The sequence below is a fragment of the Cygnus olor genome, chromosome 2 (assembly GCF_009769625.2).
Source record: "Cygnus olor isolate bCygOlo1 chromosome 2, bCygOlo1.pri.v2, whole genome shotgun sequence".
Taxonomy (NCBI): Eukaryota; Metazoa; Chordata; class Aves; order Anseriformes; family Anatidae; genus Cygnus; species Cygnus olor.
In genome coordinates, this window is record NC_049170.1 from 70,565,258 (window position 1) to 70,709,436 (window position 144,179).

At 44.0% G+C, this 144,179-nt stretch overlaps 2 protein-coding genes and 1 non-coding gene across 3 annotated transcripts; all 3 read left to right on the plus strand.

Moving 5' to 3' along the window:
- The first annotated feature begins 11,254 nt into the window (after window positions 1–11,254).
- Window positions 11,255–77,897, plus strand: F13A1 (coagulation factor XIII A chain). The gene is given in 16 exon segments (XM_040547812.1): window positions 11,255–11,360; window positions 16,555–16,706; window positions 22,909–23,097; window positions 33,810–33,875; window positions 33,878–34,060; window positions 40,549–40,667; window positions 46,254–46,361; window positions 48,583–48,757; window positions 55,289–55,427; window positions 62,077–62,180; window positions 62,998–63,086; window positions 64,050–64,203; window positions 64,805–65,092; window positions 69,001–69,161; window positions 71,664–71,800; window positions 75,643–77,897. Coding segments are annotated over 16 exon segments (2,241 nt in total). The 5' UTR covers window positions 11,255–11,328; the 3' UTR covers window positions 75,788–77,897.
- A 23,690-nt stretch (window positions 77,898–101,587) lies between these two features.
- LOC121066723 lies at window positions 101,588–101,751 on the plus strand. Its single transcript, XR_005817943.1, has one exon. It is a non-coding gene; the product is annotated as a U1 spliceosomal RNA (small nuclear RNA).
- An 18,790-nt stretch (window positions 101,752–120,541) lies between these two features.
- Window positions 120,542–128,485, plus strand: NRN1 (neuritin 1). Its single transcript, XM_040549355.1, has 3 exons — window positions 120,542–120,811; window positions 124,496–124,640; window positions 127,283–128,485. The coding sequence occupies exons 1-3, from the start codon at window positions 120,757–120,759 to the stop codon at window positions 127,512–127,514; spliced, it is 432 nt and encodes a 143-aa protein (XP_040405289.1). The 5' UTR covers window positions 120,542–120,756; the 3' UTR covers window positions 127,515–128,485.
- Window positions 128,486–144,179: the final 15,694 nt, after the last annotated feature.

A 144,179-nucleotide genomic window follows, 5' to 3' on the forward strand; every position in this document is an offset into this window, starting at 1 on the left:
TGTGTTAACTGGATTGCAGCCTGTTAACTATGCTTGTGAAAGGGGAGAGCTCCAAAAATAAGCCCAAGAGAAAACAGTTACCTTGGTTGTATCCAGTGTGAAGCTAGGAAAAGGCTGCTTTGCTCACACAGATTTGGGAGTACGGACACATTTTTGCTCCAGTCTAGCAGCTGTTTTTCTGTGTTGGGTATGGTTTGGTTTGCTGAAAATCATCTCATTAGCCAGGGAGGGAAGAACAGGAATGGGAAGGTGGTGGGCAGGAGCAGTGTGGTCACTGCTAGACTTGAAGCACCTTGTGCAGAAGGCTGAACTGGAAGCTTCCTCTCACCAGGCTGCAGGTATGGTCACTGGAGGACAGGTGGCTTTTTCAGGGTCAGGCCAGAGCAAGGACGTGACTTAGAGTAATGATAGTGATGCCAAGATCTTTGGCAATCTCAGGATGCATCAAAGACTCCAAAATAATGTTAGAGAACCCGAAAGTGTGGGACTTTCAAGCACAGACAAGAAGGGTTTGGCTAGGTTTTTCAATGTCCTGTTTCTCCTGTTCTTAGGAAGAACATTTGTTTTGCTGTGCTGGTCCTGTACTAAATCCTGGATTGTCAACAGGCCAGCAGCTGCCATCATTTTCTGGCTTGGGTTCCTAGCTAAAAATGTGCCTCAGTTTTTCCAGGACCACACATTTTAAAGAAATGAGGTGTAACTAAGCATGGTCTCTGTCTTTAGCCTTTTATACTGTTCAGGCTCATAGATGTTTTGCAAAGGAGGTGTGTGCTGCTGCTGAACAAATTTAAGCCTGCTGCTAACAGACTTGATTTTCTTAATTCTGTTTTGTGCAGGCTGGTACAGACTTGAGCTTGGTTAGAGGAGCTGAGCAATGCCAGCTGTATTCTGGCACCATTTGGAGTATCTAATGAATGATGAGTCCAGTTGGTACTGTAACTGATGCTTGTTGTAAAGAGTGATTTATGACAAAGTTGGTTACTCTGTAATATTCTCTTTTTAAAATGCAAATTTAAAAATTTCCTTGCAAATTCATTTGAAGAACCCTATGGACACATCTACTGTTTGGTCTCTTCTGTGTCATTTGCTATCTGCCACCTTGCTGTTCCCACTGTGGCTCCAGCACTGGCAGCCTGCTGAATTGCGGAGCCTTGCCACATGGCACATGCTTTTGGGTAGGATTTTGTCCTGGCTCACAGCGACACTGAACTATTTGCAGTGGGAGAAAGCTAACAGTAGCAGCTGGAGTTAATGAATCCTCTATCACCCTGGAACAGGGAAGGGAATCCCTGAGCTCAGGGTGTTTTCATGGAGGCCTGCTGCAGTCTTGATGTGTGAGTGACTGGATGAGATGAAAGTACATCTGGATGGGCTGAGGAGTACATATGCACAAGGATTTTTTTTTTGTATTATATTTAATTTGCTGCTTGCACATTAGGATTTTTCCCTATCTTTTTTTCTTTTTTTTTTTTTTTAAGGTTCATTTGTTTTTCTGAGTAAGGAAAGATATGAGTGGTGCAGATGCTTAGATGAATGTCTACTAGGATTCTGTTATTGTGTGCTGGACCTTTAAAAGTAAAGTGCTCCCCAGGCTGCTGTCTAGGAGGGATTGCTATGCATCAGTGCAAGATGGCCCTTACAGTGAGTTACTTGATTGTTTCTCTCTTGTGTAGTTGTTATGTCTCCCCTTGTTTGTTTGATTTAATTTGGAACAAAAGCCATTGTGGTTGTAGGAAATTTTGATTTAGGTGTTCACAAAATGGAACCGGATTAGGTCTGTGGAAAAGATCACTGAGGAAATCTTAAAAGAATAGCACACTGCTTCAACCACCACCCCATCGAAGCAAGGTCTGGGCGGGGTGTCTTCTGTGTACCACCCTGACTTCCCGTTCACGATGTAGATTCTGCACTAAACAATAATCCATGTTGATTTTCTTTCATCTTGAAACTCCTTCCTTCTGAACTAAGGTCTGTATAGAATTATAGAATCATTTAGGTTGGAAAAGACCTTTAAGATTACCAAGTCCAACCATATTATATCCAACACCCTGGTCTAGAAAGCTGCATGGATTCCCAGTTCCAAACCTCATGTCTGGGTTCCTAATAGTGAGATGACATGTAAGAAGCCACTGGTGTCTTTCATCCAGTTTCACTAGAGATGAAAGACTCAATGTTGTGGTTTAGCCCGGCTGGCAGCCAAACACCACACAGCCGTTCGCTCACCCTCCCCCCTCCGTCTCCGGGATGGGGGAGAGAAACGGGAAAGTGAAGTCTGTGAGTTGAGATAAAGACAGTTTATTAAGACAGGGAAAAGAATAACAACAATAATAATAATAATAATAATAGTATTAATAGTAATAATGTGTACGAAATAAGTGATGCACAATGCAATTGCTCACCATCCGTTGACCGATGCCCAGCCTATGCCCGAGCAGCCGGCCCCCCCTCCACCCCGGCTAGCCACCCCTATATATTGTTCAGCATGACGTCAGATGGTATGGAATACCCCTTTGGCCAGTTTGGGTCAGCTGTCCTGGGTCTGTCCCCTCCCAGCTCCTGCTGCAGCCCTAGCCTGCTCGCTAGCAGGACAGAGCGAGAAGCTGAAAAGTCCTTGGCTTGGTGTAAGCACTGCTCTACAACAATTAAAACATCAGCGTGTTATCAGCGCTCTTCTCATTCTAATCCAAAACATAGCACCCTGCCAGCTACTAGGAGGAAAATTAACTCTGTCCTACCTGAAACCAGGACACTCAAATATTAGGGATTTATCTAGACCAGCTGTGGGTAAGGTGTTTCTACAGAGTATGTATTTTTGTCAGCTTGCTCATATTATGGATTGGGAATGAGACTCAGCAGCCACTAAGCTGAACGCAGCCTCATGGGGGCTATTTTATTCTCTCTGTTGTACCTTCCTGTAAAATATGATGAGAAATCAATAATGAATAGGAGGTCCCTAATCTCCATGGATACTTCTCTCTGCATGGTGTCAAAATCTGAGTTGGCTGTTTATTTTCTCATATTTTGTATATCATTAATTTACTTAGGAAGAGGAGGGAAAAGAAGGAGGCTATTTGGGATTGAGCGGCAATTTGACAATGGTTCACAGCTGGACTACTGGGATGCCTCCGGAAGCCTGTCCCATACCTGCATCCCTGAGCTTCTCCTCATCTCTCACACTTTGTTCTGTGCTCGCCGTAGGGACTTGGGTGAACACAGCTGCTGCAGCTGCTTATAGACCAAAAGGTGACCTTTTGAGTAGCTGTGGAATGATGCATTATTTAGTGCATTCCTGGCTAAAATGGAAATGAAATTACTCCATGTGCAGAATGATTTGTTTGTCCTTTCACTTAGACGTGCAATGCTGTGGTGTGCACAATATTCCTTGTGGTTTCTTCTGGGTAAAGCTTTGATAGGACAGCTATGGCGCTTGAAAAAACTGATTGCTACCTAAAAGGACTGTACTATCCGAATGTAACGAACTTTAGTTTACAGGCAAAAAGTTTGCAGAACCCAACTTATGTTTAAATGATGTGTAGGAGTGAAAGCTTCTTGATGAAATGCATGTCTCTAGACTGTCAGCTGACACTGGTAAGTATCATAACCAGCTGTTAATTCAACATGAAGTACTTTATTTCTTTCAGTTAATCTAGAGTCTCTTGGAAGATGTCATAATAGGGCATTCATTACAGGGATGCTTAATGAATAGAATATTTATCTTTTGTGTATATAGAGTCTTCAACAACTGCCTCTCAATGATCTGTGATAGCCAGCTACATAGGCACTCTGTATTTGAGGGATGGAAGGGAGAAAGGCAGGTGGGAACATTTTTCAGTGTCTAACTTTAAATTTCTTATATGGTCTTCCAGACAGAGAATCAAAGAAGTTGTGGCTGGAGCCTACTTCTCCTGCTGACTGTGAATGAAGACTGCAGTATTCTCTGCTGCAAGTCCATCTGCTCTTGAGCCTTTAAAAAAATCTATCTAATAGTGTGTTTCCCTTGGAGTTTCCAATGACATTTATGAAGGTTTGTAAGCAGTAGATAAGTAGCTCTTATCACATGCTGCCAATAAGAGAGCTGGATCATCAAGGTAACAACTTTTGATTTGAGAATGGCCAGTTTTCTCTGAGAGATGAGCATATGAAGGGAACTGGGGGAAGATCCAGTGTTTTCCAGTGATTTCTCTGAGCTCAACAAGCACTGAAACATGTGATGCAGGAGAAATCTGCACAAATGAAGAAGTGCCCATGAGACCATGCTATCTCTTCAGAGATCCCAGTAGTAAAAATTCTCCACACACAAAAAAAGTTCTTCTTTCTATAGGATTATTTTATTAGGACAAGATTAGGTGGTGTTAGACAAGTAAACAGGTGTTCCTTAAATGACTACAAGTATTTTAATTGCTTGTTTGGCATTGTCTTAGTAATTACAATAAACAGCACAAGATTACAAAAAATGAGCACCTGTCTGCTCAGGAGATAAACTGCCTTTAAAAAGAAAGAAAGAAAACACATCTATAATTTCTAGGATCCAAATTAATTGAAATGACCATGATGGTAGAAGCATAAACACCTGATGAGCTTTTGAGACATTTCTTTAGCATGTTCTTAGTGACTCTGTGCCCTTATTTTCAACCACAGGGTCTGCTCATCCTATTGCAGCGCCCTTCAAACCATCCTTCTCTGAAGAATCTAGTCTGGGAGGAAAGCTGAGTACAAGCTGGTAAGCATTTGCTGCAAGGAGTTCTAAGTGCTGTGGGATTTAGTCAAATAGCAAAGTACAAGCTTCTACTATGACTCATCTGGTGTAAAACTAGTGCTAAGTATTGTACATAATTAAGACAACATTATCACAGTGAGATTGCACTTCTTTTTTTGGCATGGCTAAAGTCTTGAAAAGGTGTAATGTTTTCAGCCTTCAGAGCTGTGAAGAAGATGAAGAGTTCTGATGAGTGTTCATTCTGAAAGATAGCATAGCTACAGTGAGCTTAGATCATAAATTGCGTTATTTCTGAAGGTCTCCATGTATATTTCAGTCTTCTTCATGAAAGGCGGTGCTTTTGTGAGAATAAATACAAACCTTAAAGTAGTATTCATCAGATAAGACTTGCAACAATAGTCTCTATAGACGTTCCAAGGGTTTGCTATTTTTTATGCCCACAATCACATATTTTATTTTGGGCCACATTTCTTAAAGAGGTGCTATTGGTATTTCAAGTAACAGACACTAAAAGTTATATTTGCCATCACATGCATCAGAAAATGTTGGCAGCAGTGTTGTCAGAGAGCCATAGATCCGCTGTTTGAACACCAGCTCTCATCAGGTACAGAACAGAATTATTAGTCAGCCACTGGCCCTACCAATGGGAAAGCTTAAACAAACAGCTCATAAGAATTTGCCTACTTGACCCAAATTTTTCCTTCAAAGGTCCACAAATCAACTTTTCTTTTTTTTTTCTTTTTTTTTTTTTATGAGTGCATGGTCTTGATTAAAATTTATTGTTCAATGATGCAAACAAATTCAGCTTATTGGTTGCTCAAAAGCCACTTACACAGTTTACTTGCTTCTCACTATCCCTAACTAGTAACTGGTCTTTATGATTTCATGATATTGTTTCTGTTCATTGATTAGCTGTCTGACTTGTTGTTGTGGTTTAGCCCGGCTGGCAGCCAAACACCACACAGCCGTTCGCTCACCCTCCCCCCTCCCTCTCTGGGATGGGGGAGAGAAACGGGAAAGTGAAGTCTGTGAGTTGAGATAAAGACAGTTCATTAAGACAGGAAATAATAATAATAATAATAATAATAATAATAATAATAATAATAATAGTAATAATGTGTACGAAATAAGTGATGCACGATGCAATTGCTCACCACCCGTTGACCGATGCCCAGCCTATGCCCGAGCAGCCGGCCCCCCCTCCACCCCGGCTAGCCACCCCTATATATTGTTCAGCATGACGTCAGATGGTATGGAATACCCCTTTGGCCAGTTTGGGTCAGCTGTCCTGGGTCTGTCCCCTCCCAGCTCCTGCTGCATCCCTAGCCTGCTCGCTAGCAGGACAGAGCGAGAAGCTGAAAAGTCCTTGGCTTGGTGTAAGCACTGCTCTACAACAATTAAAACATCAGCGTGTTATCAGCGCTCTTCTCATCCTAATCCAAAACATAGCACCCTGCCAGCTACTAGGAGGAAAATTAACTCTGTCCTAACTGAAACCAGGACACTTGTAAACAGGAGGTGGGAAATCAGACTACAAAATGGTGACACGGACCATTTTAAGGGGTAGAATTTTGAATAAATCCATTTCCATCTGTGTGTTCTTGTGGATTCCTTTGAAGCATGTTTGTGCTCTTGAAAATACATTGGCTCCTGCTTCATCCTAACATTGCCACCACTTTTCTCATAATTTCCCAACATCTTTTTGTGTGAGTTGAACAAAGTAAAATTTTTCATGGGTCTGTTGATTAAGAATTCTAGGGTATCTTTCTGAGAAAATAATTGTTTAATATAAAACTGATAGATCAATTTCCATTTTGTTTGCACAGCTCTTTTCCAGATGACTTTCCAATCTATTAGTAAAGCAAATGCTCCAAATGCAATCAACCATTGATGTTTTGAAAGGAAATCAAAAACAAAGTAAGGGTTGAAAAAAAAAACTAAAGTTGAAGAAAATGGCTTGAAAAGTAAAGAGTGAAAGATAATACCATTGCTATGATAGCTTCAAAAGTTTGTGAAGATTACAGCTGAGAGAGAGATGGGCCAGAGAAAGCTCTGTAGCTACAGAAGGAATGTCAAGGAGAAGATAATCTGTTTACAGAGCTTCATCCTAGCATGCATTCTTGCAGGCTTACAGCTTAAAACTTTGAGGAGGCTGATCTTGTGGGGGCACACAACCAGCAGTGGAATCATGGGAGAGGAGGGACAAACCTCAAATGAAGAGCACATTTGTTGACTGTGGTTATTATCTTGGACTTTGCACTGCTTTGACAGAATTTACAGAGCTTCTGGACAGATGAAAGAAATACTGGACAGACCTATTCCTTATACATTTGCTCCAGTGTTATAACATCAGCTGAGCTGTGAGGGACCTTGCTGTGAGTGCTGGAGCTTCCTACATGATGCAGTGTCTCTCAGCTACTCAGGCTTTTATCTTAAATTCAACCATGAGCTCACTGTGAACACAAAGTGAAAAGTTATTTGTATTCCACTGTGCATGTTGACAGTAATTTTGTGGATGCAGCACAGCACTATAGAAAGAGACAGGTATGTGGAGATATTGGAAGGTATTAATTTCTTCTTACGTTCTCCTTTTCAAACCACACTGCAAAAGGTTACAGTGGGAATAGCAAAAGAAAAAACTTGCAGACTTCACAAAAACCAAAGCCTACAGCTTGTGCTGGACGGGTATATTTGGCACACATCTGTGATTATGAAATGACTTTTAAATTGCTTTTGAAATTCATCTGGATAATGATTCATCCTTTCAATTTCCTTTCTCCCTCCAGAACATCCGCCATAAACAAACCAACCAGTTGTGATGTTTTACAATCCACATTTGAACGTACTTCCCAAAACATTACACACTTCCTTAAATAAGCAATTACTCGGCTCATTTGCACAATGATATGGTCAGTCTTGGGACTGAAAGATGAATCAACAACCCTGTTTGGCAACCATCTTTGAAACAAATCAAGAAACAGTTGCACTAGAGACTTGCTGAAGTGGGCAGAAATGCAACAACAACAGGCAGCTTAAGTGTTTCTGTACACACAGATATTGTACAGCCTTGACTGAGCTGAGCACATCACAGAATTTAGGCATATGTCTGAAGATGGAATTACTTACAAGCTTGAAGTTAAGATGTGCTTAAGTGTTTTGTTGTGTATGGGCCTACACACTACATCTGTGTTTGTATTAACATGAAAAGCTGTTCTACAAGACATTCAGGCATTTTAAAATGTATTTTTGTTCTGAACTGGAACAGGAAGTTTTACCCTGACATGAAATTTAGGAACTCTTTAATTCTAGAAATCTTGTAATTGAGCATACTTGAAACGTTGTGTTTCAGTAATATTGAAATGCTTTGTGACATTAAGATTGAAATATTACATGACCACATGTGGTACTAAATCAATGAGAACCAACTGTCAACCAAGCATGCCGGAATTGTCTGGGTTGTGTATAACCCACGCCCTGGATGCAGGAAGAGCTCTAGCTTTTTAGTTGAGGTGCAGTGCTTCATTAACACTGTTGTTCAGCCTAGTACCCAAACAAAGATATTCATCTAGGCATGATGCAGATCTGGAACTGCTAAGCCCTGCTCTGCCCCAGTGCTCCATGTAGGGACATTTCAAGTGTCTTGCACCAGGTCTTTGACATGAGTGCTCCAGGGACACAGGACACAAGATTCCCTGTGTTTGTGCTGTAGCTTCTTTGGGTCTTTATCTTTTCAGTTCTGGCCTGGCTGTATCCAAGATGACTCCACACAGTCCAGGAGCCATGGTAGTTTGGGCATAGCACAAATGGATGACCTTCATTTGCATCTGGTGCTGTATGTGACAAATTAACCCATCTGGAGTGGAGGCTGCAGCTCTGTAGGAGCCAGTATGAGTAAAGAACTGAGTTGCAGCTACTGGACTCAAGCTGTTTTTTTGCAGAGACTTCTGAGGTTCCCTTCCCTGTGCTCCCCAAGCCTGTCCTGACATCATAGCACCCAATACCTGGGGGATTGCAGCCTGGCTGCAAACTTAGAAATTAAAATAGCCAAATCAAAGTTGAGCAGGTTTTGGTAATTTCTCACAATCTGTTTTTCCATAATCAATAATCATTTTCTCGTTAAATATTTCAGTGTTGTGAAAGCAGCATTTAGTATAAGAAGACTATTGTGCTAGAAAAAAAATCAAACAGCTTTAGTAGTACACAGAAAATCATAGAATCACTGACTCACTTAGGATGGAAGGGACAATTAAAGACCATCTAGCCCACCACCCCTGCCATGGATGGAGACATCTTTCACTAGATCAGGTTGCCCAAAGCCCCATGTCCAATGTGACCTTCAACACTTTCGGGGATGGGGCATCCAAAATTTCTTTGGGCAACCTGTTCCAGTGTCTCACTACCCTCATAGTAAAGAATGTATTTCTTACGTATAATCTAAATCTACCCTCTTTCAATTTAAAAACCATTGCCCCTTGTCCTATCACTACAGGCCCTTGTAAAGAGTCTCTCTACATCTTTTGTATTAGCACCCTTCAAGTACTGAAAGGCTGCAATAATGTCTCCCTGGAGCCTTCTCTTCTCCTGCTCTCTCAGCCTTCCTTTGTAGGAGAGGTGCTCCAGCCTTCTGGTCATTTTCATGTTTCTCCTCTGGACCCACTCTAACAGGTCCATGTCTTTCTTGTTGGGGTCTCCAGACCTGAATGCAGTACTCTAGGTGGGATCTCACAATGGCAGAATGGAAGGGGAGAACTACCTTCCTCAACCTGCTGGCTATGCTTCTTTTTATGCAGTCCAGTTTACAGTTGGCTTTCAGGGCTGGAAGTGCACACTGTGAGCTCATGTCCAGTTTTTCATCCACCAGTAACCCCAAGTCCTTCTCTGCAGGGCTGCTCTGAATCCATTCATCCCCCAGTCTGTACTGATACTGGGAATTACCCCAATCCAGGACTTTGCACTTGGCCTTGTTGAACTTCATGAGATTCATGCGAGTCCATTTCTCAAGCCTGTCCAGGTCCCTCTGGATGACATCCCTTCCTTCTATTGTATCAGCTTCACCACTCAGCTTGGTGTCATCTGCAGACTTGCTCAGTGTGCACTCAATCCCAAATTGTTAAGATATTAAACAGTGCCAGTCCCAATACAGACCCTTGAGGGATGCCACTTGTCACCAGCCTCCACCTGGACATTGAGCTGTTGAATGCAACTCTCTGGATGTGGTTGTCCAGCCAGTTCCTTCTCCACCAAAGAGTCCATCCCTCAAATCCATTTCTTTCCAATTTAGAAACAAATATATTGTGTTGAACCATGTCAAAGGCCTTAGAAAAGTCCAGGTAGATGATATCGGTTGCTCTTCCCTTGTCCACTGATGTAATCATCATAGAAAGCAACTAGCATGATTTGCCCTTGGAGAAGCCAAGTTGGCCGTCTTGAATCACCTCCTTGTCCTGCATGTGCCTTGACATTGCATCCAGGAGGATCTGTTCCATGATCTGTTCCACAGATCCTCCTTTCCACCCTTTTTGAAAATGGGAGTGATGTTTCTCTTTTTCCAGTTACCGGGGACTTCACCTGGCTGCCATATGACTTTTCAAATGTGTTGGAGAGAGACTTGGCAACTCCATCAGCCAGTTTTCTCATTCCCCTAGGATGCATGGCATTAGGCCCTAGAGACTTATGCATGTTCACTTTCATCAGGTGGTCTTGAACCTGCTCTTCACTTACAGTGGGAGGGACTTTGCTCCCCAAGTCCCTGCCTTGAGGTTCAGGGACTTGAGAGAAAAAGGAGAGACAAAGTCTGGTGATTATATTGTTTGCTCTCCCTGTCTCTAGATGTGATAGCTGTTTGAAAGAGAGTAGATACCTGCCAACAGTCTGTGAAAGGGGATCACACAAATCATCAGTTTCCCCTGGTCTTCAAGTTCTTGTTCCTTTTCTTAGTCTCATTGCCTGACAGACCAAGTAGGATTGGTCCCTAGTGCAAGAGCTTTTCTTTGGGAACGTGGGATTGAAAAGACAAAGTGATACTGAGGCAGTTGTTTTACAAGAGTATCTTTGTTTGCCCCAGACATATAGTGAGTATGGTGAAATTTATTCAGAGAGATGTTTTACCTGAAATAGCTTTCCCTCCATAAGTCGATGGGTAGTCATGGCTTTGCTTTGATATCCTATCCTTTTCTTTGGAGCAGAAATATTAATCTAAGGGCTGCAGCCTTTGTGCCTCTGTTAGCTTCTGTGTCAACTGGCCACAGCAGAGAAGATGTCTGCTCCCATTTTTGAGAGATGTTCCTTCGTCCTTTAGGGCCTCAGCTTCAGCAAAATATAAAACAGTCAACTTAGTTGGAGCCCATGAAGATCATCTCTTATGAAAGACCTCTTTGCCCTAGCTTGTCTTCTGTCATGCTCTTTCTGTAAGAAATTAAGGCAAGCCCTAGTACCAAACCAACTGAATGCTTTGTATTCAGATGTTAGTAGGAATAGGAATTGGAACCTGTATTGCATGTTCCTAACAAACTATGTGATTCTTTTTCTTATTTTGTTGCACTTACTACATGGACAGTTATGTTTCTGTCTGAGGAAGACAGACGCCTTCACAGATGAGCACAAAAAGATAAATGTCTTTTCCCAACACTAAACTCATGAGCTGGTATGTACTTTAGTGTGATCTGATACTTATTGTAGGAAATATATTTTACGTAATTGGCAGTGGCAACCACATATTCTGAGAGAAAAAAAAAGTGTTTTGAACTGTATACCGTGTATCACTTTTAATGATTTTGAGCAGTATCTCAAAAGGATAATTTAGCACTTGAAAGTCATGCCTCAAAACCAAGATAAAATCCTTTTCTTTTTCCATGTCAAGGCTAGGATTCATCTCACCTCACTGTAGACACTGTCAGTATAGACACGTATGGTAGGACCCATCACCTCAGGCTCCCTTTGCAGTCAATACAAGGAACAGGCACTTTTAGGCCATGATTCATCTGACCTATTTACATGTCTGCTGTAGGAGGAGATGAATCATTGCCTAGAGTAAATCTCTGTGGAGGATAAAGGGAGCCTAAGATGGCCAGCTCAGATGTAGATGCTTGTATGGATCTACAGTTTGAATTTAGACTTGCAGTTTGGAACAATTTTTTTTTCAGAGTAGAGTTAAATTTCCTAAGCCAAATTTTCCTAACAGAATGTGTGTATGAATATATATATGTATATATATATTTTTTTCCTGCAACAGAAACATTTGCAACAATATCATTTGAAAACTGGCCCTATATCCCCTGCTCCAAATGTTTCACCATCTGAAGAGCTGCCATTTTCTCTCTCCCTGCCTCTGCCCCTCTTTCACACATACAGTCATGTATACACATGCCATGTTTCAGAGCTGGGCCTTCTGAATTTTTCAGCATTAACTCAAAATATACTTCTCTGTGAGTGGTAGCCAGAGCTGTTACACACAGATATATTAGCTGTTTTTGGTTTTTAAGAAATCGAAAGCAAAATATGCAAACAAAACCACAAAATGAACATTTCTGACATTTGCTTCTGTTTAAAAATATCATTTTTATTCATATTTTCTTCTAGTGTCTGCTCTACTCTGCCTGCAGCCTTGGTAAGGCAAAGCATCATAGGAAGAGGGACGACATCAGTTTCTGGGAGACAAGTAATGATGTGGAGGGAGGGGGAAGACAGACTTGATTTTCTAAGAAAGTGCACAACCAGAAATAAAGCTCTGAGAAGGCAGGAGAGAGGTAAGGGTATGTTACATGTAGAAGATTAAAGTAGAGAGTGTCTGGTTTATTGAAATAAGGATGATGTCTTTCCAGGGATGATTATGCACATGCTGTAGTTTAATGTCTCAATGCATCTGAATTCCCATCTAGACTACAAATGGACACAAGGGTAATATTAAAACAAAAACAAAAATGGAAAAAAGGAAGACGCTTGCAGAGCATTACAATGCTTAGCTGCTGCTGAGGAGTGCTCAGTGTAGCTAAAATAGTGGTAGGCAAAATATCCCTACTATCCAGCCATTGGCACACAGCACAGCAAACCATTTACATGAGCACCTGGCTGATCAGTTTGCTTGTGACAGTTCTTGGCACATCCTCTTCTCTGGTTTGGCTTCTCTAAAGCTTTATTGACTCTTGTGTTTTGTGGGATTTTCCCCCAAAACCTGTGTCTGGCATGGGGGTACTTGAAACAGCAATGCTGACTCTGATGATAACAGGAAACTGAATTTTGGATAACCTTCCACAGTGCAAGCTTTCCAGTCATTTAAGGGCTTTTCTGTGGTGATTACGAAGAAGGGCTCTGTCATCCATCATCCAGGGTCCATTGCAGTCAGTGAGAAGAGCATCCACAACTGCAAAGGTCTTTGGCAAAGGCCACGAGTGTTTGAAGGCTGTCTCCGAGAAATGGGCATGGACTCAGCTCTTCTGCAGTGCAGAAGTAGCTTCATAAGGAAGAAGTGCTCTTTCACCGGTCATTCCAGAGCATCATTCATTAAATATAAGGCCCTACAGGAAAAAAAGGCTTCGTGTTCTCCGTTCCCCCTCTTGCAGCAGCCCTGATGTCAGTAGTTTCGAACCATGGAAGTTAAACTAAGGCCAGTGCAGTCTAATAGGCAAGGGAGAGCAAATGCTAGGAAGTCAAGTTAATGAGAAATACCTGCCATCTGGAGCTGTCATAAGCACGAATTTACATCACTCCCCACAAAATAAATAAATTACAGCCTATAGAACATTACTCTCCCTGGACACAGAGCCCTGCTCCTGCTGCTGCCGCCAAAAATTTTGGTCTCCCTGCTTTCCCAGTGATCATCAGCTTCTTCCAAAAACTCCAGAGAGACCTGAAGGGGCTCAGGGAGACATCTGCAACTGCTGGCTGCTTAAGCACAATGGCTGGGCTGGGATTATTCGGCTGCATCCACTTGCTGCCTTTCTCGCTCTGACTGCAAGTTTTCCTCCCGGCTCTGACAGCACTGCAGCCACTTGGGGAAGTACATGACTGCCTCGGGAGATGGTGTTTCTTATTTGTGTTGCAGACCAGACCTCCAGCAGGCATGGCACCGAGGCAATATTTACATCAGTTTCTGTAATGTCATCACAGCAGCTGCAGTTTTGGGAACTGAAGCACTGGCTGGAAGTGGAAGGAGAGGCACAAGCACGCCACACAGAAATCAGACTGGAAAAAAAGAAATTCAGCAACCAGCCTTCTCCCACAGAAAGCTGATTTTGTTCCTGGGTGCTGGGGGCATTGCTTACCCACCAGATGGTTACCGCAAGGACCATCTGCGTAGAAGTGAGCCCATGGAAACTGCAGTTCAGGATGACAAGAGGACCGATCTCTCCCCATGGGGTGTCTGCACCCTTGGAGGAGCACAGCAGGAGAAGTGGAGTCTCCAGACGAGGTTGCTTTCTGTGCTGTGTGCCTAACAGCCTGCTGGAGGAAATGGGGGAAGAGATTGAGCCCTTTGGCTATGAGACAGCATAGCTCAATGCTCATGTGCAGATAGCGAAGCTGGCTCCAAAACCACTGCAGTCTGGTGCTGAGCCTTGGCAATCAGACCTAGCAGGCTCGCTAGCCTGGCTGCAACAGCGTATTTGTGCAGCAGCGTTGCTTCCAGGTCCCCTGTGGGCATCTCTGCCCTGTGCTGTGCCATGCAGCTGTGCTGGCTTTTGTGGGACTACATTGCTGTGGCTGTGGTCTCTGCTGGGAAATTCACAGGGAGCTGGGATGGGGTCTTCTTTCAGATTTTTTTATCTGTTGTTTCCCATTACAGGAATGCCATTCAATTCTCACCTCTTGTCTCCTGGCTTGATTTCAGTGGCAGTAAGTGAGCAGAGGTTTGAGGCTTCACTGATGTTAAGTGTCTAGAAGCCATAGCTGGCTGAAAAAGGATGGAGTCCTGTGCTGCGTCTCCTCACTCCTTCACCTGTAACTGAGGCAAATAAGTGCCCATGGCTACTCATGAATGTGTAAGAGGGGCCCTCCTCTGCCTCCACGTTCCTAGTAGACTTGTGCCTCTGCTACCAAGCAGCAATGGCTAACAGAGCAGTGGGCCTGAATTCTTCCTGGTGTACCTCTTTTATTCCATGCAATTCCAGTGGTTTGTGGAGCTACGTCTGACAGAGGATGTCAGACAGTCCCCCGTTATGTTAGAGTTCAGTGGAACTGAACCAAGTTGGCATAGAGCTAAAATGCTTACACCAGGTACTGCTCTAGACACAGTTTGTTAGGTGATATTATCATGTGTAAGAGCAGGAGGTCATCTGCCCCAGACAGAGCTGTTTGGTGCCAAGTGCCTTCACTCTTCTGAGCTGCACATGGATTCAAGGAAGAGGTCCCTTCTGCTGAGCCACCAATGAGCTCTACATGCCCATGTGCCCCAGAGTCCTCTGAGAGGACTACTGTGAGGCACCAGGCAGAGGAACCATCACTGTGTCTACTTCGAAATACTCTGAAAGCCAGGATCTAAAGTTGCAGTACAGGCACCCCAAGATAGAGACACCATTAAAGACTGGCAACTTGGTGAGCATGGCTTCTTGGTCTGTGTCCCTCAGAAAATCCCCTCCAGTCTCACACTTCATATGCTCTTGTGCCTTGAGAAAATCTACTCTGTCTCTCTAAGAACGGAAACTTCAGTGCCCAAGCTGTTTCCTTAGCCTGAGTGCTCTGAAATGCTCCTGATGAGTGGGGTTGGGGTAAGATAGGCAGGGAGAGGGAGGGAGGAAGCAAAGATGTGCCAGCAGTGGTGGCAGATCCTCGGAGGTGGTGTGGGGAGGGCTTGGCAACACTTTCAGCACTGTCCTATTGCAACAGGAGGGAGGAGGATATACAGAGGTTACTTAAAAGCCCTCAGCTTTTTCCAGGCTTCTATTGCACGTCAGAAAATCTGCAAGGGAGAAGACAAAAAAAAAAAAAAAAGACTATCTGAAAAGAAGGTACCCTTGCTAACTAGGAAACTTCCTTTAAGAGCTTACTGCTATTAAATAATTGCTGTATTTTGAATTGGTGTTTTCAGGAGCTTTGGGAAGAAGCTATATTCTCAACCATTAATATTTTCTTAGATGGCTGGCGTGGCTCTTTCATTGCTACATGCTTACGCTGAAATAGATGTGAAAGCAGTTTTGACTAGCTCAAAAAGAAGTCTCTGATCAACCTACATCTGAGATTTCCCTTAAGGTTGTTAGTGGGAGAGAAATAACTGGATAAGTGCTCTTTTTTTTTCTTTTTTTTTTCTCTTTCTTTCTCAAAAGTGGATTCTCTGTATGCAGAAGTTAGCCTTTAGGGTGTTTATGTGCATAGAGACAAAAATACAATATTCCAGTAATCATCCACAGACTGTTGTGGGCTGTAGTGTTTAGGATGATTGCAATATAACTTAGAATGTAATTTTTATTAGGGGGAGGTGGTGTGTGATGTATTTCCTGGGAATATAATTCGCTATTTAGGACACAATAATGTTGTTTTGGAGGGTGGGAAAACTGATGATTTTCCACATTTTTACCTGAATTTCCCAAATGTTTTTAATGCCTTGCTTCTCTTAGACAAATACTTCAGTGTTAGGCTTTCCTTTCCTCCTTCCACCCCCTTCTTCTCTTATTCATGTGTTTTCACAAACACAAAATGCTTTCCAATCCTTAGAGAGCTGTACTCCATCATTAGACTGATGTTTTTTGCCTCTCAGTCTTTACTTATGTGAATCTAAAAATGTGTAGCTCACTGGCACCCCACACTGTTTCTGGTTTCTCCCATTTTACATGTGCCATGCTGTCTCATGTTTGCTTTCTTCTTGCACTCTTTCCTTTTTACATGGTATTACAATATTTTTAATACAGGATGTCTGAACCAACGAGCACTGACAAAGAGAAGAAAAAACCTCCACTGAATGGGAGAAGAGCCCTCCCATCAAACAACTCCAATGCTGAAGAAAATGAGGTCCCTGAAATGGATGCTTTTGGATTGATACCTAGAGGATTTAATCCAAAAGGTAAGGTGTACAATTAAGACATAAATCTACTTTTACGTCTTCCATACTTACCTCTGGCTAGGTCTGTGAATCACAACCGAAACACTTCTTGCATAGTATTGTAATCTGAGTCCTACATACTTCTACAGTTCTTTACATGTTTTGATCTCAGATAGTTTTTATTGTTGCTCAGGAGAAAAACCTGGTAAAAACACCTGTCTGTGTGGAAATGTTACCTTAAGTTATGGGCAGGGAAAGTTAGGTGTGGAGAAATTGAGTGATTGGTTTTCAGCTTGAACTTTGGCAGTGATTAAAAGGCAAGAATAGGTTTTCCCAATTTGATTACAATCATTGAGTAACTTTAGGAGGAATTCCTCAAGTCTTTTAAATTTGTGGGTGACAGTTCAAGGGCTGAGCTCGGTGAAGGCTCTGCTTTGCAGAGCTGGCAGCAGGGTGTCATTGAACATCTGTAGTTGGAGAATACAAATATGAATGTAGTTTCCTAACCAAAGTCATCATTAACTCTCACTGCTGCCAGTAAACATGGTCCTGTCACTGTTGGTTTTTCCTAACTCTGGGCCAGCCCCTTTCCTCCAAGAAATTGGTGGTGAAGCAGGTCAGGACACTGGGTTAAAACCAGGCATTTTTGACAGGAGAAGATGTAGAATAGAAAGTTTAATTTAGTAGGGTTGGGTTCCAGTTCAGCCTGGCCCATCTGTTGGCTTCAGGCATGGCTGTGGCAGCACGGGGGTGAAGGGAGCAGCAGGAACTTTGCCTTTTAATGGCTCTTCTGGTTTGTGCAGTCTTAAACTGACTGTGAAGCTGCTGCACAATGTTTTTGCTAGATGTTCTAGATGTTCATCTCACTCATAAAAATGACTGAGGATCTAAAAGGAATCCACAAATTGTTAATAATACTTCTGTGAAAAGTGTCTCAGTCTTTTGGTTGGGAAGACAAAACAGTATCATTCGAGGGATGGGCAAATCAGAATGCATTATCGATGCCAAATTTTTTGAGTGAACCTGAAAAACAAATAATATTTGGTTTAGAAGAAAACACAATTGGCTTCTGAATGAGTCAGCAAGCAAATTATATTAATTTTTGGCCTGTTTGAGGTTAACAGCAGAACCTATTGAACGTGGCCACTCATAGTAGAAAGAGGTAATAAAACTTAGTACTCATATGGGACTTTTCATCCAAGGTTAAAAGAGTGCTTAATAAATGTGGACAAGCATTAAGTACTGCATTTTACACATTGGGAAACAAGCAAAGAGATTTTCAGTGACAAGGACAGAGTCTTATTAAAAATCATTATTTCTGTAATTCTAATAATATGCCTTAAACACGTCCCCCCACTTTATTACACACACATATCTTTAAAAAACATTTCTTTAGAAAAACGCCTAAGCAAACCAACTGGCATGTTAAGACTGTAGAAACTTTGCTTGAACTTCTTCAAACAACCCTGTAGCTCTGGGGAAACTACGGGTGTTTAAAGTGTCAAATGTAATGTAAGGTCTTGACTGGGTATCCTGTTAAGTCCATTATGCTCACCGTAGTTGATGTGTAAGGGTGTGGGGTACCTTGGAAGGAATGCAGCTTATAGCTAAAACCCACCAGTACCAGGGTAAAGATTCGTATTGCTTTTTGTTGTGCTTTATATGAGGCTCTGAAAAAAGTGTGGTGCTGGTACACAGGAGCCTCTTGCTTCTCAGAAATGCAATGGAAACAGGAATATGAGGTCAAGTGGGTTGAGGCAGAAGCCTGCCATGTGCTTAAGGTGATGCTTAAGGTCAGGCAGGTGAGAAAAACAGCCCTTGTCCAAAGCAAGAGTTTGTGTGGGCATAGGATCAGCTTGACTATGGGACTGGTATGGCTGAAAAAAAAAGTTTGAGCATAATGGCAAAATTCACTATATAGATGGATCAGCTCTGCTACGCAGTCCAGCTCTGCAATGCTTGTAGCAATAACATGCAAGGGGTGACCTGAATGCGGGGGAAAGGGAAGAGAATGAACCATAGCAGCATTCCTGTTTCACCACACATCAGCTGTGATCTACACCTGTGATGCCAGCTGATGTATGTGTGGTCCCTGGACACACCATTTTGGGGTAGGATGTTTAAGTTGCCTGTCAGAGCAAGTTAAAGGTTTATAGCCAAATGCTTTCTACACGCAGCTCAGACTGGGATTTGCGTTCAGGAGCTGAACCTGCCCAGAGTACTTGCAGCACTGGGGCATGAAGTGAGAGTCTGCAGGCAGAGCTGGAGCAGCAGGGCACAGCAGGGCAAGGCATGTCCTTGCAGAGGATTGCTTGTGCTACTTCCTTTCCCTTCTCCTTCTATACTTCTTACTTCTGGGTTGTCCAAGCCTTTTGTAGTGATTCTCATATCTCCTTTCCCTAACACCCTGATAAAAGCAGGCAAATGCTTTTATCTCAGCTTTTACAAGTAAGGTGTTTTATAACCTTTGGGGTAGGATGAGACATCTGCTGTAAACATTTAAATGTTGGTGTCTTCAGCTGAGTCAGATGACAGCCAACACACAGCCAGCCCAGGTGGAGGTGAGGACATAGTTTGTCTGGACATCATACCCTGGTATTGCTTCCAGGTACCTTTCTCTCAGCTCCACTGGCTGCAGCAACCAGATCTCACTGGTTTGCGTATCAGGCTCACATCATTCAGATGCCTAAATTTAAAGGACCCAGTCTTGAGCTGAATCCTGCCCTTGATCTGTGCGGTGTAGGTGTCTACATCTGAGCTAGTCACCCTTGTTTCCCTTGACAGCCAACAGAAAGAAACAGGCATTTTTAGGGTGTGATTCATTTGACCTATTTTAGCTACTACTCTAGGACGAGGTAAACGCCGAGCTCGACTGGCTCTCTGCTGACACCCACTTCTACTCCGCTGAATCACAGCCGGGGTGACTGGTGAAGGCTGCAGGGACAGCTGTCTTCCCAGCCAGGTCAGTGGGCTGCCTGCTGCAGGCTGTTTGCTGCAGGCTTCTTTAGCAAAAAGCCTGTGTCTGTGAGTACGCCTGTGCTGCTTCCTCCCCCTGGTTCTTCCTAGCCAGCTCATCTCACCACATCGTGTTATGAGTGGGCCTGACACGTTCAGCCTGCTCAGTGGGAAGACACAGCCTTGCGGCCGCACGGCCCACAAGCTCCCCATGTGCCCACCTTTGCAAAGTTTATGGACTCACCAAGGAATCGTGCTTCTCCTGTTAGCAGAGTGAGGGACACCTCCTTTGGAAACTCCTACTGCTTGGTTTGTAATCCAGAGCCCTTTCTCTCTGGTTCTCCAAGAAACCCTGATGTTTGAAGGCTATTCTTGGTATTGAAAAGCAGCTCAGGCTTGTGCTCATTTTTTTCCATGCAAATTTAACATTACAAAAGCTTTAAGAAAACATTAGTCTGCTGCATCTTTTGCAGGAAGCCTACCTGCATGAAATAGTGGATGAGGCTGTGAGCAAACCATCACATAGTCCAGACTTCAAAGGAGCCCTCAATGGCCGCCTATGCCTCACAAACAGTTGAGCAGTGAAGCAAACAGTGCCTGGACCCTTCCTTTAGATGACATCTCCACTCCTGGTGATGATGTTCGCGCATCCCATTACCCTGCTCACATTTTGTCCTCTGTAATTATCATTACTGTAATTAACACGGGCTCAGTCACAGGTCATCTTCATTTGGCGAGCTCAAAGAAGTTCATTTTAACACTGAGAGTGAGAGTGAAATGTGTTTTATGCAGATGTGCATAGCTGTGTTTTGACAGAAGCCTTGTAAAGTCCTGGGAAAAATGAAGCAAATGCTGAACTGACACCCTGGGGTGACTTAGCTTTGTAGCTCCTTGAATGGGCTAACTTGCAAAAGAAGGGCAGGGTCTTTTGTTTCAGAACACGAGATGAAAACACAACAAATGTTCAAAAGAATTTTTATGCCTCCCTGGAAACGAGCAGAAGCTGAGCCAAACTTACTGATAGTTTCACCTCTCACAGCGTTGCAATATGCAACTTTTACATAGAATGTTTTCAGCCGGGGAGGGGTTGGGAGAGAAAACAGGAGAGACTTCCCCCTGCCCTGTCTTCACAGCCCTCCAGGAAATTTGTGCCTCACATAATTTAGTTATGAGCTTTGTCAGCATTATTATGAGGGAACATGGGTAAGTTTTGCAGGGAGGGAGGTGGAGACATTCCCCATTTCATAGAGGGTCCATGAGAGTTATTTCTGAGCAAAAAGCATTTAAAGTTTCACACAAGAACCGTCTCTGTTACTTTAGCCAGCACTAAAGCCAGCGGGGATCTACAGAAGTTACTCCAGAAGCCTAGAGAATTGAGCAGAGAATAACAATAACATTGCCATGGGACTTTAAGCCTGTCTCTGCCTTTCTGCATATGAGGTTGACAGGAGGCAAATGGTTTTTGCTTCAGTTCTACAGAGCTTTTCCATGAAAGGATCTTTATCTTGGCATGTCCTCGGGCAGTTTCCTTTCCTTTTGTTTCCCACAGGGCAGGTATGAGTAGCTGGTGGTGACAACGCACCAGAGGGACCAGATCCTGCTGCCTATATTTACCTCCCTTCCATCAGATGTCGCCCAGAGCCCAGGCTGGGTGACTCGGCTGGGGCAGGAAAGAACCATGCTGCTGCCCAGGGCATTGCTGCCCACGCAACTCCACTAATGTTTTGAACACATCTCTGCAGAAGGGCAGGGCTAATGCCCACGCTACTGCAGCCTGGAGGCTACACACCAGATAGGCAGCGGCTCTGCTGCTTGCCCAGAGCCTGCCTGTCTTCTGTGTCTTCCTGCCTCCAGGGAAAAGCTGTGCACGAAGCCGTTTTCTGAGGTTCTGTGAAATGGGCCATGTTTAGCTCTCAGCAGTTTGGATATCCGACTCATTCGCTGAGTGCATCATTCCTGCTCACAGTGTACTCAGTAGCAGGCCAAATTAGCCACCATTGTGAGTACACACAGCTCTACCAGCTGCTGTAAGTGTGCACCTCTTTTTGCCAGGCATGAGTTTGGCTCTGTAGCATCAGTATAAAATGCAGAAATTAGCTAGTTTCTAACTGTCAGCACCTGGAAATGCAAGTCGAGAGCTGCAAATCAAGCTTCACTCTTCTGTCTCTCTCCTTGTGGCAATAATGGTCCTCCTGGCAGAGTTTTCCTGATTATCTGTCCAAACATGTAGGAGAAATGATGTCCAGTTCATTTTGATATGATTGCTCACTGTTTGCTGGAACTGGCTGTGAAACTAACGAATACATACAACTTAAATGTGTGTATGGAAGGAGCCGTTGTGTGAGAAAGCTCCCACTGTGAAGATTCCCAGTGTAGTAGTCATGCAGTTGGTGGTGACTGCCAGTGCCTTTGGCTATCCCAGTGCCTCTGCACACTGGTCATTAGCTGAGCAGGCTAACTTCTGGCAGCTATAACCCTTTAGATAGCCCTGATTTGAAGGGAGCAAGGCATGTACTTTGCCTGTGCATGTTATAGATACCCACTGCTGTTTGCCTATAACTTTATACTGTAATTATATACTGTAATGTCATATTGAGTTTTCATAAAAGATGCTAATAGCAGTGGAGGTGTTCTGAGAAGCTGAGTCTAGACGCATACAGTACACTAAAGCTTTATTTAATACAGACATCCAAGCCCTCAGCTGAATGCAAGATCATTAACTGCCTCTCAGGCTCTGCAGCACTTGGTAACTGCCTCTCAGGCTCTGCAGCACTTGGTAGCAGTCATGCTTTATAAACATTAATGTATTTAAGCATCAAAAAAAAACCCTGTGAATTTGTGTTTTACAAATGGAGGGCTGCAAGAAGGGAGACATGAAGCCACAGCTGTTAAAGGCCCACTGATTGTACTGGCAAACTAGTGTCAGCGAGGCGCAGACTCACAGAAAGCTGATGCCAAAGCAAAGACAGAGCACAGCTCTCCCTGGGGGCATTCAGCTTTCACCCCATAGGAACCTGCACTTTCCGCAGTTGCTTTCATCAGTCACTAGAAGCCTTACAGCCTCTGCAACAACAGCAAGTGGACAGAGAAGTTTCAGTCCCTAAAACCCAGCTCGGACAGGAAGGTGTGAGCCTCAAACAGATCCAACATGCTCCGTTGGCTGTTGTTTCTCGATGAGGCAGTGCTGGGGAAGTGAAAGACAGGGCCTTTAGTGTTGGTGATATCAAGACTGTGACTATTCTCTTTGCTCATTTGTGTGCCTCTGCAGATTACCTGCGTGTTGTGGACATTCATATGTTCAAGGAACCCTATGAGATTAACAAGCAGCAGCACCATACTGACAAGTACTACAACCCTAAGCTGATAGTGCGTCGAGGGCAGCCTTTCCAAATCCAGATTGACTTCAACCGACCCTACAAGCCAGAGACAGACCAATTCTGGCTGGAGTATTTGATAGGTAAGTGCCTGGCAAAAGCTGTTTTTTCAGCAAAGTCTGAAGAGCCTCTCATTAACAGGAACACATCAGTACTTAATGTCTAGGTCTTTTCCTGTTATGATTGATAAACCATAAAAACATGTTTAACCAAAGGCAAAGAAATGCTTTTCTAAACAGGCTGTGAACCCTTAATCAAGAAAGAATCAACTGAATTACTTCTGAGAGAAGCAGGAGCAGTATTTGAGGCTTTTTGTTTAGCAAGAAGCTGTACTTTATTGAGCTTTCAAAGGTATATGTGTAATATCATGTGGCAATGCTGAAAGGTAGATGGAACAGGAAACATTTATCATTACTGTTTAGGAGATGCAGGGAGGAGGAGTCTCTTGTTTGAGGTGGGAGAGATGCTGTGTATGAACCGAGATGACAAAATGTTGAATACACAATGGGGAAAAATTAAGCAGTGTGGAAGAACTGAAGGCCTTATGATTTCATGGCCTACATTTGGAGCCAACCTGCTAACCAGGGAAAAGATTCAGAGATTGTAGCATTGGACCAGAAACCTACTCGGGATCATATCAGATGCTTTCTCGATTTACTTCAAAAAGAGCCAAGAAAGCATTTTTTTCTTCTCACCAGGAGATCTTCCTCAGAGACTCAGATCCTAATGTACCTTTTGGCTTATTGAAGGTATAAGACTAGACTTATAGGACTAAGGGCATAACCTAGCTAGAGAAGGGGAAAAGTATATGACAGGCTGTGGCTTATTGCTGTGCTCCGAAGATGGCCCCACAAAATGCTGCTCCATACATCACAGTTCTGGGAAAGCCCTGGTTTCATCCAGAATGATCTGTGAGTTTCTGTGTCAAGACATCAATGTTCCAACTATAAACTCTTAAAAATGGGTTTGAATTGATGTTGCAATTTACTTTCCTGAGAGATACAGTTCCAAAATTTGTAACATCAATTTTTTTTTCTACCACTGAATTATGATGATGTGAACGTTTATTAGATTTGTTGCCTTTTAAAGCTAGATGGGCGTTTATCTCTTAAACATATGTGCAGAGAAAAGGTTACTGTCTGCATTTTTTTTTTTTCCATGGGTCTCTTCTTTCTAGTTTAAATTAGGGTTGGGAGGCATGTTATGACAGTCCAGTGAGTGATTGGCTGAACAGCCACAAATGCCTTTAAAAATTTAATATGCATAAATATCATTCGTTCTTTTGGGATTTAATTAAATTCAAGACTGTTCCCTTAATCTTTATATGTTTAAAACAAACAGCTGTAGCAAGAAGAAGTGGAAAATGGAACATTTGTTTTTTATTGCATTGTGTGCTGTTTGCATTTGTTTTAATCAGATATTCTATGTTGGAAGAAGAAATTTAACATTTCTTTTGATGTTGCATAGTCCACTTAAGACAAGCTATTTGTTTATTTTTGTGTTGCTCTTTCCTAACACACTTTTGTCTGTGGTTTTACCCTGAATCTCTAAACCTGAATAAAAAAACTTTCATCCTCAGCCACATTAGGAATAGCATTAAACACAGCCTTAGCCCGGACAGACTTTGCAACAAACTCAGTAATGAATGATGATTTTGGAGCCAGCGCTGGGTGTGTGGTTGAATTCTCTTTCTCTTCTCATTCTTCACCGTTACTCTCTCTTCTGTGAAATGGGAATAGCAGCACTGATGTCCCATGTGTGGTGACAGGGAATCATCTGAAAAGTACTGCATAATCAGACTAGGATACAGTACTATTGCGCTCTCCTGTTTTTTAAGTGTCTGCTTCTATGAGCACCTCTGCCCTCTTGCTAGAAGGAATTTAGCTCACAGATATTCAACTGGGAGCTGAGATGTTCAAGCTCCTCTTCTAGGAATCAGTTAATATTTAGCGTTCCACGATTGCTTCTCTTTATGCACATGTGGTCAAAATACAGTACATCTGTCCTCAGAGGCTAGTAACAGAAAGCAAAATAACATTCCTCGAATGAGAAGGAGATTTAGGATGCTGCAGTCACTTCATCCAGAGGTGATCTGTTTGACTCTCCTTCTAGTGGCAAGTCTGATGTTTAGTGCCCTAAGGGGGAGAAGGAGGAGATTTCTCATGCTTAGGAATGGGCACTGAATGCTGAAGGTTTCAGTGCTGTGCTGTCAGACCATTGCACAGAGATGTGCCTCATTTATACCCAGTATTGTTTGTTTGTCTGCCTGAAGAGTCGGCATTCACCTCCCATAATGCCAGTTGCCTGAAAACTAGCACCCAGTCCAGAAACATTGCCTAGGTTGCCTCTGTAAGCAGAGGAAGCAATCAGGCACCTCCAGGTGGCAGTTTAGCCCTACTGTCTTAAAATGGGATGAATTCTCTTCTGGATATTTTGTCTTCCTATGTTGACTCTACTCCACAGACTAGATTTTGATTTTAAGATCACTAAAGACAGGGGAGGTGAATCCTACCCTTCAGTAAAGTCAGGCAGAAGCTACACCTAGGGAATGGCTCAGACAACAGCCTTACAGCAGACACAGCTTGACCTCAGAGAATGTTTTTTCAAAGAAATCACGGTGATGCCTGCTAGGAAAGTACTGAGTTTGAGAGTTTAAAGTGATGGACATGAAGAAGTACTGGCAGGCTGTTGTAAAATAACCTTTCCAAGGAGCTCTTGGTGTGCCTGAGCAGTGGATTTCAAACAGTGTAGCAGAACCATAGAATATCTAGGTTGGAGGGACCTCTGGAGGTCTCATGTCCAAGCCTTTGCTCAAAGCAGGTCCAGCTTGCTCGGGCTGCTCAGGGCCTTGTACTGGTGGCAGTTTTTTAGAATCTCCAAGGGTGAAGAGATTACCCCTGGCAATGTGGACCAGGCTGTCCATGAGATGTAGGATCTTTGGGGTGTTTCAATGTGCTTTAAGGTACAAAGAAACTTTTGGTAGGGACAGCTAGCTTTGGCTCCCAGGGAATTTGGCTGGAGCTGAGAAAACATCTGTTTTAGCTGTGCCGTGCCTGCAGCGAGTGCTGTTATACAAAGTTATTCAGAAATTATTAGTCCCCAGCACTGGAAGTTTCCCAGCACTGACATTAATCCATCACAGAGTTTTTATCCATTGAAGACTAATTTTGCTCCTGAAAAAAATACGACAATGGTAATGGCTTGGTACTGTGTATATGCAGAGCTATTCTATTTCCTTTATTCCCTAAAATTTAGTTTTACATCTCTTTTTTTGTTCCTAATTTTGCTTCCTTTGCATCATTAAAAAGATGATTAATGAAGCAAGTAGAGACTGCTTAATCCTTCTAATTGATAATGAATCAAGGGTACCCTGGACAAATTCTTCTTGCGTTATGTGAAATTTTGTCTCAAACACTCCCAGAACAATCTTTAGTATATTTTTTTTTAATCCACAGTCCATATAAAAACCATTCACACAGAGACTAGAATCCATGGGATAAAATTTACAGACAAATATGTGTGTGTAAATATATAAATACTTCACCCAATCTCTTGAAAGGCATTTTGACTGACATCCTTCGGGGAGGATTCCTTATGACTAAAGTCCTTTTTGCCTTAACAGACTGTTTTCCATAGAGTAATCATCAGCGAAACTGGCTGAAGTGCTAACATGTGAATTACTGTAATTCAGTTTCTCATATAATGCTTCATTAAATGAGGACTGTAAATGTCTGCCAAAGTATAGAAAAAAATGAGCGTACCAAAAATCCACATGGAAAAATATCCACGTATAAAGTGCAATGGGATACTATTCCAGTTCTTGTGCTGGATTGCAGCCCTGCTTCAGTACCAGTAGTTTGGGAGCTGCTCCATCACCACATATTTCCTTTCTTGCAGCCTGCTTCCTGGCTTTAATGAGAAGAAAGGTGAACATTACCTCTCGGGAAATACTCATTTTATTGGCCTGGGGGTGAGATAAAAGAGCCATTCAATTTGAACAATTTCTGTTTGCTTGGAGACCTAGGGAATCCAGAGGGATCTTGATCCCTCCCAGCTACCACCCGCATGGTGACTGGCTACTTTGTGCGGCTCTTGGTTGTACACTGTGCAGGGTTCAGCCTGTCTGAGCATGGCACACCTGGGGCAGCCAGCTTGGCATGGGTGCTGCAGTTTCCACAATCGCTGCTGCACTGGCAGTGATTTCTCTGAAAAGCAGATGTATGATTAGATGGGCTTATACAGCCTTCAATCTTGCTTTTAATAGTAGTTTCCTGTACATGGCTGTAAATCCTAGAGAGCTTGATGAGTTTATATGGTACGTCCTTACTCTAATGATATATTTCCCCACACCCTCATAAATTGTTGTCTGTTTGCATTTTCCTTAAATGGCTTCATAAATCCATATATACTGGTCTAGTCCTAAACATTATTATGAACCTTTTATTCAGTGGCATACTCCTCAAATAACCATACATCCCAGTCCTCTAAGCTACTATCACCTTTCCACACATCTGGGCACCCACGTACCTGCCTGTATGTACTCCTCAGGCTATAAATCATCAGCTTCTGGACTGAGATGAGACCGGAGATGTACTGTTCCTTTTTTTACAATCCCAGGCAGGGTCCATAGGAATAGCTATAAACAGATGAAAGTAGCTAAGAATAAAAAGGTGTTAGAGCTGATTCCATATTTAGGTGACACCAAATTCCCACCTATAGTCAGAAGCACATTTGAGTTCAACTGAGTAACCAGGGGTACAATGCTGATCATCTCAGAATCAATGATACCCTATTTTCCCGTTTAACAGAGAACAACAACAAAAAAAGAAAGATTATAGAAAATTACATGACATGAACACAGAGACTGTGGCCTTTCTCACATTGACTCCCGTTTTCTCAAGATGGTCCCATTTTGAGGAAGAAAGTAATTTATTAGCAGTGGAGAACATTTCCTAGCAATTGATTCCAGGGAGAGAAAAGACCTGTTTGTCAGCTCTTAGCAAAGAAAAACAGAACTCCTCACTTGCTGAATGAAGGCATTAGAGTATTTCTTTTCTCCCCTCTGGAATTCCCATCCAGGTCCTGGAGGAGCAGAGAGGAGGGAGTTCTTGAGATGCTCCATGAATTCTCTATTTCAAAGGGATCTTTATTCTGCTCTTCTTTTGCACTGCTGCAGCAGTATCAAGTGGCATTTAAAATCTAGCTGTATTTTTCAATGCTTTTTAATAGCTAAGGCACATGACTCCGATGTATGTTTTACAACTGTAAAGTACTCGTAACATACACTCCTGGGACAAAGTGGTCAGATGTTAAGGATTCCTATCTGGAGCCATAAGCAAAAATTATTTGAAGATATTTAGATTTCCTACATTTCCAAGTTTGTATGCAGCACTTTTGAAGGCAATGGGATTTGATGGTGGGAGGGAACCAGGTGCAATATTAAAGCAGTGACTTAGAGACACTGCTGGTTTTTTGTTGTTGTCGTTGTTTTTGTTTGTGTTTTTTTTTTTAAGTTTATCATTCTTACTTGTTGTTTGGGATTTTTATTACAGCATCTCTTTTCTTTCTTTTTTCCTTTTTTTCTTTTTTTTTTTTCCTTTCTCCTCCCCTGTCATCCCATTGCCTTCTTTCTCCTCTTTCTCTCTCTTTTTTTTACGTCTTTCTCTCTCTCTTCTCCTCCTTCTCCTTCCTTTCCTTCTTGTTCTTCTTCACTGTGTCTTCAAGCTCCAATATATTTATCGACCTGTCACAATTATTTTATTTCCAGGGCTGGCATTGAGATAGATTTGCTGCTGTTTGTATTGAAAAATGTATCTAGATAAAACTAATGAATCTATCAGGGTAATTGTTAACCTTACTGTGTATGATGTATTTCCCAAAAGGAGACAGATTCCTCAACTCCTTTAAAATACAATCTTCTAATGAGGGTCCCTAAAAAGGCTGTTGAGAAGTAGTTTGTTCACCTCCCTTTCTTTTGAGGTAATCTACTTCCATCAAGAAGGAAAAGTCCCCTGAAGCTAACTATATCTCTCATCTCTGTGCTACCAAATTTTCTCTCCTCCCTGCCTGCAGTAAAACAGCCACGGACTTTTGTAGGGCCTATCTGAGAGCACCCATCGGTCCCTCCACAGATTGTGCTACTCTCTAGGAGCTGTTAAGTGCACACACACACATACATGGCCACTGGGAATCGAGGGAAAAAATTAACTCAGTGGAGACAGGAGCTTCCAGGTGGCTGGGCAAGGGAGGAGGAAGAGCCTCCCTTCAAGCAAGCCCTGGTCTCCTGTTAGTAACTTGGAAGGAAGAGCAACATTGGGACTTGGCAGACTTGGGGAGCTGGAGGAGGAGCGCTTGTGTTTTGCCGACTGAACTTGCTGTACCTCTCTCTCGCTCTCCCTCTGTTGCTGTAAATCCCTCTCTGGTGCAGCAGTGTTATCCAGAATTAAGCACAGCTTGTCTCCATGCCTGACAGGCCCGGGAGCTGACATGCTAAGGAGCTGAGGCATATGTTAAGGATAACTCATTTTGAGTGCATGTGTGTGTAGCCACAGTCCTATTTTAAATGCCTCATTCTTCCACTGCTGCATAAGTAGACCTTGGCAAGTTTTAACAAACACTGCACTCTTCTTTTTGCACCTGTAAAGTGTGTGTTGGGAGTGGGGAGGATAATGCCATACATGCCTACAACCACACATGCATCAGTCATAGTACATTTCACCATATAGACCTTTGCTCACATGCTTATTTACTTTTAAAGCCTTGTGATGCAGCACTGAGAGAGACCAGCACTCCTTCAGTAGTGATAGCAGCTATTTTGCTCCTCTTTTCCTGCACGCCTGGAAACCCCAGGAGGTGCAGAGCAGAGCTGAGCTGCGACTGAAGTGAGTAGGAGATTCAGGAACCAAGCTTGGATAGCTACAGGAACCAAGGTGGGATAAGAAAGGAAGAAAGAAGGACCAAAGGCCTGTGAACTGTGCAGCAAGAGAAATTGATATGTTTGTGTCATTAAAGCTTCTGTAAAAAGGAGCTTTCTGTAAAAGCAGAACAGGTTTCTGGCAGTACCATGGCTCAGTACCTACCTCTGCAATGAAATGCAGAGAGCTGGAGGCCCCTGAAAGAGGGTCACTGTGAATTCTCTGCTGCCCTGTCCTGCCTTGAAGGCAGGACAGTCAGCAGCTGTCATTCAGTACTGGATATCTTCCAAGCTGCAAAAGGAGCCTATAAAAAATGCACGCTATGCCTGATGGTAATAGTGCAGCAACCTCTGGGCTTTCTGAATTTTCAGACTGCGTTTTCCCATTTCTGTGTACTGTTAGAGAGAAGAGACAGGGACATCCCAACGGCATTGTGTCATACAACAACTTCGTCTTTCACAATTTGCTGTGAAATGTCCTCCTGTGAGGGCCAGGGCCTCCTACACCCAAAACACACGTGAGCACTGGGGAGTGAGGCAACCATGGAGTACTGGCTGCAGAGTGTGGTACAGGCTGCCAACTCCTGGAGCAAATCTGAGCATGAGGGATGCTGAGCCAGCTGATGCTGCTGGCAGAAACGCCCTCCTTGTCAGCATAAGAGTTTATCCTCACTACATGGCTCCTGGTCCTGACATGCACCCAAACACACCCTTCTGCCTCTCTGTGGGTTTGGTTAGCACGAGATCCTCCAGGGAGTACTCTGCCAGGCGTTCACAGGCTTTTGGTAATGAGTATTTGGATATCATTGAATCTCATTCCTTAGAGACTCTTAACCCGAGAGTGGAATCACCACTGCACATTATCCGTTCTGTGAAAGGGCTGACATCACAGATATCCCAGCTATGAGCCAAAGTTGGCCCTTCTTTTACACTCCAGCCAGAAATGTGTGCTCAAGATGTACATAGATTCCAATGGCCAAGTCGTCTCGAGACAACTTCCCTACAGTGTTGATAAACATAGTACTAAACCTACACAGGGATGTTTTTGCCAGCAACCTTGGCATGTAATGCCAAAGATACTCAGCTTCATAGTGCTCTAGTATCAAGACAACAGATGTGTGTATATGAGACTAGTGTGGCTGGTGCTGTCAGGTGTCTAGATGTGTGATTACAAATCAGCTCTACAAGCTCCTTTCAGAAGTAACAATTCCCTTGCTCTTCCATTTGCATTTTGGTATTCATTTCAGAAGATGAGAGAAGCTGTCTTCTCCTCAAAGAAAATGTTGGAAATTGTTTACTATGCTCTTGAGGGCTCCACCCATCTTCCCAGCCTTCCTCCTGGCTTCAGGCTTTATGCAACTGTTAGCAAGCACCCAAACCCTGCCTGCCAGCAGCAAATAATATTTGCTTGTATATACTGTTTATAACACCTGCAAATCATCCTGACTTCTAGGATATCCCTTCCCTGGCATCCCTGCTAGGGTTGCAGGCAATATCCCAGAACACCTTCTCATGCAGGACAGTGCAGTGGCCTCTCTTACTGCAGGGGTGCGGCTGTGGGGTGCATGCATGGATGCTGGGCTGAAAGGATATTGCATACTCCTCAGCAGCAGCTACAGGTGCTCCCTTGCGAAGCAGCAGATAGATAAGGGTGTCTTGTAACTTTGCATAAGAGAGGGACCATTGCTGTTTTGAAGGGTAAATGGGGTTTTTCATGTAGGGGCTTCAGAAAAGTGAGGATGCCAGAGGCCTGGTACCTTGCGAAGCCACCTATGAAGTGCAGGTGAGGAGGTTTCCAGCAAGATGCATTGCAAAGGCCTCATGGCCCCTTTGGGATCCTGTCTGGTTCCTATGGGCAAATTTACTGGGGAGAGATTCTGCAGCTTCCCCATTACCAGCACACATGGGACATGATGTGTTGGTGTGGAGCCCCTGCTACAGCACACCTCCTTCTGTCCCCAGTAGGGACAGAGGCTGACAGTGTCATTTCCTAAACATGCTAAAATACTGATCTCTCCCTCCCTCCCACCTGTCTGAAAGAGGAAAAGAAGGTGTTTTAAAAAGTACACTTGTTAATGGTTTTAGAGGGTGTCAGTTCAATTACTTGGTTTGCTCTGCAGCTTTGTTAGAGTGGACTGCTTATAAAAAAATAAATTAAAAGAAAAACAACAATTATGTCAAATCTAGAAGCAAAACATCAACTGTAGAGGCAAGCTGGGTCATACCCAGTTCCACTACAAAGAACAAGAATGTGCTCAGCTCTCAGATCACAATTGTTAGCAGACGCAAGACTCTCATCTCTGTTACCTCTGTAGGCTCTTCTCTCTAGACTGTCTTTCCTTTGATGGCTTATTTTTGAAGTGTCCTGTGCTTTATCTTCTAGTGTTTTCTATTGATTTTGCTCTCTTATTCTACTCCTTCTTTCTTCTGTAGGTCTCTTCCCTCTGTTGCATCCCTCACTGATCTGAGTGGGTTTCATGGGTTACAGCATCCCTGGCCTTCAGGGAAACTGGGCTATGTATTTGTACTGAAAATCTGCAAAATGGAAGTTTATGTGTACTGAATAATATTTTGGATGAAGTGCAGTAGGCCCAGATTTCTTAAAAACACAGAGTTCATGGCAGATCACAAGCTTCAAATTCAAAGCTGGAGTTGCCCTTTCCCAAAATGTAGCAGTGTTCAGATCTGGATTTATCTCTACATCAACTGTGTAACAGTAAGCAAACAAGAAAATCAAAGCCCCTTTGCATTTAATTTTGAAGCTCTTAAATAATAATCAGGAAAATAGAGAAGTCTGTCTCTCTGCTTTCGTGCTTTTTGTTACTTTATCTGTGAATGAGAGTATAACTTTAAGCCTAAAATCTGAAAAGAAGAATAGATTTGAGAATGATGTAAGGAATTCAGTCTTCTCACAAGTATCTTTTTTGTCTACACCACTGGTTGGATTCCAGATATAATTTGGCTCTGCCTCCAGCTCAAGGGGTGTAATCCTTCCCACCTAACTTGAATTCTGGCAGTGTACATGTTTGCACATAGTTTATCCATCTAGATGCTTTTTATACTTGGCAAGTAAAATAATCTTCTCTGGGGCATGATTTGTTTTGATACGAGGCAGAACATCATGCACAGTACTTTGGAGGTGTGTCATGCTTTGGGGTCCATTGCTTGCAGAGAAAATTTGGCTATCCAGCCTAGATGCATTCATCCATACTCTGGGTACCCAGAATCAGTTCCCACTGCATCCAAGAGGTGCTTGCAAGAACTGAGCATTGGGTACCCACTGGCAGACAGACTTGTATTTCCTCTGCCTCATCTGTGTGGGTATGTGTGAAAGAGCCTCTGCTTGTTGGTGCTGTGGTGCAGTGAGAAAAGCAAGGCTCTGCTCTGCTACAGAGCCCCAAAGCCAACATCTATGCCCCAGTAGGCACTTGCATGTTAGCAAAGAGGGTGATGGGTGCATCTGAACTTTGGAAGGAACTCTTATTCATGCTTACCAATGACATAGCTAACTCCAAGGCTGGAGTACAGCTCACTGTGCTAGGATAAACAGTTTTGAGCCAGGAAAGCCTGGGACAGCCCCTGCTCTTGCTGCTACAGGTACACTCTTGGCAGTGCCCAAGCCAGCAAAACTGAAGCTTTCTGGAGTGAGATGGGAGGGGGTGCCTGCATAGGTTGCCTGTTGGGAGGTGGTGTGTGTGCTCGGGTGGCAGCAACACAAGTGACCAGGCACTGTGTGAAGCTCTAAGGGAGATAGGTGGTCTCTGCGCACTAACATTTGCCATCTCTGCTGAAAATAGACAAAGGGGCAGGGGACTGATGTTTTGAGAGTGTCTCTGTTTCCCAAGGTGACCACTTCATGGAGTTAACCCCCTGTCTCTCCAGGTCGCTACCCACAGCCAAACAAGGGCACCTACATCCCGATCCTTGTAGGTGACGTGCTGAAGCCTGGGAGTGGGGAGCCAAGATTATCCACAAGGAGAACAATTCCATTCGCCTGTCCATCATGTCCTCTGCCACCTGCATTGTTGGGAAATTTCGCCTGTATGTTGCTATCTGGACTCCCTTTGGCATCATCCGGACGCACAGAAACTCGGCGACTGACACTTACATACTATTCAACCCGTGGTGCCAACGTAAGTAGCTTGTCAGTGTCAAAGATTCACACTTTCTGCCACCAGGCTCATTGGTTTGTGGGAGGGGGTGGTCCAGGAAGGGGAACTTGCAGCCAAGGTTGTTGGAGACCAGGCAGTTTGGATCCGGAAAGGGTACAGTTAAGTTTATGTAACTCTGCCAAGAGGCAAGTTGTGCAGGGGTGGGGGTAGCTCTATAGTTTTATGAGGCTAAGTCTGTTTTTACCCATGTAAGTAGCATTTCTCATAGTAAACACACCCCAAGGCATTGCTCTGACTTCAATAAGCATCAGTGTGAGCTTTCTGCCTGCCTTTGTGTGCCTTAAAATGACAAGTCAATACAGACGTTTTTTTCCAGAATTTGGCATGGGGCAGGATGTGGCAGTGTCCCATACTCAACTGTTGAGTTACATTGCCGGTTGCCTAAAAGCCCACAGAAACTCAGTGGGAGCTGCTGCTCCTGCACAGGTTGGATGCACTCAGTCTGCTGCAGCATGACTGGTGGCACTTTGCTGTTACACAAAATTTGACCTTATAACTTCCCCTTAGTGGTGACTATTTACCAGCAACCCTGTTCTCTGAAAGGAACAGAATATTTTGCGAATGAGCCTTTTTTTTTTCTTTTTATAATCCAATGAGTTAAAGAACTTTTTTTCCTCTAATCTCCCCAGATCGCAGGTAAAATCAGCCCTTCTGCTGACAGAATTGCACTTTACCCAATGAACTCAGCACATCTTTTTAAAGAGAAAGCAAAGAGGACTGGTGAAGTTTGGCTCACCAGCCTTCTGACAGGCTGTAGCACTGTGCCTCAGCTTCTGATGCTTGTAAGGCGCCAAGTCTGCCACATATATTGCTATATATTTAGGTCACCAGCTAACTTTAATATCCTTCTGCCATCCTTCCTTCATCCTTCAATGTTTTTACCGGAGTATTTTTATCAAATAATCCCATGCCAAACAAGGGCCGTCTTACTGTGTGACGAGTAAGTTTAGCATTATTAATGGAGCCCATTATTCAGCCGCACTACTGTCAGTATCTAGAATGATTTGTGCTGAGTTCATTACTTGCCCCTGGTCCAAGGGAATATAAGCAATGATTAGCTTATGCATTATTTAGGAAGATATATGTTAATGCTGAGTAAAGCAGAGTTAGTTAAGCGGAAAGAGGAGGGAAGGGCAGGGCCTAAGGCCCCACAACACCATGAGGGACTTTTGAATGCAGCATAGAGGTAGGTGCCTTAGAGAAGCATGGTCAGAATTTATTCTGGGAGGAGAGAGAGTGGGTTACAGAAGCAGTCAAAGGTGAGTGAGCAAATGTGACCCACTGGTGAGCCACTGGTGACCCACTGGTGACAAAGCTGCTCAAGGTTTGTAAAGGCATCATCAGCCTGTCACAGCTCCAGCTAGGGAGGTGTGATTCTCCACACTAAAGTAAAGCATCCCTTGGTTTTAGTCCTGTTGTCCCAACAACCACTGTGTTAGCCAGCATGGTGACTATGCAGTGTCTCAGCACCTCTTTAGAAAGGGATAAGCCCCAGAGAAAAAGCTTCTTATGTTTCCTCAAGTTGCCTCATGACTCGCATACAGCCAGCTAGGGTTGCATGCAGCCATAAAGTGGAGAGAGAATGTGATAAGGGGGGCTTGGCTGCCCCACCGTGGTGTGATGGGGACCACACAGGCTGGTTCGAGGTGCCAGGCAAGGAGTAAGAAGGGGAAAATCAATCCCCCCTTCACACCTTCTTCCCCCATCTCTGTGTACCCACAGCACATGAGGGCTTTGCTCTCTGTGCACTCCTTTCCTCATACCTAAGCTGAATGGGGCCAAAAGCCAGCAAGATGAAAACCAAAGCATGTGAGCAAACCTGTTGAGCTTGGGACATGCAGCAGCAGCTGTTGGCAAGGCTGACAGAGAAGCTCTGGTCCAAGAAAGCAAAGGAGAGTCTCTGGGCAGCAAGAGCCTGCTGTGAGGGTCACCCCCAGAGGATCATGCCTTCGTCCCAGCTTACATGTCCAAGTGTGCCTTCAAGTCCTGGCCCTTGCTGGATATTGTAGGATTTATTTTCTGCATATTTCATTTGGATGAAGATTTACTTTCATTTCTTGCCCCTGCTTTCACTCCTAGGTAGTTTGGACTAATTGGCTCCTGTACCTGCCTTTTCCCTTTGCGTTAGAAAAGCAGGGACAGTGTTTCTCCATGCCTCGTCCCCTGGCTGGGAAAGATTGTGCAGTGGAACGACAAAAGGGTATAAAAACTCAGGCAGTTAAAGTGCACAGAAAACAATAGTTTGAAAATCTCCTAGACTTGTTTGCTGGGTTAATAGCTAAGCAGAAGAGTCTGAGTGAAAAGCCTCATTAAAAAGAGAGAAGGCTGATACCAGGAACGAATGGGGATTGTTATCGCAGGGAGCAGAGTACAGGCTCCATCAGTGTCTAGCACAGCTCTCCGACTCATCATTTTAGAGAAACATCAATGTGTCTGTATGAGCTTTTCTTTAAGTCATAGGCATTTGTGCCCTTTCTTATTACTTCTTTTTTCACTGTAGTTCAGTTTTGACATATTTTCCCAGACAGGGATGCATTTTTTTTCTGCTGTTTCAGAACAAGTCAGCATACTTTACCAGTCAAGCTACAGAGTAGCTTCTGTATTTTGCTTCCAAAATCATCAGACGCTTTCATATGGTTTAATCCCCTTAGCTACATTTAAGGCTCATCACTAAGAATACAGATGCAGATGTGGGGCCCGATCCTGGAAAATGATATACCCCAAACATTTGGGAATTCAGCAAGCAGGTGGACTGAGATTTCAGATGCTCAGGTGAAAATTACGCTAGTTAATAAGCAAGGTAAAGCCTGTGAAGAGAGGCAGCATTCTCTCTTCAGCCAGCTGATGTAGCTGGGAAAAAAAGATATGCTTTTGGGCATGCAGAGCCCTCTTCAGTTCTGAAATAGGAGATACAAACGGTAAGTCATTAAGGATAACTTCTTGGAGTTTAACTTCACTCTTAGCAATATCAGACTACATGAAAGCAGAGAATGGCTCCTTTGATCTGTGAGCTCTTTCCAAGGAGGTGCTGAGCCCAGTGACTTTCTGCTTTGGGAACACTCAGTGCCTATCAAGAAAAGACCTTGCATGGCCTCTTGTGGCTCTCACAGGTGGAGATGCCTAGGGTATCTGAAACTTGCAGACTCCATGGGCCGAGGGTATGCATTTCATTCACCCAAGTTTTCTGCAAAGTGTTTTAGATATGATCAATTAAATATATTGCAACTTTAGTGACTCAGTTGCACATTTCTTCTGGTCATGTCCTTCAAGTGTTCTAATACAGTTTGAGGATTAGTAACATGTGGTTGACTTTGGTCTCCTCTCCTGTGTTATAAGGCATCCAAATTTGGCCAAGTTAACATTTTCTGGTGTTTGTAGCCATATCTTAAGTTTTACGTCTTGTATCATAGATTCCATATGACTAAAATTCACAAAGAGCTTCATATTTTTGCTACATCCATGTAGGCAAGCACTGGCAGTTGCAGGGCAGCACACTGAACTTGGTTCTGAGTGAAGTGGATTTTGTAGATATCTGTTTTTAGCTCTTGAATCTCTGTGTTTGCCACAGCACTGTACTCCTCCCAGCAAGAGTCTTTCCAAGTTCCCACGATGAAGGGAGGCTGGGCGCTGAGGGCAAGCCTCCACCTCCACCCATCTGCTGTGCTGCTGCGCTCAGTGGTCACTGTGTATGGGAAGAAATGTAATTTCCAACTCCAGCTGGTTGCTGTGCTGGGGCAGGGGTTCCCCAGGTCCCCTGGTACTGGGCAGGAGCCTCCCAAGCCCATTCACTTTCCCAAAGGGACAGGGCTTCTCTGCACTTCTTACACTTTTCACAGGGAGCCCGTGTTCTGTGGAATACCTCACCTGCAGACTTCATGTGAAGTGTATTTTCACCTTATCCATCTTCAAACAGAGAAGCATACAAGCTAATTTGCTTCTTTGTAGCACTGCTGGTGTCTTAGTAATTTCCCAGGATAAAAAGTGAGTAGAAAAGCCTTAAACTGCTAGAGAAAAAGAACAAACAAACCCAGCACATTTCCCTGGAATTCTTCTGTTTGTCAGATGTGAGCCTCCACTTGCACCAAATTATTAGAAGTTGTACTATGTAGAGCACGCTTAGCATCAAAGTAGTCACAAATGCCTCGTATTTTCTTCTAAACAGTCTCAAGGGTAGTGAAAGCTGTCAAAAATCAAAGCAGCTGGCTTCTCTGTGAAACAGAGGCCCTTTTTACTTTATCAAAAAATACAAATATTTTAAAATAATTGACAGAGAACTTAATCAATTTTCATCTGATTTAGCAAAGATCATGTGGTCTTGAAATAACATAAGCGTCTCAATTGATATCAACCAGATCAATATTGATATTTATAATCCCTGAAAGAAAACAACAGCTGTCAAGAAAGCATGTGCACACACTCCACTGAATACATAACTGTACAGAAGGTGTGGGTTCGCCTCCTTGAAATGCATCCTTTGTACTGTTTGTACACATGTGCTTCAATAAAACCCAAAGCTCAGGGAGTCAATACATATAATCGCTCAATCAGCAAATCAGGCAGATCCATCCTAATGAAACAGAGCCTGCGTGATCTGTAACATCTAAAACATTTTTGGTACGATGTTGTGCAAAATTTATTTAGAGCTGGGAGCTGGATCTCAATAAAATCATGTGATATGTGGTTTCTGAAGTATGCAAGCCCCTGCTGGCATTAGTGACTGCAGCTTTTTTGATTCACTGTCAGGTTTTTTAACACTCTCTGTCACCTGGTAGGCTCTCAATGTAAAGCTCTGATCTGCTTTGTGCCTGGGTGCAGGCTGACTTGGTCGTAGGCAGTACCAGGCTTATAGACAACCCTTGTTATGACCCAGCCCTTAGAAGCCACATGGGTAGCACCATGCTGCTGCATGAAGTGTCTCAGACCTGCCTGCCTTAGGGAAAAGCAGATAAAACCTGCTGCTTTTCCATCTGCTCTGATTTTGATGTAGCCTGCAGAGCTTGTACAGCAGCCCTGTCGAAAGCATAATGGTAAGCACTGATCTCCTCGAATACATAAAAACTTTCCTACATTTAACACCTGCTTCCATATCATTCCTTGCACACCAATGTAAAGGTCACAATGTTATGTATCTACATGTAATCCCTTCTGTATGTATAGAAACATGGATATAAATATATCTTCAGATAAAATAAAAATTCCAACAGCATCAGGTGTACAGACTGACAAAACCCTTCACTTAGCTGAAGTCAGTGTGAGTTTTGTCATTGATTTTTCAGAAGGCTCAGATTTTAGTGATTTTCAGCTGAATTGCAGTTTTATGGCAAGTGGAGAAGCTTTAGATGAGGTTTTGAAGGAATTACAAATCTAATTTGCATTTCAGCAAAATATAACAAATCAGTAGGCTTTTAAAAGTGAAATGATCATATAGTAATTTGTAGCGAGATCCTGAAGAAATCTACTATGGCAGTGGTCAGTGCATTTGCATGTATCATGCTATTGCAGGTTATTGCTTCCCTTTAACTTGCTATCTGGTGCAACATTACTGAATTCCTCTAATTAATTAATTCCCAGACCATTAAATGTTAAGTGGTATCTCTTAGTCACAAAATACTAGCACTGGCACAGGAAAGAAATCCTCAGCTGTTCCAGCACCACAGAATCCCTGTAACTCACCTACCTGTGAGTTTCATGTAATTCGCGTAAATTCAATAATTTACGTATGTTAATAATGGGTTATCTAAGGATGTGAATACTCTTTGCAGGATGAGGTTCCACACATACACTTTGGAATGATGTAAGACCAGTCTAGGATGTACACTTTGTTTATGTTTTAATGAAGACCTCTTCCAATTGCTTCCAGTTTTCACTTGCACATTCAGATTTCTCCTCATATTGGCTGGTTAGTCAAGTTACATGGGGGAGGCACACCGCAGTCAATATCTTATGTAAGGAAAAAGTAATCACACCCATCTGTTAATACGCTATAAAAACTATACTCCAATTTTTGTAATACACTACAGATTTTTCTTTAGATCTCTTGACTTGAACTGTCTTCCATTAACATTAATAGGTTTGAAATTGTTCTTTGATCTGTTTGTACAGATGCAGAAATGCATCACGGTGCTCAAACTTTTAAATTAGTGGTACACAGTAATCTTAGAATTCTTGATAAGATGTGACATTTTAATCATACTTTGCAGATCTCGAGAAAACAGGCAAGAGTTGTCAGCATTTTTGCATCTCGCATGCTTTTAAGTTGTATTGTCCTATTTATAACTGGGGTCACTATCTCCTTATATTTGTACTCTGCTGAAGCAAGTGATGCTTTGTTTGATGGACGATGGGCACTTTTCATCAAATATGACTGCATTATACGCTAAGATTTTTTATCTGCCCTATATAGAAACTAAGTGGCTGTGTTAATGTTTGTTTTGGATAAATTGATGCAGAGGATGCCGTGTATCTGGATGACGAGAAGGAAAGGGAAGAATATGTCCTGAATGATGTTGGTATTGTTTTCCATGGAGACATTGACGAAATAAAATTAAGAAGCTGGAGTTACGGTCAGGTGAGCTATTTAGACCTTCTCTGGCTGCTCCCAATAGGACAGCAAATGAATTTAATTGACACCAGACAGTGGCAGAGACTGTGGGCTCTTGATCTGTTGTGCATTATTGGTCTCTACTTTAGAAACACAAGAGGCATAAATTTAAAATCGTATGAAGCAGGTGTATACCTAATTCAAAAAAGCAACATTATAATAGCTAATATTTAAAGGTCTTGTTTTAGGAACACATTTCAGATACTAAGAGGCTGCCTGTTGAAAGTTACAATCATTAACTGAGTTTTTTACTACACAGCAGCATTTCTGCTGCTACATTACTGCTACTTCAAGATCAAACTGATTTGGTGAAAGAGGAGATTTTTTAGTTATTTATTTAGCAAGAGATTGCATTCCTTTTTGACTCTTCCTTTCAGTTCTAGCAACTTGGTGGAAGTAATTCTCGTCTCTTGGGGGTCAGCTTTTCGTAGGTTTCCTATTTTCTGGGTTTGATCCCAGAGTTTTAAATGTCCTCACCACACTGACAAGTGCATAACTTCTCCCTTTGCTGCCTTTGAGAAGCACAGCCCTGGCTGGCTGGTGTGCGCTGTTGATGTCCCTTCAATAACATCAACCCCTTATTGCTTCCCTGTTCTACCTCAATCTATTTGTAATCACTAGCCAGCCTGAAAATCCCTGCGGGATGAAAGAGTTAAGTTGTTGTGTGAGAAAAGGAAAAAAGCATTCAGCAGCAACATCAAAATTAGCAAAACTAACCCTAACTGTCACTCAAGGGGACTCCAATGGACAGTTATTGGACATGGCTCACCTCACCTCCTGTTTTTTCACAACAGCACAATTAAGAAAGTATTGAAGTACTTCCTTCATGCCACAGTGACGGACCCATTCAGTTTTTGCTGCCCCTCCCTGGTGCAGCCTGGAAGAAAGGAACCTTCTTGCTTTGCTTTCTGCCCCTCAGCTGAAGACTGCCTCAGAGCTTTAGCTGGATGGATTGACAGTGTGCTTGCCCTAGAGAGCTCTTTGAAGTTACATCTTGTTTCCTTGATTAAGCGTTTCATCTTTTTTTTATTTTTTTAATTTTTTCCTGCTGAAGCGCTGCCTTAGGAAGCTTCTATCTTTTCACCTTTCTTTTGGTTGTCTCAGCACCATTGTTTGTAGGGTCTAAGAGTGATCCTGTCTGAGCTAAAAAAAATCCTTAAATAAAGTAAGGGGGAGGCAATTCCATAAGCGGAGGGTGCTTCTGAGAGAGGTATGTGGAACCAGATCCCGAGGCCAAAGCTGGGTGTGCATTTAAGTTGACCAAAAATGCCCCCTCCTGGCCCTTCCTTCCCCCTGCAAGTGTTTGTGCAGCCATGCAATGAATCAGACTGGAAAGCTGATCTAGCTGAACAAGCAGCTCCTTTATTTCCTTTTTTTTTTTCCTTGGGTTATTTTTCAGGCTTGCTCTGTTCCTAGATGTGGGATTCACTCTGTTACAGATGTAGGGGAGGGAGAAAGGGGAATGAGTGGCTGGAGATGGAAGCCAGCTTCAACCGACTGCTAGATTTATGTCCTAAGATGCTGAATTTATGGCCTATAGGGGTTTGGCCTGAGGTGCTTATATTCTGCAAATCTGGCACCTTCCTGACACAAACACCAGCCTCCCTTGAGAAACTGTATTTATTTGATTTTGCTAGGAGGCAGCTCTGTCTGGGAGGTTAGGGCTGTTCCATATCCCTTTGTCATGTGCTTTCCTTCCACTGTTGAACTGGAACTGGAGAGCTTGACTTCCACCCTGTGTTGTGCTGCACCTTTTGTTAACCCCTGCCCACGTGAAAGTTGAGTGTGGCAGGTGAATCAAAGGGGGCCGAGCCAAGGGTTTTCCTGGGGTCCATCATTTTTTATAAAGGAGTAACAGACATCTTAAAGTTGAAAGCAATGGAGAAATATTCTCCTGGCTCAGTGAGATGGAGGATATGATGTTCCTGATCTTACCCTACCAGTTCCCCACCATTAAATACGTGTGCCTTCCTCATTTTCAGCAATCCTGGATGTTAAGACTAAGAGCATAGCTCTGAGTGAGTAAAAGTACTAGCAGTGAGTCCTATATTACGGATATACCCTACATATATGCATTTTGTATATATGATATATGGCCCTGTACAACAGTCTTAGTAAAAAGCGTATGGCCCCATACAGTCATAGAGGTGTAAGGTATATGATCTTATACAAAACTACAGATAGAATTGTGCATAGTAAGGTAACATTCTTAGCCTAAAAAAAAATTGCTTTGAACACTGACAGCTGAAAGCTTTAACTCCAGTTGTAAATCAAAAAGGACCTTGCAGTTCAAAACTGGGTTGCTAGTGGGAGATAATTCTCCCAGCTGCTGTCTTTAATGAGCAACATCAACTTCAGAGGAGGAAAGGAAAGATAAATGGACCCAGGAAGGAAAAAACAACAGACCAGTTGAAACATGGCTGTAATGAATGAGGATGGAAGTGTTCCTCGTAACATGACTGTGATTCCTTTCTTCTAAGAATGTGCAAATTGCCAGTCACTAAGAAAAGCCCAAAGGGGATTCAGGACAAATTTGGCTTTTGAAGAAATCTAGGCACATAGGAACTCTCTAGTTGAGAAACGTTGGATGTTGGATGCTATATTGATCTTTTAACACAGTTAAAACACAGTGAGAAAACTAAAATAAAACAGGTGGGCATAGTGTTGTCATTGCCATCTTGAGCTGGCTCGTGTCCACATGTTGAGCCACATCAGCATTGTAGCCCATAGAGTAAATGTAATTTTATGTCATGTGCATTTGGTAAGATCAAGCCACAAGCAACTGTGGGAAATATGGACTTAATTCAGCCAGTGCAAAAGGTGATGCAGCCCCTCTTACTTGCACTTAAATGGTTTTAAAGGTTGTGTCTTACAAGCCAGTTAGCGTGAAAAGAGAGGGCCTGCTGAAGACCAGTCTCACTAAATGCAATGCTCTATAACGCAATGTAAATCTGTGTCCAGGCAGAGCCTCTTTGCCCGTGTGTTTTCCTACCTCTTGTCTTCCTTCTGCAGTCTTCTCCAGGTGGCTCTGCCAAACTTTGTTTGCCCTGAATTTGGTTTATTCCCATTGCTGCTTGTGTAAGCAGACAGTGCCCATGCCGAACCCAAGTGTGCTGATCTGTTCTGGCTGCTTACCGCTGCTCTGGTTCCTCTGACATTTCAGGGGTATTCAGCCTTACAAGTGTTATATTTCTGTTCTGCTTCCCTTTAGATAGCATCTTCATGCCAAGATTGAGAGTAGGAGACTGATTTAGTTTGATTTAGTGCTTTTAAATCACTGGACGGTGAAGGGTGGTGAAACTGGCTTTAGCCCATGTTATGGTACTCTGCATGCTACACTGATGCAATATAATGTAATGGAGCATGTATATTATTGTAAGGCAACTTTACAGCCTGTCCTGTGTCCCTCCCCCTGTTAATGCAGTTATTTCACAGTCATTTATATAATTTTATAAATGCCAAGGTGGAAGGTAACAACTCTGTTAGCAATTCCTTTCCTCTTTAGTCTTTGGGTATATGCTGGCAAGATTGACAGTGTCTCATAAACTGTAGATGAGAGAGATTTAATTTGCAAGCTAAACTTCTTATTGATTTAACTCAGCTCTTAGGCACTGCTGATGACTTGAAGAGCACAAAGCCCTTTTTGATCCTGGTGGAAGTGATAAATCATTGGACCAGGACAGAAGAAAAATGAATTTGAAGCAGGAAGGACCACTGTGAGGGCCCAGTGTTTACACTGGGAGGATTCTCCTTGGGAAGGAGGGTCTCCATAGCACAACCATTCACCTGACTTTATTTACAGCACATACCACTGCAGCAGAATGGAGAGCCTACTATGTAATCATTCAGCCTCCCAGGAATGATACAATATTAGGAGTAGGTCCCTGGGAACCACTGCCCCCCGTTTCCTTGCTTGCCTGAACACCATGGATTCAGTTTTGCTTACTAAGACTACCAGGTGCTATTTAGCAGCAAACGTCTCCTCCAGAGAAAGCAACTCAGTGACAGTGTGCATAGCAAAGTCCAGGAGCAGGATGAGGAGGCTGGTGTGCTGCCTTGGAGGATTTTTGCTGAAAAGGATCCATACTGCAGCAGTTTGCAGAACAATGAGAGATAGGCAGGCAAAAAGAGAAGAGGACTTCTCTTGGGCAGGAGATGGCTGAGAGTGATTAAGGTGCTTCTTCCTTCACACAGAGGCATAGAGATGCCCCTGTTTTAGTTTTGTTTTGTTTTGTTTTTGTTTTGTTTTGTTTTGCTTATGCCAGAGCTCAGCTGCTGAGCTGCTGTCTATAAGAGAGAGGCCAAAGGGTGCATGGGCTCTCCAGGATGGCACCCCCATCCATCCCATCTTTTCTGCAGCACTGACAGCAGTCTTATTTCTTCCGGGCTTTCTTTTCAGCTCTCTGGCCTCACGCTTCCTCCTCCTCTGCCTCTCCCAGGGTTGCCAAGGCAGCAACTTCGCCTGGGCATTTGATTGCTTTTGGCAGGAGGCACAACTCAGATCACCCTCATCTTCTGAGGAACCTTAAGCCAAGCTGGAGACAGTTGCAGTTATAGTTGCAGCTCAGCCCAAGAGCAAAAATCCTGTTTGCATGAACCACATCCCTAAGGATGCAAACGTAGAACATAAAGCCAAACATGGCAAGGGGACGAGCTGAGTGGAGTTTCTCTTACAGCCTTGAATGCTAATATAATATTGTGTTTTCAGTGAATCTGGAAGACTTTTTTTTCTTTTTAATAATGTGTGTTTCCCTGTCCCCTACCATTTTCTGGGGGACAGAGGTATTTTCCTTTGCTATGCAGTTTCTCCTAAGAAAAATGAAATATATCACAGGGCGAGTTCTGTGAAAAATGGTTTCTGGTCTCTTTAGGCACCTCTGCCCTCAATTCATTCCCATGCTTGTTCATGCTGGATCGAAGAAACTGTACCTTTCTACTCTATTTTTGAAGAAGACTACTTTAGGTCACTTGGTATTTTTGATATCTAAGTTTCATAGACCGGGATTAATCAATATAATCAGCTTTTGGCTTGATAATTTTAAACATATTTAATATCTTAGTTTAAAATTTAAGTGTTTTCAAATTAACTTTGGCAAACAGTTTATTGGTCAGCTTCTCAGCGTTGTACTGGCTATGTCAGAGAAGTCCTGAAATTAACAGGTCTGGAATCTGTGAAGGACATGGAGTCCTTAGCGAGCAGACTAGCTTCTTGTAGTTATTATAATAATACCTTGCTATTATATACTTGTTAGCACTTAAAATTTTATGTCCTGTCAGAAAGGCTATGTTGTCATTTTAACCTTCTAGTAACCAGACTGAGATTGAATTGAAAATGACACACTCTTTTCCCTTAAAGCATCTCACATTTTTTGCTGTACATGGACAATTATTCTAGAAGAAAACTTGTATTTTTAAACACAGAACTTTGACCTGACCAGATAGTTTTGAAACTGATCAGCTATTATAATAATGAAAAATAGCCTTGTGTTTGCTTTCCAGAATAAAAGTGACTCAACTTTTCCTCTGTTTCTCTTTATCTTTCCTTTCATCTAGTTTGAAGAAAACATTCTGGATGCATGCCTTTTCCTGATGGACAAGGCAGAACTGGAGCTGTCTGGGCGTGGAAACCCAATCAAAATCTGCCGTGTTGCTTCTGCAGTGGTATGCAATAGATGCCCAAGAAGTGTCAGAAGTGACTCTTTAATCAAAGCCAGGCTGGTTTAACTGGCCCTTGTGCCCTCATGTGCTCACTGACAGGTGTCAGATCAATTCTCCATCCTGACCTCTGGGTCTGGCATTTTATTTCACTCCACTAAAGGTGAAATATTTATGTCAGTTCATCGTCTTTTTCCTGAGAGTGGTACCTCACTGGAGAGAAAACCACTTTTAGGCATTGCATTTTCAGGCAGGCTAGCATTTCTTGTAGCACTGCGCTCATTTTCTGGTAGCTGAAATAACTGAGAAAGGTATTACTTTTGTGGATGGTGAGGCAGCATACTGGATAGAATTTGAGATGAGGAATTGAGAGACTTTACATGGACTCCAACACTATCTGCAGTGGTGGGTGTCTCAACTCAAGCAGGATGTGAAAGGCAAAGGCTGAGTTTTTGCCTCTGCCTTCTGGAGGTCTGAACCGATGCCTTCTGCTTCCCAGAATAATAAGCTGGTAATTGAGCCAGTATTGTTAGATGTTCTCCCAGGCCAGCTGCTAAAGTAGTGTCTCCACAAAACACGGTCAGTGAAGATGAATGACCCTTTAACCCACTTATTACGGCATTTTGAAATATGAATTGAAATGGGATGTCCACCCTCTCAGTTAATGCCACATGCTGATTTTTGTGTAACACAAAGTTAAGTAGAATAGCTTCAACAAGATTGAGAGCACCGTCACTTCTCTTTGTCTTTTAGCCTTCTGGTTATTTCTTTCACGATAGATACTAGAAATGTAGTTTCAGGCCTCTTGAGACAGAAGTAAGAATGGATTAATGCAAGCTGGATTGCTGCATTAACCACTGGGCTAGTAGATGCAAAAGGTCCATTATGCAGAGACCCTGGAAGCCCTCTGAGCAGAAGACCACAATGTTTATGAACCCACAGGGGTCTTAAATACTACTTAGGTTTTGAGCTACTCAGCCACTTTAAGTGGGTGGAGAAGTTTGCTATTGGAAATCCAGGAGTAAGTGGAGTTCAGGTATCTGCAGGATTAGGCTATAGCTAGGTGGGAGTTTTGGCCATCTGAATTCTGGACCTCAGTAAGAAGTGGCTAAGAGGTGCTGAAGTCCCACCTGTATTCCTTATCCTCATTCTTGCTCAAGATGTGGCATTTTAGAGCTGAGCTTATCTAGGAACGTGCCCCCATGCTGGGATCCTTCTGAGGCTTGCTGAAGTTGCAGAGCAAGCAGAGTTACCCCTTCCTCTCTTTGCAGCCAGAAGAGAGCCTAAAGATCAAAACACTGTCCTGTCCTTGAAGTGCCTCTTTTCCTGGCATGTTTCCCACAACAGTGAGATGGGCACAACCCCTTAACCCTTTGGTTATGACTCTGAATACTTATCTTTATTCAGTTCTAAGGTTCACAGGAAGTCGATTTTCTAATTATAAAACAGTAGTTAATCCAGCCAAAAGCTTTTAAATGAGAATTGTGATTTATTTGGCTGGCATGTAGCTGTTCCACATTAACATAATTAAAAGGTACAGAGCAAATGAGCTTTTTGCACAGCTTCAACTGGTTTGGTTTAAATTGCAGCTAGGAAGTGTATTGCTCGTTAATGCCTATCAGTATAGCCATTAGTCAGCAGAACTCCACACTTTTGTGTAATCTTACCAACAGAAAACCTACACAGCAAATTCCTTCTTGTTTTCGCGTGTGCTGGACCGAAGAAATTAGTTTCCACTCTAAAAATAACAGTGGACTGATTCTCCTCCCAGTCCACTGTGAGTTGGAAGTGATTTTATTAGAATACCTGGGCTGATGTGGACAGAAAAACAGATGATGTTAGGAAAGAATCCAGCTTGATATTTCTGAGGCTTGTTTAGCAATTTGTAACTGATTGTGTTACTAAAAATACATAGCAGTGAGCATGTTTAATGTTAATAAAACTTACTAAATTAGCAACATGGATACTCATTGTGGTGATTTAATTTCACTGTGACTTTTAAGCGTCTGACCTTGATTCAAAATTGTTTGGTGATGGAGAATCTACCACAACCCTTAGCAAGATTGTTCTGTTCATTTCCTACCTTCATAATTAAACATTTCTTTCTTATTTCTAGACTAAACTCAGCTATATTCAGTCTCTCACATCCTATCTTTGTCTGCTGGTTTAAAGAGCTCTTTACTGTTCAGTATCTGTCATCCCTAACATTCATTTTCTCTATCTTTAGATCAATTCCAGGGATGATAATGGTGTTATTGCTGGATCCTGGGACAATACCTACACTTACGGGGTTGCACCTTCCGCCTGGACAGGAAGTGTGGACATCCTCTTGGAATATTACAGTTCTAAGCAGCCAGTGCGATATGGCCAGTGCTGGGTCTTTGCTGGTGTCTTCAACACATGTAAGTATCAGTGAGAAAAGCTGCACACTGCTATGCAATTCTTATATAGCAGCATGAGCTTTTAGGTTAAACTAGCTAAAATACTTTGTGGCTCTGTGATGTACAGGAGTAAATAATAGAGATACTTAAAAATACATGGCTAAGATAGACACACTTTACATAAATACCTGGCATTTCCTTCAGTTCGGCTGCACTTTCACAATGATATATTAACTATTTACTTGTACAGTAAAATGTATTCATTGAGTCACAGAGGGTAAGTTTGGGAGAGAGAAAGGTAGTCTTTTGGCATGCTCCCCATTTATGTTAGGAAATCTGAGATGAACAGAGAGGCTTGTTATCTAAATCTGCAGCATGAAGCTATTACCCAGTATGGGGTATGTTATGGCATATCTACTCCAGAAGGGTTAAAAACTTACTTGTCAAGAACTGTTCCTAGTAAGACATGTGCAGTGTCCTAGCACCTATTTACTGAGCACTATTAATACTTTCTACGGAATTTGTAAGCTAGAGTTATCAGGAAAATGTTGTCCTGGTTTATGAATTGTCTAGCACTACAAGGTTAAGTCTTAACACACTTGCTCAAACTAGAGCAAGTGTTTTCCAGTGTTTCAGCAAAAGAGACATTTCAGATTTGAAAACCATGTAGGGAAAGCATTGATGGATCGGTCCTTTTTTTTTTTCTTTTTTTTTTTTTTCTGTCTAGCATTTGCTAACAGCATCATCCCAAGTGAAAACTCCTAAAACACTGGAACACACAGGAGTGTAATAGTGGTCAAGAAAGATGCTGGTAGTGTAAAAGATGTGCTTTATATGGATAATTGGGACCAGACATTGGAAACAATGCTTGTGTCAAGCGCCCTTTGCCAATATAGAGCCAGTCACATAGTTCTTGTGCTCATGGCACCAGCCAGTAGAAGTTGAAGAGAAACTAAAAGTGAGAGTCTGGCTTAAGCCTGGAGGATCTCCCCTACAGGCACCTACAGCTCATGCATATAAGTATCAAACTGGAGTAGGGACCAGATCAGCCTAGGACCAGGGGGACACAATGGGTATTTTTGCAGGCTTGGGCTCTACTTTGCATCAAGTACTTTTCAGCTACAGCTGAAGATCTAAGCTTTGCTTCTTGTATTTAAGATGTGAAGAGGAAATTGCAGAAAAACTCTCCATGAAACCTTTCCCCTTTTCATCTCTCTCAACATTGCCACATGTTGCTATCCCCAGGAGTAGCATTGTACTTTTCTTTACATTATTCTTCTAACAAAAATGAAAGATGTTAATGACCCATCTTCTGCAGCGAATGTGAAAATTACATAATTAACATGTTACAAGACTGGCTCTTCACCCTCAAGCAGCCCTGAGTGTCTCTATGTTTTCATTTTATTTTTGCCTGTCCCTCATGCGTATATTTCATTCAGTGCATAATTTTCCTCCAGTCTGGTTAACAGAATTTCATAACTCAGTTACCTGGGGTAGTTCAAGAGCTTTTCAAAACAGTAAGGACCTCAGAAATAAAGCTCTGTTCCGACAACCCAGCCTTCTGCTGGCACATGCTTCTTACAGCTATAGGAGAATTTCTAGTTTCAGGTTTCTCTGCTTTTCTTTCATATATCTAGAGGGGTTAATGCTTTATTTTGGGGAGGCTCTGGCAGGTGCTCTATCCTTCGACACATGAAATAATTCATTTTATTTCTGGTGCCATGGGAAAGTCAGCAATCATGCACATCCACAGAACCTGAGAGATGTCTACTTCCTTTATTGCCTGAGGTCATACAGTCTGCCCTTGATACTCCTGAGTCTCTGCACAACACAATGAGTTCAGAAAAGGCCCTTACAAATGTTTCTTATAGATGCAGTTCATCATAGTGACTTCCACAGGCTACTTTCTCTTCTCTGCCAGTGCCCTTCTGGCTTTTTTCTAGATCACAAACACACGTATGGGTTCTCAGACTTTCTCCCTGCACTGGTCGTGAATCACTGCTTCGCAGTATTTTGCTTGTAGGCCACTGTGAAACTGGGGCAATGCCACAGAGGCCTGGAGCCTACTGTATTAAATGAAGAGGCATATCTATCTGGGGCAAAATTAGGATCAGTCTGCTGGCTAATTTAGTCAAGTCAGAGATCTGGGACTTTGTACTGTAAGGCTTGTAGATGTATAAAGTTTGGTGAGCGTTATGAAATTAAAACAAAGTCCAGTGGCTCATCTGATATGTAGCCATTTACATGTCCAGCTACTGAACACTCCACAGAGAGGACAGCAAAGGCCTGAACAAGCATGTTGAACTTAAAGTATTGTTCCAAGTTGTGTTTTGAGTCATTCTCAGCTGCCAATGTTTTATCGTTGTGATCAGTCCAGCTTTCCAAGGTTACTATATCTTACACTCTGGATAGTCTTCTGTTAAAAATGCTAAAACATTCTGAAAAAATGGTCATTAATCTTGAAATTGTCAGACAAATTATTTTCAATGAGCCCTGATGGCTCATGTGGTGGAAGCCTGGGAGGACACTAGAATTAAGTTTAATCAATAGGTACATATGGTATTGGATGCATCCAGGTAATTTGTCATCCAGTAACTTGAAATGAATGTGCAGTGCTACTCTGTATGGAGAGTCATGGTAGTGACACTAATGAATATACAAAACCAAGCAGTAGCAGAAAGGGTTGTTCAACACTGCAGCATTGGAAATATTTTAAAATAAGATTTTCAACCTAAATGTTTTCCTTTTGAGAAAACAAACAAACAAACAAACAAAAACCACCTCTGTTTTCTGCAGAACCATGTTGGCTCCTAAATCAGAAAACAAGTTTCTTGGCTGATCAAGGTGGAGGTGCTCTGCAGGACGAGTTCAGTCACATTCTGATATCCAGTTGGAGGGAGAGAAGTTTTTAGTTTCTCATTATCCTGCCCCTTTTGCTCCCACTTAAAATAAAATCCAGGTGGGTGTTTCACTGTGGCTCTTGTTGCCCTGGCAGGCTAGGACACAAGACCAACCCTGCTTGCTTGATCTCTCCTGATGAGGGCACAAGGCTGCTGATCAGACACCCTGACTGCTGTTTCTGGCTTTGCTAAAGCAAAACAAAAGTTTCTCCCATTTAGCGCTTCAGTCTCCTTCCTCTTACTCATTTCAATGCTGTTGTGTTACTGAGAGGTTGAGGAATATCTAATGACTCCCACCAGAGGACCCTGCTCTCAGCTGAAGATCCAAACCCCCCCGATGAATCAAGCATTTGGTTTATAAAAGGGTGTACTGCAGGGCACAGAGATAATCCAAAGAGCCAGCCCCAGAAAAGGGGCCCTCAGCCCTCCAACCCTACTCCTTCTTCCATGTGAGGGCATCTTCCAGGCTGCTCCCAACACAGCTGCCTTTGGCCACGCGTGGGCCACTCCATCACAGAGGCTTGCTGAGGTCACAGTGGCCACCACTGCCCCGCCTTTGCCCCAAGCCCTATAAAACAGGACCCCTGCAGCTGGCCCAACACTTGCTTAGCTACTGGGTCCTCTGAGAGCTAGCGTATGGGGCAGGAAGAAGGCTAGGAGTAAGGTAAGCGGCAGCCCTCCTCAGTGTGAGGACAGCAATGCAGTCCGAGGAAGCACCAAGAAGGAAGGCAGCTAACGAGAAGTGTCATGGGCAGAGGGAAAGCACCTGCGGCACAAAAGACACCAGTGCCCGAGGGACCTGTGGCACCCAGCCCACAGACACATATAAGCGATATCATTGGCACCGCAGCGATGCAGGGAACAGGCTGGCCCCTCAAACACACAGCGGCAGGGGGCCTGAGCCTAACCATTGGTGCAGTGGTGGTGTGGAGCGAAGGCAGGAGTGTCAGGCAGACAGCCATGGGGAGCAGAGGTGTGCCTATTGTCTGGAACGCAGCGTGGGACCCAGCTATGGCCATAAAACAGACATCAGTGTTGAATCCATGCATGGAAATGAACTGGACAGTGGCATGGGACATAAACGAGGAACTGGATGACCCCCTGGTTTGGCACCCTGGCCTGAAAACATTCCAGATGGAAGGCATCCCGTTTGGGCAGTCCAGGGCAAGGACTGGCTTGTCCTTCTGCCAAACACCATGGAGCCCGTGGAGCTCGGTCCACAAGAAGAGGTGGAGGAACCAATGGAAGTGGATCCACCTCTGCCAGATCAGACCTGGGACTACCACAGAATGTCTTTGCTCTGTGCCATCAGAGCACACCAACCGCATCGCAGCAGGGCCCGGCAAGCTCCCTACTCGTTGGCACTCAGGCTCCATCCCAAGCATTAGCTTGGAGCCAGCAAACACCACGGACATCCTGCAGGCTCACCTGTAAAATGTCCCGGCAATAAAGAACTCTGTTGCCGATTCTCAGGGGTTGCATGAGTGCTTCTTTCCCATCCCCTAGCCCTTGTGCAAGAGGTGGCATCCCTTCTGCATGGAGCCTTGAGTAAGAGCACAAGAGAGGACCCAGCTCCCTTCGGGCTGTTGCGCTGGGGTGACAGGAGGAGTCCCCAAGGGCCACCATGCACCTTTAACATTTGTGAAAATAGACTGGGGGGTGAAAATAGTAGTGTGTAAGCAATTATAGGTGGCTAATTTCTTATATTAGGAGTGAGTTTCTATATCTGAGTAATTTGTAACGACAGACATGGAGAAGGCTGAGGTACTCAGCAACTTCTTTGCCTCTGTCTGCACTGGTAGATGGGCTTCCCAAGTCTTTCATTTCCCTGAACCTGTACGTAGATGGAGGCTGGGGGATCAAAGTCCCACCCACTGTAAATGAAGAGCAGGTTCGAGACCACCTGATGAATCTAAACAGGTACAGGTCTATGGGTCCTGATGACATGAATCCCAGGGTCCTGAGGCAACTGGCTGATGGAGTTCCCAAGCCTCTCTCCATCATAGTTGAAAAGTCCTGGCATTCGGGCGATGTCCCTAGTGAGTGGAAAAATGGAAATGTCATGCCCCTACTCTTCAACAATTAAAACAAAGAATTGAACAAAGAGCACTCTCTTCAACAATTAAAACAATTAGGAGACATTTCTTCTCAGAAGAGTGGTCAGGCATTGGGACGGGTTGCCCAGGGAGGTGGTGGAGTCACCATCCCTAGGGGTGTTCAAGAAGAGGTTGGATCTGGTGCGTAGGGACATAGTTCAGTGGTTGACATTGGTGGTAGGGGGATGGTTGGATCAGATGATCTTTAAGGTCTTTTCCAACCTTAATTTTTCTATGATTCTATGGTTCTAACTTTTTTTGGATGAAAATCATCTTTCATCTGAACAAGGTGAGATGATATGTCACCCTGCAGCACCACTTTCTCCTTGAGGCTGTGCCCCATGTCTGTTGCTATCAGCCAGGGTGCACCACAAACCAGAAGTCTAATGACGTACTGCCGTACTTCAGATATAGCCATAGCTTTTCCGCATACCCTGTGGGAAAGGAATTCGCAGGTGGCTTTGCGCTGTTTCACACGTCCCTGAATTAGAGATAATGAGGAAACAAGCAGTAGAAACAAAAACTTGAGCAAGGTCGAGATAAAGTAAATTGGCTACAGTGTTAAAGATGAGCTTTGGGCAGTGGTCAATTGCTGGCTGGCTCGAGGCGCGTGTCTGAGGGACTCTAACCAATTGTATGACAGATTTGGGCACGTGGACAGCACACGGGGCTACGGGGAAAGTATATGTAGTGGTGAAAAATGGCAATAAATGTCTCCCGTTCAAGAGCCATCAGGAGTCCATGTCTTTCATCCCTTCAATACCCCAACTTTACCACTTGGCAACTGGAGAAGAGAGTCATCAGCTACTTTGTGATGATCTGAGATTTAGGGGTAGGAGGCTTTTTTTTTTTTTTTTTTTTGATCCTCCTTTTAAGATCTTCTGTGGGAAGGGACTGTTGATTCCAAAGTACTAGAAAATACTATTACTTAGCAATCGATACAAATTCTGTAATGCATTTTGTTCAGACTCTGATGTTTCACTTGCAAATAATACAGCTTTTCCCCCTTGTTAGCAATCAGTTTCTGCTTTATTCTTTGTATTCTCCAGATCCCTTCTGATAGCAGATGTCAAACAGGGAAACTCCAAGTCAACTACAAGGAGACATTTTCAATTCATCTTCGTTTTAGCACAGTCTTTCCTGATTCTCCTGGCTTACTGATATGGGAAGACCTAATATATTCTGCATTTCTTGGAATCTCAGACTTATTTTTCTTCATACCACATTTGATCATGTAGTAGACCCATTGCATCCAGGTTTGCCCTGAAAAGCTACAGAGTGGTCAGTATGCAGGGCTATTTGAAAACGATTAGTAACTGGGTGCTTAAGTTATAGTGATCGTATAACTACCTATCTTTGCTCATCATTTTGGAGCCAAATAAAATATTTAAAATATTCTATATAAAGGCAGACATGAGGAATAATTTGGGTTGATTTGACTGAGTTTTCCTATTTTATTCCAGTTATTAATAATTTCTCTCTACTTATCCTGTCATCCGTGAGCACGGGATTTGCTCCTCATATTTGTCCTCATTACATTTCTCTGTTTGCCACAGTTCTGAGGTGCTTGGGGATACCTGCAAGACTCATTACCAACTATTCTTCTGCCCATGACAACAATGCAAATTTACAGTTGGACTTCTTTCTGGATGATGAAGGGCAAGTGGATGCCAAATTGACAAAAGACTCCATCTGGTGAGTTCTCCTGGCAAATACCTTTAATATGTCAACCATACATGTAGTAAAAAAAAAAAAAAAAAAAAAAAAAAGAGAGAGAGAAGAAATGTTTGTGGTTTATTTATTTCTCTTTTCATTAAAGACCATTGCTAGCTTACAGAAAATAGAATGAATGGACTGCTGATAGGCAGGTGAATGTGAAGTGCTTGTCATATAAAGAGACAAGCCCTAGGGGATCTGTGAGATCACTACTAATAGTACCATTCAGTAGTGCACATTTAACCACACTGAAGGAGACCTGAAATGACTTTGTGCTCCTTAAGGCCAGGCTGGTCCTCAAAATGGAAAGGAGCACTTCCATCGGTCCTGAGCTACCTACAAAGAGATAACTCAATATTTATGGAAAAGCACACTTCTTGTTCTGCTTCCACCCAGTTGTCATATTTGTAGGCTCTTTTTTACATTTTTACAAGTCAGTGCCACAAATGGGTACTTTTCCAAATAAATCCAGTTATTTAAATCCAAATTCAGTTGAAAAAGAAACAAGCCAAGCTATCACACAAGTTACTGAAATGCTATCACCAGATTTATAAAAAGAAAACTCCCTGGGAACAAGAAATGGAATCTACATATAATTTTGGAGAAGACAGTCCTCCACCTTTCTCCTCAAACTCTTACTGTCTCTTGTCTGACAGGAGAAGCGTAGCACATATTGATTATATGCTCTGTTCAGTAAAAATTATGTGAGGGTTATTGGGCCTCAAGCCTTTCCTCCTCAGAGTGAAGCAGTGAATGTGACCTCTGTATATATTGCTATATTCAGGAGATACTTGTCCTATTCAGTGTTAATATACTTGATTTGTGTCAATGATATCTTCACCTCATCAGCATAGCTGCTCATCATCTTGTTTCATTAGCAACTTAATCCCTGGAAGTCTTTATATTAAAACTGTAATAAATCCATTCTGTGGTGGATGAAATGACTGAACCTGTTGCTGTAACTAAGTAATTTCCATAATCTGTTGCCAAAATGCAATCTAAGGTTCATTTACATCTGTAGCCTATATCACACTGTCACTGGAAGAGACCTCTGAAAGTCATCTCGTCCAGTACTCTGCTCAAAGCAAGTTCTGCTAGAGCAGTTTGCTTAGGTCTGTTTCCACCTGGGTTTTGAAAACCTGCAAGGATGGACACTCCACAACCTCCCTGGGCAACCCGTGCCAGTGTTCAGATACAGTAAAAATGTTTCCGTATGTTCAGACAAAATTTCCTGTGCATTACCTCTTGTCTTGTCTTTGGGGCCACTGAGTAGAGTCTGGTTTTGTCTTCCCCCCAAGCACCCTCTCTTTCTAATCAGTTACTTATACTTGATTAGAGCCATATTATACCTGATTAGAAGGTCCGACTACCATTGAAACTTTACATCTCCAGGCCAAACAGTCCCAGCCCTCTCAGCCTCTTCTGATGTACAACCTCTGGTGTATCAGTTTTCTGTATCTGCAAACTTGCTGAAGGTGCAGCCGGTCACATAATCCAGGCCATTAATGAAGATGTTGAACAGTATTGGACCCAGCACTGACCCTAGTCACACAGCTAGTGACTAGGCCCAGGCGGATTTCATGCCACTGATCACAACCCTCTGAACCCAGCAGTTTTCAGTACACCTCATTGTCCGATTATCTACTCTATACTTCAGTAGTTTGTCTATGAGGATGTTACAGAAAACAGTGCTAAAGACAAAACAAACAAAAAATAACCAACAACTGTTTCTTGGCCTCCCCTTGCCCATTCAGTTATTTTATCACAGAAGGTGATCGGGTTGGTCAGACATGGCTTCCCCTTTGTAAATCCATGCTGATTACTGCCAGTCATCGTGTCCTTAGTATGTTTGAAAACATTTTCCAGAAGAATTTGCTCCATCACCTTCCCAGGGATCAAGGGGCTCATAAATCTGTAGTTCCCTGAATGCTGCTGCTTCTCTTTCTTCAAGAAAAGAGTGCTGTTTGCTTTCTTAAGGTCCTCAGGAACCAATCCAATCATCAAGACCTTTCAAAGGCAAATATGAGTGGCCTCACAGTGCCATCAGCCAGCTCCCTCAGAACTTGTGGGTTCATCCCATCAGGTCAATTGGACTTGTGTGTATCCACAGAATTTGTCTGAATATTCCCTAACTTGATTCTTTGCTTTTTATAGTGAGGGTGATATAGCAGTGGAACAGATTGCCCAGAGAGACTGTAGAGTTTACTTCTCTGGAGATATTCAAGACCTGCCTGAATCTTGAATATTCAAGATCCTGTGCAATATGCTTTAGGTGACCCTGCTTGAGCAGGGAGGGTGGACTAGTTGATCTCCAGAGGTCCCTTCCAACCTTAACCATTCTGTGATCCTCCTCAATGGGTGGTAGAGTATCATTGCACCAGACCTTCCACAGCGGGCTCAGATGCCTGTTATTCCTGAAGGTAAATCTTAGCAGTAACTAAGACAAAAAATACATTGAGTACTTTGACTTTTCTTAGTCCGCTGTCACCAGGTCTGCTACCTCATTCAACAGTGGACCCATGTTTTCTGTAGTCTTCCTTTTGTTACCAATATACTTGCCTTTCTTGTTGTCCTTCACATCTGTTTGATTTGATATACTCTGATTCGTGTTTTGTCATTCCTAAACTTGTCTCTGCATGCTCAGACAGAGTTTTTATGTTACTTTTGGGTAACTTGTCCCTGATTCCACGCATGCACTCTCTTTTTATGTTTAAGTTTAGTTCGGACCACCTTGCAGGCCTCATGCCACTTTTGGTTGATTTCCTGCACGTGGGGGTGGACCATTCTTAAGCTTGGAAGAGGTGATGCTTGAAAACCAATGAGCTCTCCTGGACCCTTCTTCCATTCAGGACTGCCTCCCATGGGATTCTTCCAAGCAGGACCCTAAACAGGCCAAAACCTGCTCTCTTCCAGGGTTGTGGTCCTACTGTCTGACTTGTTCGTTCCTCTCAGGATCCTTAGGGGTTCCCAGCCTGCTAAGCTCCATCTGATCTGTGTGGCAGCAGGACCTCAGTATTTCTCATGGGGCTGGTCCTCCTATGGCTCACAGAACTGTAAAGGAACAGTCAATCATCTGAAATCACCTCTGCCTAAAAATGATGTGAAGCAAGATCCAACGACTGGATGCTTCACCATTCAGACTGTGTATACCCAGTAATGGATCACTGCCATGCTTCAGACTTTCACTATCTTACCTCCTCTTCTTCTCCCCTTCTCCTAACCTGATTCATGAAACAACTCTCACCCACTTTTGACATTTCCTTGTACTTCCCTACCTCTCCTTTTCCTAGCTCTTTTCCAAGGCTTCTGAATTCAGTCCTGTATTTTTCCATTCTTTTGGGGCAGGGACAGATCATTCAAAGTCATCCTTGTTCCGCTGAAATCCATATGCAACTTCACACCAGCATTTTGTCCTCCCATCCTCCATTTGCCTTTTTTTTTTTCTGTGATTACTTTTTGAACTGCCTTGTTCATTCCTTTTTATCCTCATGATGCATTTATTAGTACATGGTGCACATGACCCTTTGGGCATAATTTAATATATTACATACCTCTTTTCATTTCTCCTTTGTGTCCTTTCTCTTCATTACTCTGTAACACTCCATGGTTGCCCACATGCAGACTCTTATATGGCTCATGTCTTAACCTTGATTTTATTTTTAATGTCTCTTTTACATTTTTTTATATTATTTTTAAGAGGACAAGGTCAAGGGATTCATAATGACTTTTTTAATGGATTTCTCACTTTTATTTATAATCTCTTGCAAACTAGAAACAAAGCTCCTTTTCTTTATTAATATATCATTTCTGTTGCCTTGTACTGCTGACACTGATCTGTCTTCAGGTTTTAAATACCCTCAGACTTCAGGAGCACTTGGAGCCAGAATTTTCAGTCCAATCCATCTCTGAGTGTGGGGCTCCCTCTGAATGCTATCTGACATTTATTTATTTTTATTAAAGAGCATTTTTTTCCCTTGGGATAAGAAAGAACAACAACAACAAAACACAAATACAGAATTACACAGACTTTGCAAAAAGTTATTTTTATAAAGCTGGCCGGATTTGGGCCCATCAGTACTGCCTCTGTCCCCTTACTTTGTTCTCCTTGTCTTTCTTAACAATGATAGAAAGACACATAAAGAATATTTCTCTTGGATGGAAATCAAGACTCTCTCCTACTGTGATGTTCAAGCAGACCAATATCAATACCTCAGCAGAAACTTGCGTGAAGTCACCCAGCCCCATGTGTATTCACCCATGTCCTGTGGAGAGAGCCTTTCTGAGACCTCTGCTTTCCCATTCATTTCCAACTCACTTTTCTCTCAATGTCTATCTCAATCCCAATGCCCAAGCTTATTAGCTGATGAAAGGGCAGCAACTGTTTCCAGCATGTGGCTGCCTCATAAGCAATACCAAGTACCCTTCTTAAATTGTCTTCCAGGCATAAAACCCACCCGGTCATCTTTTATTAATTTCCCCATTGCTTTGTTTAGTCTATTCGTAATTATCTCTGTAAATATTTAATGGTCACTACATTGATCTGTATAGCCATTCTTGCTTTCTTTAATGTCTCAGGATTGCTGTAGAATACAAGAACTACAGGTTCAGTTTAACAAATTATGGTTTCAGAACCAGATCCTCAGCTGTGCTCATTTCTACCAAAGTGAATTTTCTGCTACATTTTGGAGAGGGAAATATTCCTCTCATCCTCCTTTCTGTAATGTTTGTGCTTTACAAACAATGCATTTCTGTCCATTCACATTCAATATCCTGATGTGTATTATTTGCGTGGCAGCAGACCTAGAAGGATTGCTGTCCTGTTGCACTGAACACTACATCAATAGAAAACAGTGAGAAAAAGGCCCTATCCCCTAGAGAAAATATAGAAAGATAAGATACTGCATTATCTAATTACAGAATTGAAGCAGAGTTACTTTTTTTCCACAGTGTTATTCCCCCCACCTCCCCTACCCCCCACCTTGATTATATCATCTTTCCCTCCTGCCTGCTCTTCAGGTTGTTCTTTTGCAGAACATAAGCCAATGATACATCTAAGTTTGATTCAAAGTGAACCAGTGAGTGCTTCAGGGCAGGAATTGTCTCTCTCACATGCTGGCGTAACAGCTTTCAAAAACCCACCTACCATAAAGTGCATCCCCATCCTCTGGTAGCCCTCAGCTAAGCTCTGTGAGCATGATTCAGCATTGACTACTCTCAGCAGCATCAAAAATTCTCTGAGTGTGCGTCATTTTCCTTGAATAATTCCATTTTCTGTAGTGGTGCTTCATTAACTCTCCTAACTGACAAGTTTTACCCTGATCCAAGCTTTCATTTCCACTTTGAAAAGTCTTGTTAGACAATCTTCAGATCCTTCTGACTCTGCTTTGTGGCTGGTTTTCACCTATTATTAATGAAATGGTCAGAGATTAACAATCCCCATTTCTGTTGCTAATATCATTGCATGTACTAGGGGCTGTATCAGCAGCTACACAGATGTAACTTTATTCGTATCTGCTGTCGGATGTGTATCATTTGCAAGCAAAACTGCCCCTTTCTCTACTTCTTCCTTCTCTTCTTTTTTTCCTGCAGTAATGAAATTAAAACACTTTGCTGGCTTTACTGCAAGACCCTCTTTGTACATTGCTTTTCTTCTTTGCTTGTGCTCTCCCTTGAGCATGGGTAACATTGCAGGAAGAGAGTGACAAGTTTTGTCTTGTCCATTTATCTTTGAAACATTCTGGGCAGACTGGGATGATGCTGTAGTGTGTTTTTTAGTTTGGTGAGCATCCTATCAAATTAGGGCATTTATAGACTGAGTGCATAGATTAATCACTCTGATAAATACACCTTCCAGCAGTACTGTCCTGGTCTCTAAAGGCTTTTTGAACACCTGGTGCATGATTGTAAGAGGTGGGTGTTACGGAAAGCGGTGCATTCTAGATTTGCCCTTTTTCATTGATGTGAAAGACTGGGAAGGCCTTATAAGAAATCCACAATGAGTATGGTCTTATAAAGCCTGTGTGAGGTCTTTTTCTCAAACAACATGGAAACCAGTTGAGCATGTTTGTTATCAACCATGAAAACAAAGTTACACGTTATACTGTTGAGTCGATCCTGAAATCTCTTCAGTGAAGGTACCAAAGCTTCAGTCTTAACTAGGTGTAAAGCAGAACAAGCTTCAACAGCTTGAAGAAGATTCAAAGCTTGATTTGGAGAGCAGGTTGAAGTGGAGGTGGCCTCCACAGATAGGAAAGATTATAGCCATCTCACAGCTCCATTTTTAGGGACATCTGGCTGGAAAGAGATTGTAGTGTGTATAATTCTTCATATACCCCAACAATCTCCAAGCACTAGAATCTTTTCTCAGAGATATATGCATTCAGCACATAATAGAAGAATAAAAAGTCTTCTTCAACTTAAGAATTTATAACAAAGGATTTTCATGTTTTAACTGAGAGATCTCAAACTGTTAGACTTCAAAATATATTCTTTAAAAAGAGCAGACTTTTTCACATCTAAATTGGCACGTGTTGCTATTGAAGCAATGGCAGATCATAAAGACACAGGTTTATTTTGGTGTTTATGCTTCTTTCCAAGAATTTAATATTTTGGTCTCATCTCTTATAAGGAACTATCATTGCTGGAATGAAGCTTGGATGACCAGACCTGATCTTCCTGTTGGTTTTGGAGGATGGCAGGCTGTTGATGGGACACCCCAAGAAACCAGCGATGGTAATATTGCTTGAAGTCCTCCTTAGCACTCTTTCCAACACTTGGGATCTTTGTGGCAAATGATGAGGTGACAATAGCTGACCCAGTGCCAGCATGTTGCCTGTGACAAACTTTTAACCAGATAACCACACTCAACTTCACTCAGGGTTTTCTCCTGAATTGTTTTGAGCTCTAAAATAGATCTCTCCTTATTACAACACTGCTCATGACACACGTGCACAAAATCTTGCATGAGAAGGGTCCTGCTTTGTACAGAGGAGATGTAGTTCCATTGCTGAAAGATGGCTTTCAAATTTTTAGAGAACCTATACAGGAGCCTGATCAAATGAGTTCTCTTTCATTTATGTATCAGCCAGTTTCTGCATCCCATGTTAGACTGCCTGAGCAGGCTGTGGGCAGGAGAGAAAAAGTGAAAACCACTGCTGTTTCTTCCCAGTCTTTAATTTTCCAGTTCTTGAAAGACATCTTTAGCAGATTTGAAGTGAGATCTTTCTCAGTCTATAGATTAACTGATCTCTCCCAAAATTATCTGCTATAACCAAAACCAGCTTTAGCTTCATTTCAAGTACTTGAGACTTACAGTGGGCTTCATTATGTCACTAAGGTACCAAGTCATTATATAGTTTCAGACTTAAGTCTGTGTTGTTTAGGGGGCTGGCAACAGAAATGAAGCTTTTCACTTCTTGGTCAGGAATTCCAGTAAACTATTGAAAATGTTCACCAAAACCCAAGGATACTTTCTCTTTGAGAAAGTATAATATTTTTATTTTTTTAATTATAAAAATAACTTTCACTTTATCTTTCTTCCCCCCCACAGGTATGTACAGGTGTGGCCCAGCTTCAGTTCAAGCCATTAAACATGGTCACGTTTGCTTCCAATTTGATGCTCCTTTTGTCTTTGCTGAGGTACATACTTGAAAAATTTTAGTTCATTGAGTGGTATCAGTGGGACAATAGGTGAGACAGAAGATAGGTCTCCACTGCAATTTGTGGATTGAGAAGTTATTTGATATATGCACCACGTTTAAAACAAATCTCATAATTATATTTTTACATGCAGGCCAGTAGGTGTGATATGGCTCTAATGAATGACAGAGATTTCTCTAATCTCTGCTCACCAATGTAGTAAGCAGAAAAAGCTGTTCTAATCAAATTTCAGGCTGTAGTCTTCTATCCTTCCCAGATTCCAGATATGCTGGGAAATGAGTCACTAGCTCTAGATACTCATCTTCATCCCTTGAGAGTTGTGACCTCCTTCTCCAGCTTGCCAGCAAACCTGGTTATGTTAAGGCTTCCTTGCTTATTTCAGTCAAAATGTGGTGACTTTAAAGAGGTCCTTGTTCATCACATTCCTTTTGGCTGCAGCGTGTCAGGGAGTGGTCACATGGGCAGTTTGGTAGATCTGAGAAGGGTATATTTCCATGAACAGTGAGAAAGCCTGGCCTGGTGTTTAACCTCTTGCACCACCAGAGCTGGTGTGCCCAGAACTGCAACAGATGTAGAGCAAGTCTCTCTCTAACTGAATTGTATATAGTTTTGGACAGAAGAGAATAAGGATATTTTATCTATGAACTATTCCTCTCTGGCATAAAGCTTTTTGATGTAAGGAATATGTAATCATGATCCCCAAGTCCAAATGGTATCTCTGCAGCCTACTCAGGTTTACACAGGCTATTGTTATGGAGTTGCAAATACTAAAATGCATCTAGTCATTATTGTAGCATATGTCTATTTTTAAACATGGGATTTCAGTGTGAATAATTAGTGGGACTTCAAGCTGATATTTCATTGTTTTGGTGGGAGTTAGAATGGCTTCCCTTGCTTTCTATACTTCCATGCATCTCAATCCTGTTTGGTTTAATTTTATAGGTGAATAGTGATGTTGTTTACTCAAGAAGGGAAAAAAATGGAGCCCAAATTATAGAAAAAATTGACACGACCCATATTGGGAAGTTGATTGTGACCAAAGGAGTCGGGAGTGATGAAATGGTAGAGATTACTGAGGAGTACAAGTTCCAAGAAGGTAACCTGAAATGCGGTGGGACCATACCAACAGAGATTTACCTCAATCAGATCTTGAACTGTAAATTTACAGACCTCTGGCACTGAGGTTGCTGCATAGAAAGCTGCTGACTTGCCCTCTGGAACTCTTTTTTTTTTTCTAGCTCCACCCCAGCAACACTGCAGATGCCTTGATAAGAGCACAAACTTTGTTTGCTAGTCAGAAATGCTTCAGACTGAGTAAACTGTAGTGAAAACAAAGGGCAATCATGAAGTAGCTTGAGCATACAAAACAGTTCAAGGCTTTCTGCACAGCTGTTTAGACATTTCTTACTCAGGCTTGAGACAAAAAAGGTCAGATGTTTGCATGGAGTAAATCAGTGTAGTTCCATTATTATCAATTAAGCTACATCAGTTTCTTGGATATAGCTTGAATCTTTAAGACCCATCTTGCGTGGAAGTTGTGAAGTTCTCCTAATACTAACTTTACCGCAAGAACATTCACTGTCCTTATCCATTCATTTCAACTACCAAAAGGTGTGGAAAATGAATCCTTGTGAGTGGACTAATGCACTACTCCTGCCTCTCTTCTTAATTTTTTTTTATTTTTTTTTTGTTCCTAGGCTCAGAGGAGGAAAGACTGGCTTTGGAGACCGCTGTTATGTATGGTGTTAAAAAGCAAAGTACCCAAGATGCCATGTATCAGCCGCAGAAGGATGTTGAGATGGACTTCCAAGTGCAAAAGGCAGTCCTTGGCAGTGACTTTAAAGTCACTATAACATTCAGGAACAAGAGCCGCAACTTCTACACTGCTACTACATACCTTTCAGGCAACATAGTGTTTTATACAGGAGTCACGAAGAATGAATTCAAGAAGCATTCTTTCAGTGTGAAACTGGAACCCCTTATGTGTAAGACTCACATAGTTGTTTTCAAATCTGCTAGCTCTATTCATCTATGTCACTGTCACCAGTGTCTCTCTGTTCATGGATAGAACCAATTCTAGTAGCTAGGGGTAGGATACACCATCGGGTATCAGGAAGCCCTGCTTCCAGCTCTGGCCCTGACAGCAGGGTCATTTAGAGATGAGGCTGTTTTCTTCAGGCTGTTGCTCCTTGCATAATGCTCTCCTATACTGAGCTGCATGTCTGAGTTGTTCCAAGTGTCCATCTGGCTTTGGAGGACAGGGTCATTCAGGATTTGTATATTTACAGCAATCTAAAATGTGTATCTATAACTAGATTGTGCCACTATACATCACATCAGGGGTATTTGTCAGCTGCACATGCACCCTGAAGTTAGGTGAGTTCTTTCCATATACAGCATTTGCTTTTTCCAGTGCCCTCTGGACTGTGGAAGGGAGATCTTGCCTCCTTCTTCTCATGAGAAAAACAGTTCCTGGCAGCCTGGCTCACATGGCTTAGGGCAGGAGTTTGCACTGCTTAAAGTAGGAAAGAGGGATGTTTTTTTTATTTTGGATGTAACCAACCTATTTCATGGCAGCCATGGCAGCCCCATTTGGAAAACTGTAAGTGCTGAGGATCTGCTGTTCTCCAGAACTATGGAGCAGGCTGGTTTCAGAGCCCTGGCTTCTCCAGCAGCAAGTGATTGCCAGTCTCTTGTTCTTCTGACAGGCCTGTGCTATTGGGTCAGTGCCTCCAGCTCAGCAAAATTAATAAAAGCATGCCCTTAAGCAAGCTAATTGAGAGGCTTAGAATCCTCCACTTGAGTTCCCTATTGAGAAAGTCAAGAGCAACGATTTTGCCTTCTTGATGCTGCTACTGGGCAAAAGCAATCTCTGCTGAGCACACCAGGAGTAGCAGAACATCAGGACCCCATAGGGTGGTCCACCTGGTCTGGATCTGGTGCTGGATCACAGCATCTCTGGCTGACCTCTGAGCTTCCTCACCTGTCCTGTCTATCTGTCCCAGCTCAGGAGGCTCTGTGAGTCCTCTCGCCTCAGAGAGGCCCAGTTTCATCTCAGTGAGAAGCCTCTGAGGAATCACGGTTCCCCACTTTGCCCCTCTGCTTTCTCCCTCACTTTAAGTGTTTTCTAAAATTGCACATTTTGATTTGGAGTTGATTAATCTCCGTAAGCTAGGTGTCCATTTATAGGGATCTGCAGGTGAAGATAAAAATTCCACCTCCAGTCTACCTCAAAGCTCTGACTGCTGCTTGTTGTCAGGTTCTTTGTAACTCCTCCAACTCACTTGCAGATAGTTTGGAAATGGGCTGTCTTTGGGTTGCATTGAGTTGTTCCAACGCAGCCTATGAAAACACACTGTGAGGTTTGATATTGACATGCATCAGTTATTAAATATTTGATTTGAAATACTGCAAAATTTTTGGAGACATGATTAAACACAGTAAAAAGATCAATTTTAACTGCTTAGTCTAAATTCTGTACCACTTATATGGTGGGGAGAATTCAGCCATACTGTAGAAGATGTGTAAATACCTACTACACCTTCTGGCCCTGCTTTGTGCTTGGTTCTGGGACTTACACTAAAGTGCTCTTGCACTAAAGGTCTCTGTAAGCTATTACCACCTAAAATACAGCTTCTGTAGTGTGTTGAGGTTCATCTGTCTCCTCTGTGCAAGAAGTGAAATGAATAAGTGATATTTTAAGCATCACTGAGCCTCATCATTCATTTTTTCTAAGTAAATGGTTTCTGAAAAGCTTATTGAATCTGTGCTGTAAACTCTAAATTGACCAATAGTGAGTGAACACAGACCAGAGAGATGCACCTAAGAGACCAGGACATGACTTTTGTTTTTATTTTTATTTTGTATGTGTAGAGAAGTGTGTCCCCATCACTGTCTCTGGCCCATGTGACATTTTAAGGTATTAAACCATCTTTCCACCATCTTTCAAAGTGGAAATTAACACATAGCTGTCATCAACTTGCACAGCACTTTGTCCAGCAACAGGACAAAAAAATCCCTCACAAGTTATCTCTGATGGTGGTACATAAAACTCGAACATGTATTCTTTTGCATCTGCCTTGAAAAGGAGTGTGCAGGCAGGAATCATGTCAGAGCAGATGGGCAGTGTGAAGGGAGGCAGTGTGATCATTTGCAGCTGTGTGAGAACAGTCTGTCAGAGGTGTTGTGGTAGGATACCTCCTGAGGCACTTGAGCAGAATTTGTAGGCTTCATTCATGGCACTAAGGGTAAATGTATCTGGAGGTATCAAACTATTACAATATAATAAAGAAGCATCAAAGGCATTCTTCCAGACTGTGCTACTGAAAGAATGAAGCAAACTAAGTTTTCAAACAGGAAGTGAACGCACGATTTTCAGAATAATGATTAAAGAAACAGTGTGGGTTGAAAACATCTTTGAGGATTTGAATAGCTTAAACCTTCCAGTGCCTTCAAAGGTGCTCTCACATCTATTCAGTTATATTTAGTTTTCTCTATTTTTTGAGAGGCTGTAAAGCAGCTTGGTGTTGTGTCTCCCCTGGCTTTCCCAGGTGCAATGAGTGGTACTGGCATCTTACCAACACAGCCAGTGCTAAGGAAATGGAAGTCTATTATTCTTTTTTTTTCTTTTTTTTTTTTTTCCTGCAATGATTAAATTTAAACAGAAAAATTTCTTTCCTTCCACTGTAAAGCAAATTTCACTTAGATTGTAACTAATTTATTTATTTATTTACACGGATGAAAAATACCTTGCCTCATTTATAATTTACAATTTGTAGCATTATGGGAAATTCTTTTAAAAGAGATACAGAGTGATAGGGAGGGAGGGGGAGTACATCAAGCAAATTTAAGGCTGGCCTGGTAAATCCAGGTCAGGTGGTTACCTAGGGAATAGCTATGAAACCAAATCAAGGAACTGTTTTTGATGTGAGTGGATCAAAAGAGTGAAAAGGGGTGAATGTGATTTACCCAACTGAGTTCAATTATCTCAGTGTGTACAGTGTATGTCGCAAATACAATACAAATAACATATAACAGTAATAATCATAGTTAACAGATGGGAGATCTTGATATGTTTACTAGGGCTATAATGAATGTTTATAGAGGCAAGAGCTCCAGATCTATATATTCTGCCTGGTCACTTAGCAGATCTGCTTCTTTGCATCACATTCTCACACCATTGTTGGCCTGGGAATTGCAGTTCAATATGGTTAAAATTAATGATTCCCTGCATCTCAACCATCTAGCCCAGGGGGACTTGTTCCTTCCAATAATTATTGTCAGGGAGCACGAGAGCTCTCTGGAGAGCGTGCTGGCAACAGGAGGCCCTGCTTACTAAATGTTGCAGGCAAGCCCAGTGTAGGACAAAGGTAGTTATCCAGACGTCCTGGAGAGCTAGGTAGTCTCCCAGGTAGTCCACACATCCCTAAATGGCTACTCTGGTGGCATTGCTGGTGGCATCTCTCTGCAGGGAAGAGAGGCAGAGAAAGTACAGGAATAAAGTGAAAAAGCAAAAATGTACAAGGACAGCACTCAAAAACTGGTTTAGACCTTTGTGTCCAGCAGCTAATTATTGCCAGTGTTGCTTCTCACTTATTTTGTGGTAGTGGCTGGGAACCTTCCAAAGTGGCCTGGGCCTGTGGTGACAGGCAATGGGCAGAGGCTGTACACAAACCCAGCTGCTGCCTCAGGGAGCAGCCTAATTGCAAAGAGAGGGAACAAGAGAGGGAATGGTGAGGTAAAGAAATGAAGATAGTTTGGGCAAGAGAAGAAAAGTCCTTCTTTGGTGCTGGACCACCTTTCTCTGAGATACTCATGTAACTGCCATGAGAGGAGGAGCAATTAGCCATTAGATTGCTTCAGATGCATTTTTTCTTTTCTTTTTCTTCCATAGCTAGTGCTTTCGATGTTATCATCACATCAAGCGAGTACCTCAGTGACCTGCTGGACCAAGCCTCCTTTCATTTCTTTGTGACAGCACGGATCAACGAAACAGGGAAGATCCTGGCTGCCCAGAAGGCAACGGTCCTGGAAATTCCTTCCCTGCGGATCAAGGTATCTCATGGCTGTGGTGGAGGGGACTGACCACCATGCTGTGCACGGGCTGTTGGTTGGCTTCTGGGGTAGGGGGCTGTGTGTGTGCACGTTAGACCTTCAGTTACCAGCTGGAGTGTATGACAGTGTATATGTATGTTAGCCTGAGTAGCCTACATTAAGGACTGAGGCTGACAGCGTCACCTATAATAGAGAGCTAAAGTGATCTCAGTGGAGGAAGGAGGGGAAAAAATCTGAGAAAGCTGGAGGAATTCAGAGCGTGGAAGAGAGATTACTCAGTCAAGTCACTCAAGTCTCTGACAACTTCAAAAGTCTGTTATATTTAAAGCAATGCAGCACAGATACCTCTTGCTGAAAAATGAAGGACACTACTGCTAAGAAGAATTTGCTTGGCTTGTGCAAGTTTTGTGGAAGCTTCCTCCAAGCTTGGATGCATAACACCCTTTAGGATGATACTTTCATGATATTCCTTTCTGCTTCTCTGTGAATGCACTGTTAGTGGAGTTTCAAGTATTTCTGCAGTTGGTGGCATGGTAACTCTGAAATTATAGAAGTGTGGTGATTCCGACAGGACAAAGACCCTGTGTTGTACGGCAAAGACTGCAAAAAGTCTAGCTGAGTTCTCAGTTCATAACTGGACATCCAAATAAACTGCCTTATTTTCAAAAGTGATGAGCCTTCATCTGCTCTGAATGATGTCATTTGGATCATTTTTTTTTCCTGATAGTAAAAAAAAAAATTAATAATATCAGAACACCTGTTCAGGAAACTTTATATAAACATGAATGCAGATCCCTAAAACTCAAGACCTTGAAAGGAATCTAAGTTTATACAGCTTTTGTCTCCCATATATTTATTTGAAACAGTGTTCAGGTTTTCATATAATAATATATGTAGTAATACGAAACAGCAGCCTTCAGCAGAAAAAAGCTTTTTAAAGAATGTAGGTCAAAACTACAGTGAAATTTGAAAAAAAAATTGTTTTGTTTCTTGGTCTGCAGAAATGATCTGATCAGATTATTGATATTTTCAAATACAAGTTTTCATTTAACTGAGCATTCCAGAAAGGAGGTAAACAAGATAGATAAATGCTATCTTCAATACCCATCTTCAATAACCAAATGTTAAAAGTAGAGAGTTCTTTCAATTCATTATGTAAACAGAACATCTTATACAGGATCCTCAGTTTCAGCTTCAGAACAGTTTATCCTCCCTGCTTTTATGAAGAAAGGATGCTTAGTATATGCAATAACCATGTCTTCTAGTAAAACTGTGTTTGTTTCTTCTCTGCTTCTTTGTGATGTGTAAATACAATCTGAAATTTTAATAGATGGATTTTTTTAAGCATGCTTATGTGTGCATGTGTGTATACATATGTATTTATATAGGAAACTTTGCTTTACTACTTTATAAAGAAATATGAGGAAACTATCTTCCTAGGTTTCTTGTCATATTTCTTTATTGGGCATGTTTGTCAGATTGGAGTTCTTAATGTGAAAGTAAGGAAGAAGAATGAAAAGCGTATTTCCTCTCATGTCTTCAGATACAGCTTTGATCTTTCTCTGGTGGTCTGAAGAGATTGTCAGAGTCAACACCTGAGGAAATTACACCTTATTATAATTTAGCTTGACATTAGGTTACAAAAATAAGCTCGGCAAATACAGGTCATGCTCTCAGCTGCATATATGGGAATTCAGGATGATTTTGAATCCACCCCATGTATCAGTGATCTTCACATATCTAAATGGGCAATTGAAATAAGGAGAATATAAGGCCCCTAATGGGCTAGAACTTCTGAATATACCACTTTATTTTTGAAATTCACGTGGCTAAAAGCTATTGAGAGCTTAGTTGTGAGTGTCTCATCTGTTGCTCCAGTCAATATATTGGTATTTGTCATGGAGCGATCCCTTAGATCAGAGCCTTTCCAGCTTTTTGCAGCTGTGAGATTCTGTAAATATTTGCAGGAGGGCTGCAGACCCCAGGATAGTGCTTTAATTTGATTGCAAAGATACTTCTTTACCTTAGCTACCTTTCCCAAGGCCCTTTAAAGTCTTTCATGGACCAGCTGGGATCTGCCAGCCGTAAGATGAAAACTCCTGCCTGAGCCATGCACTTTCAGGCTGGCAGAGGGCCTGGGGAGGGGCAAGAATAAGGGAGAGAGGCCCTGCTCAGCCAGCTTCTCCCTCAGTTGAGCCCTCAGCTCCAGAACTCTGCAAGCAGATTTGTGTTTTTCCTCTGGAAACAAGAGCCTGCCCCTTGACCTGTCACATGCCTTGCAGGGAAATTGCAATGGGTAGAAACACAAGTAGTGGTAGGGCCTATGGGCCCATCCAATTTTCTTCTAACTAGACTTTCTCTGCCTCATGCTGTTTTGCTACATGTTCCATTCCCCCTCTTTTTTTTTCCTTGCAGGTACTGTGTATTTAACCCTACTTATTTCACCATAAGGCATTTTATTATTATCAGCTTGTGGAGCTTTATCCTTCCCTTGTCATGCAGACTCAAGGTGAGATGGTAGCTGATAAAGAAATGTCTGTGATTGTGGAGTTCACCAATCCTCTGAAACAAACCCTGGAGGACATCACGCTCCGCCTCGAGGGACCTGGAGTGCTGAAGACGATGAAAAAGGAGTTCAGGTAGGGAAGCAAGCACAACTGGCTGGGAGTTCATCACCTTCTTACTCATAGGAGACAGCTTACAAGAGACAACTAATGTAGTGCTGAGTAATGCAGACACTCTCCTTACTTTAAGATTCAATACACAGGGGAGCCATAGGTCTCAACAGTCAGAAGGAGTCAAGTTGTCCCTTGTGCAATGGGGCAGTGATAACATTTCATCTGTTCAGTGCCGGTGTTGGAGAGCAGTGTCGTGGTTATGGGTGGCTGCTAATGCAGACAGAGTTTACTTTTTCACTGCATTACATAATTTTTAGTGCTTGACAATAGCATCTATGAGCTGCTAACGCAGAAAGAAAGATTTATCCTACACATGAAGTGTTTACTGCCACTCACTCAGTATGTGTAAATCAAGTCCAGTGCTGCATTTCAAATAGGGCTTTTCTTCACTCGTGTTAATCATGATTATACAAGATGTTCAGGTGCCTCAGATGATCTTTGCAAGCTTATGTCAAGACACAAAATGTGTGTTGGATAGAGAGGAGTTTGCTGGGATAGCTGTAGCAGGTCTGCAAGCACTTTTTCCCAAGCCTGAGTAAAAGGAAAGTCTTTTAGCTGCCTTCATTATACACAGTCGCACTTCATGCTGACAAAGGGGTACTCCTATGATGAACAAGTAGTTCACTATACCCTCTTTCCATTTAAGTTCAGTGTTATAAGCTTCGCATTAGCCAGTTCCAGGATGTATAACTGGGATTGTTGGAAAATTTTGCAGCCAATGCTTATTCTTGGACAGCCGAAGTGATGCTATCTATCATTACCTGTGCTGATAGTCCCCAGGTGTGTGCAAAAGGAGTTTGAAAAATTGCCTGTGCTTCAGCAGCTGCATAATTTGTCAGTATTATCTGCAGCCAGTAGGGGAGGTCTGAGCCTGATGGCACCTGAGCCAGGAATAAAGAGATCAAAACCAGTCTCCAGAGTGGAGCTGGACAGAAAAATGACTGTGGAAGGACATCATATTGTGCTTGCTTTATGCACGTGATATGTCACAGATGCTGCTGAACATGACTCAGCATGGTCCACCTGAGTTACACAAGTTGCAGCAGTAGCCCTCATTGCTGCCCAGATGTGCCAGCTTCCCCTGTTGTTCTGCATCTTTCTTGTTCCAAAAGATGCAGTGGGCTGTTCTCACCTTCAAGGATGCAGGAAATGTCAGGTGCATCAAAGGCACAAGAGTTAGGGAGAAACATGACTCATGGAACAGACGTCATTTTCCCTCAAGTCACCATGTTTTCCCCTTTGCAGTAGTGCCCTTGGCATCATTTAAAATGGAAATGGATCAGCTTAGTCATTTTAAAATCTGTGATTTAACTTCTCTTGAGATGAATGAAGGCTGCAGGTTATACACACAGAGGACAGAACAGGGGGCAGTTGTAGTTTATTTAAATAATAATCACATTTGCCTCCATGCGTTCAGAGTGATAAATGGCTCCGGTTTGTGATGGCTCAGCATATTACACAGAACCATTCATCACTGAATTCTCTCCCAGGAAAATCAGATTAGGGTGGCTTTACTACACTTGCAAAGAGAATTAAACCTATTCTAGGCTTTTCCCTTCTACTTCTTCCGTGTCCATCAGGGACTGTCATATATGGGATGTACCTTTTGCAATTGTTTGTGGGTATGAGACTCTTGACTTCACTGTATTTTTAAAGTAGCTTTTCTATATCATATGGATGACTATGCAAAATAGGGATGTGTGATCCATCTGATACAACTTTATTCTGGGAATTAAGTGGCCTGGGGGCTTCTGCCTTGACTATTTACAAGGACTGTATATGTAGTGATATTTAGCTATCAGCTGGAGACAGATGAAGAACACAACTCACAGAAAAACCTGTGGCAGCAGCAGTCTCTACATGGGGCATAGTCTTTACATGACAGATGAGAATTAACCAGGCAGTGATGGATATCGTTAAAAGGATTTTAGCCAAGCAAGCATTCACAATAGATTGTAAGTGACTTTGAGTGTTTCTACATATCAGAGCTCAGCTAGTATTAGTATTTGTAGAGAGAACCAAGTTGATTTATAAGTAGGACAGTAGAGAAATGGGAAAAGGTAGGATTTATTTCCCAGCACAGTTGTTGTCTTCCTGCAGATATATATATGTATATATATATATCTGCAGAGATAATAGCACTGTGAGTAAGAGGCAATAGCACTGCTCCCACTGGGGCACTGAGATGTGGTCTGGAAACCTTCAACCTTAGAGAATCTGGCCCCCAGGTGCTCAGGAAGGTAGACTGAACCTTGCTGCACGGGAAAACTGTATAATACCTCCATCACTTTCTGTACAGATCATCCCTTGCAGATCATTCCCATAAATTCTAAATTAAAAATGGTATTTAACCTTGTGCAGCAATTGAAGTCATTGCTTTATCATGCTATCATTTTAGTGGGCATCTGATAAAGCAGGCCAGCTGAGGGGAACAGAATATATGTCATTAAGAACGGGGATAAAAAGAGGGGAGGCACTTGCTGGAAGCAGTCTGCACATGCTCACAGTAAAAATGTGAGCTTCCTCTGCTTTTTCTTTTCTAAAACTGGGTACATGCCCCAGGGTACCTATGACTGTATATGCAAAATGCCATGTAGTGCCATGTAGAAATACCCATGCTAACCTCTGAGGAGTTAGAATGCCTCTAATTTAGCAGGGACAGACATGCACTGAAACAAATATACAGGTGGGAGGACCCCAGGCTTGCTCATTTAGAGTTAATAGGTCTCCTTATCTTGTGGCAACTTGTGCTAAGTCTGGGCAGTCCTTTCTGTTCTGATCCTGACATAGGACATGACATCTAATAGCCAAATCCTACAAGATGAGAATTTGCAACTGTGACTAAAGTTTAGGCTTACTTTACTCTCACTTTATTTAGCTGTTTACAGAGTACCATACCCATGTGAGATGAAAACACTGGCTTAATTCATAATCCTCTACTTAATGTTGAGGAAAAGAACACTCATTTTTATAAATAGCTCCCCACTACACTACCTCTTCCTTTGGTTTCCTTAGAGCAGCTGTATCCTGACATCCCCCAAACATAATAAATCACTATCAGCCTTCGAAATCTTGCACACAAGGTAGTAAAAGCTCTAAGAAAACACAGATACCAACATTCAAGGCTCTCTGCACATCTTAATTGTAGTGAGAACTAAAACTCAAGAGCAGTACAGAATACAGTTGATTTATACTATGATTTATCAGTAGTCATACATAATATAAAAGAGTAACTGCTAACAGCAGGACTCCCAAGAACACTTTGACCTATTTGTATGGACATGAAGAAATCATCTGAAATGGCTAGTGAGGTGATCCCCTGAAGCTGTGACTATGGCAGAGGGGCTCATCAGCTCATCAGCACTGTGCCAAACTTGCACAATGGGGATGCCCTAGCTACTTCATAGTGAGGGCTTATTTAACCATTTAAGGAATCACCAACAGGCTGTGGTCTGTAATATACAGGTAAAATGGAATTTTAAGGTAGAAAAAACGTATGTTGTCTATAAAGAAGATCATTCTGAAAGTGATTATGAGAGGAAGTGACAGGAGGCAGAGGAACACTGATTCATTTCAGAAATTTAAAATCAGCCTGGAGGAAAGGCTAGAAAAGGCTTTGACAGAGTAAGCACTGAGCAGAATGGAAAATGGAGGGAATAATTTATAGGACATTTATGAGAATGAGTGAAATATTAAAAAAAAAAATGTATAATACTGTCCAACTTCAGTTTCTCCAGTTCTGGGTCAGGTTGAGAGCATTGTTTGACTGATGATAATATTGTTACTTTCCTTTTTACCTACAGGCAAATCCCAGCGAACTCTACCTTGATCTGGGAAGTAAAATGTATCCCAAAACGGCCAGGGTTACGAAAGCTGATTGCAAGCCTGAATTGTGATGCTTTGAGGCATGTGTATGGTGAGCTGAGCATCCAGATTCAGAAACCATGAACCAAGGTGCTGTCTTCATCCTTTCACTTAGCTCTCATTATTTCAAAATATTACATTAGAAGAGGAAAATAGAGACAGAGGTGGAAATCTGCTTTTTGTTATTTTGGTCGTCCTTTGTGTTGCACAAAATTTGATATGGAAAAGTAACCAACAACACTGGGAAGAGAGAATAAAAAGGGATCTGAATGGTGAATGATTCAAAATTAGATACACGTAATCAAAGGCAATTCTAGGCCGTATTATTGCTGTAGTTCACTTGTATTTATGGTCTTTTGCATTAGTGCTGCAAGGGAATCTGAAAGGCTTCATTCACCTAAGTAGTCTGAACTTTAGTTTTAATTAAGGCCTGATATTTCACTGAAAAGAAAAAAGGAAGAACCCAGTGCTATAAATTCTTAGAGTGAATTACACAACCTTATGGTAGATTATTCTGGCTGCAATAAAAACAGGTATTTCTAGCTAACAGGACTGCTTTATGCTACAGTGTTATAATTTTCCAGTTCATGGACAGCATGCTTTGCTGGAATCATCCCTCAGGGTTTGATATCTCCGGAGTATTTCCAGCTTCCTGTTCCCACTTGCTGCTTCACTATGCTTTTTCTCTTGCTCTTTCATGCATGCTTGCACCCATACAATACTCACTTTGTTTCATGCCCTTTGCCCATCCTGCATGCTGTTAATTTGCTATTCCTTTCCTTTGATTGCTGAAAATACGTAGTTTTTCATGCCCCTGCTCAGATTTTGTCCCACCAAACTTGCATTTCCTGGTCACATCTCTTGCATATGGTTGTGCTCTCCATCCTTTTCTGCCTTTTCTTCTCTCCTAAACCTCATAGCCCCATTTTCTATGTGTGTGTTGAGGGGGTCCCCTGCCCCAGAGCAGTCCAGGCCCCACCAGCTTGTACATGGGGCAGAGGAGAGAGGATCGAAGGGGACTGAGGGGCAGCTTTCCAGCCCCACAAGCCTAACAAACATCCTGCACTGGAACTGCCACTTGAGGATGAGCCTAGATTAAACCATGCCCAAGCATTCCCTGGGAATCATGACCACTGCAAAATCAGGACCTGTTACATGGAAAACCCCAGGAAGATTTAGGGACAGAAGCTCAGCTTACAGGAATAAACATGCATCCTAAGAATCAGAAACTCTGCAAGCTGGGTCAGCTTCCTGCCTTGCTTGGAGCATATTCCTCTGTGAGATGCCATGGGGCCTGCTATGGCTTCGCTCCTCTCCTGAGGCCCTTCTGGCCCAGAGGCTGTCCTGAATCTGTGTTTTCCATTAGTCTCCCATGTAGGGTGCCATTCCATCCTTAGCCGTGAACCCCCTTGTGCTAGGGGAGCAGGAGTGTGTGTGGTCATTTCTTATCTCTCCCAAAATCCTTCTCAGGATATTTTTTCAAATGAGGCAAATATGTGCAAGCCACAGTCATGTGCCCAGGTGTGGTGACTCTCCACTGGCCAAAGTGTGTAAGAACATATCCCATACTAACAGCTTGGTTGAGATAACTGAGCTTCCAAAGAAGTTACAAGGAGTCTTGTGCTTATTAAAAACTGTGGCTATATTGTGCTGTGCATGGCCATGTCATTTTATGGTCTCATTAGTGAGAGAGCAGGAGAGATGACATGCCTTCTGCTCCCCTTCTTGCCACACACTGCTTTCTACAAAAGTGGTGACCAGTTGTTAAAAATAAGTAAGCCCAGGGGAGGAGAAATGCAGGCTGCTCTTTTGCTAAAGTATGTGGAGCAAAGCAAAGATTCATACCTCACATGCTCAGTGAGTAACCCTGGATCCAGGAACACCAGACCTTTTGGGGCTTTTGCTTCAAGCATGGTTACACCTGTATTGTGTACAGCTTATGGTATCACGTTTATACACTCTGCAATGTCAAAGCCTCCTACAGAAGTCCTCTGGTGCATGAGGGACTGAACAGTATGTTGTAAATGCAGAGTGACAATCTCTGTTAAGTAATTAAGCAGTTTTACCAGAGTCTACATCACCTAATAAAATTATCCATTTTTTGCTCTTGCCTATAAACCTGCCTTCCATTCTAGACTTTTTATTACTACAGTGTAATAGGAATTTAAAATAAAGCATATCTGATTGCACTTGCATCATGTGTTCTGTGTTTTAATCAGTCACTTTTTCTATGCCATAGCACTATAGACACTATTTGCTGCATCTTAAGTGTAAGAGTAAGTTGAAAAATTTGCTTCTGAGCCATGCTGTTAAAGGTGCCTTTTTGGTGCAAGGGAGAAAGCCCTAGCTTTATTTAAATATAAATAAATAAATAAATGTACAGGCTTGGTTTGACTATTTGCCTCTGCAAATGAATTGGAGGAGCTGACGATTTCAAGAGCACAACACTGTGCCAGCAAAGAGAATCCCCAGTTTCCCCTGGAAATTACTTTAACATGTCAGAGCCCATTAAAAAGGCCGATGTGCTCCTAATGAAACCTCACCTGCATCCCACTTCTAAAGTGTGCTCTTCTCAGCTAAATATTTTAAGGCATTTTACTAACAGTCATTAAACCGAATAAAGTTCACTGGGAGATCGGAAATATTTTAAGGTAGTTTACAGAGGGTTATGTGGGAGCAAAGAGAAGTTCAGTGATGACTGTGAAGGAGGCCAGTGATGTCAACAGCTCTGGCATTGCTGGCCAGCTCACTCGGAACAGAGCTGCTTACAAAAATCTAAGGACAAAAGGAGGATGGCCTTTAGGTTTTCAATTACTCATCCCCTGCACATGGGCTGGTGCCTGACTAAAATCTGGAGATGCAGTGAGTGCTATGATAGGTCAGCTTGGCTGAACAGCAATCTTCTAGAGCTTAGGTGGAAAAAGGAAGCGTATGGCTGCTGGAAGTGAGGTCAAGCGAGGTGGGAGGACTACGGAGATGCTGTTTGCCATTGTACGGAGAAAATTCACGTGGCCAAAGCTCAGTTAGAGTTGAAGATGGCCAGTACTGTGGAGGACAATAAAAAGGGCTTTTTCAAATATGTTAACAGCAAAAGGAGGACCAGAGAATACGTTGGTCCATTACTTGATGAGGGTGGTCACTTCACAAACGGGAATGTAAACAAAGCAGAGACATTTAATGCCTTCTTTGTCTGTCTTTAACACCGGTGATGGGCTCTGGGACCCCCAGAGCCCTGAGTTGGAGGACCATGACTGTGGTAACGATAAACTCACAGTCAGCCTCGAAATTGTGTGGGATCTGCTGCTCCAGCTGGATGCATAGAACTCTATGGGACCTGCATATAATCTGTAAGGCCTGATGGGATTCATCGCAGGGTACTGAAAGAGCAGTGAGTCGGAGTGACTGAGAGTGGCAGAGGTGTCAGAAGGCAAACCTCCTGGCAGTCGCTGGAGCTGGACACAGGCTAGCAGCACATGGATTCATCCCCTCTGCAGGTAAGTCTGCAAGCCCATAATGAGGCCCACAGCTAGGCTTAGAAACAAGCTTTGTCTGCAAATCTGGCAGATCACATGGGGAAAGGAAACTCAGAAGGTGGCTTGGGGGCTGGAAAACTGGGGACTGCAAGGCAATCAGTAGTTGCAAACCAGCTGTGTGTGCTAGGAGAAGATCCAGGCTGGGCTTGGCAGTTTCCCTAAGTCATCTGCAGCCCAGCCCAAATGTGGTTTTGTTTATCTGGCCTCCCCAGTACTGGTCAGGGAATAAAAGTGATCCCCTGTGACTGTTCACACAACTCCTGCTCCGGTTTTGGCTAACACACAGCTGATGTATGCTGGGAGCAGTGCCACTAGGTCGAGGCCAGAGCAATATGTAGGCAAGGCATGATGGACAGGAAGTTCTAAAGGTTATTATGCAGCCACTATCAATTGCTGCTTGCTGTCTCCTGCAGCCATAAGCCTTGCATATTAATTGTCTGGAGGTTTCTTCAGAATCCACTAAATTATGGAAATGGTATAGACCAACTTCCAAACTGGAAGGTGTTAATATGTCAGCTTACTCAAAAATCTTCTGAAGCAGATTCAACAGCAGCTGGACAGGCTTTTTTGGGAGGCTTTTGTTTGGGAGCTTTTTTGGGAGGCTTTTGTGCTTCCTGGTGCGACACAGGGCATACCTGCACTGTGGGTAGGGGAGAAGGGAAAAGAATGAGCACTCTTGCTCTCAACTAGGAAACTATTTTGCCCATAGATGCATGAGTTACATGAATTACAGAACTTGTGATTTAGAAGCCTCAAGAATTAGGAGCTGATTTAACGAATATGATGGACTAGTCGATACAAAGGAGACTGAGCCCTTGTTTGATGTTTGTTTTCTTCCTCAATAATCTCATAAAACAAAGCTTAATTTACAAAGTACGTTTCCCTGTAAATTTGAGAGACCCAAGTAGACCATGACACCCCTAAACACGAGAAGTAGGAAATGTCTGGTCTAGTGAAACCTGCACCAGTAGCAAGTAGCATTGCAGAAGCAGGTGTTTTGCTTATGTTGTGGTAGCCCCCTTATTGGGCACAAATGTGTTGTTTTCTCTATATTTAGTGGCTTTGGTGTCTTTCTCTTTTGTGAGCTTTTGTAGCTAATTTAGCTTTTACCATATACCAAATGCTTGGGCAAATTGTTCCCCAGATATGCTAGTAAGAGATAAGAAGAACCATCTCATATTTGCTTTGAACCTCATTCTCTTACTAACCTCTTTTTACAATGTGTAGCTCTGGTAATGGAAGAGTCAGCGAGAACTTCCCTCTCTGACACGCTGCCTGTAATTTCATAGGCCTCTATACTGTGTTTCCTTCAAATCCTGAGTATTTTTCATTTAGTCACTTTGTGCATGGAAACTGTTCCACACCTGTGATTGTTCTTTTTTCTATCCTCTGAACTTCTCCCAGTATCATGCAATTTTAAGTACCATTTAAAAGTAATTAATCGGTTTTAAGCATCTGTATTTTGAAAGGACACTACGACTGAGTAGTAGTAGCCTACCTGTGAGTAGCCTACCTGTGCAGGTAGAAGGTGGGTCTGTTGGGATCCAAGTTCATTAGATTAAACCTGGACTCAACTGCAGCTGAAACAAATGGATTTAAAACTTGTCCTGGTTAAAAGCTCAAAGTTGAACACATTTTACTCTTTTGCTGCATTGTTTCATGAAATACCCCACTATCTCACACAACCACCAATGTGACTGCCTTGAAAAGACCATGGGTCAGCTTTCTAGAACAACTTACTGGTAAGAAATAGGGCATTAATATTTGAAAAGCATCTGACTTTTCATCACCGTGTAGATACATAAGGTTCTGAGATGCTCTTAACTTTATCTGTATTTTGCTTTTCTTCAAAGTAAGTACATTTCACTATCACAAGGACTGTGTGGTGTCATTCAGGTTGCTTTTTTCTCCTTACAGAATTCCTCTGTTTGGAAGTAGCCTGCAGAATAATAGTAAAATGCTATGTGAACTTCTGACAACTGAACAGTCAAGACCTCATGGAGTGAGGGGTAACTATGGGGAACTGTAACTCAATTTTAGTATGCTTAGGCTATATTTGCATTAATAAGATTAACAGAAGCAGATCTGCAGAGTGAATCAGCTCATGTTGAGAACCTGATAGGTATACTGCATTTCAGAGAGTTCTTATTGGACTCATCTGAATGGCTATCAGCACTTGCAGAGCTTCTGGTGCACTCTTCAGTCACCTCTTCAGACAAAACTGAGCTGAAAAAAATCTATGCTGCAAGACGATTCTGATGCAGACCACAGCACTGTACACTGTTACTTCAAACACATGTTCCTGGTCAGAAGGTGTGAGAGGTGGCCAGGAGATCAGCATCTGTGGTAGCTGCATGGCCAAGATCTGTACAGACAATTCAGTCTGTGTCTTGAAGCCTTTGATATTTTCCTGTGTAGGCGTACTGCTACAGAGGTACTCATACCACTACTGCTCCCTCCATAGGAGGCACAAATAGACCATACACTGTAAGCAACAGTCAAACATGTGTTCAGAAGCCATGGTGTGAACTCTTAATAGCACAGCTTTAAGGAAAAATGTCTCTACTCTCCCACAAGTCCAGTTTCTAATCATCAGGAAAATCTCATGCTGTTCTAGTGTGGCATACTCTAGTCCAGTTTGAGCTTCGAAGGCATCTTTACATGAATCTAGCTGTAGCCATGATTGTGATTGTACCAAGATGCATCTTTTGGGAATTTGCCTCCTTTTAACCAAATACAATGTACATCAACATTCATGCAAACTGGCTCCAAATCCCATTGGCAGCCATAGTGGTACTTTAAGCAAACAGCAAGGTAAACTTCTAAGTTTGTTCGGTTTGTTGTCCTTTATACAGCAAACAACTTGAGCTAATTTAGTTACTACTATAAAGATGTTTCAAAGCCTCTGCTGCCTAAACAGTTTATAGAAAGACATTTTCACATACTACGGTAAGCTTTGCATAGGGTCATTATAAACCCCAGTGCAACATGCTAGTGAGTTATTTTCTGCTTTTCATCTGGTTAAGTAAGGTAGCCACAGTTTTTGCATTTTAAAAAAATGTGCTCCAATCAGCTAGCTCTGGAAGAGCTTTTAACTAATAAACCCTGCTCCCAAGGCTCCGTTGGCCTCATCAAACTTACTGATGTCCAAGGGAAAAAAAAAAATTGCCCTTGTGTTCAGAGACACTTAGCACTGGGGAAGTGTCATCATCAAGCTGCAAATTAACTTGCATCCAACTGTGGTCACATCTGAAAGTGTGAGGTTAGGCAAATGAGAAAAGCCATCATTTAAGTGGGAAAAGAAGGGAAAAAAAAGAAAACAGACTTCACTTTGTGGGGGGTCAGGGATATAAGGAAGTAAAATAAATATGCAGTGTCTTACTGCTGTCTTTCTAGTGAAGTTGTGTAACAGGATGCTATTGTAAGACAGTTATTTGGGGATTTTTTTATTTATTTTTTTTTACCTTTTAACTAGGACAGAGCATTTAGTTTGTTCAGCCTTTAATTAGTCTGACCTCTGCAGACCCAATGAACTAATGGACAAGGTAAAGACACTGCATTCATCTTTGCAGTACTTTGACACCTTACTGGTACAAACAAAATGAAATCAACTTCTTCTCTCTCCATCACATTTCCCACACCTTCTTCCTTCCTTAATTTGTCTCTTCAGTGCGGCCCTGAGGCTACTCCAGTATCATGCACCCTGTGCAGTGTTTGCCCTGAACCAAAGCGGGTTATGCATGCTGAAAAGTGTCCTGGGGGTTGGTGCACCTCTGGTTCCTCGCACCAGTTAAAATATTTTGCAATTCTTCTTAGAGAAGTATGACCTCAATGCTTTATGGAAGAAGGAGATCCTTCTCACTGCCTTTTTGTCAGTAAACGATTTCTGCCAGCATAGAGGACCAACTAGACCCCTTCACAACAAGTCATTTTTTAAAGGCCCAAGAAAATAGCTTGCATTGTAGGCCAGTTGTTAAGATGTGTCTTGCGTTCAGTCTGCAGCTTCCTCAAGAGGGGAGAGGAGGGGCAGGCACTGAGCTCTGCTCTCTGGGGACAGTGACAGGACCCGAGGGAACGGCATGGAGCTGGGACAGGGGAGGGTCAGGCTGGGTGTTAGGAAAAGGTTCTTCACTGAGAGGGTGGTCAGGCACTGGGACAGGCTGCCCAGGGCAGCGGTCACAGCACTGAGCCTGCTGGAGTTCAGGAAGCATTTAGACAACACTCTCAGACACATGGTTTGATTTTTGGGTGGTCCTATGTGGAGCTGGGAGCTGAACTCGATGACCCTTGTGAGTCCCTTCCAACTTGGGATGTTTAGTTCTGTTCTTTTCATGTTCAGTAGTTTGGGTATTACATCCTATAGGGCACAGAATGCTGATAATCCATACAATGTGATTTTTAAGTATTAGTCACTGATTGCCAGAGAACAAATAATACAACCAGGGACAAAAATGGGGAGAGGATCAGAATAGATTGTACGAAAAACAACACAAAGGTCAGCAGGCAAATTGGTTATGCAGTTTTATTTCTGATGTCCATAATCTGTCACCAAGTGAACTTTGGTTCCCTTATGTCACCAGTGACATACCAAACATTGGTATCTCTCTCCCTGAATCACAAAAGGGACTTGAAAGCTCACACACCTTCTTGCATAGCAAACGTCTATTTCCGTCTGCCTCATTCATCCTCTCCTTTCTTCATACAGACGACATAATGGGTTTGGACTGGAGTTGATGAGAAGAAATTCAGTTTTTCCCCCAAGTCTTCTGGAAATACCTGGGAAGCAATCCACCCTGGTAATGTTGTTCTTCTCCTTGGTCAAAGCTGGAATTCCCCTCTAAAGAGAGGTACTAGGCAGCTGCCAAGACAGCAATTCTGATATCAGGCATTTATTGGATTCCTATTTCTGGACATCTGTGTGGGGATTGGCTCCAATGGCTCAGCAGTTGCTGGAGCTGCCCAGACTCCACTGAAGAGTTATTTTCCTCTCCTGGGAGGTGCCAGTGTAGGTCCTTTGCAGCCAGAAGTACGCTATGCTTTGGGAAGTCCCAGATCAGACATCCAAGTCACCAGCAGTGCAACATTTGGAATGGATGCACAAGTCCAATTTCACCCACTTCAGAGGACGCAACTTCTGGCTCACCAAAATTAAATGCAAATCTTTAAAGATTTTCTCTGATCAAGTAAACCATGCGGGAACAATTTGTCTTAAGGTGAATGCGGTTTCATTGTGTTTCAGGTTTCTCCCACTGTATTGCAGAACATTGTAACAGTGACATTACAGCAGAGTAGCAAAACCCATGGAATGTGCTCACTTTGCTTTCAAGCAGATCGGCTGCAAGCTTTTGGCCAAGTGCCATTACTGATAGCTTGAGTACTTCAGCTTGTTAGACCAATGTGAATCTGCTCTATCACATCTTCTGTATTGAACACAGAATGGATATTACCCAGCCTCCAAGCAGAAACAACCAAGAGAGGCAGCTCTGGCTTTGAGAGCAAGAGCAGCGTCGCACAATTAATGAGGAGCACATTCAGCAGTACCTGCAGCATCAGATCTTAGTAGGCCACTCTGGATTCAAAAGAAAGTGGGGTGTATTTTCCTTTTGTCTATGCGAATGCTTTTCCATGACAACAATAATTTTACTTGGTTTTCCTTTCGCTGCTTTTCATGATTCTAAGCAGGCCTGTGTTTGAGAACTCCTGTAACAGGTTGCACAATTTCTGCTTCTGTTCTGGCTTTTCTACTGTGTCAAAGAAACTGCTGAGAGCCCAATTTGTACCTGCTGACCAGGATGTTACTGCACAATTTACTCAGTGGATTGATTTGTCAAATAGGGTGCTACTTGATCAGATCTTGAACTAGAGCCTATGCAGTTATGAAAAGCAACATTTAATAGGATTTGCAGAAAGAATGAGCTAGGGGGCACTGAGAAAAAGGGCGCTGAGAAACAAGCCGTAGGCTAAAATTATAGTGCTGCTGGGCCACATGCTGCCCATTCAGACACGGGCTAAAGCTGCAGTCTTCCCAAGATTTTAGCAGCTGTGTTCCTCCTGGTTCTGTCTGTTTTGTGCATGGCTGGCAGTTCTGAGCTGACAGGTCCAAGTGTGTGAAGAGGGTCTGGGAAATTTGCCCTTCCTATATACTCATCTTCCCTTAATCTTGCTGTATCTACATAGGAGACATTAGCAGATCACAAATTCAAGTGCTCAGAAACTGGAGTGCATGACTGATCTTGCCAGGCACTTTGCAGCACTGTCATGGCTTTTGTACATGTCAGTCACACACTTTTTTCCCCCAGAAATAGTCCTTCCAGAAATAGGCCAGGATGGGTGGACGGTGTGGTGGGGCAAGCAGGAGGTGAGTGCAGCCCCTGCCTGCTGGGTCCCCATCTCATCTCCTGCAGGGGTGGGAGAAAATGTGGTGGGTAAGGGAAGGGATTAGCAGAAGAACAAGATGAGGGTAATGACTGTTTAGGCTGTGTGTACTCTTTGCCACCGTCCTCCTCTGGTGGAGGGCTGATGGCTCCAGCTGGGATGACTGATTAGGTATTTGCAGCTCTGGGTGATTGATTGCAAGCACAGGGCTCCCGTTTGCAGATGCAGCGTACTCGTTGCTTTGGGGAAGTTAATGAGGGTCACACGCAGAATCCATAAAGTGCAACAGGAAATCTAACTCCTCTCAAAAATCTGCTGTTAACCGAGCATCCCAAATTTGGAGGTAACTCTTCTGACTTCTCACCACTTTGTCTTGTGGGTAAATGCAGTCATGAAGATTTGTGAACTGTTTGGACTCTTTCAGGAGGTGTACAACAGAAAGCCGGTGAAGAAAGAGTAACTGCTTTCTGAGCAGTGCTTGAAGAGCTGGCAGGGAGGAGGAGCAGGACAAGCTGGAGCTTGTGGTGCTCTTTGGAGCCTTCCCCCAGCCCTGGCTGAGGCTCCTTCACCTTGCTTGGCCTTACCAAATGTAGGGCAGAAACCTCAGGCATGCTGCAGTGCCCACAAAAAGCAGAAAGAGGGATTGTCACGGAGATAAAGGGCAGAAGGCAGAAATCCTGGCCAAGACATGGGATATCTGTGGACATCATTCCAGTGATGGGATCCCTTCTTTCAGCCCTCAACTTCTGTGGCAGCATGCGTGCAGTGTAGTTTGTCTGCAGGGCAGCTTTGGAGTATCACATTCTGCTCTGGGTGCCATAACAGTGGCTGAAGCAGTGGGCCATTGAAATAACTAACTTCAGAAGGACTTTGTTATCTGGTTCTTATCTTTTATTTTATTTACTTATTCATAGATTTTGTGTATCCAGACAGTCATGACATAAGTAGAACAGTTTTCTCTTTCAGTAGGATTGGCGCTTTGAGACAAATCTCAGCCTAGTGAGTTTCCTTAGGGAAAGTCATAAATGACAAGGCTGCTGGGCTTACACAGTACAACTGAGAATATGTAGCAGAGTCCAGAGATGTTCAGTCCCTCAGCCCCACAGCAAGCTTACCAGCTTGGGGCTGGGGTGTGACAGAAATCTGTGGTGATGGAGTTGAAGCCTGGATTTAAAAGTTACTGTGTCGGGGATGTAACTGAATTAAGTTTGGCAAGTACCTGTCCCAACAGAGATCAGAAAATCCATTCCCCTCCAATCTACTTGGCCATAAACACCCATCACTGTAATCAGCAAGGAGAGAGCTTGGACTCTGGGCTTCTGTCTCTGTTCCTTGAAAATAAAAACTAAGAAACATATAAGAACACCAAATAACTAAAACATATCAGTGACTGTCCTCTTCCTCATTTCTTCTGCATCAAGAATTTTGAGATCTTTTATCAGTGCCTGACTCAGTTACAGTAGGTCTCATTCACTCTTACAATCCACCTTACTATGCTCCTGGTAAAGGACAGGGGTCATCAAAGTCAGGTCCAGGAGCAGCAATAGTCTTGCCAGTGTACACCAGAAAAGATAGATAATAACACAAAGAAAAACTGGTAAATATTCTTCAGAAGTCTGTTTGTTCCCTTGATGTCCCCTTGATGTCACATATCCTAACTTCAGGTGATTTCAAAAAGAAAAAAAAAAAAAAAGGAAAATCAAGGGCATTAATTGGAAGAAAATCAAAGATTGTGAAAAGGGAGGGACCATAACTCCATACAGTAGGAAACAACTGAACCCACTGCTGAGACCAGAGAAAGGGGAATTTATTTATTTATTGCTTATAAATCTTTCAATCAAGGAAGGTGGTAAGGCCAACCAGAGAGAGATCTGGAAGGTGACTCAGGATAAGTTAGGCTGACTTATCTCTGAAGCTGATTTTTGAGGCTCTGCATGAAAGTCAGTTCTCTATTCCCTGGTTTTACAGCCATCATAATGCTTGCTAGCATGGATTGGTGTCTTTTAGCCTGGGCCAATAGACTTCAGGAAGTGATCCTGATTTTTTTTCTTTTTTTACAAAGACTTCACACTTGCAAGGACACAAAAATGGGAGAAATAATATGAGTAAGAAAACAATTTTCAAAGTGTGGACTAAGTCTTAACTTGGCTTCAAAAGAAAAACTATGTGTGATGGTCAGAAAGTTGTCTTACCCCCTCCCCGCCCCCCCCTCCCCCCAAAGACTTCCTTGGGCCATGGATTTTAAAAAGCTTTAGAAACATGTTGTTATTACATCAGATTGTTAGAAATTCTGTATATAAAGTAAAATAATATACACAAGGTAGTTTGTGTGTAACATAACATCTCCAGCAATTAATGCCCCAGCTGGTTGCTTCTGGTGAGGGGATTCTTTGCAGAGTGGTATGAGCATGTTACTGAACAGTACCAAGTAAAAAGTGCTTAGCTCCAGCTGGCTTCAATGAAAGCACATTGCCCCTCTCAGGAAGAGATGCATCTTACACAAACACGTACAAGAGCAATGATAATGTGCCAGCTTTTAAAAGAAACAATATTAACTAAGTTTTGTTCATAGTAAAATGGGGGAGAGTAATACCAAAAGTAGCTGTGGTGTTAGAGTTGGAGTAGTTTACATCAGGTCTTGGTTTGGCTTTATGCTCTTTATTGACTAAGAAATACCATTTGACTGAAACAGGGATCTACTTTTAATTAGCCAATGTTGGATGCTTGTATCCTAAATGTATCTTTGATAGATTTAATTTAATGCTAGTGCAAATGCTGAACTCAAGACACTGCTGTGTCATCTTTGACTCAGAAATTTTGCTGGAGGAGTAGATCAAATTAGCAATGGTGTGTCACAGGTACAGTGAAAAAAACATCTCCATGCTCCAGCCAGGTTTTCTTTTTTCATCAGAGATCAATGTTTTTACTTCTATGTCAGCCTTGGAAACACCTTTCACCTGTGTTTTCTCCCTCAACACATTTGTCGGTCCTTTTGCTACACTGAAGGCTGCACCAGTATGGTTCAGAGTGATCTGGAGCAACATTGATACAGCTTTCTTAGCACACTAGAAGAACATGCAATGATGTTGTGATGCTTTCCATTCAAAATTAGCCACAGCTATACTTACATAAAAGCCTGTTTTATTTTATTGCTACAGCCTTGATGGTTTTCTATTGCCTTTGAGTCAGTTGCTTTAGTTACTATTGATTGCGAAGCATTACCAATTGGTTTCCCTTTAAACTGAACTACTTATTTTTGAAAACGCATGTAGAGATAGTTGACGTGAAAATGAATCAACATCGTGGTAAGGTACATTATATATCCTTTAGCTTGAATTTTAGTTTGGTCCCCTGGAGGTTTGACAGGAAGATCCGTAATACCTTTGAGCTCTGAGCCTGGCTCAGGTATTTGTTTGGCTGGGTAGCCCTGAGTACCCTAGTGAAGCTCAGAAATCAGGCACTGAGGTGGGAGGGCAAGAGCAACAGAAGGCCAAGGTTCAGTGCTTCTGGCTCAACATCGTCTGTCCATTGCCAAAGCCATTTCCCTGCATTCTTGTTGTCTTAGGCAGTCTTTCAAGTTACTCTGGTTAAATGTTTGTGCACCATCTACCACAGTGTGCTCAGTGTCTCCAGACACGCATGCATTACACACACAGGTGCACACCCATCCTCAGGCACCTCTGAAGCAGTCAGCTTTCCAACAGTGTGGAGCACTGGCCCCTTAGGATATCTCAAGTTGGGCCTGCAAAAACAAGGGTGCGAACCATGTGAGATAACTTCCAGCAAGACGGGTTTTTTTAGTTGTAGAGGACATCAGCTTTCTTCACCTCATGATGGAGAGAGAATAACCCTCCCTCGATTCACAGGGATGCCAAGCTCACGTTTTTTTATCACAGAATCACTGGGGTTGGAAGGGATCTCTGGAGGCCTTCTGGTCCAACCCCTGCTGCTCAAGCAGGGCCACCTACAGCATGTCTATGCTTTATGTCTCTTCATCCTTCCTACCTTGTGAAGGGCTCTTCAAGTGCTATTGCTAAGAAAGAATCTAATTTAACACATGGCAATAACAGGGATAGGTGCTCATATAAGCAATTCCAGGATCCGACCAGTAACAGCAGGGTTAAATTTATTCTGTTAACTCCAGTCTATAACACAGATTTGGCTGATCATTCTTTCTCTCTTACTGCAGTGCACTTGTCGCAGAGGTCCCTGTCCAATCTCCATGCAGCCCCAGGGGTGCCCTTAAATACCCCTTGCATGAGAATTAGCATCTGGGATGGAGCCCTTCGGGGTCACTGTTCATTTGTTGAATTCCCTGTGCTAGTGAATGTAATATGCAGAGTGCTTGCCTGTGTTTTAAAGACCTGCTTACGTTTTAAAAATAACTTTTTAAAAAACAATCCTCCTTTACGTTCTCCCCTAAGCCAGACAATTCACTCATGTCCTGAGTTATATATCGCTTTTCCTCATGCTTTCCTAATAATGGCAGTGGGATTTTTCTGAGAAAAGCTCCTTGCATATTAACCATTCCTCTTTTCCTGCAGCTTATTTCCTCATTGGGATCATAATTCTCTGCAATATCTTCATTGATTTCTTCTGGAAATGTTAATAAAACTTAGTTCCTTATACCTAGTGATCTATAAATGTAAACTGTCAAGATTTTCAAAAGTTTAATAAAACGTAGTTCCTTATACCTAGTGATGTATAAATGTAAACTGTCAAGATTTTCAAAAGTGATTCGTGATTTTGCAAACTCAGACTGAGACACTGCAAGAAATCTTGGGGGTTTTTGTTAATTTACTTTTTTTTTTTTCCTTCTCCCCACCCTCTCCACCCTCCTGAGAATGTTCCTCTGCCTTCTGAAAACAAGGTTTTCCCCTCTGAAGTGGTTCAGGTCAGATGCCCCTTATGAAGTGACCAAGAAAATGGATGTCTGCCGCAGGGTAATCAAGAAGCTTCTAGTCATTGGCCTACACACCTAAATATGGAGCCTTGTGTCCAAATCAGCATGCAGAAAATACCTGCAGCAGTCTACACCACGGCTGTGCTGCCAGGCCCCTCCACTCTTGGCACAGTTACCGAATGTGTCCTTGCAAGGCTTTGCCAGGTACCACCCCAACCCAACCCCCAAAATACCTTCTCATTCTCCCATACAGAGCCTTTAACACTTAACTTTCAGCCGGTGAACCTGCCAGCAAGGTTCCCAAACAGATGGCAAGTCTCGCACATGACAAGAATTTCTATTTCTAGACCCATTTTGCAGAACATAAGAGCTCTGGAACAGGCTTGCTCATGGCCACGCAATGAAATCACGGAGCTGCGAGCAGCAGCCGGGATGAATGCTCTGACCTCCCAAGAGCATGCTTCTGGCCTCAGGACCAGGGTGGGGACCTGTCTTTTCACCCAGGGCCTTGCTGCTCCTTGAACTGCTGTTAGGCAGCCAACCTGGGAATGCAGGGCTTTGGGCAAGCCAAGGGTCATGTTTTAAAAGAACTGGGTGGCCACAGGCTATATGAGGTGAATTTGCAGGCTGTGCCTGACATTCAGCCCTGGGTTTCATACCCCTGCATTAGACGACAAACACATAGCATAAAGGAGTAAGGAAAGAGTGAGCAAAGCATACAACACAGTATGCATTGCCTGAAGCAGACAGTTGGGCTCTCCTCAAATTGTGGCTTTTCTTTTGTTTTAATCTGTCTCTCTGGCACATTGAGAGGGGCTTGCTGGCAGGTGCAATGCTCTCCTCTCTAAGAAAGAGGAAGACTTTGGTCACTGCACAGCACTGTGACAGCTTCATGCTGTCTCCATTGCTTGGAAAGTTGTTTTGTGTATGATGTTTGACAGGTGACAGTTAACTGTGATAGCTGGTCTGGAAACCAGTGCAAGGAGGTCCCCAGTTTGAGGTATCACTGAGGTATCACTTAGAAGAAGGGTGGATGTCCTCAGCCCCTCTGTACAGCCTGAGCAGGGAGAGAGAAAGGGAAACACCACACAAGAGCTGGGAGAGACTGTCCAACAGATCAGCTGAGACATCTCCCATTTCTTCAAGCTGAAACGGAGGGTGGATTTACAGTTGCAGATCCAGAAAGCAGACATAGGCTGCTGGGAGAGATGAAAACCAACTTGTTCAAGGTCTTCTGAACAAGCGGGACACACGTACTGTTGAGTGCTTTGATCACCACAGTTGAACAGGTCTACTGGATGGACCCCAGTACACTCCTCTTGTGGGAATTGTTCCCATGCATGCAGAGAAACACACCTGTACCGCAGTGGTTTTGAAGCACGTGTCTCATGGGAGTGGATCCTTCACAAACGAGCTTTTCCTGGGCTGTTTTAATAAATCAAGAAAGAAAGCATATTCTGACCAGCAATTCCTTGTTATTATTTCAGCTAACTGCGAACTCTGCTACTATTTTGGCTCAGCCACCTGCTCACCAAAGCTTAGTTTGTTGCTAAGTGTCAAAATACCCTAAATCAGAACTGGTGTCTCAGCTAGCAACCAGGCAGCAGTAACACTAATAAGTCTGCAACACAATTTACATACAGAATCTCATTGCCTGCTACTATAAGAAGAGCAACTGTAGCGACTAGTAGGTCTGCATAAGCACAGACATAAAAATAAAAATTTATCACAATTCTGGTCACTTTTTTTTTTTTTTGAATACATATTCAGAATGATCAGAATGTTTCAGCACCATATATCACCCCTTGAATTGCTGAAACTTTATATTTGTAATATGGAGGAAGTCCTAATTCAAGTCAGTATTGTTCATATATATTTCAGAGAGAGTTTTGGATTTTGCAAGGCTTTTTGTGTTTCTGTTTTTGACTAGAAATTAGTATTTTTACACAGCAAAGGCACCAGTAATTTTGGAGTATTTGACTTGAAATGTTATGGTCAGCAAGTCAGAATTTGCCTGTCGAGATGTTTGGCTTATGGTAGTGTGTCACTTTGCTTGTGCTTGATTTGAACCCCTTGGCTCTGAGTATGCCTAGTATGGCTAGAAGTCAACAAAGATTGGGTGCAAAGCTCATTAACGTCACTGGGACAATGTTCTTGCATGCAAGGGGATGAGGCTCCAAACATCCAAATTCTCATCATCAGTGACTCAGAGACCGGAAAATATTAATGCATAACAATGCAAACCACGATGTTGATGCTCCTGCATGCAACTTGAAGACTGGAGTGTCTTGGGGCTCATTAGAAATTGAGCTGTGGAGGGCCAGCTCCACTGAGTGGCATGACCAGTAGGGTGCGTAGGACGTTGGTAGGGGTGCTCACCTGGGTTCCTGGGTTCTCTTCCCTGGTGGCACTCAGTATCATGCACGTGAAACAATGACATTCAGCCCTGACCATCACTATCTGAAAACACAGAGGGAGAGCTGGAAAGAAAAAAAAAAAGGGGGGGGGGGGGGCGGGGGAAGGGCGATAATAATCCCTTTCTTTTCCATTTTAAACAAACAGACTTGACCCAGCAGGCTGCCAAGCAGTACAGGCCTGCTTTTCCTCTTCTCTCCCCAGCCCAGCAGGAACCATCAACACCTCAAACTGTGCAGTGGTGGGAGCCCTGTCCACCAAGTCAGCTCGGCAGAGAGGAAGTTTCAGGCGCTCACAACCAATGGGCCTGATTCAGAGATGCCAGCGGAGCTGTCAGAGACTGGCAGGATTTGAGCAGAAGGGGCAAAGGTTCTCAGCTGGGGAAGGAGGGATGGCAGGTCAGAGCAGGGGAGAGTAACCTGAAACTCCCACAACCAGCTTGCTGTTACTCTAGCAGAAGAAAACTACATCTAGGGGCACATGATACTTCAGGTGTAAAAATACATCTGGTCCTGATTCAGCAAAACATGAGAGCACTTTCTGATCTCTAGACATGAAGCTATCACATACATGCCAAGTGTGAAGCATGTTCATCATGCCAGGTATATACTTAAGAAACATGGCTTCCTAGGAGGAAAACTTGACAACTCCAATAGTGACTCTGTTATTTGCCCACTGAAAGAAAGGAGAAAGAGAGAAAGAAAAAAAAGAGAAACAGAAAGAGAGAAGGAGAAAGGGGAAGACAAAGACAAAGAAAAGAGAAAGAGAAAGAGAAAGAGAAAGAGAAAGAGAAAGAGAAAGAGAAAGAGAAAGAGAAAGAGAAAGAGAAAGAGAAATAGCAAGAGGAGAGAAAGAGAAAGAAAGAGAAAGAGAGAAAGAGAAAGAAAGAAAGAGAAAGAGAGAGAAAGAGAGAAAGAGAAAGAAAGAGAAAGAGAGAAAGAGAAAGAAAGAAAGAGAAAGAGAGAGAAAGAGAAAGAGAAAGAGAAAGAGAAAGAGAAAGAGAAAGAGAAAGAGAAAGAAAAGTAGAAAGGGAGATAAAAGTGATAAAGGGAGAGAAAGAGGAAGAGAGAGAAAGTGACATGGAGAGAGAAAGAATGGGGAAGGGAGGGGGGAGGAGAGATAGTGAGAAAAGAGAGGGAATGGAAGAACAAGAAAAGGAAGAGAGAGGGATGTGAGAGAGAAAAGAGAGAGGAAAAAGCTGGAAGAGAAAAAGAGGGAAAGAAAGGGAAGAGAGGAAAGAAAGGAAAGATAATAAAGAGAAAGAAAGAGCAAAGAGAGAAAAAGAAAATGAGAAAATGAGAGAGATCAAACGAAAGACAGGAAAAGAGAAAAAGCAAAGGAAGAAAAAGAAAGAGAGAGAAAAGAAAAAGAAGAAAAGAAAATTCTTTGGGATTAAAAAAATAACACAACAGTTTTGAGCACTGGAAACAGTGGGAATTTTATCTGAGAATGGCGTTTGTGGAGATTCTCACAGTCTGAGACCATTTCCCAGAGGGAATCAGAAGGCCTACACATTGTTTTAATGGTGGTGGGAGTAATCCATGCATCTGTATTGTGCTTACCCTTTTCAGAAAGCCAATGCATAGCCTCGCAATCTAAAGTCTGGGTTCAGCTTTCCTTCAAGTAGGCAAAAACAAATAAAATAAAATAAAAAGTAGTAAAGCTGTGGAGGAGGAAAAAATGGAGAGAAGATAGAAATCTAGCATCACTCTAGGAAAAGCCATTCCTGTGTATGCAGAACCCAGAAGGTTTAGCTCTCTGAGCAGTACCAATCAAAGGGTTACTCTAGGACAAATCCTGTTCCTGCTGACATCAGCTGCACCGCTGCTTTGGACTTCATTGACACCACAATTTGATGTTTTCTGTTGCAAATGAAATGCATGAAAGTTCAGTGTATATATCCCCCCAGAAAAGGATGGGTCAAGAGTATTGAGAACCTAATCCTCATCCATCTTGAAATCTGGCCACTCTGCCCTGCAGAGACACAGCTAAATACATTTCTGGCATGCTGCTCAGAAAGATACCTTCAGATATAGCCACCAGTGAAATAAAGAATAGTAATAATGCCAATGCTCTTATCCATAAAAATCCTTACTGTAAGGACAGGAAGCTAAATAAAATTCATCTACTACCTCCTTTCTCCAACACCACGTGATGTACAGTATAAAGGTATTTAAAACAGCTATAATTGGATACAGTGTAGCTTGGAAAAGTCCTGAAGGGGCACAATAACAATAATCAATGTAGTACTGTGGGATGAGACCTTGTGTTATAGCAAGACCTGCACTTTGATTCAAATGATCTTCTCTCTTAACCAGAGCCCTGAAACCAGGGTCGTTCACTTTGTGCGACTGTAGCTGATGAGCCGTGAAGTGGCAGTTCCCCTATCACTGCTGTGCTTCAGATACTGAAGTCCTGGCCCCGCATCAGATCCACACACAGCCTCGTGTTCTGGCAAGGAGCTGGAGAAAGTGCACACGCTTTCTTAACAGAGCACTCTTCACTCATAAGCAACAAAGTCATCAGTACTACATAACAGTAGTGGTGATACTACATAATTAGACAGAGTTTGTAACACCAAGCAAAAAAGCAACTGCCTAAATTTTCATGAAATGAGATATTGGTTCTTGAGACATGAATGGAAAGAGAGTCAGAAATGCACTCATGAGGATGAGTCATGGGTTTAACAGGATGCTGCCAGGTAAATATTTCTTTTCAGTCTTCCTCATCCTATTGCCAGGACAGCAGCTTGTCTTGCTACACCTCTGAAAATTGGCAGGGCTAGATCCTCAACTTGCAAATGCCAGCTGAGCACCCCAAGCCACTATTCCCTGTTTCATTAACTAGGCAGGAGAGCCTCCCTGCTGCTCTTGGTCCATCAGCCATCACGAGTCACCAGTCGTCTGCACAGGGTAGTTTTCAAGCTCTAAAAGACCAAGGGAGGTGAGGCTTTTGCTAGCACGAAGCTTAAATGGTCACGCCAGGATTGTAACCATAGCATTGCCTTCAATGAAAAGGCTACTTCACCCCCACCCAAGTTTGTGGTGCTCAGCCATTCTGTCTAGGCGTTAACATACACCTTGTTCAGTCATGGCAGAGGGGCATCTGCCCACCAGCTGCCCAAAGACTGGAGGATGTGTAGGCAACACAGCCTAGAGAGGGTGCATTTTAAGGAGGGACTTCTATACTGGAGCATGGTTTGGGTCTTCAAGCATTCCTCCCATGACAAGAGCTTGCAATAAAGCAGGGAAAGTTTGAACTAGCTTGCAATAAAGCAGGGAAAGTTTGAACTAAGGCCCAAGAGAATAAAGTACATGAAAGTTAACTAGGTTTCCAGAAGTACCTATATAAAGACAAATACAAAAATTCATGCAGTCATCTAATCAGCTACCCACCAGTGATGGTGGCCATGTGAAGGAGCTGAACTGCCCAGTTTCCTGCTTATCTTTATGCTGAAGTATCTACATGAAGCAGAGCAAACCTACATTTGAAGACATTAGCTGGGAAGAGGCATCTTTGGACATTCCAGTCAGTCAACAGCACTAGCTTTCTAAAGGCAATGTGGTGTGAAATTCCGTAAGATTAGTACAATGAGAATGCAGAAAAGAAAGTTGCCAGACACCATCTCCTTCGTGAGAAATGCAGAAAATATCTCATTCCTCCTCTCATCATGGCATCCATACAGGCCTTGATGACAAACAAGTTTCATTATTTTGGAGTTCTGTGCTAATTCGTGGGAAAGGATTTTGTCATATCCTTTGCATGAGTCACAGTGCTACTGTGTTCTGCAAAACATTGCATGTAGCTGTGGAAAAGTTCAGCTATGTCCAGTTCAACAAAAGATCCATGGATCCATGGAAAAACGTTGTCAATGTACTGGGCACCACCAACCTTGTGTAGTGTAATGGCCTCTTCTCTGAGTGTCCTTGGACCATGGCATGACCAAGGGACCCTGAGGCACTATCCAGCATTCAGGCTATGATTGACAAGAAGACATGATATTTAGAATGCTGCTGCTTGACTTGAGCTGCAAAGACTCTGCTGCAATCTATACCTCTCTCCAGATGATGTGCAGAAGGTAAAAGAAGGTATAAAGCACATTAACCAGGGCTGCTGTGCAGACTTTAAATTAGGGAGTTATTTGAGTCAAACATTTATTTTCTGTTATACTGGTGCCCTCCCCTCACCACATTCGGCCTTGACCAGAACAAAGTCTCAGTTGTAACCTGATTTATATTGACTTGAGGTAGAAGGTCAGGTCACATATGATTGTGTTTCAATGATTCCAGCAGGTTCTGTTCCTCTGGACATGGACCTTTATATGGGAGGGAAACATATCCAGATCATGGCACGCTGTAACTTATGTCCTCCAGGATGGGTACAACAGAGACTTTTTTGAGGGAGTGAGAGAGAAAGGGTTGATGGCTGGTCATCGCAGCATGAAGCTGCTCCTCCTGCTGCAGGCAATGGTAATTCTGAAAGAGAAAGGGTTGTTTTTTTCTCACAGAGAGAGGATTTTAATGAGGGAGGCTGAGTTGGTGGGACAGGGACAGGACAGTCTGCTGTGTGAAGAAAAATGGAGCAGAGAAGGGAAAACTACAAGAAGGGATGGAGTTGGAAGTGATGGAGAGAGAGAGAGAAAGAATGAGGGGCTCAGGTAGGTTTTGGTGTTACAAGCCATGGTGCAGAAGGATACAGCAGGTTGTGGAGACAGAGGACTCTGATACTGATAGTGTAATGTGCTGCACACCCCTTGGAATCATCTTCACCAAGACCACGGGCCTGCTGACTTCTCCTGCTACCTGAGTTGTCAACCTCCGTGCTGCCTTGGCACAAGTTGTGTGAAGGGTCTGAATGGCCTCAGGAGAACTATTTTGCATACTAGTGTCAAAGCCACCATCAAGGCAGGCAGCACCAAGATACATCAAGGACATCACGATCATGGCCAGTATGGCCAAGGTGTGTGCATAAATTGACTGTACCCAGCAGTGATGTCCCACTAGGCAGTGGAGCAGTGATCATGACTGGAGAGGATAGTGTGCCTCATTGGTGGCCCCAGCCCAATGGGGAATGAAAATTCAGTGTATAAATCTCCTCAGAAAAGGATGGGTCAAGAGTATCAGGGACCTAATGCTCCTCCATCTTTAAAACTGGCTACTCTGCCCTGCATGTTGATGTAGGTGCTACTCTAGATAACTTCAGGAGCCACCATGTGTAGCTTGACCAGCCAGTGCATGGTTTTGAAGATCTCTGCAAAGCTCATCTACCCTTGGACCCAGAGGATGGCATGAATGCACATACTAGCCAAACTGAAGACCACAAGTACATCTGAAATCAACATTATACATCCTGACATTAGTGGGCCACTGCTGGGACACATGCTTCTACAGAAGAAAGGTGCTCATTACTGAATATTGGGATGGTGTAGGAGATGATAACAAAGGTTCAGATGCTCCCACATCCTAACTCCAGCAGCAGTGATCTACATACAGATCACTAAGGAATACATAGGAACAGGACAACATGTATGGTACTTTCTATTGACACTTCCCCAGAATTCAAGTTTGGTTTTTTTTTGCTCATGACCTTTCTGAGCTGGAGGTGGTTTCTATGTATATTTAGTAAACTCCAACTGTTACTAAATATTTACCTCAATCATTCATGAACTCATGTAAACCATAAGGAGCTTCACCTCCCCCAGGACTAGTTGCTGCTGTGTGAACACCTGCCACTGCTGCTTGGTTTGACTCTGATTCCCACCGGCTTCATTTGGTGCTTCCGTCACATCTCACAGGTGAGGTTTGCATGATGCACAAAGCTTTCAAGGCATGGTGGATATCAGACACCTAACGCCATATAGAGACCACCCAGCTGCTGTACACTGATGCAATGGTAGCAGTGGGCATGCTGAGTACCAGGCCTCCTCAGCAGGCATACCCTGGGCTGTGCAGTGTGGACATGCATCTCATGCTCCTGTAGAGAGGACACAGGCAGTGATCTCAGCGGGCAGCCTTGAGCAGGGCAGTGCCAAGATGGTTAAGTTGGCTGCTGTAGTCATTTAGTTCACAGTTCTCTGCCTGCTGACATCCACACATTATTGCATTATTGCTCATCACCTATTTAGACAGTAGGTTCCTGGGGCTGGGCCCCTTTTCATGTTCAATATCCAGCACTCCCTTGTTGTGGTCCATGACTTTTTGCTGGGGGACAGGTGGGGTTGCAAGGCTCTGTCCATGAATGGTGAGTCAGCATGGATTAAGGAGCAAGGGGAAGGGAGAAGCATTTGAAAATATTGTTGTCACAGGTTTCCCCTTTTCCTCATGCTCTGTTTTCCCTCTAGCTCCCTAATAAGAACATTAATCTAAAAATAATATAATAAAGCAGCCTTCCGCATTGACATGCAAAACAATCTTTGCTCAAAAGCTGCAAGATGTTATCAGCTTGTGGATCCTGTCAGCAGGTCAGCACTGTGACTGAGGTTTATTAACGGGGATGACAAGGTTGTGCCAGTCTGCCTGTGCCAGCAGCAAATCACAAGGTTTCTAAATCAAAACCTCTTATTAACAACAGTCCCTGTTCCTTGTTTTTATTTGTAGGACTGATTGAGGGCACTGTAAATCTGTAAGTGAGCAGTCCAAGGACTTGAGTTAGAGTCCGGAGGTCAGTCTTGGAGGAGAACAGCTTTATAAGTATGTGCGCTTCCTGTGATTCCCCTGGTTTACTGTGATAGAAGCTCTGATAAAAAGAGCATGAGAGCTAATACACAAGAGAACTAGGTTGCTTGCAAGTTACTGGTATTCTTCTGCTCTGTTGCCTCTAGAGAGTGACAGCCTTGGAAATACACAGCAGTCATGTAGATGTTATCGGGTAAAAAGCAGTTTGCCTGCAAAGACAAAAAAGAAAAAAAAAGAAAAGAAAAAAAAGAAAAAAGAAAAGAAAAAAAAAAAAGAAAATTACTTTATTTATTGAATTCTTGTGTTTCATACCAGATGACTCATTGTCACACTTTTTTTCCCTCTTCTCACTGAACTAGAATCGTGTAGCACATTATCCATTGTGGCTTGCTGATAAGATGAAAGAACAAATTTAAAACTTGAAGATTTTTTTATCCTATCAGAGATCAGGAACAGTTTTACATTTTTGCCTCTGGTCAGCCGACTGGCATTTGGAACTGAAGAGTGCCATTTAGTATTAGTGGTGTCAGACTCAAAATTTAAAAATTAGAGTATTTTGTTTTGGTTCTGGGAACCTCAAGATGGAGAAATGAAGGGCATTTGTAGTCACCAGCTCTGTTTGTTGGATTTTAGCCAAGAACATTTCCATAAATATCTTCCTTGGGTATGATATTTAAAAATCACACAAATTACAGTTTTGTTCATTGTTTCCAAGAGTCTGATCTAACTCTCTGGGAGGCTGGCCAGAGAATTCTTTGATTTCAATGGGAGTTAGATTGGGTCTCAGCATACAACGGACAAGCTATTTGTTTAGTGCAAAGTCAACAGAGCACGACTGGCTTCAATAAAGATGTGCCAATTTACAGCATGTGTGGACCTGGCAACATAATGTTCCTCAACAGCTGAAAAATACGCTAACTCTACAATCAGAGGTTGGTACTAGGATTTTGATGTCAAAACATTCAGATTTGAGCTGGTGGGGTGCAGGTGGGTGAATAACATAAAGTGAACTGCTGCTTCTCAACAAACACTTTTACCTCAGTCATTCTTTTATGTGAGTGTCAAAATCCCAAATATTTGCATATGAAACATTTTGGTGTGCACTAATCTGAAAGCAACACAACGTAGCACAGACCATTCAGCAGAGCATATCCCCTGGCTTTTAGACAAGATGCAGTAATATAAGCATGTTTGGCAGATATGAAAGTTAGACAGACAAGTTAGACCAAACCCTTTATTACTTGTCCTGGAGAATTTCTAGATCTTGTTAAATTGCTTTATTCATTTTTTACTAAATGAGAAAAAAAAATCTTCATATAGAAGGATTAATTTGTATAGAAATAAGATGGAAGATTAAGATGAAAGCACTAGTTTATTACAAGTAGCTGTTCAGCTTATGAAAAAAGCTAATCGGTTAATTACTTTAATGGTATAGGCCCACTATCTTAATTTTGATCACATTAAATAATGATGTAATGCTTATGAGGTAAAGTTCAGCTAGGAGGAGTCAACACAGGCAGCCATTTGGCTCAAAGGGGTGGCTGCAACTAACGGACAGCAAGATTTTATGTAGATAGAATTAGGATAAAGGAAATTAATTTTTAACCAACCATGAGGACCACAGGAAGAAATTGCCACACTCCTTGAGGGAACAGAAGTGCAGTTACCCCCATGGGAAGAGAACTAGACTTCATCTCTCAATGAAGCTGAATTTCACCAAGATTCGGTAATTAAAACGCATTCTTTAACAGTGGGGATATATGCAGCCAAATTAATGTTTCTTCTTGTTTAATTGATATTAAGGCACATTTGCATTCAGTGCTTGCCAGGGCTAAATTATAGCCACATCACGCTGTTGTCTACTCAGAGGCCAAAGACCGTGGAGATGAATCTGAGGACTCCATAGAAGCTGCAGGTCAAATCCCACCACCTGCACTCGTGCTGAGTGATAGTGCCTGCTCCTCAAACAATGCTATTAATCAGGATACTTACCTGGCAGGGGAGACACCATGATCAGGCAGGTGGTTTTCCCAGGGCGAGGCTCATCCCCTGCACTCCGGGTGTGCTGACCCCTGCGATTTCCCCAAATGCGGGAAACTCGACTGCATAATTTGTGGTAGTGGGGGACTGCGTTCGCGTAATTTTTTTTTAATGGTTGGAAAGCTGCCTGGCCGAGAAGGACCTGGGAATACTGGTTGATAGGCAGCTGAATATGAGCCAGCAGTGTGCTCAGGTGGCCAAGAAGGCCAACAGCATCCTGGCTTGTATAAGAAGCAGCGTGGCCAGCAGGTCTAGGGAGGTGATTGTCCCCCTGTACTCGGCTCTGGTGAGGCCGCACCTCGAGTACTGTGTTCAGTTTTGGGCCCCTCGCTACAAGAAGGACATGGAGGTGCTCGAGAGAGTCCAGAGAAGGGCAATGAAGCTGGTGAGGGGTCTTGAGAACAAGTCTTACGAGGAGCGGCTGAGGGAACTGGGGTTGTTTAGCCTGGAGAAGAGGAGGCTCAGGGGAGACCTCATCACTCTCTATAGGTACCTTAAAGGAGGCTGTAGAGAGGTGGGGGTTGGTCTATTCTCCCACGTGCCTGGTGGCAGGATGAGGGGGAATGGGCTAAAGTTGCGCCAGGGGAGGTTTAGGTTGGATATTAGGAAGAACTTCTTTACTGAAAGGGTTGTTAGGCATTGGAATGGACTGCCCAGGGAAGTGGTTGAGTCGCCATCCCTGGAGGTCTTCAAAAGACGTTTAGATGTAGCCCTTAGTGATATGGTTTAGTGGAGGTCTTGTTAGTGTTAGGACAGAGGTTGGACTAGATGATCTTGGAGGTCTCTTCCAACCTAGACGATTCTGTGATTCTGTGAAGATGGGCCCTACTTGACACTGGCTGTTCTTGTGAGCTGAAGGGAAATTTTGAGTTAGGAATGGCAACTCCTTCAAGGGTATGTGTTCCACAGGCAGCTTATTTGTATTAAGTTGCATCAATGTATGCTGAAGAAATCATTTGCCTTGGGCTCTGAGACAGTTTGATCTCAGTTGTTAGAGCCTGGGCAAGCTCTCAGATGGAATGGACCACTGTCACACAGTAACTGTGTGTCACGGGGGCATTATGAAGAGCTAGAAGACATTGGGGGATGGAGACATCCAAAATTGCTTGGGATATATCCAAAATTTACACCATTCCCCAGGTGATCCAAAGGCAGTCTCTGAGATGCTCCTTTCCTCCAGGTTTTAGAAACTAAAAATGGAGCACTGGCTTCTGCGCTGCCAGCACCACTAAGCCTCTAAGCTGTCGCCAGTGGCCTTCTTTTGGTGTACGAAGAAGCCAGTCCCAAAAGGGACACTGGCTGTAATGCCAAACGGGGCCAGCCAGCATCTCCAGCTGCCATCTGACACCCAGAGCTCCCAGTGCAAAGCAGAGCCCTGCACCAGTTCCCTGGTTCAAGCCCTGCACACACCACAGGATAGTGCTGGTCATCCCACCAGGTGTGTCTGCTCACAGAGAGGATGCCACAAGCCTTAAGAAGAGGAGGAAGGAAAGATGTGTCAGCAAAGGCTGGGGAAAGGAGTGAATCTGTGAAGAGAAAGAAAAGAGGGAGGAAAGGAATAAGGAAGGATGTGAGCCAGTTATTAAGGCATCTCAGTGCATCGGTAGGAAGGAGAATATCTGTGTCAGAGAAGAATTATGTTTGCTCACTCCTTTCTAAATTAAAACCTGTAAACCAAAGTGAAAAAAATAATTGGGAGAAACAAGATTCAGGTGCAAAAGAGGAGACAAAATGTACGTAGTAATGAGGAAGAGGGACCTCCATCAGCCCACAGGGTAAATGGGGAAGCAGATGCTGCTTTCTGGCAGTTTGAGTGAGAGGTAATGTCAGGAGGGGACAAGACTTACCACTTTTTATGGTTTTCAATACCCACACAGCCTTTTTTATCCCATTACAAGGTCATTTTGACTGGAGAAAAGAGTGAAAATGGATGTCTTGCTACTTGTGTGAGAAGGACAGCAAGGCAGCAGCCAGCAGAGGGACTCTGATGGGTCCCAAGTGGAGACAGAAACACACCAGTGCTCAGAGAAATAACAAATGCTCTCCCACAGTTTGTGTACAAACAGCAATTGTGCCTCACCTTCTGAAGACCCCTTGAAAATTGGAAACACTGAACAATTATTTTCTGTAAGATAAACGAGGAGGCTAGTTCCCAAATGGGTATCTTCATGGAAAAGGACTCTTGACAACTGCTTATTAGAATGTTTTTATCAAAGCTTTAATTTATTATAAAATTATCAAAAGGAATTGTAATTTCTATTATTCCTTCAGAAATGCCTGGAGCTGTGTAAGGGGACTTGCAGCTCCCCTAGGTCTTCCTGCCCTGTGTTCACAGTTTGAGCAGTGAATAAATGATGTTATGATGAGAAGGCTCATCATCATAGTCCCCAAGGAAAAAGAAGATTAGGTCTTACACAAACTGTGGTTGTCAAGGACCACCATGACACTTCCTGGACAGATAACTGGAGTAGCCACCAATTGGTCTTGTAACTGAGAGGTGAAGCAGCTAACTTGTAGCTCCAAGTTCAGACTCCTGTGACCTCCTTTGGTCCAGCTGCATGAACTTCCACACAGACTCAAGGCAGCAGCACATACAGAGATGGCAATTACTTTTGTATGGAAATTTCCAAAACTCCATGGCAGTAAAGCTGGTATAGAAAAGCTTGCTGTTGGTCTGCCTTTGTTCTCTCTCCCTCACTCTGGGTTACTCATCCCATTACTGTGTTCAAGGGCAAACTCACTAACCTCCATATGCCCATAATCCATAAGAGAGACAGCTGAGACTCCAGCTTCAGGGAAGAGCAGCACTGACTAGTTGGACATAAATTGGATGAATCCTCAGGTCGTGCAGGGTTGACGTTATCTGCAGACATCAAGGTTATCTGCAGGATGGAAGAATTTTATTGTCTAAAAGTGGAGGCATAAGTCAAAATGCCGCATCTTTGGTTTTAGTCTGGACCTTAACTTATGCCTGTGTCTAACCCTGCCCTCAGCAGAGCTCTTTGTGCCTGGGTACAGGCTCATGCAGCTGCCAGTTCTCAGAGTAACAGCAGAGACAAAATGTGCCAATGTAAAGTGGACTTTCAGAGACATCACAGATTAGACAACATCTTCTGGGGCTCACCAAAGTCAGAGCTTGACAAGAGTCAGAAAATTCAGAATCAATGGATTGGTTACATTAGTGGGATGAAGGCTCAATGCCTCTTGGAAGAACATTATTTATTTCAAGGCCAAGGAAAGGTATGGTGTGGCCTACTCTAAGAAGTAGACGTCACCGTCCTGGCTGCATCTCCCAGCAGTCATCAAGACATGATTACATCAGGTTGGCAGCACCACCTGCAGCAGCAGCTAGAATATAATTCTATGATTCCAGCAACCATTCTCCCCCTCTTACATAATTTTTATTCACTCCCTTATTTATTTTCTGTCTATCTTATCTATCTTATTGGTCTTCTTATCTATCTTATCTTCTTATCTATCTTATTGGTCTTTATGCTTGCTAGCTAATAACCATATTAGCTAAGACAAAGACATCTTTTACCATGTGTGATCCAAAAAACATCCTAAAAGTAATGCCCTGAGCAGTGAAACTTAGTTAGCAGCTTGTCAGATCCTGTAGCAGCTGTTATAAATCTGTTTTTCTCCAGACAGGTTGTTAGAAAAAATCAGTGCTGAAGACACCGTCTTCCACGATGGACTTTATTCTGTTTTTGTTTTGCTTTGTTTTGTTTTGTTTTGTTTTCTCACTTTAAATGTGGTTTGCATGTTATCTCTTTAAAAGAGTAATCAGAATGATGACCCACTCCTATAGGTCAGGAAAGATACCCAACTCTTCCTCTGCCCCAAAACAGGACAGAACACAACCACTCTTAAAATCATCAAGAATATAACAAAAATGAAATTTCTGCACCTCATAGCTGAATGGAACATGGGAAAATATGTTGATACAATAAAATTTACTGCTTTATATTTCAAATGCTTCAACCACTTGCCCCCCCCTTCTTGAATCTTTAATAAGAAGCTGAAAAGATCTTTAATGGTGGCTGTTACTACAAAAGCAAGCCACCAATCACTTACCATAAAACCCCGAATCAAAGTTGGCTGTTTAATCTTGTAGCAGTAAACCCAAGCCTTTACATAAGATGTAAATCTTATTCCTTCTTTAGCCCAAGACACTCCTTTATCATCAACGCATATGCATCAAAAGGCAAAATTTAGCCTGGAGTATCTCTTCTTTTATGATCTTCCCAGCAAATATTACTTTTCTATCCCCTGAGGCCATCTGGATATCCCAAAGAAATTAGAGACAAAGTTAGAGCAACTCTCAGCTCGAGTGATTAAATCAGCTTGCTGGAAACCCAGGATCAAGGGAGAGCATTTCATTCCTAACCCTCTGAGCTCCTGGTGGGCTCAACTCTGGGGCAGGTCCTTAATCACAACTCCTTAGAAGTGGTGTATGTGTTGTCTACTGCATCACTGTCTACTTGCAGCTCAGAGTAGTTTTCTCCTAAGTTTATCACACTAATTTAGATGGCACTAATTTTGATCTCACTTACAAAAAAAAAAAAAAAAAAAAAAAGAATACACCCCCTGTGTGCCATGATTTAACATGATTTTCTTCCCTTTAAGAAAAAAAAATTGTTAACTACTCAGCTGATGCAAATTTCACTTAGTGTCTGAAATATCCAGAATGTATTTCAAAATAAATCCTTTACTTCTGCCTAATTTTCCTCAGACCTGAAGAGCAATGAACAGTTTTATATCCCCCACCAGTTCTTTAGCTCCTCAATGGAATTCTTCTCTCCATCTTTCCAAGTTCAGTCGCTTTCTCAGGAAGCAATTTCAGGCTACTAATACTAATAGCTTTGTGCCTAGCAGTTCCACACAGTCCTCTACAGTTAAGAATCTGGAACAGGATACGCAAGAGAGATTTTGGTTTATGTTTGTTTTGTTTTGTTTTTGTGTGTGTGCATGTGCATGGTTTGTTTGTTTGTTTTTTGCCTCTTGTGGCAAGTGCCACTATAACCTCAGCATTTTCTTATGTTTGTGAAAATGTTCCTGGGGCTTGTTACATTACTGTCTTCTGAGTCTGTGTATCTACAGTATCTTTACCCTTGCACACATTGCAGAGCTCATCACATCAATTGCTTAACCTTTCCTGTAATGAAGTGAATGTTCTGCTGCTCACACAGCTGACCTTTCTGTGTAATGCTTTGAGATCTATGGAGGGAAAACAGACCCTGTTGGAAGAGCTTTCGGAGGAGCTTTTTCTCAAATGGTAGGCATCGACATGCAGTTCCCGGCATCCAGGAGAGAGAGATATCCCACTTGGCTCCCTGTGAAATGTAGCAGATGCCCTGTTCTGGTCCAGTCAGCCCACATGTGAAAGGACTTGAAGAAACTTATAGGTAGTGGCTACTGATGTAAGGAGCATAATAAGCTGAAGACAGTTCCTTAAGAACATACAGGAGTTAAAAATCAATGAATAAATCATACACGTGGTCTCAATTTTCATCCCCATTAATTTAAATATACTGATTGATGCGATGTTGATGTCTCTTGGCCTCAAAATCACACTGTGTTTAGGTGAGCAGAGAAGAAGATCCATCTTTGAGACAGACGGCTGAAATAACCTGGACCACCACCCAAAATAGAGATTGCATACTATGGCCATTGAAAAGCTACATGGTGTGGCTGGAGATACTTTATAAGGTGTGTTTTGGTGAAGCATATGCCTGAGAACAGAAATGGTAAGAAAACAGGAAGAGGAAAGGAAGAAAATAGCCTATGTGTAGTAAAAGAAGGACATGATAGAAAGGGATGCAAATGAACAAAAAGAACTGCTTTTTCTGGCTGGGGAAAAAAAAAAAGCACCACCACAACAACAACAAAAAACACCACAGTCCAGAAAAGCAGAAACTTTATTTCCTGTTTGTGAAATCTTACAGTTCAAGGAATAACAGGATGTTTTTTTCCACAGTGGATATATTTTGGATCACATGAGAGAAACAACCACTGCCATCAACAATTTCTTTAATAGACTGAAATCTAAAATGAAGCAGGTAACAGAATGAAGGGTAATATTCAAGGAGATCTGCATTTTAAAGCCCAGAAACTCCAACACAAGGAACGCAAGATTAAATGAAGGCCATATACACTGCTGAAGGGTCCTAGTGAGCAGAGCATGGGCTAGAATTTGAGAAATCTTCAAATCACTTCAAATTTAACTTCCATTTCACTGTGCTGACCCAAACCCAAATGAACTATATTAGCACAGCACTGTCAATCCAGCATTTCAGCAGATGAAAAACAGAACAAGAAATTAAAAGGCTTGGGAGTCTGGACCAAACTTTTACCCTACTTTCCTCTTGGGGTCACAAAATGACTAGTGTTCAAAGCTGTCATCAAAATGGGGACACCACGTAACAGACAAATCTGAAGAAACTTCCTTTTTCCAACATCCTCCAATAAAAAAATAAATAAGCAGGCCCACCAACCCAAAAAGAGTTTGAGATAATAAGTTTGATCCCAGGGCTTGCATTTGTGATATTACAAAAACACTACCAAGCCTGCTGGGGCCAGAAGACTACCACCCATTCCTGTTCTTTCATGTAAGGGTCAAACCTGGGAACATTGTCATTTTAGGAAGCAATAGGGAAATACCTGTGAACTGTCCCATAGCTATTAGGAAGGGTTCCTCTGAAAAGGTGATGCGACTGACAGCCCAGGTGAAGTGCCTCTACACCAATGCATGGAGCATGGGAAACAAGAAGGAGGAGTTGAAAACCACAGTGCAGTTAGAAAACTGTGACCTAATTGCTGTCATGGAAACATGGGGGGATGGATCACACAGCTGGAATGCCAGCACAGAGGGCTACAAGCTTTTCTGAAGAGACAGACAGGGAAGGAGGGGCAGGGGTGTTGCCCTCTGTGTTAGGGAAGGGACTGATTGCAAAGAGCTGCCTCTGAGAAAGAGCCACAGACAGGCTGAGAGCTGGACCAATGTTAAGGCTGGACCAACAAAGGACACCTTGTGGTCAGGGTCTGCTACAGGCTGACTGATCAATGGGAGCCTGTGAGTGAGGGCTTCTGGCTTCAAGTACAAAAAGCATCACACTCGCATGCTGCCATCCTTTGATGGGACTTCGACCACACAGCTGGCTGCTGGAAGAGCTGCTCAGCAGGCTGTGAGCAATCCAGGAGACTCCTGGAGTGCACTGGGGACAAATTCCTGGTCCAGGTATCAAACAAACTAACCAAGAGAGATTTGCTGGACCTGGTGCTCTCTAATGCAGATGAACTCATTAAAGAGGCTAAGATCAGAAGCAGTCTGGGCTACAGTAACTTCATCCTGTTGAGTTTGTGATCTGGAGGATTATGGGCCTGGCTAAGATCAATGTCAGGATCCTGAACTTCTGAAGAGGAAACTTCAGCTGTTTAAGGACCTAGTGGATGGGATCCTCTGGAACGCTGTGCTCAGGGACAAAGGAGCTGAACAGAGCTGAAAACTCTAAGGATGCTTTACTTGGAGCACACAACTCTCCATCTCCCTGTGTAAGAAAAGGAGCAGGGAGAGCCAGAAACCAGGATGGCTGAGCAAGGACCTGCTGGTCAAAATGAGGCACAAGAAGGAAATGGACAGGCAGTGGAAGCAGGGATAAGTGGTCTGGGAAGAGTACAGGGTTGCTGTCTGGGTGTGCAGGGATGGGATCAGGAAAGCCAAGGCACAAATAAGCTTGGCAAAGGATGCAAAGAATAACAAGGAGGGATTCTATAGGTAGGTACATTGCTCAGAAAAGAAAGGCCAAGGAGAGTGTACCCCCTCTGATAAAAGGGAAGGGAGAGCTGGTAACGACAGACATGGAGAAGGCTGAGGTACTCAACTTCTTTGCCTCAGCCTTCACTGCCAGTCAGGCTTCCCATGTCCCTCGTTTCCCTGAACCTGTAGGTGAGGGCTGGGGGAGCAGAGTCCCTCCCGCTGTAAGCAAAGAGCAGGTTGAGGCCACCTGATGAAACTGAACAGGCAGTCTGTTTGTAGTCTTTGGAAGCTGGTAGTTAGACGATAGCTAAACATCAAGAAGAAGGCCACCCAAGTTTTCTTTTAATCTGAGACTTGGATAGCACCTGCAAACCTGAAAACCTCTTGTCACTTACAGCTCTAGAGTCTGAATATATTGGTGATGCTAGACTTGAGTCGCACCAGAGCAGTTCGAAGTGTGGGCACCTGGGCAGGCACTGAGATGAAGCAAGCCATATGTGCTGGTGCTAATAGTGCCAGCCCATCTCCAGCCCAGCACTGTGCTGCATCAAAGGTTTTTAGGAACAGGCGTGGCAATCAGTAAACTTTATAATTAAACTGTGTAGATAGTATAATAGATAAACTATATAATTTATTATATAATTTATATAACTAAATCTGATCTGTGAACTATGAACTCTGGCATGCCTATGAATTTAGTTGAAAGAATGGGAAAGATTAACTTCCCTTCTTGGCCATATACCAAAATCTTCTATCCCCCAGAAGCACCAAGACACCTCTCATGCTCCTTTAAGGTTTGAGCAGAGGGAGAGTTCCTTACCTGTCCACAGAGAAGAGACTTTTCCTCTGTGGTCCCTTTGTGAAGCCTGGCTGCAGCACAGGGCCTCAAGACAGTCTGATGAGGACAGCCTCAGTAGCCCTTCTGGCTTGCATTGTCCCACCATCAGCAACACTGAAAACATCCACATCGCCCCTACACTTCCATTCGCTCTAGTCCTGGCAGGGGGGACACCCCCAGGCCAGGCACACACCCCTGTGGCTCCCAGCTATCAGTGGCTACCTGTGCTGCCACATCTGGCAACAGCAGCCTTAAAAACACATCTAGCGACCTGTTTAATTAACAGTAAGCTACAGAAAGACATAAGAGAAAGGAACAAATGCAGATCTTCTAAGAACCTTGCAGGTGCTTACCCTTCTTTCCCTACTTGGCTAAGGTTTTCTTTCCATTCATAAACTTCCCTTATAGACAGAAGAGGGATTCCTGGCCTGTGTTGCTTGTAAAGACACAGCACCTTATCCAAGGTAGACTTCATGCTTAATTAAGAGAATAGGTTGTTGCTGTCATGTAGCAGATTAAAAGAAGAGGTATATACTAAAATGATTACTCCGCAGACTTTGTAAAATTAAACAATGCCCTTGTTAAAATATTTATAGGAGAATGATTTTTCAGGGAAGAATGCTAAATAATCATGTTAAAATTAACCACATCTAAATACTTTTGAGATAGGATACTCTAAAATAAAATTTAAAAAACTGAAAATCCTGTACCGGCAGTAAACCCTTCTCTCAATTTTCAGGCTTGTATCTCTAAGATTCCTTGTCAGATTAACCTCAGACTTTACACACACAAAAATCCTTCTCTGACTAGATAAAATAATTGAAAAATTGAAAGGAGAAAGCAGCTTCTTTGCAGAAAGTCAGAAAAAAAAACTGAGGCTTAGCATGTAAAGCTAGAGAGAATCTTAACAGTGGAATCACTGGCAGCTCCATAATATAAGAAATATTTTTGATTTTAATCTCTATACCTCACAGTTCCACTGTACTGTATTTACAAACTGTCAGACTGCTAGATGTCCTATTGTTTTTCCTAAGACTTTTTTTTTTTCCTGTTTTGAGACCTTCTTTTGATGAATGGCAGAACCCAAAACCATTACGGCTGTAACAGGTGAACCGTTGTCTCACTTCTGAGACGTATGGCGCGGCTCTGTCCTCTAATGCACTCAGAGCTGGCAGATGAAGGACACTCCCAGGTGTCCTCAATGAACCACCAACTCTCGGTAGCTTCCTCCTCGGGGACAAATATGTTAGCTGTGGGACTGGGACGGAGAGCCTGCAGACAGGCTTCACCTGGTGGACTGAAGGTCTCAATAGCAAAAGATACACAACCACTGCTATACGCTGTGGCAAACTGCTCTGCTTTTGTTTCACCAAGAAAAGCCAATTCCCACACAATTATTTCCAATAGCTTGTGAGTAATGCCCTGGTGCTTCTGGTCTTGGCTGGCTTCTTCAACACATTCAGTTGACTGGAGGCTTTCCTTTACCAGGACTTCAGGAATACCGTGTGGTCCCTTCCACTGTCGAAATTACCTTCTTGCTGGTCCATTGCAGGCTTGGAGGAGGTGAAATCCCTGGCCTCCCCTCCTGAACTCGGAGGCGAGTTTGCATAATGTGGTCAGTTGGCAGGAAAGATGTTTCGAAGCTTTGCCCACGCAGCTCACAGGCATGCTGACCCAAAATATCACCATCTCTTTGAGTTTCTTTTCTCAGGCTACCCAGCTCAGCCCCTGCTTTCGGTAACAGCAATTCTTAGGTGCATTTTCCCAATTACACAGAGTGCTTGAACAGTGGTAACTTCATTATATGTATTGTATTGCAACACAACACACTGCTTTAGTTCTTGTACTACATTCAGTGCTTTCATGAATTATATTGATTCCAGAAGAGTCTGATCCTGCTCTTACTGAAGTCAGTGACAGGACTTCCATGAAACCTGATGCATGCTCACTATCCATTTAATCGCTCCTCGGAAAGCAATGAAAATATCAAGTGGCAGCAGGCAGGCGAGAGAAAAGTCTTACAATAATTCTGCAGCCACTCAGGTCTTGAGACCAGCCCCAGCACCAGGGCTGCTTGCAACCAAACCCAGCTGATCACAGCCCCACAATACTGGCTTGGTAGCTGGGATTAACAGCGTGCTGATGTGGCTGCATTGACTTCCCCTGGGGGCCCCTAGAAGCTGCTGGAGTGAGATGGTTTGTTCCAAGCCACCAGGGGTAGTGCCACTCCTCTTTCCAACATGAGCTCAAGCTGACCCACTCCTCTTTCCAACATGAGCTCAAGCTGACCTGGTGTCCAGCACCTGCTGTTGGGGATAGATGTTTATTAAAGGTGTAAGTTGATCTTACTGTGATAAATGGCATGCACTGCTCCAGCTCGTGCTGCACACCTAAATTTCCTTAGCCAGTCTTTACTCCCCTGCTTAGCTTGGCAATCTGGGCTGAAGCATTCCCCTGAAGAACAAAACAAGCTCTGCATTGCAGGGGATCTGTTTCCGACACCGGACCTGGGATCTGGGCACTAAGGCTGCTAGCATGAATTTGCTAGAGCGTTTCCCAGATAGCTCCATAATTTATTTATTTTCTCAGTGTTTTGGGGGAAGTAGGGGAAAGCCATTAACAAATACACACACACATTGTTCTAAACAGGAGTAAACACACAGACATGTTCACTGATATGTTTAACAAGTTGTATAGGAAATCACTAGCTGTTCAAACATGTAATTATGTTTGAAAACATGCTTGCCTAACAAAGGCAAAAAATAGCTACAATGCAATAATGGGAGTATGGAATGCTTTTCTGCCTTGTTTGCCTGCAAACTGGAGGTACCTTATGCTCCGTTATCTGTCTAAGTTAAAATATAAAACATAAAATGACTTTTAGGAGTCCTTCAGCAGGTTGGCAATTGTGCCATCCTGGTTCTCTCAACAATCAGATAAACTCAAGAACAAATGTTATTTCCTGGCCAGGGGAGTATAAAGTAAGCTACAGTTTCTCACTTAACCTCATTCCTTGTGCTCCTGAAACTCATACTGCACAGGCAATGCTTTTCCCTGATGAAAATTCCAAGCCTAGAGAGCTTTGTTTTTTACCCTATTTAAAAATAAATGCATGCTAATTATAGGACCAAAAATTAATAAAAAAAAATACCCATTCTACTGTGCTGTGGAGTCCTGCTACTTGGCATGGGCAGAGGGTTCAGTACACTGTTGCTGTGAGCAATGGGGAGGTCTGAAAAGGAAAAATCAATGCCATTTCTTGTTCAATTAAGTTCATTGTGATTCAGAACCACCTCCTCACACTGCAGAGCCTGCAAGAGATCAGTGCTGCAATCACTACCTTTTAGCAGCTTGCCTTCTCCGTCTGGACCTGCACAAGGCACTCACTGGCAGGGCATCACACTTTGCTCTGGGAAAAAGAAAGAGAAAAGAAAAAAATGTCCTTATGGGACCCTCTAAAATATACTGTCATAAATCATGGGGCTTCAGGTGGGTATGTCACAGAGAGGAAGAGAGGGCAGCTGCCTCAATGAATCACTTTGTTTAGATGTCACACTATTGCTGTCTTTTTACCCTTCAGTAAAGTTCGCTCTCCTTGCTGCCTTGCTGAGAAATATCTGCAATACATATTTTGCTGCTTGGTCTCTCTCGGGCTAAGCAGCGTGATGGCCTGACTCAAAGTCTTTTGGGAGTCAACAGAAAGATGCTGATGGGCTCCTCTGGACTACAGATCAGACACCCATATGTCCAGGAAGTGGGGCTCAGTAGTCACTGCTATCAAGAGTTTGTGATGACAGGTTTAGGTTCATTCCCCACACACTTTAGCTATTCTGTGGCAATTGTAGGGAAAAAATAAAATAATAAAATAAAATAAAATAAAATAAAATAAATGTTTGCAGTAGATTGGAGAAACCTGGAGATTTTCCGATGCCCACGCTGAGCCTGCTGAGGATGCCAGGCACTCCCAGGGTGCATGATGCTCCCTCAGCACAGCACCAGCACCCCGCCAGCCTGCTCAGCACCTCCCGAAAGAGGAGGCCAGGATGCTTGTGAGCATGTCTCACTCTAGTGGCAGCACAGACCAACTACAACAGCCTGCCTTTCATGGCTGCTTCCTGCTCCTCAGGCTTGTCGCAGGCCCTTGGGGTTCAGTCCCAAACTGCTGGGGTGTCACCGAGCAAACAGTTCATTACAAAAGCCAAAGGCAGGAATGATGAGGGGTGTCACAGGTGAAGAACAACATGAGAAAGAGACTAACTGTTACAAGGCAAAAGCTTTTGATGCTCAAAAAGGTGGGTTTAGGTGCTGGGTGTGTGTTAGCTCACGGAAACAGGTAAGTGATGCATGCAACATCTAAGCCCACAGTTATCCATACCAGTTTCCAGCTTCATTATTGCACTGCTGGGTCATGCTGAGGAACGAGACAAGTCCTCAAGGAGGCTGCCTGGCTGTTGAGTTGCTCCACATGGCCATGAAGAGACACAGGGGAACTGCTCTTGACCTTTCCAGCTGCAGTCACCTGCATTGCAGCTGAGCTGTGACAATGGTGTTTGAGTTAGTTGTGCCAGGTGGGGCTCATACAAGGCAAATGTGGCCTGGATGCAGGTGCTGAAGGGCGATTTTTAATGACCTTGTACTCAACTCATGCCTGTGTGAAACTATTTCCCAGATCACATCAATAAGAAGCTTTCCATTGAGTTTCATGGGACTTATCTCCAACCTTTCTTGGTTTCCAGTGTCATAAATATGTTCCCAAAGCTAATAGCAGAGAAGGAGGGGGACGAAGAAATAACATGAGCTCAGTATCTCTGCAGATCAGATTGCAGATGCATCTACAGATCCATTATGCTTTTCCTTGTCCCAGAGCCCTGTTTACATTTGTATATATTCTTCCTCCCAGATATCATCCTTTCTAGGAAAGTGAAATCTCACTTGAAGCTCTTGCAATGCACATGCAACTAGCAAAACATCTGTCCTGCCAATATTCTCTTCAGCCTACAATTAACACAACGTTTTCCCCCTACCTCAACCCCCCAGTTTCCTTGAAACTTTGATTTGATTATTAAAGACTGAAGAAAAGAAATTTTGAAATACAGAACCGGTATTTTCCCACAATAGCTGGAAATCTGATATGGCTGGTTCTTTAAATACATATTTATGTTTTTTTCTAGAAGGAATCATATTGGCTAATAGAGAAAACTCAGAGTGTTATTTCAGTTATCGAAGTCCTACTGTACCTGAAGGTTAATAGCTGTTGTGGCAGTAGATACTCTACAGATCAATGGAAGAAACACGTGGATCAGAGTATCACCCCACTGAGGAACACCCCATCTCATTGTGCCCAGTAGAAGCTGTGGTGCTGACCTCCACGGAAGCAGGCAGCATTCATATGCCATCATCCTTGGAGACTAGTTATTGATACCTACCAAGGATAAAGGCATTGTGCCACCAGTGTGTGTGCTCTGGTAAAGCCATTGCCATTCCTGGCTCATAGCTGGCCTCTGAACCGAGATCCGGAACTTGGTTACTGGCACACACCGCCAAACTGAAATTGTTTTAATACTGTGGGATTCGAGGTTATTTTTGCGCACTCAGAGTGACTGGTATCTAGACCAAGATGTCTATTAAGGATGTCAGAGAGTGATCAACAGCTCTGGCACGATAAACACAGCTCATCACAAGCCTTCCAACTCCTTATGCAGTCTGGATTTCATCATAATACTAAGCTTGGATGCCAGGAAATCCAAGGATATCAGCCTGTTCACAGCTGTTTTCCAGGTCTACCTACTTCCCTCCAGCCTATGATGGAAAGCGTACCGACTGGCCTTATCAGGAAGATTTATGTTTCTTGAAGGAAAATTTCAGCTGCAAAGATGCGACGGATTGATGCCTCTTCCTTCTGAGACTGCTTTACTGAAACCATCCTACTCTTTGAAACATCCACAGGCACCTTAAGCAAGTCACGTGTCACAAACATAATTGTAGTGGGTGTGATCTCCATCTGGATAGAGCATGCAGGCTCACGTACCTCCCCCCAGCCCGCCTGGGCTCAGCACAGCGCTAGTGCCACAATCCAGTCTAAAGGGGTCGTGCTAAAAGATGCAGAATTTAGAGAGCGCACACAGGCACCCACCTAAAAATATACCTCTGATGAGCACGGTTAAATGCAAACACTACTATTTCAGGAGCAGATAGTGCTTTCCTTACTGGATTGGCTGGCACGAACTGATCATGGTCAAGTGACATCTTGTGTTTTTAAGACTGCTTTTCAGAAGGGAAACTTACTGAAGAACAGACACAGAGGCTGAGCTTTCCAAAAGAGTCCTCGTGGAGTCTGGCATTCTGTTTTCCCCCTTTGAATATCCTAGAAGTTGAGATTGAAGAGAGAATTATTCTGTTTTTTAAATTTATAAGAGATCACTCTTTTCTGTGTAAAATAGTATACAAATACCTTATGTAGCATTTTTAAAGATTTGGTACTGAGCAATCAAGCTCCTTTTACACCCACTCGACTGTATTTTTTTTTCTTTCCCAGTTTTATATTTTGAACCACAGCAACAGTTTATATTTTCAGAAATATATTGTCGCAGACATCAAGCAACACTTTCATGGTGAACCACAAGTGCTATTTTATTACTAATTTCGAGGCAGGTGGGGGGCAAATTGTAGTCCCTAGTCATAATTTTGGTACATCCTGTTTAGCTAGAATCAGACACATCCAGACAGTGATGAAGCCAGATGTCTAATGAACAGGGCCACCAAAAAAAGCTTCAGAAGACTGGCCATTAATGAAAGGCAATTCTTTAATCCCACCTGTCACATTTTCAATGTGTTCTCATTATTCTTCTACTTAAAGAAAATCTTGGAGGATCATACTGTGAACAGCTATTCATCTATCAGCCAGGTTTGGTATTTGACTGTATTTTCTGACCGGCCACCTTTCTCTAGCAGCTGAGGGCTGGAAGCCACAGCAAAAGCCAGGAAAGCCACCTCTGCACGGCCGCACAGTGTCTGTCTGTCCATCCACCCTTGGGGGGGACCTGAGAGCTGTGAGAGTACGGAGACACGGGCTCCTGGTTTGCCTCAGCTTCACCAGGGCCAACTCTCACACTGATTTTGAGGGAGAGTAAAAGCAAGCAGTTACCTCCTGGCAGTGGTGATGTTACTGTAGGATGAGCTAAGAGTGAATGCAAAGCTCACGCACCCAGAGGAGGGACTTTCAAATCTCACCGTGACCACTGAGCCCTCCCCCCAGACTGATCCGAGGCTTGGAATAAACCAGTTTGCTGACTGACAGCACCAAAGGTTCTGCTTTTATCTGCCTTACTAGCCCACAACCATGCGCCGAGGAGCACACAGCGCGAGCTGTTTGAAGAGACATTTTGCATTAAAAAAAAAGAATGAAGGGGAAAAGAAACGCAGCGCTGCAGCCAGCTTTGCACGGGAAAGCAGGTCTCTTTGCCAGTCCTCTGCTACTTAGAGCCAGCTCTGTTGAGGTTCAGCCATGACAGTCAGCCCGGAGCTGCACGGGAATCACATCCACTGCCGGCAGCGGGTCCCCTTCTGGGAGGTGGTTCAGAGGGAGCCGTGCTGGCATGCAATTAGCTGCCCCACGCACTGCTCCCCACCGGGCTGGGACAGCGCAAGGCTGCCCACCCAGCTGCTGTGCACGCTGTCTGATGGAGCTGCATCTGGCCAGCTGCCATGGGCTCTGTCCGTCTGCCACAGCTGCAGCCCATGCAGCCCGTGCATCCTGAACAAGCAGGGCAAGTGTGGCACCGCAGTGAGAACAGGGCTTGTGTGCAGCCTTGTTCTCCAGAACAAGGGCAAAACCATGCTGATGGACGTGTTGTCCCAACGAGGGCTGGACGAGACACTGCCAGAATCTTTTCTAAAAACACGCAAAAATGTCTCTTAGGGAGGGTTTGATATTCAAGCATCTTCTAATGCCAGGATGGAAAGAAAAAGGGATAGGTCAACAAACCAATTTTCCTGGTTCATCCTGTCCCTGGCTCCCAGCAGAGCTGACCGTGCTGATATTTGAGACGGGCTGAAACCACTGGCTCTCATTCAGGATCTATAGTGCCACAGGATCCTTCCTGGGGCAGGGAGGGAGGTGAGGATGGAGCCGTGCTTGAGTTTCAGACAGAGCTGGACTTCCCCAGCAACCAAGAACATCTAGAGGAATCTGGCCCAGGTCCTTTTTGCTTCTCATGCCATTGTAACTAATGCTTTGAACCATTAGATTCATTTGTATTTATTTATTTATTTATTTATTTATTTATTTGGGGGGGGAAGCAGAAATCCCCTAGAAATGCCTGTTCTAATGAGATTTGTGGCCAGATTGGCAGGGGCTCCAGTCATGTCAGCAGTGATGGATGTACCAGAAGCCGCATTATCCATATTAAACTCTTCCTGACTCTGCATTGTAAACTGCCCTGAAGTTCACTACTTATGCAGTGTAATGTCAAAATCATGTTCAACACAGGCCTCTTGGAGCTAGCTCAACCTTTAACCTGAAGCTATAGTTTGCCCTTGAAAAAAAAAATAAAAATAAAAGAGCAGACAAACATAACAGATGAATGTATGAATGAACTGATGCTGTTATCCACAAGGCAGAGTGAAACAAGGAATTCCTCCCACTGCAGCCTCCATGCCTTGGTGATCCCACAAGGATGCCTTGTCCTTCCTAACAGTAAATGTGGCCACAAGTGGCCAACAGCTGGGAGCTCGACATCTGTACTCATGGACCTCAACCTACACCACCTTCTCCCTCCGCCTCTTTTGTGCTGATAATGCACAGACTGTGGGACATAAAAGATGCAGTGGGTTATCCAGCTGATCCCTCCAGGGAGAAGGAAAAGGCCCCACCTCTTGATATCCACCACAGCCTCTGTTGCATTACAAAAGCACCAGACCTGCAAAGAGCTAGGGAAGAGTGGCCTTAGCTCCAGCTCAAGCTGATACTTTTCCTTCCCCTGAAAGAGGACACGATACATGGTCCAAAGCCATAGCTTGAGCCTCCCTTCCTCCACTGATGTCTTTAGGAGTGCATACATGACAGCTCTGCTCTGGGCTGCAGCCCACACCTGAGCTTTTTTCATTCCCCAGGTGAGCTTTCAGCCAGCTCTGCCCTCTAGGCTGGCTCGCCACCTGCAGCAGCACACCACGAGAGAAGAAAGCAGCCTGGGAGCAGCAAATGTCTCCCTCCAACCTGTCCCTTTGGCTCCTGGAGCTGCTGGGGTCTGCGCTGGGGAGGGAAGAACTTTGTGGTGAAAGAGCCAAGGGCATAGGATGGGATTTTTGGCAGGTCCCGTTGCTCCAGGGGAAGTACCTTGAGGCTCCTCCTGTGATGCTCTCCAGGTGAGATGGCCACAAGGAGGGTCCCAGGAGGACGTCAGGCTGCAGGAGCACCCCAAGCCAGGCTGGGTGCCTCGTCCCCAGAGGACAGGGGCTGGTGGCCCCCAACAGCCACCCCCCTTCTGCCATGGACAGGCAGCGATGGGCACTCCAAAGCCTGGCGGGGGGGACACGGGCAGGTCCCCGGCTTGAGGCAGTCGATTCCAGCACCACTCCGGTGCAGGAGAGGAAATGCCCGTGTGTCCCCAGCCCCCCAAAAAGAGGGGGGCTGTGCTGCGGGCTCCCCACCCCATCCTCTGCGGTCCCACGGTGGGGATGGAGCAGCAGGACCGGGAGAGACCGCCCCCCTCCCCCCCCCGCTCCCCCCTTGGCATGGGGGTGACGTCATGGTGGGGGAGGGGCGGGGAGGGGGAGGGGACCCCGCACCCCCCTTTCCCTCCCCCTCCTCCTCCTCCTCCCCCCGCCCCTCAGCGCCAGCCCCGACGGGGCGGCCCGGGGGCGGGTTGGGGGCGGAGGGGGGGTTTCTACCGTGCTATCTCCACCCCCGGGGGCGGCCTCTCCGTCTGTCTGTCCCTGCGTGTCCGTGGGTCTGCGTCCTCGTGGATCCGCTCTTCCCCCCCGCCCCGTGGGGACGGTCCCGGCTGCGCCCCTTCGGGGGGCCGGGGAGAGCACGGGGGGGTTGTGGGGGGGCTGAAGGCTGTGGGGGGCTGAAGGAGGAGCAGAGATTTCTCGGCGATTAATGGGGCGTGGGGGGGGGGGACACGGGCAGATCGGGCGCTGGAGAAAGGCGGCCTGTGATGCCTATAAATGGCGTTTCTCTTCCAAGGTGCACATTAAAAAATAAATAAATAAATAAATAAAAAGGAGGAGGAAAAAAAATCCGTCAGTGTCATCCCCCCACGTCAGGGCCGGCCGTGGGCGTGAGGCTGTACTTCCTCCGCCCCCTCCTAATGGAGCGAACCATTCCCAGCTAGTCCTCCTCGCCATCTCCCCGGTTCTCCCTCTTTTCTCTCCTTCTCCTCTGTCTCCCCCCTCGTCTGCAAAGTCCTCCGCTGCTCGGAACTTGTTGGCAATGCCTATTTTTCAGCTTTCCCCAACATTCTCCAAAGTAACTATTTAAAGATCTGCAGTCGCAAATGGTTTTACTAAATGTAGGATGGGACTTAAGTTGAACGGCAGATACATTTCTCTGATCCTTGCTGTGCAGATAGGTAAGTGGACCGCCAAAGCCCGTTCCCAGCGGGACGCCCCGAGCCCCGAGCCGTGCATGCAGCGGGGCTGCGGCACGGATCCTGCCCGCACCCGCACCCGCACCCCTTGGTCTTCGCCATCCTGCAAGCTGGCGAGCCTGGGGGGCTGCTGGAAGACGCAGCGAATTCCTTCCTCCTCTTCAGTCACTTTCCTTTGGTCGTTTCCCTAAATCAGTGCATGCTCGCTCGTGGTTCGCATTGCTCTTTTTTTTTATTTTTTATTTTTCCCCGCTCTGTGTTCGCCGTGCATGCGAGAAACTGCGTTTGTATTTGCTTTTTGGATAGCCCCTGTGTTCCTTACAGCTGACAATTTGGGGACTCCGGTGCTGAGAAATCCCCCTCTCTCCCTGGAGGGACGGAGGAATGAGAACGGGCACAAAATGGCTTGCGAGACATCTAGCTGGAAAGTTGGTGGATGTTCTTTTTTTTCTTCAGAAAATCAGGGGGACAAGCGAAGGGCTCCCTTTGGGAACTTGGAGGCTTTCCCATTTGCAGGGCAGCCTAAAAGCAAACAAACCCCAACGCTAACTTAAAAAAATGCATATATTCTCTCCGAATGCCGGGAGATAATAAGAATAAATAATAAGAATAAAATAAATTCAAAAAGAATAAATGATAAGAATAAAAAGAATCGCGCAATCCCACCGCCCGATCGTTAATTTTGTGCTCGAATGACTGCTGTTAAAAAACGAGTGGGTCCAAAAAATGTCTATGTCTGTTAAGTTACTTTAAATAGAACAGATTTCCCTCCACCCCGGTATGAGTTTTTGTATAGTCGTTGCCGGTCTTATTTAATATATTCGGTTTTGTTTTTCCGTTGGTTCTTTTTTTGTTGTTGTTGCTCTCGGGTTCGTTTAATTCAGCATTTAATTGCTTTTAACATTTATTTTTTTTTAAATTGCATTTAACAGCAATTAATTAATTCAGCATTTTTTTGCTGAAGTGGTTTTTGAGTTGCAGACATTCGGCAATGTCCAAGTTAATGGTCACTTGAGTCATGCACAGGCAAATTTTAAAGAATATATATTGAATATGTATGTTCCCGGGCATGATCTAAAACTGGGCTTCAATGAAAGGGCGATTAAAACACGGCTTTTCTTATCCGGATTGGCAGGTGTGAAGAGACCCCTGAAAATATTTGCCTGCAAAGGAATTCTGCTACAGTAAAAAATGCTCAGCATTGCTATTTAGAGATCCTTTCGCGCGGTCACGCTCTTTTCCAGACACAACCTCTGCAGCATTTTGTGGGTATCAAAAGAAAATTTAAAAAAGAAAGAAAAAAAAAAAAAGGAAGGAAAGGAAAAAAATGAAAAAGGGAGAAAAAGGAGGGAGGGAAAACAAGAAAGGGAGGAAAGAAGGAAGTAAAATGCGTCGGATATTTCCTCATCGGTAGAAGAAAAAAAATATAAAAAAAAATATATTGCGATGAGATGATGACCTCTGGAAAATGTGGCTGTGCGATGCAACCCCCTCAATTCGTATTACTTTTCGATTTTAACTGATGTTGAACTCTTCAGAAGGCCATTTTCTGTACTGTCAGAGAAAGAAAGGGGAAGGCTGTATTATTTGGATGCTACCCTTAATTTCAGTCCTTGCGGTTTCTGTTTGTTTTTTCGGCTGGAGGAGGAGGAGGACTTGCTCTCATTGGCGTTTCTTTGACTCAGCCGAGGGAGGATTTTCTTGACGGTGAAATCCCCAAAGGCGGCTCGAGTGGCCGGGAACCGCCGTCCCCGAGTACAGGCAGGCTTGGGGAAAGTTCCCCCCCAAAATTGCCGCACAGCTCCGAGGTGCTGGCGGTGCGGCCGCTTTGCCGTGCCCCGGCGGGGGACAGATTTTTGGCACGCCGAGCTTCGACTCTGCGCTCCTCCGTTGGTATTTCGGTGCGCTGAGGAGAAAAGAAAAAGAAAAAAAAAATTTAAAAAAAATCCCTTAGTTCTGCGTTTGGGCAGTGGGGACGGGGAGCTGCCCGAAATCCCTGACACTTTGGAAGGTGACAGAGGGGAGGGTGGTGCGGGGTGGGGGGGGGGGGGGGAGGCTCCGCCGAAGGTGCTGAGGCTGAAGGGCAGGAGGACTTCGGGAACAGGGAGCCGCTTTGGGGCAGGGATGCGAAGGGCTGCGGTCCCGCAACCCGCTGCGCACGCCGGGCTTTTAAGGGCGGGATGAGGGGGACGGGGGGGACATCTCGGGGACACGGCAAAAAGACCGAGTTCAAGAGAAATCCCGCTGTCGTTCAGGCGAGCAGGACGCCCCGCTTGCGCCTCTTCTTATTACCGTTGTTATTTTGGTAGAGGGTCTGAGGACAGGGGTGCCCTGGTTGGCGGCGGGGGGATGCTCTGAGCCCCGCTCGCCCCCAATCCGCCCCCCTGCCATCAAGGCCCGGGATCCGTCTCGGATCACGCATCTCAGCGCAGCCCGGCACGTTTTGGGAGGAATTTGTGCGGCTTCCCCCCCGCCCCATCTCGCCCCTGAAGCTGGGTTTAATGGGGCCGCTTTCCCCTCGGGATGCTTCGCGCTTCTTCCCGGTTTGTTTGCTCGGCTTTTTTCCCCCCTCCCGTCGCCTGCTGGGGTTTGATGTGACGGCCGGTGCCGGGGGTGTGTGTGGAGGGGAGGGACCACGGAGTCGTGTCACCGGTGAATCACAGAAGAGAGGGACCTAGCCTGAAACGGAGCCTTCCCGCGGCACGGCCCTGTCCCGGGCGGGGGGCTCGGGAGGGGACCCCGGCCCCAGCGCAGCCTCCCGGCCGTGGGAACCCCCCCTGTTGGGGGCAGACCGCTGCCGCCCGTCCTGCCCGTTTTGCCCGTTTTGGGGGCACACAGGCACTGGGGAGGCTCGTCGTGGGTGGGAAGGGAGCCATCAACCTCTCCGTGTCCCCTCCTGTCCCCTCGGGGCATCCGGGGGCAGCCGGCACCCAGGAGGAGCTATCCCATCCCATCCCATCCCATCCTATCCCATCCCATCCCATCCCATCCCATCCCATCCCATCCCATCGTCCGTTTCTGTCACAGGCGGCTGGGGGGACTTGGTGGTATTTGGTTAGTTGTGGGAGTGGCCGCGGAGGACGCTTCTTCTCGTGTCTTTATCGCAGCTCTTTCTGGTGACTTTATTTTATTTTATTTTATTTTATTTTATTTATCCTATCCTATCCTATCCTATCCTATCCTATCCTATCCTATCCTATCCTATCCTATTTTTTATTTATCTCATCCTCCGCGCCCTGCACGCCCCTTGCCGAGCGAGGACCCGTGTGTGTGTGTGTGTGTGCGGGAGGGCGCGGAGAATCGCTTCTGCTGCCGCACACCGGAATTTCCTAACAAAGGAGCGAGTGCGGGGAAGGCCAGGCATCGCATCTCCGCATCTCCCCCTTCCTCCTGGCCCCTCAAAAGAAAAAAAAAAAAAAAAAAAAAAAAAAAAAAAAAAAAAAAAAAAAAAAGGTCTTTAATTCAGGGGCACCGAAAAGCGCTAAAAAGCAAAAAGCAGCCGATTGATGTCCCCGTGTCCCCGCTGGCCACTCTGGCTCGGTCCCAGCGCCCTCCTCCTCCTCCCGCATCACCGCTGCTTGCCTGGGGGGGGGGGGGTGAGAAAAGGGGCGAGAGGGGGTCGGCGGGTGGGTGCCGGCCGTGCTGACCTGTGCCCCTGCCCCGCAGCCTACCTGGTGCAGGCGGTGAGAGCGGCGGGGCGGTGCGATGCGGTCTTTAGGGGCTTCTCGGACTGTTTGCTGCGGCTGGGCGATAACATGGCCAACTACCCGCAGGACCTGGACGACAAGAGAAATCTCCAAACGATCTGCGCGTAGGTCTTTTCCTCTTTCCTTCGGGGACGGGGGACGGGGTGGGAAGGGGGGGCGAAGTATAAGGGAATAACGCGGGGTTTGGTGATTTGGGGGCCCTGTCTCTGCGCGCCGGTTCCTCTGAGCGCAGTGCCGTGGGGACAGGCCGGGTTTGGGGAATAGTGGAGTCTGAAGGGAGTTTTTACTGAGTTTTTTTTCACTTTTCTCCTCCGTGAATCCTGTGGGTTGCATTGGGTTGGGTAGGGTTAGGTTTGGTTTGATTCAGTTGGGTTGGGTAGGGTAGGGTTTGGTTGACTTGGGTTAGGTTGGGTTGGTTGGGTTTGATTTAGTTGGGTTCGTTTTGATTGGTTTTGTTTTGATTTGGTTTATATTTTCACCCTCGGCTCCTCGCTTCTGTTCGTGCCCCCCGCTTTGCTCTGGGGTCGGGGCATTCCCTGCGCCCTCGACCCGGCCCTAACTGCGCCCCGCGCCCGCCGGCTGGGGAGGCGATTGCTCGGGAAAAGAAATGTAGCTGCAGAGCAAACAGCCCAGCCTCGACACGGCCACAACGCGAACCCAGCCCCTACAGGCACGGCCGCTCCAGCCGCTGCTCCCCTCCTGACCCCGGCGCCCTGCCCACCCCATCACCCGCAGCTTCCCCCGGGGTAAACACCGCGGAAAACCCCCGGCCCCGCTCCCGGCCCAGAGGGTAGGGAAGGGATGGGAAGGGGCAGGGACAGAGGGAAAAGGGGCGGCTGCAGGGGGCCGGGGAGCCACCCCGCTTCGGGGTCTCGCTTGCCGGGCAGGGAGGCACAAGCAGGGATTTTCGTTATTTGAGAAAAATCCGGCTGGACGGGGCTGTTCTCTGGTCTCCCGGTTTTCCAGCACAAACTCACCCCGCTGGGAAACATATATTTATATATATACAGAGAGAAAGAGTCATATTTAAAAACGAAATTAGGACTTTAGATACAAATATGTTTGGAATACTTTTTCTTTTTTTCTGGGTTTGCTCTATGAAAATCAGAAAACGAAGATTGGGAAATGGGAAACTGTGATGAAAGGAAAGGAAAGGAAAGGAAAAAGGAAAAGGAAAGGAAAGGAAAGGAAAGGAAAGGAAAAAAGGAAAAAAAAAAAGGAAAGGAAGAAAAAAAGGAAAGGAAAAAAAAGGAAAGGAAAGGAAAACAAAAAAAAGGAAAAAAAATAGAAGAGAAAAAAAAAGGAAAAAAGGAAAGGAAAGGAAAAGGAAAAGAGGAAAGGAAAGAAGAGAAGGAAAGAAGAGAATAGAAGAGAAAAAGAGAAGAGAAAAAGAGAAGAGAAGGAAAAAAAGAAGAGAGAAGAGAAGAGAAAGAGAAGAGAAGAGAAGAGAAAGAAGAGAAGAGAAGAGAAGAGAAGAGAAGAGAAGAGAAGAGAAGAGAAGAGAAGAGAAGAGAAGAGAAGAGAAGAGAAGAGAAGAGAAGAGAGAAAAGACCCCTGTAACCCTCCTTTCCTTTCTTCCTATGTAGAGATTTCTGAGCCAAGCAAGACTTTTCCTGCACCTACTCAGGCTGTCACCTTGCTTGAAATGCTGGACTGCGGTTCACCTTGTATTCCGCATGAGGATTAAATACCCGGGGGCCGCGAGGTCCTGATGCAATGTCCTTTGGCCCGGGGGTGCTGGACCAGAGGTGGTCCCGACCTGTGACAAGCACCCTCTTTTCCCTTCCCCCGACCACCCGATTGCCTTCGCGGGGATGTGTATTGAAAGAAGATGGGGAAAGATTTAATTTTCCTTTGGGAGATGCAATTACAGCAGAAATACTGCAGGAGAGGCACACTCTCAGACTCTGGCTTCTCAGTATCTCATTATTTATTACAAATGTAGCAAACATTGGGAGTCTACGACCAGCTTAGAGTGCTCATAAATTAGAGGCCGCAGGACTACTTTAAAAAAATATATCCAAATTTGTAGGCTCCTGCCTTAAGAAAAGGGGGAAATAGATGAGGGGGAGGAGGGGGGGGTCCATAGATCCGACGTGGGGAGGAAAATGGGGCAGTGAGACGGGACCTGCCCCGTGGGCAAACCCCTGCACAGTCCGGGGGAGGAAGGGGCTTAAAAGTAGGAGGAAAAGAGTGAGGGAAGAGCTGGAAATTATCCCGGGAAAGGAGAAACCCCCGCGGCCCACGGAGCTTTGGCAAAGGATGGGGAGTCCCTCCCGCTGCTCCGTGAGCCGCCCGGGAGGGGAGGATGCTCCTTCCTCCCCCTCCTCCTCCTCTCCCTCCTCCTCCTCCTCCTCCTCCTCCTTCTCTTCCTCCTCCTCCTCCCTCTCTTCCTCCTCCTCCTCCCACCCGCGACGTGTCCGTGGGCTCCTAGGCTAGCTCTTGCCAGCCGAGGGCCGCACGTCCCTCCCCCAGACACGTCTCAGGCGAAGTCACGCTGCGGCAGGCACCCCCCGAGCCATATTCGCAGCATCGCGTCCCTGGCCGCGGGAGCCCCGACCCCAAAAGCAAAGCGGGTGCGTGGGGCGGCCAGGGGAAGGCGGGGAGGCGCGGGTTAAGGGGGGAAGAGCTCGCTCCGAGGGGATGCTCAGATTCCCGGGGGGTCGAGGGGGCTGCCGGGGTCCCTTAACCCTCCCGAGGCGGGTGCGTGCCCTGTAGTGATGCCGGCTGCTCTCCCCTCCTGCAGGTACTGGGATGATTTCCACGCCTGCACCCTCACAGCGCTCACCGATTGCCAGGAAGGAGCGACAGACCTCTGGGAGAAATTGAGACGGGAGTCCAAAAACCTCGATTTCCAAGGCAGCTTATTTGAACTGTGCGGAGGCGGCAGCGGCGCCGCATCGTCCCTCCTCCCGCCGGCTTTGCCCGTGCTCCTGGCGGCTCTGTGGGCCGCCCTAGTGACCTGGCTGCCTTTTTAGGGGGGCGAGCACACCCACACCCACACCCTCTCCATGTGCCGGATCTCTCGAGGAAGTGTCCATCCCTTGCTTTGGGGACGTTGTGCTTTTCTGTGGTTGATGGTGGTGGTGGCGGCTGATGGTGGTGAAACACCCGTGTAGGACTGTGGAAGCGTTTTCTCCCTTTCTTTTCTTTTTCTTTTATTTTTTTTTTCTTTTGGTGTGTTTTATTTGCCAAATGTTACCAAACAGGCAGCGGCGTGCAGCCCGAATCGGACCTCAGCTTTACTATCGCTTCAAATCAAAAAGAGAAACAAATAAAAATAAAAAACCCGAGCCCTCGTTGTGCAAAAGAAATCTCAGGAACGGCTCTGGGCCACCTAATGCTAACGTTATACTCGGCCAGGATAAACCCTGGCAGGCCACGGGCTCCTCTAGAAATGTGGCATTATGCGAGGTGAGAACAAAAAGCAGAGAAAAAAATAAAAAAGGCACTGGCGATGAATCCAAGGTAGATGTCCACGTGTGAAGCATATGGTGAATAATTCACAATCTCTCATCTTTCCTCCACAGTCGCTTGTTTTTTGGTCATCCCACTGAAAAAAAAAATAATAATATCAATAAATAAATTAAAAGAGCGCATTTTCTCAAGGGGAAAAGAGAGCGAGAGAGCGAGAGAGTGGGAAACGAACGGTTAAAAGAGGAAGGAAGAAAGGGACGAAGGAAAGACAGAGATGTGTCTCGGTGCCCGGCGGAGTGAAGGAATGCTGCTAACAGATCTCCGAGAGTTACCTTTACTTGCTGTTCGAAGGCATCTTTCCGAATTCACTGCCTTTAATTTTCTCCTCCTCTTTGTTTTAGATGTTACACATACCAGTAAAATACCTGATTATCCAACAGTAGAGATCACAAAAAGGGGGGCTTAAATGTAAACCTAAAGGGAAAAAAAAAAAAAAAAAAAAAAAAAAAAAACAACAACAGCAAATGATTTTGAAAAAAAAAAAAAGAGCTTTGATTTTAAAAGAGAAGAAAAATGTAATTTAAGAAAGAAGTTTATTATAAAGTCAATTCAGCAAAAAAAAAAATAACAAAAAAAGATTTGCTACAAAGTATAGACAGAAGTATAAAATAAAAATTATTGTTTGAAATGAGGGTGTCGTCCTTTCTATAAATTCTGCCTGGAGTACCTTGAGAAGGACAGGGCTTTTGAGGCAAGGAAGGCTAAATCCAGACCCGATCCCTTGATGAACACGGCGATTTCAGTTCACACAAGGACAGGACCGCTGAATTGCTGAATCGCTTACTCTGGGCCTTCTTTTTTCCTTCCTTTCTTTCTTTCTTTCTTTTTTTTCCCAATTTCTTAAATACACTCTGTAAATCCTCCCAGCCTCCTCTGCCTCCCCCGAAGCCCAAAGCGAGGGGCAGCCGGGTGCGAGGCCGGCGGAGGGAGGCAGGGAGGGAGGCAGCAACCACCATTAAGGACGGAGGCTGCGGAGCTGGAGCCCTTTCATAATTAATAAGGCTGCCGAGACGAAGGAGCAAGGGGAAGGGGGGCCGCGGTATTGATTTCGCGGCAGAAGCTTGCTCTATTTATAGGCGCCTGGTGCCTCTATAGAGAAATGCACAGCAAAGAGTAAACACCTCCTTACCTACGAGGCAAGAGCCCAGCTGGCGACCGGGGCTAGGGGGCGTGATGGGGAGCCAGGGCCCGCAAGGCGATATTTTTTAGGGGGTGGGTACTCTCCCTTTGTGGCACTGGCACTTGCCTCTGGCAAGCGGCATGGCACCAAGGGTTCCCCCTGCCTCGCCCCCTCTCCCTGTTCCCCGTCCTTCCCGGGGTGCGCAATGTGATGGGTAAGCAATGGCAAACCGAACAGCTCATAAATCAAACAGTGGGGCGCAAGGCAATCTGCATTTCCCAAACGGATTGAATCCCAGCAACGAATGCGCTCAGGAGCCGAAGCCGGGCGCCTTTACCACTGGAAGCAATGTTGATTTTTTAATGCTAAAGTACATTATGTGTGCGTCGGGGGGGCTTTGCGAAGCCTCTCGCCTCCATTTGGAAGGCACAGGTCTGCTTTTCGTTTTCCCTTGCCCTCCTTCTAGGGTTCATCCCCACCGCCAGCAAAGGGAAAGGAAAACCCTGGAGAACAGAGCTTTGTTTAAATGGTTTGGGTTATTTTCCCTCCCCACAGAGGCTCCAGACCTAAACTGATTTTTCTGCGCGCATCTCTGTATTCATGAGGTCAGGCACCGCGGCTGCGACTTCCCGCGGCACGAAATGCCAGCCGGGGGTGGGGGGGACAGGCAGCGGGAGACCCCCGGGGGGCTGCCAGGGACCCCGCAGTCCACCGGGACCCGGTACCTGCCCCCCCGCTGCCGGCATCCCCATGGGTCTCCCCGAGCTTTTCCCTCGCCCCCTCGGAAGAAACCTCCAGCCTCCGGGACTGCGGGGGCGATTTTAGAGGGCTCGAGTTAGCTGCTCGTGAGGTTGAATTACTAATGAGTGATCTCTCCGTAATTAGCAAATCCCCCAATTAGCCCTCCGTTGAGGCGAGTGAGAAAAAGGCTGCAAACGGGGGGAAAGGAGCCGAGAGGGTCGGGGGGTGGGCGGCGGGGTCTGGGCTCGCTGGGGGGTCGGGAGCTTTTGGGCCCCCCCCGCTCTGCCTCCTTGCACCTGTAGGGCTGGCGGGGAGGCGGCTGCTTTAGCAAAAGGTGCAGAGGCTCAAGCCTCTGAGCACCCCTTAACTCCTGGGCAAACATGAGCCTGGGGAGCCGGGGAGGGGAAAAATGCAACATTGAAACGGTGAGAGGAACCATACATAGTAAAAAAATAAAATAAAATAAAATAGAAAAGCCCGACCCCCCTCCAAAAAAATAAAACTGCAGCTGTTTCAGACTCCGGCTGGATAAGCGGGGAGGGCTGAGGCCACTGCAGCTCTGCCTGCCCTAATTTCTGTCCACAGTTCTGAATGAGCAACCGCAGCCCCGCGGTCCCCGGGGGCCACCGAGCTGCCTCCTCGCAAAGGCTGGATGGAGCCCTGCTCGGCAGCCGGTTGCTGGCTGCTAGCCTCCACCTTGCACCAAGCTGGCCTCGCTCCCGCGAGGGCTGTGCCTCAGCCTCCCAGGGGCTGGGGACATGCCAGTGCTGGGCTGAGGTGGCGGTGGTCGGGTTTTTGGGGGGCTTTGGAGGAAAAAAAAAATAAATGAAATTAAATTAAAATGTCCCTCTCCAATCTGTGCCCATTCAAAGGCTGTAAGAGGGAGAAGAGGGAGGCTTGTGCCAGGAACAAAATCTGGAGGCAGGACTCACAAAATTGACAAAAAGCTGTCTGGATAGCAGAAAAGGCAAACAGCTTGATCCTGGTGGAGAGCAGGCACAAAAGTAACGTATGATGCCCATTTCTCGCAGGACTTTCTGGAGGCTACACCTACACCTCAGAAGAAGCAGCAAGGTGCTGTTGGTCCGTGTCTGGTTTGCACAAACAGGGACAAATGCATCCATGATTCCCCCAGCCCCCTTTCTTTCCAGGGCACTGGTTAAATCTGCACAGCTCCTCTTCTGCTCAGTGAAATCCTGCTCTGTGAAGGCCTGACAACCCGAGCAGACAGAGGCCAGTTGAGATTTCCTATTCATCAGGGCTGATTCATTAGTAATTATTGCCATTAGGTGCATTACAGCCATGCCTGAGGGCCCCAATTAAAGGAAAGTGAGCTTGTTAAATCCGGAGAGCCAGATTCTCCCTGCGTTACTCCTGCCTGATGTGGAGGCAGTGCCTCCAGGGTGGGCAGCAGGAATAGCCCCAGCTTTCGAGGCACGCAGCCTCCTTGCCTTCCCCCTCCCTTCTCCTCCAGCTCTTCCCTTCCCTCCCGACTAGCAGGAGGAGGTGACAAATCAGGTTATTCTTCAGTCACTTCATTCTCCACCACAGGGCAAAGGAGAGGTTTTGGAGGGCAGGATGATGGGGACTGCAGAGGAGTCTTTGTTACAAAACCAAATGCAATTTTAGCTGTCTGAAAGAATTGCTTTAGGCTGCCGGCAGCTGAAGATCAATGGTGCTGTTGGCAAACATGCTTCCAGCTGGCTGCTGCCTCTCCTGAGGGACAGGCTCATCCCGAGGCCTGTTGTAGTGGTGGTACAGCAAGGGGCTTTCTTTTGCTTTGGGCCAAGGACCTTCTGCTGCCCAGTCCCACCAGCAAGAAGAAAAACTGTAGGTGATTTGTCAGAAGACCTTACCCAAAGCCCCATGCTGCAGAGCTCAGGGTCTGCTAAGGGATGAGCAGGCTGTGCTGGCATAAGTTTTGCTGTTCCAGAGATGCTTCAGGAGTAAGTTTACATGATTCAAATAACCAGAAAACCAGCCTGTGGCCTCTGCCCTACCTTTTAGTCTCTGTTGTTTTTTGTTTGTTTATATCTCTTAAGCTGGTGTGAAGGAAAGATGGAAACAGCCTGCTGAAGGTCAAGGTGAGACTGACCCATAGCCCACCTGAGGGCTGGTATCCACCAGCAGAAATGCATGCCCACGGGTGCTGGGAGTCTCCTCAGCAAGAGAAACAGCATTGCTGCAGGGAACAAACAACCAGCCCTGACCTTCTTTGCACAGCCCTTCTCTGGGAAAAAGTATCCTCTGAAGTCAATACGCATTTTGCCTAGGTAAGGATTTAGAATGCGCAGTTTTGCCTCTGACAGGGCTGTTATCCAAATATGAACTCCAGGTTTATGCCAACAAAATATGAAGTGCTTGTGTGTATATCATACTTCATACCTCCAGGGTTCTTGCCTATGATACCAATTTATTAAGTACTGTGAAAAACTTACCAAATCTCTCAAGCATCCAAGATCAAATCTGTGTTCTGCAGAGCACCCCATTTATTATTTATTTATTATTGCTGTGATGCAGCAGACTCAGGAGTGGACGTGCAGTACATCCTTTAATACCACTTTAATACCATCAATTTTTATAACACTTTGGAAGCTGCTGGATATTCAGACTGACCCTCCCTAAGGTAGGGAAGGAAACAAAACAGAAATGCAACCAACCAAATGAGAGGGAAAAAAAAAGACCTCATCACTGACATTGGCAGATTTTTTTTTGATCGGATTTTTCTCTCCTTCAGCCACCTTCTTGCTGCAGATGCTGTCAGTAGGTTTTTCTTCAGAATGTCTGGGTGCAAGCTTCGGCTCTGCAAATGCATCTCTTCAAGAATCAAATTGCATCCCTGCTATAGCGTCTCTTTTTGTCAGAGCTTACCATAGTAATATCTCAAGTAAGAAACATTTTATGATAAATTTATAGTTCAGTATTGATGTTCCTTTCTGCATTTTATTTTGACTGGGCAGTGAAAGAGGTCTTATCCATTCCCCTGCTCCTCTGGGGCACTTTCAATTTTCCAATCCTCTGGCACAAGATGCCCTTTGCAAGGGAATGATTCCTGTAAAGCCACTGCCCCCTTTCATTTCCCATATTCTAGAAAAACCCTAAATTATGTTGTCAGAGGAAAAAAATTCAGAACATATTTTGTTAGTGCAGAGAGTTGATCACATTAGTGTTGCAACACTTCATTTCAGGACCCAGTAAGTGAGAAAATTGTCCTAAGCTTTGCTTTTTATTGAGTCTTAATAGGCAACCCTTGTCCTTTTTATTAGATCTGTGATGCAAGACTCGGTTTTGTTCTGCTGCCAAGACATTGCTTTGATCTCCCTCACCTTGCTTCTACTGTCTATTACATGGGAGTAACACTTTGAGATCTTGGGTGAAAAATACTATGTGAGGAGGTAGGCATTATTAATTAGAGTGATCTTATTTTATCTTTTAACATTAACCGAAGAGAAACATCTGGATAGAAATGACAGCAACAACAATAGGTAACAGATGCTTCCCTGTGGCTTCATAGATCTGCTGTGTAAGGGAAAACATTCAGCCCTGGGAGCCCAGGAGCTGTAGTTCATGTCTCACTCAGAAGAAGCCTCATTTTAAAGAATGTCCTAGCATACCTACCCAATGCAGGCACTGTGAATTTCAGCCTGTGCCCTTGGCTAGACTGGTTGAGGACACTGCAATACCGTCCTTCGCGCAAGATCCCACCCGTCTCCAGCCAGGTTCCCCACTGCTGGTGAGCTCCCTGCTTTGCTGTGCATCAAAGGTTCATTTTGTTTCCTTCCCTCCCTTTTCTTTAGGTGTCAGTGATTCTGTGCTCTCTCCACCTAAACCGGATATCTGGCACATCAATACTTAAAAGGCTTAGGGAAGAAGAAGAAACCATCAATATGTCACGGAGCACACAAGTTGCACAACTCCCCTTCTCCATTTTAATGTCAGCTCTGGTTAGTTTTGGGTTTTTCCATAAGCTGAGTGACTTCAGCTTCTCTTTGAAGCCTACCTGTGTGAATAGCTTGTTTTCCTCCATGTCTAGCACTAACAAGGAGCTGTGAGGAGTTTGTTCAGGGTCGGCCAGTCAGTGCAGCCCCGAGGTGGATGACTTTCTAGGAAAAAGCCACAGCAGGAGTAAGTGCAAGCCAGCCTATGCTCCAGGCATCATTTTTGCTGGTCTTTAACTTATGCTCCATTCACGCTCGAGTTAAACAAATTGCAATTAGCAACTCTAACACAGACAAAAGAGAAGAAAAGCAAGCTGGGCACTTAGTCGTGGCACTGCTGTGCTTAGGAGTGATGGCCCCGACACCACCAGTTTTGTGGGCTACAGCAGCACTGCGCTACACTCGCGACAATTCGGACTGCCCCACTGGTGCTAGTCGCAGCCTGAAGTTTCTGGTCTCGTCCTCTGTGCGAACTAGCTCATGCAAATGGAGGGACCGGAGGGAAGTCAGGCAGATTTCCGCATGAGTACCGGTGTGAAAAGGAGCAGCAATTAGCTCCAAATTCACTGCGTGGGCATGTCACTTCTGAGGTTCACCCCCTGCTGCGTCTGTAACTGGAAGCCTTGCGCTATAGAAGAAGGGAAGAAGAACATTTTGCTCATGCTCACATTAATCAAGTAGTCCTGTGAGCTGCTGAATTTGTGAAGTCGGTCCTCCCGTGTGTTCAATAGTAATGACTGTCTCCTGGTGGACTCTCTGGTGTCTAGTAACACAGTTGTGCTCCATAGTGAATGCACTCCTGGGGCCTTTCTCCTCTGCCTACTTCCATAGTGCTGCAGGCACCTCAAACCCTGAGACTTCTATCCCCTGTCAAGGTTGATCAAAATCAGCTCACAGGCTCAAAAATTATTAGGAGGGGACTGGCTGGCACTTGCACAGACAGTGTTACTCATAAGCTTCCTTTTCCGTGGAAAACTAGGCTACCAACCTAGCAACGGGGGAAACAAATGCCAATCCTGCCAGCAAGGAGGGCCTAACCACCGGGAGAAAGAGGGTAGGTGGGAGGAGGACAGTGAGCTGTTTTGAAAGGAAAAATCACTGCTTGTGGATGCAGAGCTCTGGTACATGCAAAGGGGCCAGCCCCAGAGTGGCAAGCTGGAGAAAATGTTCTCTAGGAGATGGCAGACCTCATGTGGCTACTAGTAGGGGAGAGAAATCACCCTCACCACCAGGCATCCTAAATGTATGTTTATCTGGTAACAGCTGTCCCTGGGTGTTGCCCATTCCTGACTCGACGACGATGCTGCACAACTAATGTGCACACCCACTTGTCTGCAGTATCTGAAGTAAGATGGGGCCTACCCCAAAGGCAGTGGTTCTCTTACCGCTCCCTCCTTCACACCAAAGTTTTCAACAGTGCTGCTGCTGGATTTAACTGCTTCACATACCATGTTTGTATTTTAAGAAAAGCTGCTGCGTGTGTCTTAATAGCTGCAGATGTATGCATTGTTTTACAGGGCATTTCATAAGCACTTATCCTCTGTGCACTAATAACTTTCCTGTCCTTGTATCTTCAGAATAAAATCCTTTAAGTGAGCTTAACAATTCTAGTCCTACTTCTTTACAATTAGAGAGCTGCAATCCCATCCTTATTGATACCACACAATGTTGGAAGCTGTCAAAAAACATTATAGTATAATACTCATATAAATTCATGTTTAATTTCAGTAATTATAATGTCACTAATTGTAATTTTGCACCTGATGCAATTACTGATACTTCTGCTCTTGAGTTCTGCTTTGCTCTTTCCAGATTTAGGTGTTCCTTCTCTTTAAATCTTCGACACCCATGCTAGATCATACACACAATTGAAATTAGGAAATAATAGCCCAGACCTTCCCATCAAACTGCCTTGTACTGAGTGCACTGGTTAGTCTGAAACTCTGGGTGTACTCAGAGTGCAGGATACGCTCAAAAACCTGCTCCCTATTACTGTTATTTTTATGAGGCTTAGCGTGGGTTGTACTAACCAAACATTGCACAGTGCTTAAGTGCTTATACTTGTCTGTTGCTGAAGGCCTTCCATTTGCAGTTTTTAGAGGGCCTTTTTGCTTGTAGCTTTTCACTTACATACCCCCAGGGCTACTGTGGCAGCACCTTGGCCTGGTATTTCCTATCCTCACTGTCTCACAGTCTGTTATGTTGTCTTCCCTGAGAAAGGGCTTGCTTCCTGTGCCTCAGCCATCCTTGTGTCTTCTTCCTGTTACCTTCTCATTGCATTGCTTTCTAGTTATAATTTGTAGCTCTGCACTGAGATTCCCTCACCCTGCCCACTTTGTGCTTTCTAGACTGATGACTCCATATTAGAACAAAGAGAGAAAAAGTAAATAGCAGTCATCCTAACATATGGTGAGTATTACCCAATTACAGAGGATGTGTACAAGGCTTAACAGCCTACTAGCATCCAACATTTGTACCTAATTAAGCATAATCCAGTCAGTGCCAATGTTGTCATCAGACAAAGATCACCAAAAGGCACCTTGAATGGGCTTTAATGGAGGTTATTGTACCGAGGGAAAATGGTTGGGAGTGGATGTTGGTATGACTGCTACCTCCTGATGCACTGAAGCAGACACCCAGGAGTAGATGCTCACCTGAAGACCCCAGCCACGTCTCTTCCTGGCCAACCACTGGGGACACTTTTCTCTTTAACCTTGAATTCAGCGTATGCCGTCAGCTAGAAAAACTGTGAATAAAGCATGTGCTTTCTTCCTGCCAAACTGCCTCAACTTTCTTCGTATTAAAGCACAAGGTAAAAAAATCATTTGGGCCATGGAATTCCTTCTCTGTCCAAGCAGATATTGAGGTCAGTGATGCCTCTTCTCAAAGATACCAAAACCCATTGGCCTCTGGGTTACAGTTCACACAGAAACTTGTTTTGGTTCAATTTAATTAATAGCAAATCCTTTGTGGACAGTATATCTCTATAACTATCACCATATGTTAACATTATTGCCATCTATTATTTCACATTAGGAATGGCTTTTAATATTTTAGCTTGAAAACTGTTCCCAACTGTCTTAAACAAACATAAACTTAATTTGGTCTGAAGGGAATAGCTATGTCCCAGACAATTGCTGTGTTCCTCTTGCATGCATAGCAGTGCATGGTGTAGCAAAGTTTCATGCCCTAAGACAGATCCATGGCTGCATCCAGACTGGAGTGTCCACATGGAAATGAGCACTGACTTCACTCAGTCTTGGTGTTTCAGCTCATCTGCAGAAACAAGCCCTCTGAGTGGCTGAATCCAATGCTTGGTCCAAGTATATATACACTACAGACCTGATCAGAACAGTACTGCACGAGCTAGGTGCCCAGTGAATGGTGAGGTACTGTGGCAATGGGCGGGTATTACACAAACTGCTGTTTGTACAGGTTTGCATAAACACTATATCCCAGGTGCTTTGGAGCAAAAACCAAGAGGTCTTCAGAGATGCTATCTTGGAAGAAAAAAGCTAAGACAAGCATTTTCACTGAAATGTCTGGAGAACTTAATCTTAACAACAAGGTGAGTAAGCTAGAAAACCTACAGCCCTTAAAACAAAGATGTCTTAACAAAAAAATAATTGAGCTCCTTGCATCAGGACACCCACAGCCCCATTTCCCAAACAGCATCCCTGCATTAGACTTCCACGTAGCCAACAGAAACATGACTTGTGTCTAATGTCTTGAAAATCACCAGTGAGGGTGATCCCATACCTCCTCAGTCTCTCACTGCTTCATTTTATTTACTGTCACAGATACCTTTCTTCAAAGCCTAGCCTGAATTTTCCAGTTTTAGATATCACTATGAACAGGTGGGCTGGACAACTCTCGGGGTGACATGCATTAGTCATGGACATCGTAACCTTTTGAGGGACTTTCCAACCCTCTTTCATGTATTTCTAGAATTCCAGAGTGATAAAGGAGCAGCTACAGGAAATACTTTCTCTTTTAGAATATTTGCTCTTCGCAGAACATGTGCTTTTATTTTAATAAAAAATATTATCTGGTCATCAGTCATTATTTATGCAAACGTATTCTGGCCTGTATAAAAGGAGTAGGAGTCAGCTGTTTCTCTGAAGTTTTACTGGGACAAAGACTTCCAAACAAATACATGAGGTTGCTCTTGTATTGGAAAGTCAGCACATGTTACTTTGGGATCAGTAAGAGGGAAGAAGTCGCAAGATATGTGCTGCACTGGACTTCTGCACATAGCCTGCTAAGTATGTAAAATAATCAACACTGAAATAGTTAGCAGTATTGTCATTTAGACTTGCCATCATTATGCTTCAGAGTTGACCCAAACTTAGATACAGCTGTGCAGGGATGGGGTGTTACAAGGAAGCCAGTGACTGATCTTGCTGACATTTGGACTAAAGCCTGTCTAAACCTGTGGTTTCTCCTCTGGGCACTTTATGACATTTAAGGAGCACAAAGGAAGACCATTCTCCTCTCTTTGGGCTGACTTTCAGGCAGGAGAAACAGGGAGCTGGCAGGCTCAGAGATGTGCAGCACAGGTCCCTCCTCCAGAGACACACCAGCCACTGGCTGCTGCTGGCTTACTGCAGCAGATCAGAGAAGCAGAGATACCCATCCTGCTGGACTGTCTGACTTGTGCCAGGACTGACTGTGAAACATCGCTCCGCTGACAAGTATTTAGAGCTTCCCTGTGTTCACTCAGTGTTAGCAAACACTCCAGTCCCTCCTGTGCCAAGGGGCTAGTGGAAAAATGCTGCTATGGTAGCACGTTATGTACCAGCCACACAAGCACAACCTACCCCAGGCTGGCATTGGGCTCTTGCTCCCTTCTTGCTTGGTGGTATCCAAATACCAGCTATGAGGACAGAGAAACACCTCTAATCCATGTGAATGGGTGGTTGATCTCCTTTGTCTCCTGACTTGGGCAGAAAAAAAGTCCTCTAAGTTGGAGCCAGCCTGATCTCAACCCACCACCACAGCTCCTCTCCTTTTGCAGCCCACCTTTCCCCAGAAGCCTTATAGACCTTACCAACCATAATTGTGCCGAGACCTCCAAACATCACAGACATCTTATCTTGGAGGTCTTTCCCACCCTAAGTGATTCTATGACTCTATGATAGACTATATCAGGACAGTGACTCTTGCCAGCACATCCTGGAGAGCTCATGGACTCCTAGTACAGTGAGTAGATTATAAGGCAGTGGAGCTTTAATATTTTTACTTGTGACAGGCAAACATCTGTATCTTGGGATACTTACAGAAACTGCTTCAGAAGCCCAAGGTGTAGGAGGAAACACAATCAAGAGGAAGATGCTTACCTTGACTATTTCCATGCAGTGTACAGGAAAGCTGCCTGGTGACAAACAGAGTTTTGCCACAATTTTCTGTGTAAACAGCATTTGGCTTTAGCATTTGGACTCAGCACCTTGCTTGGAGGAACTGAGCTCAAAACTGGCCTGCACATGCTCAGTATTTGACACTCAGAAAGGCAAGTGCTTGGGCTTGTGAAGCCTTGGGATGGAGCTTTAAGTATGTATTTAAAAGTCAGACAGCACCTCTGGCAACTCATTTTAGCTCTGTTCCTCTGACAAGTTCCTAAAATGGGCTTAGTCTCTGGATATACCTGCCAAAGAGTGTAGTCAAAACAAAATCCTTTAAGATCATAAAACTAGAGTTCCAAGTCACATTATATTTTTGGAAAAGTGTAACTCTGAAAGACAAATTTAGAACAAAAGAATACACTGACTGCAGCTGGGAATATTGAGTTTGGTACTGGAGATGACCATGTGGAAGATGCCTGAGGAATACACAGAATGTATACTCCATGTATTGTTTTCCAGGTCAGTGAAACTCCAAATACAAAATGCAACAATCAGGAAGTTTTCTAGGGTTTGTGGCACTGATGGAAATTTTCTTAGTCCCTCTGGGCTTGATTTTCAAAGATACTAGAACCTCTCAGTTCCCAGTGTTGCCAGCTGGAGCTGTAGTTGCTGATCTCCTCAAGCTGTGTCACAGGCAGAGTTATAGACTTCAAGACACTAATGAAATATTTGTTCTTAGCCTGTTGTGTAAATATGGGTCAGCTGTAGCTTTCAGTCCTCTTTCTTAAATGCCTCAGGGTTGGATTGATGGGAAAGCTATTTTTGAAAGAAAAAAGTGTAATGATAATGTAGAAAATTCAAAATAGTCTTAGGCCATTTTGGATGGTTTTCATGCTGTATCCCACCACCTTTACCCATCTCCCCTGAAATGCAGGCTTGGTTGTTCACACCTGAGACTGATTTTCTTCACAGGTTATTTTCTTAGCCAGACTTTCTTAGGTAATGCTTTCTCACTTGTGTCACCAGGCAAATTCTGACACAGGTGGAGGAGCAAATTCACTAGCAGGTGGAGGAGCTTGTTCTGAATCTCCCCTGAAATCAGCTGCTGTGGCAAGCCCCAAGCAAGTTTCAGATGCGGGGCTCCAAATTATTCCTGAAGAAGTTTATCCTCCTATTCCCTCTGCATTTTCCCCTCAAACACCCATCATAAATCTGCACCACCTGTATGTCTCTGAAGTCACCCTTCCGTGCCCCTCCTGGGTACTCAGGTCCCCAGGCCAGGCTGAGCCCAGAGGCAAGGTGTGGTGGAGCATTGTGTGAGCTACAGCACCGGGAACGGCTCTCACACCTCTCACACCTTCAGCCAGCTGCAGGGTAAATTCAGAACAAGCCCCAGGATGGACTAAAAATGTGAACAGTTCCCACAGCCACTTTAATTGTGGTGAGGGCAGGGTGTTTTTCCACTCCACTGTATAAGTTAGAGACCTGAGACCTAACTACTCCCTCACACTTTTCCTTAGTAGGAAAAGCGTGTTTTTTTTTTTTTTTTTTCCTTAAGGGTTTTGCAATAGGATAAGAACATGAAAAATGCAGAGGAAAATCAAATTACTCTATTTTTTTTTCCTCCAGAGTTATCATGCATAAGAACATCCAGGGAATGCCTGCTGCCCTCAGCTGCATGTAGTGGGCAGGCACAAGTCAAAAGAGGCGAACAGTTTTGCCAGTCAAACATGAGGTTATGAAATGATAGATCCTCCCAGACGGCTTATCAAGTATTGTTATTGAGCAGTGATAATTGCAGAATAAGTGCAGCATCACTCGACAAAATTTGCAAAAGTTAAAGACAAGAAGAGAGCATTGCAACCTGCCAAGTGTTCCTTTGTAGCTTTGTTGCCTAACATCTTGGTTGAGCAGCAATACTTTTACTGGTCATAGGCTCTCATAGACAAGTCATGTCTAGCTCTGTGTTTCCATTTGCAGCTGGAACATTTTGTCAAATGCCTTTTAATTTGCTTGACTGCTCACCAGGCAAACACACCAGCTTTTATTCTTAGTCATTCTTTAGCAGAGCAGGTGGCTTTAAGATAACTGCTACTTACCTTTTGCAGACCGTGGTACAGATTTCAACATATACAACGTTGATTGAGATCATCCATAGGACCTTCAGCAGTGCTTTCCTGAAGTGGTCTCCCACTGTCAGCACGGGCAGCTGGAGCCTTCTGGGAGAGGTCTCAGCGACTGTGGCTGATTCACTTACGTCACATCTCCTTGTTGTTTCCAATCATGATTAACATCCTGTGTGGATGGTGTTATTGCAAAATCAGAGTGCATTGTTTCTGCTTAACTCGACCCTTGAGCTGCTCTCAAGAAACAGCAATGGCACTTTATATTTGCACCTTACCTTAATCAGTGATAACTTTCATGTGCAGGCAAGTCCTGGGATACATGATTCATTATCCTAGAGAAGTGAGAGCAATGTAACGAGCAAGCTGAGCAGTCCAAAGGGAGGATCTTCTATCCAGCCAGCTCATGGAGGGGATCTGAAACGAATTTTACCTTAGAGGTTTTGGGAAAGAGATATGGGGTGATTTTTTCACTTGATCAGTAAAAAGCAAAGGAAGGAAACCAAAGGTAACCAAATCAATGTTTTGCTGTGATATACTGTTTTAACTGGGCTTGTAGAACAAATTAGGAAAAACATCTTTTCACTCTCGTGCATAAAACACCTCCTGCAGATGTTGCTTACTGCTGACTTCTGCCTGTTTTGGTGGCATAAAAGTCTACGTCATTTTGCAGGGGTTACTCCCTCTGTGCTTTACTGTATTCACAAAAGGAGCTGTGGGACCTCACAACAGGCCAGATGAATTGTTTGTGAGTGTACATTTTTATGGCTGGGCTGGTTTCTTAGAGCTGACTTGCAACTAGACTTCTTTCTGATCCATGTAGGACTCTCCATGGATGCTCTCTTCATGCTCCTGGTTGGCTAATGCCCTTATGCCCTTCCTAGATGGCTAATGTGCCTATGTTCTTCCAGTGGTGTGTCTGGGGCCTTTTCCCCACTACCAAAACGTGGTCTTGTACTGCAGCAGATTCCTCCCTGAGATATCACCATACTGCTGACGTGGCCTAAAACCTGAAAGGACAGTGCTAGTCCTCATGCTGAGGGTGAAACTCAGTGTCCTATCTCATTTGCCAATCCACAAAAAATCAGCCTGCCTGTCTGCCAGGTGATCCTGGAAGGCCCTGTGACGGAAAGGCCCTTGACCTGTGCTCAGTCAGCACATCCCAAACCCTGGCATGTGAGAGGACTCTGGTCACAAGAGTTCAGGAGAAAACTGTAGGCTCAGTAAGAAGGGTCAAGCTGTAACAAATGAATTGATCATTGACCTTGTCTCTTTTTCCCATTTGTGAATTACCCAACCATGCACTTGCTGTTTGCAAAGGGTAGTTCAGACAGTTCTAACTGAAATTTGTGCTTCTTGGCTTTGCTGTTTTTTGTGTCTAGAAAGAAAGAGGGCAGTAGGAATAATAAAGCAGCATCCCCATAAACACCACAGTATGCTCTAGTGAGGAATCATGGCAAAAGACACAGCAAAGGTCAATTGTGGGTTTTGTTTGTTTGTTTTGTTCTTGTTGTTGTTCACTTTGTTTTGTTACTGTTGTTGCTTTGTGGTTTTAATTGGTGTTTGTTTTTATAATGTCCCTCTTGGGAAAACAAAACAAACAAAAACAAAGAACTGAGGGCAAAATGGGCCCTAAAGCTCTGTCACTGTTCACTCTTTTTTGTCCAAAAGTCAATAGGAGTTGCCACTGTGAAACAGGGCATGGTGGGCTGTGGGTTTGTGTGGTGCAGATAGAGGTGACAACACCAGAGCCGCACTGTGCCAGATCCTGCCTCCCATTCGTATCCACCTCATTTGTGCTCAGTGACTGCACAGGATCTTTGGGTTGATGACTTTTCAACTTTGCAGGTGCAATGTCACTACTTTGATTTATGCCACAGCACTGTCTAACAAACAGTTTTTCAGCACAGCTGAGGAGCTGGACATGAGTGCAAAGGGTGGAAATGTGTTTGGTTTGGTACTATTAATTGGGATGACACAGCACCAAATTGCAGCTTTAGCCACGTGAACGTTTTTCACAGATGAACCTCCATCTCCCTTCTTTGCGTACTCTTCCGTAGGACATGCAATCTCATACCTTTTCCATACACACACAGGCATACACACCACAGTAACACAGGGTAGATTTCTAGGTCATCTACTGCCACTTGCTTTGGGCTGCACTGTTAGGATCAACAGTTAATAGAGAGCACTGCAAACTGGAAATGTTTCCCTATCAGGAACAACGAGGTAATTTGTGATGTCAGAAACAACTCACTGATCTTTTTAGTTAGATATCCTGGATCCACATGACATCTTCAGCAGATGTCAGCTCTCTGACGCATGTTAAAATTTAGTTCAGCTGTGCTAGCTGGTTGACATAAAGTAAAATTAATTATTGTTATTTAATAGTATGGTGATGAAATATGGGTTATTCCACACTCAACCCTGCGTCCCGGATAGTAACACATGAATTTTTTTTTAAAAGGATCCACTTTCCTTATATTCAAAATCAGTCATGAGAGAGATAAATGAGGCTAATAATAAACAAACCTTGCAAAGACCTTTGGGATATCTTAGAAATGAAGTTCAGATGGCTGCACAGTGATGGAGATTCCCCATAGCTCAAGCAGAGGAATGACTGCCAAGTGTTAGCAGTCACACAGTGGCTGCTCCCAGAGGGCATTTCTCAATAGCAAAACAACCTCAGCTGAAGGAAAGGTATGCAACATCCAGGTTAGGAAGTCCCAGGCTTCTCACTGTTTGATATTAAAATGTTCTTTTGAGAGAAAAGTTACTCTACACGTGCCTGATTTTTATATTCTCTCACCCCATGACACTGTAATGGGCCATAGCATAAGATAGGCTACTGGAATTATTTTTCTTGGACAAATAGCTCTGTGAAGGAAAAAAATGTAAACTG

Coding starts and splice junctions, on each gene's coding strand:
- NRN1 (XM_040549355.1), top strand. CDS start 120,757: ATGGGACTTAAGTTGAACGGCAGATACATTTCTCTGATCCTTGCTGTG. Junction 120,812..124,495: donor GATCCTTGCTGTGCAGATAG/GTAAGTGGACCG, acceptor CCTGCCCCGCAG/CCTACCTGGTGCAGGCGGTG. Junction 124,641..127,282: donor AATCTCCAAACGATCTGCGC/GTAGGTCTTTTC, acceptor CCCCTCCTGCAG/GTACTGGGATGATTTCCACG.